At 51.6% G+C, this 132445-nt stretch overlaps 3 protein-coding genes across 5 annotated transcripts; 1 reads left to right on the top strand and 2 right to left on the bottom strand.

Moving 5' to 3' along the window:
* Window positions 1-13425: 13425 nt before the first annotated feature.
* On the top strand, window positions 13426-35804 carry EDF1 (endothelial differentiation related factor 1). Of its 3 annotated transcripts, none has more exons than XM_048822884.2 (5): window positions 13430-13579; window positions 22503-22554; window positions 32324-32484; window positions 33109-33202; window positions 35257-35804. In XM_048822884.2, the coding sequence occupies exons 1-5, from the start codon at window positions 13502-13504 to the stop codon at window positions 35316-35318; spliced, it is 447 nt and encodes a 148-aa protein (XP_048678841.1). In that variant the 5' UTR covers window positions 13430-13501; the 3' UTR covers window positions 35319-35804. The 3 variants fall into 3 exon arrangements, with proteins under 3 accessions (XP_048678840.1, XP_048678841.1, XP_074976721.1); XM_075120620.1 differs by lacking the exon at window positions 13430-13579 and adding an exon at window positions 18804-18851; XM_048822883.2 differs by lacking the exon at window positions 22503-22554 and having other exon boundaries at window positions 13426-13579.
* Window positions 35805-43287: 7483 nt separating this feature from the next.
* On the bottom strand, window positions 43288-89985 carry MAMDC4 (MAM domain containing 4). The gene is made up of 29 exons (XM_075120586.1): window positions 89865-89985; window positions 89586-89699; window positions 88736-88909; window positions 85908-86033; window positions 82853-82998; window positions 81881-81950; window positions 81008-81136; window positions 79415-79663; window positions 76572-76672; window positions 75596-75754; window positions 73348-73438; window positions 71474-71629; window positions 70315-70443; window positions 68747-68878; window positions 68099-68229; window positions 67421-67532; window positions 65985-66101; window positions 65292-65426; window positions 64340-64470; window positions 63628-63847; window positions 57099-57236; window positions 56265-56386; window positions 55599-55689; window positions 52750-52884; window positions 50983-51117; window positions 50103-50230; window positions 46613-46727; window positions 45449-45627; window positions 43288-43719 (listed from the first exon to the last, which is right to left on the bottom strand). Exons 1-29 carry the CDS (start codon window positions 89983-89985, stop codon window positions 43651-43653), a joined length of 3855 nt encoding a protein of 1284 aa, XP_074976687.1. The 3' UTR covers window positions 43288-43650.
* Window positions 89986-121081: 31096 nt separating this feature from the next.
* PHPT1 (phosphohistidine phosphatase 1) lies at window positions 121082-124377 on the bottom strand. Its single transcript, XM_048822890.2, has 3 exons — window positions 124178-124377; window positions 123042-123166; window positions 121082-121597 (listed from the first exon to the last, which is right to left on the bottom strand). Exons 1-3 carry the CDS (start codon window positions 124323-124325, stop codon window positions 121505-121507), a joined length of 366 nt encoding a protein of 121 aa, XP_048678847.1. The 5' UTR covers window positions 124326-124377; the 3' UTR covers window positions 121082-121504.
* Between the last annotated feature and the right edge of the window lie 8068 nt (window positions 124378-132445).

Raw genomic sequence — 132445 nt, 5'->3', positions numbered from 1 at the left:
AATAACTAGGACTCCATTTTGGATGCCCTCCTTTATGGAGAGTTTCCCGCCCCTCCTCCCTGCCTTTTTCAAATTAGAGCAGGAAAGGCAAGGAGTGGTTAAACACGTGATTGCGTAGTCTGCCTAGCAACAGCAGACTATGGGTGGCAGCCCCACGGCTGCTCGGGGATGTCCATCTTAGTGACAGTCAGTGTCTCCCACATTGTCAGTGTCTCTCTCTCAGCCTGTGGAAGGAGTCCTAGCTAGGCCAGGACTGTAGTGTATGGTACTAGGTTCCATCTGTGTCATACACTGCATGCATCCATTTCCATTTCCACCTGCGAGTTCGCATCCTACCACTCAGGATGGCACCTAGGGATGGAAGACAGAAGAAAGAAGAGGAAAGCCACTTACCTGGTGATCATCACTGTGATGCTCTGTACTTGAGGGGAACACCCTACACCCCCATGTTCATCTTTATAAAAAGGTTGTGTGGTATCCAATGCAAAGTTTGTCATCTTGGGTGTCTTCGGAAGGCTCATGATGCACTGAGCATGGCTGTTATAGTGATGTTATAGTAATTGTTACAGTAATGTTATAGTAAAGTTGTAGGTTATAATTTCAGATATATAGTTATGAGGCTGAAAAAGTATCCTCATGGCTTAAAGAAAGCCCAGGCAAAAACTCTTCAAGAACAGAGAGGTAGTTCACACCTCATCAGGGCAGGTATGGGACAAACCAGCCCAGTCTCACAGGAACAAAGGATGCTGGCCTAGGCAGCAACAAAGGATCTGTTAGACTCTCCAGGGAGTCACCCCCCTAGGATCATAGAATATCAGGGTTGGAAGGGACCTCAGGATGTCATCTAGTCCAACCCCCTGCTCAAAGCAGGACCAATCCCCAACTAAATCATCCCAGCCAGGGCTTTGTCAGGCCTGACCTTAAAAAACTTAAAAAGGAAGGAGATTCCACCACCTCCCTAGGTAACACATTCCAGTGCTTCACCACCCTCCTAGTGACAAAGCTTTTCCTAATATCCAATATAAACCTCCCGCACTGCAACTTGAGACCATTACTCCTTGTTCTGTCATCTGCTACCACTGAGAACAGTCTAGATCCATCCTCTTTGAAACCCGCTTTCAGGTAGTTGAAAGCAGCTATCAAATCCCCCCTCATTCATTCCGCAGACTAAACAATCCCAGTTCCCTCAGCCTCTCCTCATAAGTCATGTGTTCCAGTCCCCTAATCATTTTTGTTGCCCTCCACTGGACGCTTTCCAATTTTTTCACATCCTTCTTGTAGTGTGGGGCCCAAAACTGCACACAGTACTTTGGTCAGTTTGGGACGGCGATGAGGTAATGCTCACCTGACTCTGAAAGGGGCAAGGAGGCAAAGCCAAGAGGGAAGAAAGGACATGATAAAAGGGAGAGACATTTGCCATGCTCTCTCTCTCTCTCTTCCACCTACATCTACAGACACCACACCAAGCAACTGAAGTGCTGATCAAAGGGGAGAGTCTGGCTGAAGAGCAACCAGGCAGCCTGTGGTGAGAAGTATCTAAGTTTGTAAGGGCACTGAAAGTATTAAGATCAGCTTAGAATGCGTTTTGCTTTTGTTTCATTTGACCAAATCTGACTTGTTGTGCTTTGACTTATAATCACTTAAAATCTATCTTTTATAGTTAATAAATTAGTTTGTGTATTCTACCTGAAGCAGTGCGTTTGGTTTGAAGCGTGTCAGAGACTCCCCTTGGGATAACAAACCTGGTACACAACAATTTCTTTGTTAAATTGATGAACTCATATAAGCTTGCAGTGTCCAGTGGACATAACTGGATACTGCAAGATGGAGGTTCCTAGGGTTGTGTCTGGGACTGGAGATAGTGGCTAGTGTTATTCAGTTGCACAGTCCAAGGATGAGCTTACATGCTAGATGCTGTGCGTGAACAGCCCAGGAGTGAGGGTTCTCACAGCAGAGCAAGGTAAGGCTGGCTCCCAGAATCAAGGAATGGAGAGGCCTAGCAGATCACCGGTCCAGATAACACCAGTGGGGAACATCACAATCGAGTCCTGTTCCAGTGTGTTCCAATGTTCCTGTGGTCCAGCATTTCCAGTCTTCCTTGATTCTGTCCAGGATTCCAGAACCATCCTCATCACACGGTCGGGATTTGTCCCGTGGGACAGTCAGGGTCCATCACTTGGACAGTTGGGGTTCACGCTTAGGACAAGGAGGGAGATGGTACTATAGTTTCCTTTTATTGTCTTTTGGTTATCCCAGTGTTTCAGGTTTGTGGACTCTGGACTTCAAGTCCATTTCCATCCTATTAACAACTGAGCCTTTTGTTTTACCTGTGCTTTTGTTATTACCTGTGCTTATATTATTTAGCTTTGCAACAAGCGTTCTATTTGAGACCACGTTGGTCTAATAAATCTTGTTGTATTTGCACCTTACCCTGTTGATTTCATTCTTAACTACCCTGGGGACAGATTGTTACCAGATGTGTCTGTTACTTTGGCATATGCTCATTTATTAGGGTTACTCTTCTGGCGGGGGGCGGGGGGATGGTTCTGTAATTCTATTAATGTACTGCTTTTGTCACTTGTGTGTTCATATGGAGCTCTACTTCTCCCTTCTGCAAGTCCCCTCCCAATGGAGCTATCCTGCAGGACCTAGGTTCCCCAGGGTAGATGACCCCACACACACACACGCTAACAGAGCAAATCTGAGTGAACCAGGTCAATCAGCACTCTCAAGCTGACCCCCTTATACGTCCCTGTACTCAGTGGACTGCGTCAAGCAGCGCTTTCAAGCTGTTACCCTTACGTGCCCCTAGACCCAGTAGTCTGGGTCAAGCAGGGCTTTCAAGCTGCCACCCTCGTATGTCACAGGTTCAGCACATCCTTATCCCCACTTTCACATCACAATTATACTGGTAGTAACCCACCTGATGAGCAAACCCACAGTATTTTTGGGCACTACAGGGATCTTTAGCTTAGGTAAGAGAAGTGTTGCTGCAGAGTAAAATGGGGAAGCTGAAAACACAAAAGAGTAAAGTTCAGAGAGAGAGAAGCAACCAGCTTAAACATAAAAGTTATTTATTGAAAAATAGTGATAACTACACAAGGAGGGCTAAACAAACGTAACAGTTACATTATTAAAGGTTAATACCTGAGGTTGAAAAGAAAACAGAGAGAGAGAGAGGAAGAGATCTCACCCACTCCATGATGCTTGAACTGGTCGGGGTTCCCAGGTGATGGTGGTAGCTCAGGGTCTTGAGTGCTGGAGACAGGCAGAGACCCCAGCACAATCAGTCGGGAGATGGAGTCCCAGTGAAAGTGATGCAGAGTTTGGGTCCATGCATCAGAACACTTACTTGAACATAGGTAGGGGTTTTTGTAGAGAAAATACAATGGTTCAAGGGAGAATCATAGAATCATAGACTTTCAGGGTAGGAAGGGACCTCAGAAGGTCATCTAGTCCATCCCCCTGCTCAAAGCAGGACCAATCCCCAACTAAATCCTCCCAGCCAGGGCTTTGTCAAGCCTCACCTTAAAAATATCTAAGGAAGAAGATTCCACCACCTCCCTAGGTAACGCATTCCAGCATTTCACCACCCTCCGAGTGAAAAAGTTTTTCCTAATATCCAACCTAAACCTCCCCCACTGCAACTTGAGACCATTACTCCTCGTTCTGTCATCCGCTACCACTGAGAACAGTCTAGATCCATCCTCTTTCGAACCCCCTTTCAGATAGTTGAAAGCAGCTATCAAATCCCCCCTCATTCTTCTCTTCCGCAGACTAAACAATCCCAGATCCCTCAGCCTCTCCTCATAAGTCAAGTGTTCCAGTCCCCTAATCATTTTTGTTGCCCTCCGCCAGACGTTTTCCAATTTTTCCACATCCTTCTTGTAGTGTGGGGCCCAAAACTGAACACAGTACTCGAGATGAGGCCTCACCAATGTTGAATAGAGGGGAACAATCACGTCCCTCGATCTGCTGGCAGTGCCCCTACATATACATCCCAAAATGCCATTGGTCTTCTTGGCAACAATGTCACACTGTTGACTCATATCCAACTTCTCGTCCACTGTAACCCCTAGGTCCTTTTCTGCAGAACTGCTGCCGAGCCATTCGGTCCCTAGTCTGTAGCTGTGCATGGGGTTCTTCTGTCCTAAGTGCAGAACTCTGCACTTGTCCTTGTTGAACCTCATCAGATTTCTTTTGGTCCAATCCTCTAATTTGTCTAGGGCCCTCTGTAACTTATCCCTACCCTCCAGCATATCTACCAGTCCTCCCAGTTTAGTGTCATCTGCAAACTTGCTGAGGGTGCAATCTACACCCTCCTCCAGATCATTTATGAAGATATTGAACAAAACCAGCCCAAGGACCGACCCTTGGGGCACTCCACTTGATACTGGCTGCCAACTAGACATGGAGCCATTGATCACTACCCCTTGAGCCCGACAATCTAGCCAACTTTCTATCCTCCTTATAGTCCATTCATCCAGCCCACACTTCTTTAACTTGCTGGCAAGAATACTGTGGGAGACCGTATCAAAAGCTTTGCTAAAGTCAAGGAACAACACGTCCACCGCTTTCCCCTCATCCACAGAGCCAGTTATCTCGTCATAGAAGGCAATTAGATTAGTCAGGCATGACTTTCCCTTGGTGAATCCATGCTGACTGTTTCTGATCACTTTCCTCTCCTCTAAGTGCTTCAGAATTGATTCCTTGAGGACCTGCTCCATGATTTTTCCAGGGACTGAGGTGAGGCTGACTGGCCTGTTGTTCCCAGGATCCTCCTTCTTCCCTTTTTTAAAGATTGGCACTACATTAGCCTTTTTCCAGTCGTCCGGGACTTCTCCGGATCGCCATGAGTTTTCAAAGATAATGGCCTGCAATCACAGCCGCCAACTCCTTTAGCACTCTTGGATGCAGCGCATCCGGCCCCATGGACTTGTGCTCATCCAGCTTTTCTAAATAGTCCCGAACCACTTCTTTCTCCACAGAGGGCTGGTCACCTCCTCCCCATGCTGTGCTGCCCCGTGCAGTAGTCTGGGAGCTGACCTTGTTTGTGAAGACAGAGGCAAAAAAAGCATTGAGTACATTAGCTTTTTCCACATCCTCTGTCACTAGGTTGCCTCCATCGTTCAGTAAGGGGCCCACACTTTCCTTGAGTTTCTTCCTGTTGCTAACATACCTGAAGAAACCCTTCTTGTTACTCTTAACATCTCTTGCCAGCTGCAACTCCAGGTGTGATTTGGCCTTCCTGATTTCACTCCTGCATGCCCAAGCAATATTTTTATACTCTTCCCTGGTCATTTGTCCAATCTTCCACTTCTTGTAAGCTTCTTTTTTTTGTGTGTTTAAGATCAGCAAGGATTTCACTGTTAAGCCAAACTGGTCGCCTGCCATATTTACTATTCTTTCTCCAAAGGGAGCCACAATAGGTTGTGTTTTCTTTTTCAGATTTTTGTATGTTTTAAAAGCAGGAGTTAAAAGTGAACAGTAATCAAAGCTCTGGTGTCCCTTTTAAGACAGAGTCTCTGAGCTGCTAATGGCTTTGAATCCAAAAGCAAGCCAGAAAGCGCCTGTGTTAATGCAAATTACCTAACTGATAAAGGTAGACGCCATTGAAACCTGACCTGCCTATAGAACAAACACAGGAAAATATGGGGGTAATTCCTCTGTTTTGCCTGCAACCAGCAAGGGTGTCTGTAAAAGAAAGGAATATTTTAAGTAATAATCTGCCACCCCCAAAGGGGTAGAAATATGTTTTTCTTGTCTTTCAGAACAACAGGAAAAGCTGATGTCAGCTGAAAAGCAACCCAGAATACCATGAATCTGCTGTCACAATAGAAATTGTGTTTTGTGTTCTATGTTTTGTCTTGTGTTGTCTTGTTGCTAGCACTGTTGTGTATTAAATTTTGTAGGGAAACCTCCTCAGGTAGCAGACACCATATTAGAAGAAATTGGTTTTAGAGCAGAGATTATAAATACTGTAGACCTGGAGATGATTAAGAATAAATTAAACTCTCTGTCCCAGCTACAGCACAGCCTAATACAGAAATAAATGGAAATAAAAATAACCCATACTGTTATAGCTATGGGATGTACTGAAATGCAGATACTTGCTTTGTTCACCTTGGAACACAAAATGTTTTGGGAAATATCAGGAAACACTAAGGTTTTGATACACTTGCTAAAGCAAAGAAAAGGATCACTGTTTGGTACTTATTAATATGAATGGATGCAATATGCTTCTGGCATGGAAAGGCCAGACCTTTCAATTGGGAAAATTGTTGTTAAAAATGCACACCAACAAGCTCTGGAAGCAAGGATATGGAAAGTTAGCCCACTCCACATATTGCACATGGAATCTTTCTGGCTACCCCAGACCTTGAGTCAGTGGGCTGGGGAGGGAGGGAAGCTATTGGACACCAGGGGTTGTACCTAGTGGACTCCTCAAAAGTGGGTGTGCTTGTCCTTGCCTGTTGCTCAAGAGCCTGGTAGTGAAGACATTTCACTAGGATCCTGTATGTAGGATGAATTGGATAATGAGACCAAAGTACTGTAAAATGGGCGGATGCCAATCAGCTCAAAACATATGCTTCCCCCTAGGTTTCTGGTCATGGCGTTGTGGGCCTTGGTTGTGGACCAGCCACCTGCTTGGACCATCTGAGTGTCCAGCTGTCCATGGGATTATCTGGATGATTACAATTATGAGGAGGAAAAATACCTCCAAAAGCTCTCCCTAGTTCGAGCTGCCCAAGGGGCCCGAGCCACAGTGTGGCGGAAGACAGGAGGGGAGGTGCCTTGGAAACAGTGCATAGTCCAGATAGACACAGCAGGGCCACGGCAAAATACCTGGTGGGTGGCCCTGAACCTCCCCTGGATCCCATGGGGACGAACCCTGTTCCTCCTGTGGTGGCCTGGAGTGGAAGTGGAATGGGAAGCCCTTTGGCAAGCAATAGCAATTACTGATCTCGGGATGTAATGTTGTTGTAACCTCCTAAACCAGACAAACAACATCCTTGATGAAAGCCAGGGAGGGCTGTAACGGGACAACTAATAATTTAGAGAGTTTTTGTACGTGCCTCTGTTTCCCCAATAGGTGCATTTACATTGTTGCTTTTCCCCCCTTTTCCTTTGTTAACAGGACAAGGCAGTAATAGCGAGAGCCCAGGGACACCCCAAACAGGAATGGTGGGACCACTCTTGCTGCTTTAAGCCTGCAAAATTTGTCAGGGCAAACCAATGTATGTATGATGGTATTTCTCTCTGGGAATCCTCGGGTTCCCAATGTTTTGGGCCTCCTTTGTTAATTTTACCACTGTTCAGAACTGACCATGGTGGGGGGGGGGGAAAAAAGGTCAATTATTCATTGGCGGGGCGGGGCAATTGTGGCTTAGCATTCTGGGAATGTGGCATCACGTGTTATCTGGGATTGGGTGGTCCATTGCGACATGGAAGGTGGCTCCCCCCAATAACACAATTCAGTGTTATGTGCTGACCATGGCCACTGACCATCAGCACATATGGATTGTAGAGGGCAACACTTGGCAGCTGTGGCCTTTGGAGCCCCCTCAACGGATGTGTAGAGAAAAGGCAATCCCAGGCTGCTTTAACGAGGTGAGTCAACACATCTGCTGGGAAGGGGAGGCATCAGGATATGCCCCCACTAAGGCCCATGTTTTTACCAATACCTCTGCTTGTGTTTGGAGGGCCACCTACCCCAGGGTACCCCTTGATTTGCTGTTACCGTCTCAGGCACAAAATTTTTCAGTGCATTGGCCCGCCTTTCTACAAGACTGTTAATGTTTCTAACTATGCTGTGTTTAATTTTTCATGGTTAACGCCCAATGTGTTTCTCCCACTGGCGCACACCAGAGAGCAACTTTCCGTATTCCAGACAGATGCCTCCTCCTTCACAGTGTTACAACACACATTTAATTTAGGGAAAGCTGCCTTTACCACCACCATTTGAGTGGGGCATCTGTGCCAACAGGGGGACGTATTATGCTATGTTACTAATGAAGCCAGAAGCCATTATTGGCTAGTGTATGCAATTGTTGTGATCCTAACAATTTTGTGCATGCTGTATTGCTGTTTATATCGGAGACACTTGGTGTGTTACGTCATCTCTTCCCTAAACGATCCTGTGGCCCCAGCCTGATCAACTGACTCATCAGGCAAATCGGTAACAAAAATCTGTCACAAGAACACTAGATTTGTTTATGGGTAAACTGATGACTCAAGGGTTTTCTTTAGGCTAGACAATATGAGCTGATCACTCTTGGCTATGGGTGGTGTTTTCTTCCAGGGAGCTCACAATGCGATTAGGCTGCTTCAGTATTTTGGATATCAATCAAGGATTCATTACTAGAATTGGTCTGATAACTGCTGAGCTGGGTGTGTGCAAGTGTGGGTTCATTAACATCTGAAGCAGAGATGCCCCATGATGCAGTGCTTCCCTGCTTTTCTGATCCCAGAGTTCAGTGCAGTTCTCTGTTCTCCATTCTCTATGCTAATGGAGATGTCTTCCTGTCCCATCTTTCATGCACATGAGGCTTGGAGAGTGGCCTCTGTTCTTCATTCTGTATGCTAATGGAGGTGCCTTAATCTTGTCACCCCTGTCAGGAGAGGTCTAGGTATGTCTTCTAATGCCCTTCACTGCTCTCTGGAAGTCTTTTCTCTGATCGGTTTTGGTTCAAGCAGAGACTGGCTGGGGGAGGGGGGTGTTTCATGAGTCAGACAGTCTAGATACTGCGTCCTGGTTCCCCAAGAACACATTGCTGACTTGTATCAAGATACAGGAGGGGGAAGGGCCTGCTGATTAGCCCATCTTCTGAGCAGCCTCAGAAGGTAAACACCTTCAAATCTGTTTCGGGCTAATACCAAGTGTGATCCCGGCGGGCGTTACCAGAGCATGGGGAGATATATGCTGTTTTAATAGCACTGATTAAATCAGTTCCTGAGACTTATTTACTCTACTTCCAAACATCGCAGGGCTGATTCCCAGCTGGTGTAAAGTGTCAGAGTGCCATCGAAGTCAGTGGCTGTAGGGCAGTTTACACCAGCTGAGGGTCTGCTGCTTTGGGATGCTCTACACTAGAAAACCGGACTTTTAACTACACCGGTATGGGTCCAGTGGTCTGACACCGCCTGCCCAGTGTAGCCTCAGTTACACTGGTATAATGGAGCTTTACACTGGCGGAACAGAGTTTAACACTGGTACAGTGGGGCTTGACATTGGTACCATGTGCTTTGCACTGGTACAACTTTACTATAAAAACACAATAAAATAACATAAGAACATAAGAATGGTCCTACTGGGTCAGACCAAAGGTCCATCTAGCCCAGTATCCTGTCTGCCGACAGTGGTCAGTGCCAGGTGCCCCAGAGGGAATGAACAGAACAGGGAATCATCAAGTGATCCATCCCCTGTCATGCATTCCCAGCTTCTGGCAAACAGAGGCTAGGGACACCATTCCTGCCCATCCTGGCTAATAGCCATTCATGGACCTATCCTCCATCAATTTATCTAGTTCTTTTTTGAACCCTGTTATGGTCTTGGCCTTCACTACAGCCTCTGACAAGGAGTTCCACAGGTTGACTCTGTGTTGTGTGAAGAAATACTTCCTTTTATTTGTTTTAAACCTGCTGCCTATTAATTTAATTTTGTGGCCCCCAGTTCTTGGTGATGAGAAGTAGTAAAAAACTCTTCCTTATCTACTTTCTGTACACCAGTCATGATTTTATAGACCTCAATCATATCTCCCCTTAGCCGTCTCTTTTCCAAGCTGAAAAGTCCCAGTCTTATTAATCTCTCCTCATATGGAAGCCATTCCATACCCCTAATAATTTTTGTTACCTTTTCCAATTCCAATATATATATTTTTTTTTAGATGGGGTGACCACATCTGCACACAGTATTCAAGATGTGGGCGTACCATGGATTTATATATAGGGAACATGATATTTTCTGTCCTATTATCTACCCCTTTCTTAATTATTCCCAGCATTCTGTTTGCTTTTTTGACTGCAGCTGAGTGGATGTTTTCAGAGAACTATCCACAATGACTCCAAGATCTCTTTCTTGAGTGGTAACAGCTAATTTAGACCCCATCATTTTATATGTATAGTTGAGATTATGCTTTCCAATGAGCATTACTTTGCATTTATCAACATTAAATTTCATCTGCCATTTTGTTGCCCAGTCACCCAGTTTCGAGAGATCCTTTTGTAGCTCTTTGCAGTCTGCCTGGGTCTTAACTATCTTTAGTAATTTGGTACAATCTGTAAATTTTTCCACTTCACTGTTTACCCCTTTTTCCAGATCATTTATGAATCTGTTGAATAAGACTGGTCCCAGAACATTCCCCTGGGGGACAACACTATTTACCTCTCTCCATTCCATACCTACCCTTTATTTCCTATCTTTTAACCAGTTACCAATCCATGAGAGCACCTTCCCTCTTATCCTGTGGCAGCTTACTTTGCATAAGAGCCTTTGGTGAGGGACCTTATCAAAGGCTTTCTGAAAATCTAAGTACACTATATCCACTGGATCACCCTTGTCCACATGCTTGTTGACCCCTCAAAGAGTTCTAGTAGATTGGTGAGGCATGATTTCCCTTTACTAAAACCATGTTGACTCTTCCTCAACAGATTATGTTCATTGTAGTCAGAGGAGGCCCTGAAACATAAATTCTTGTATCAGAGGCCCAGTCTGAGGCCTGAAGCCTGAACCAAAGTACTTCCAGCCAGTGATAAGCAAAGCTGGGCTTTGAGGCAGGTCCCACGCACAGAAGTTGGCAAGAAAAGGTTGTTAGAAGCACGTGCACACACACACACAAGGGCTAATGAGAGGAACTTGCGCCAAGATGGCATCAGAACACTCCATAGACGTAACAAGGAACAGGCAGGTGCAACTTAAAGACAAGGTCAAAAGGACAACATGATGGACAGATTTGTTTGAACTATGATGAGTAATCTGTCCTGCAACTGTATAAAAGTAGGTCCGGGAGCGCACATCTATGTCCAGCCTACGGGGCAGTGGAGTGTCCCGCCCCTGACTGAGCTGTGTCCATTGCCAGGGAGCACAAATTTGTAGTATGCCCTGTAGAGTCTATAGGGAACTATTACTGTGCTTCGTTCAACAATAAACCCGGCTCGGGTGCCTTCGTATCTTACTAGTCTGTGGTTTTTGGGGGTTCTCTCGGGGTCTGCTGCGTGAGGTATCTGCGCAGAGCTGGGGCAGTACACAGAGGGAACACGCCCGCAGCCGACTGTTATCATTATCGAACAAGAGCAGAGCACCACACCGGAAGCTACCGACAACATTCATCTATATGTCTGACAATATTGTTCTTTATTATAGTTTCAACCAGTTTGCCCAGTGTTGAAGTCAGGCTTACATGCCTGTAATTACCGAGATCACCTCTGGAGCCATTTTTAAAAATGGACACTGATATAATAGTGCTTTGCACTAGTGTAAGGGAGCGTAGGCTGGTGCAGCTATTGAGGTAAAAATCCCCCTAACCATCAGGGCTGGCTCTAGGCACCAGCAAAACAAGCAGGTGCTTGGGGTGGCCCATTTCTAGGGGCAGCATTCTGGCGCCTGCCATGCCGCCCCTAGAAATGTGCCCCCACGGCCTCAGCTCACCTGCCGCAGGAGGCAATGGGGGGGATGCAGCACACCCGGGGGGGAGGCGGAGTGCGGGGGGTGGGGGGAGCTGCAGGAGGCAATGGGGGGGATACAGCACGCCCGGGGAGCAGGCGGAGCGGGGGGGTGAGGGGAGCCACAAAAGGCAAGGGGGGGGATGCAGCACGCCCGGGGGGCAGGCGGAGCGGGGATGGGTGGTGGGAGCCGCAGGAGGCAATGGGGGGATGCAGCACGCTCGGGGGGCAGGCGGAGCGGGGAGTGGGTGGGGGGACCCGCAGGAGGCAATGGGGGGGATGCAGCACACCCGGGGAACAAGGCGGAGTGGGGGGGGTGAGGGGAGCCGCAGGAGGCAATGGGGGGATGCAGCACGCCCGGGGGGCAGGCGGAGCGGGGGGGTGGGGTAGGGGGACCCGCAGGAGGCAATGGGGGGGATGCAGCACGCCCAGGGGGCAGGCGGAGCGGGGTGGGGGGACCCGCAGGGGGCAATGGGGGGATGCAGCACGCCCGGGGGGGGGCAGGCGGAGCGGGGGGGAGGTAGGGGGACCCGCAGGGGGCAATGGGGGGATGCAGCACGCCCGGGGGGGGCAGGCGGAGCGGGATGGGGGGACCCGCAGGGGGCAATGGGGGGATGCAGCACGCCCGGGGGGGGCAGGCGGAGCGGGGTGGGGGGACCCACAGGGGGCAATGGGGGGATGCAGCACGCCCGGGGGGGGCAGGCGGAGCGGGGTGGGGGGACCCGCAGGGGGCAATGGGGGGATGCAGCACGCCCGGGGGGGGCAGGCGGAGCGGGGGGACCCGCAGGGGGCAATGGGGGGATGCAGCACGCCCGGGGGGGGGCAGGCGGAGCGGGGTGGGGGGACCCGCAGGGGGCAATGGGGGGATGCAGCTCGCCCGGGGGGCAGGCGGAGCGGGGTGGGGGGACCCGCAGGGGGCAATGGGGGGGATGCAGCACGCCCGGGGGGGGCAGGCGGAGCGGGGTGGGGGGACCCGCAGGGGGCAATGGGGGGATGCAGCTCGCCCGGGGGGGGCAGGCGGAGCGGGGTGGGGGGACCCGCAGGGGGCAATGGGGGGATGCAGCACGCCCGGGGGGCAGGCGGAGCGGGGTGGGGGGACCCGCAGGGGGCAATGGGGGGGATGCAGCACGCCCGGGGGGGGCAGGCGGAGCGGGGGGACCCGCAGGGGGCAATGGGGGGATGCAGCACGCCCGGGGGGGGCAGGCGGAGCGGGGGGGTGGGGGGACCCGCAGGGGGCAATGGGGGGATGCAGCACGCCCGGGGGGGGCAGGCGGAGCGGGGGGGTGGGGGGACCCGCAGGGGGCAATGGGGGGATGCAGCTCGCCCGGGGGGCAGGCGGAGCGGGGGGTTTGGGGCAGGCCGGGGACGCGGTGGAGCCGCGGGGGACGGGGAGGCCGGACAGCCTGTGGCTCGGGGCGGCGGAGGTCCCGGGGCCGGCGCTGCCCAGCAAACTCCTGCCCCAGCCACGCCCCCGAGCGCGGAGCCAGCCGCAGCCCCGCGTCCCTCGCCGCTCAGCCCGGCCCCGCCCCCGCCCCCGCCCCCGAGCCGCGTCCGCGCGGGCCCAGAAGCGTGTTGACGCCGAAGCCTATTGAGACAAGGCGCCCCGAAGTCCCACCCTCCAGAAGGCGTCATTCTCACCCAGTAAGGCAACGTATTTAATGAGTGGCGCGTATGTGCACCAATCAGCGCGCCGATCGTCCGCACAGCCGTTCCGGTTCGGGACCCCTCTCTCATCCAATCAGTGCAAGTCTACTTGAGGAGTGACAGGCAGGTCGCCCTATGAGCGGCGGGCTGGAGAGCGCAAGAGGAGGCTGCGCTGCGGGCGGAGTCGGTCGGTGCCATGGCGGAGAGCGACTGGGACACGGTCACGGTGCTGCGCAAGAAGGGGCCGAGCGCGGCCCAGGCCAAGTCCAAGCAGGTCAGGGGGTGCCCGGAGCCCGGGCCGGGGCTGTCCGAGCGGGTCCCGTCGGCCCGGCCCCTCCCTGGCTGCGGGCCGGGTCCCCTCAGGCGCTGGCTGAGCCCGCGGGGGAGGAGGCGCGGGGCGGGCCCGGCCCGGCTCCCCGCAGCCGCTGCCCGGGGCCCGGCTCCCCGCAGCCGCTGCCCGGGGCCCGGCTCCCCGCAGCCGCTGCCCGGGGCCCGGCTCCCCGCAGCCGCTGCCGTGTGCTGGGCGGGGCGGGGCGGGGCTCACCGGCCGGGGCCGGGCGGCCGCCGCGCCCCGCTCGCGCTCGGGGGCTGGCTGCGGGGCGGGCGCGGCGCGGGACTCGCGGCGGCGCGGGGCTGTGGGACCCGCGCCGCCGCTCTCTGCGCGGCCTTGTGCGGATGGCTGGAAGCGGGGCGCCCTGCTGCGCGCCGAGTAGCGCTCGCTGGGGTCCTTGCCCTGCTCGCCACCCAGCACCCCTCTTGGGAGCGGGCTGGATATTGGCTGCTGGCGGGGGCCTTTTGTTGAGGGCATAGCCGTGCTGGGCGGGATGCTCCCCCCGGGGCCCCGCGCCCCGCCTCCTGGGGCTGGAGCCTGGGCAGCTTAGCTTCATGGTGCCCCCTGAGCCCAGGGGCCCTGGGCAGTTGCCCTGCTGGCTACCTCCTAACGCGAGCCCTGGCTTGTATCCGCAGAAAACCAGGTGCTGTGGCGCAGGGGGGCCGTGGAGTTTGTGTAGCCTGTTGGGGGGGCTCCGAAAGAGAGAGGTTGAGACCCCCCGCTCCAGTAAACGGTCCGAACGCAGAATCCGGTCACTGCTCGGCCGCAGCGCGGCTGGAAGGAGTGTGACATAGAAAAGGGGGCTTTGTCTGGCTTGGTGTGGTCCATTGCTGGCACGTGTAGGGTGGCTTTTTTCTAATAACTTGGTGTCTGTGCAGGAAGATTAATTCACCTAGATTATTGTACAGTGACAAATGGCTGCTGGTCTCTCGTGTGACATCTTGGTGCTTTCCATCTTTTTTGCTGAAAAGACAGAATTGACACTGAGGCTTCACTCTTATCCAGGAAAAGCACTGACTTGGCAAGATATAATGTTGCCCCTTGAATTGCTACTTCTAGTAGGAATAAGATGGAATACAGCTGGAAATACAGAATTGCAGATAATGTAGTTCATCTTTCAATATATGACCCTGCTGACCAGGCTGAGAGGGGCATTTGGCACAGATTCTAAAAATTAATCTCTCTCTTAAGCTCCTCCAGTGTTGCACTGGCTTGTTCTTGTGTGCGTTCGGACATTCAGTGGCTTTCAAAGGTCTTACCCCCATTAAAGATAGAGAACAGATAATTTACTGTATATTAAAAATAATATTTCAAAACTGCTGTGCATCAAATAAGCTGGCTGATGCAACATAATGGGGTGGAGCCGAAACAAGTATAAACTACTTGGAGTGTATGTCCTGCCCCAACCCCAAAGGAAGGAGCTTTTGACACACATCTAGTACTGCAGTTCTCCTATGGTCTATTTCACTTTTAAGGATTTTTGTGATTGGACAACAGCTTTGGGAAGAAGCTGCTGCAAACTTCCCAAGTTCATATTACTTATTTCACATGTGGGTTCATTGCCTGAAAACAAAGTCATGTAGCTGTTTGGTGCAACTACTGTTGGGTGGCAATAAAAATGAACACAATTCCTAACTGAAAACAGTCCATCTGTGAACAGTTGTACAAAAAACCTGTATGATAACCATCTCTTAGCTGTTTCGTAATCATCTGTCACCTTGATCCTTTTGCCCCTCATGGTAGGGCAGCTGAATACCAAATTCTGTGACCTTTGCCTATCATCTGTTTGTTCCTAGGTAACTCTAAAAGTTCCAAGGTGAAACTGGAGCATGTGGTTTTGGTATCAGTGGAGATAAGTACTTTTCTCCATTAACTTGTACTTAGTTGGAGTTTGTGTTTAATAATACTAATGGTTAGTGCTGCATTTTGTTTACTGGCTACTTAAAAAATAACCATCTATAGCAGGGGCAGCTCTAGCAATTTTGCTGCCCCAAGCAGCTGCCGCCAAATTGCCACCGCCACAACAGTGGCAGAGCAGCTGCCGAATTGCCGCCACGGGACATGGACTGCCGCCCCGTTCTAATTGCCACCCCAAGCATCTGCTTGGAAAGCTGGTGCCTGGAGCCGGCCCTGATCTATAGTCTACGTATCAGGGGGTAGCTGCGTTAGTCTGTGTCCACAAAAACAATGAGGAGTCCGGTGGCACCTTAAAGACTAACAGTTTTATGCATCTCCATGCATCTGAAAAAGTGGGTTTTTTATGCATGAAAGCTTATGCCCAAAGAAATCTATTGGTCTTTAAGATGCCACCAGACTTCTCATCTATAGTCTAATTATTTTAGGAGAGCAAGTGGATAAGTTAGCTAGGTATGGAAACAATCTCTTATCCAACTGTGAGAAGTCATAAAAGAGCATTTCTGTGTATGACTTGAAACAGTTTTTTTTTCCTGACAAGTTTGTACACAGTTACTCTTTAACTAGACAAAAATGATGACCTCAGCAAAACATCTGAGTGAATGAGATTAGACCATATGTAAGGTTAAGATTCTGTCACGGGTATTCAGGTCACGGGCAATAAACAGAAATTTATGGAAGCCTGTGACCTGTCTCTGACTTTCACTAAAAATACCCTGGGGAGCAAAAGGAGGAACAAACAGCACTGCCAGGGCTTGCAGTTGCTCCAGCCCCACCGATGCTCCTGTGGCAGGGGCTAACTGCTTCTTCTCCAGCCCCAAGAGGGCTGACCACACTCCAGCTGCTACTCCAGAGGGTTGGGGCCCAGCACCATAGCAGAGGTCCCCTGGGCAGGCTGCTGGCTAGCTGTTTTGGGGGCCCCGGGGCAGGGTGCTGGCTCTGCCCCGCCCCAGAAGAAGTCATGAAGGTCCTGGAAAGTCATGGAATCTGTAACTTCCATAAGAGAATTGTATCCTTAACCATGTCTTCAGATATATGCAGCTTCAGGGTCTGTCTGCAGTGCAATGTAAGCCCAAGTTTAGTAGAACTCAAGTTAGCAGACCCTGGGTTTGTTAATTTAGGGCTTGAGTGTCTACACTGAATTATGTGAGCCCGAGTCCAACCACCCATGTCCTAGACTTCCTAGTGCCTTCCCAAAATGTGGCCACTCTAGCCCTTTGTTTGTGGTGCAGTGTGGGAAAACTTGGCTGTCCACCAAACCTGACTATCCAGAGGACAAAGAAAATCAGCCCGTGGGATTGTGGAATATTTTCGGCAGACTCCTCAAACACCAGTCCAGTGGGACTGCATCTACACTTCAAAGCAATAGGGATTGAATCCTGGATCCCCGCTTGATTCAGGCTCAGACCCTTCACCCTCAAGGGGTCCTGGGACTCTAGGTCAGAGCCGTGAGTCAGAGGAGCACCTGTCCTGCCCCCAAGCTTCATACCACATTCGGGTGCAGTTTGCAGCAGGGTGGGAGATGCCACCCCTACTCTCCCACTCTGTCTTCCACTGCGGCTGCCGCTGGCCAAGCTGCTCCCCCATGTGTCTGGTCTCACTAAGCTGGGTGAGAGGACAGGGCCTGTCTGTTGCTGCCTCTGGCTCAGGAGTTGGTGCTTCAGCTGCTGCTATACTGAAAAAGTGCTTGGTGTGCTGACACACTCAGGTTCACACTTAATCTCCCTCACACACTAGTGGTGGTGCTGTTACTACTTGGTACTTCCCGTCGAAATGCACATCTAGTCTCTGTGGTTTTTTTTCTTTAAAAAGTTCTTTAAGAACTACAGTGCTTATTTTAGTTTTTTTGACTGGTTCTGTCTATTTCATAGTTTTGTTTTTCTTTCTTATGCTTAAATTTAATTCTTTGAGTAGTGAGTTCTAAAATGCCTAACTGGTCCTGGCTGGAGTAATTTATCATTATTACTGACCATGTTGAGCTTTGTCAATCATTGTTTAAAGTGATACAATCAAATAATGTGATCCTTCTTGAATGTAAATTTAGCTTGTACTCCCCTTAGCAATGCCAGTTTAAAAAAAATTAGCTAAACGCACAACTTCAGACACACTACAGATGAAGGTTATTTATTTTCAAATAGTATTTTTAGTTATATCTGTAAAATAACTTAAAATTCATAGGAAAACAAATGCGGTTCCAAGTCTGATACTAATAGCAATGATGGAGTCAAATGTTAGTGAGTCAGATACGTGATTGTGATCAGTAAATATAAATGCCAAAATAATTAGAAAAATTTCCCATTCTTAATAAGAGGAAAAAAAGTAATCACATGTTAAAATTAAATACATTTTTAGTAGTGTGAAAACAATTGACTAAAATAGAGTAGATAGTGGCAGTAACACAGAACATCTGTTAGAGAAAGGAAGCCTATTTTATTTATCTCTACTAAAGGTAGTGTATAAAGTATCAGACGTGTGTTTCTGATACCTTGTAAGGCTCCAAAATTGATACCTCAAGGCTTGGGATTGGGAATATCTTGTTGTATTGTCTCCTGATATTTTAAATTTATGTGTAAATTTAGAACAATGGCTTTAATTGGGGTTTGTATATTTTTTCTTTATATAGTAATTAGGAGTACTGTATCTAAGGGTATATTTACACTACAAAGTTAAGTTGATTTTATGTTAATCGACATTGATCCGCCGATTTAAGCAAGTTGATCTTGTGTGTCCTCACTATGCTCATAGTGTCGGTGGAGTGCATCCTCCCTAGCAGGGCTTGCATCAATGCACAGAGCGCTGCACTATGGGTGAGTGCATGGAGCTGAGTGGAATTTTGGGTTGGGCTTACGATGCCTCATGGGACCAAAACATTTGCGCGGGTGGTTATAACATGGCGTTAGCCTCCCATGATGCACTTACCTCCCTCTCTCCCTGAAATGCACAGCAAAGAAACCAAGCCTTTTTCGCGCCTTTTTTCCTAAACCTGGGTTACCCGCGCAGACGCCATAGCATGGCAAGCGTGGACTCTGATCAGCTGTACACTGTTGTTGTGAGCATTACAAACACCTCATGTCTTATCCTGCAGTATATACTGAGCCGAAGCAGGAACAATGTGATGCCACGCAAGCAGCCCTGCTGGAAGCCATGGACCGGAGCAATTAGCAGATGCTGGCAACAGTCACGCATCACCTTGACATGGTGGAACACCGCTTCTGGGCCCAGGAAACAAGCACTGACTGGTGGGACCGCATAGTTATACAGCTATGGGATGACGAGCAGTGGCCGCAGAACTTTCGAATGCGTAAGGCCACTTTCATGGAACTGTGTGAGGAGCTTTCCCCAGCCCTAAAGCGCAGCAATAGTAAAATGAGAGCTGCTCTGACAGTTGAGAAGCGAGTGGCGATAGCTCTCTGGAAGCTTGCAATGTCAGACTGCTACCGATTAGTGGGGAATCAACTTGGAGTGGGTAAATCTACCGTGGGGTCTGCTGTGATCCAAGTTTCCAGGGCAATCAATAGACTTCTGGTACGAAGGACAGTGACTCTGGGCAACATGCAGGGCATAGTGGATGGTTTTGCCACTATGCGGTTCCCTAACTGCTGTGGGACTGTAGACGGAACACATGTGTGTTGTTCCTTACCAAGCTGTTTCCTTCATTGCATTTTCTCCCCTGTAAACTCCACCCCCACTAACCACAGTGTACTGATGAATGAGGAGAAAAGGCTCTTCAATCTGTAAAGTTTTATTATGGTCACAAACACACAGACAGCAAAGAAAAGTAAGATTACTTGGGGCAAAAAGGGCTGCTGATACTGCGGGGGCGGGAACAAGGAAAGCTTGCTTACAGATGCACTGCAATAACCATCAAAGGTGCGGGAACGGGCACCTTCTGGTCCTTGTACCCTCCCCTGGTATTGAGTGCTCCTCTCCCCCCCTCCCCCAGATGTTTGTGGGGGGCAGGGAGGATGTAGAACTGGGTGATGATGGCAGCAGGTTCAGCAATGGCTCCAGAGGGATTCAAGCATCCAGCTGCCTTTCTTGAGCCTCAATCGGACGTCTAATCATAGAATATCTGGGTTGGAAGGGACCTCAGGAGATCTAGTCCAACCCCCTGCTCAAAGCAGGACCAGTTTTTGCCCCAGATCCCTAAATGGCCCCCTCAAGGATTGAACTCAAAACCCTGGGTTTATCAGGCCAATGCTTAAACCACTGAGCTATCCCTCCCCCTATGTCTGTTTGTTCCTTCATAATCCACAGCATCTCTTCCTCGGTGGCACGCTCTTGTTCCCTACATGCTGTCCTTATGCAGGCTGTCACGCAGTGTAATCCTCCATGCTCTGAGCTCCGTCTTGTCACTCTTGGAGGCGTGCATTAATTCATTGAACAAGTCCTCCCAAGTAGTCTTTTTCTGCCTTCTAATCTGGGAAAGTCTCTGCTCCAGTGTGGAGGATGTGCCAATGGACAGGTTTCAGCTGTAAAGAATACAAAGCACAAGGGTAGCATTGACAGTGCATGCATTGTTTCTGGTGCAAGGTTAATTCTTTTATAAAAAGAAACATCCCTCAATGCACTTCCCTGCAAGCCACAACGTAATCACAACCACTGGCTATTGCAGGAGTTGGTTTGCTGCTCCAGCCATGGTGTGTAGTCCACGAGGCATGGGTGAGAGGTCTTGTCTTCACAAAAGCTGCAGCACATTCTTGGGATCACAGGTTGGAACTTGAGAAAAGGCCCCTTTTCCCCTAGCAACCTTGATATTGCTTGAGGACAGGCACCAGTGTCAAGCTCTGCAAATAGTTTGGTTGTTACAAAAGTGGCACTGGGTTGGGGGCGGGGGGAAAGGAGACAAACAGGAAACATCCGCCTCCCCATTTTTAAGTGCTGGTTGCAATATGTGATGATCCCTTCCAACCACAACCAGAGCACACTTGGGAAAGTGTGGTTCTGTGACTGAGAATTCACCAAATGGGGTGGATTACTTGTCAAATTGCTTGTGGTTTAAGGGCTAGCATTTAAAACTCCCCCCGTTTCCCCTAGGTGACCACATACAATATCACTTTCCTGAGGGTAAGGGAGGCGGAAAGGGAGCAAATGCTGCAAGCGTCTGGGTACAGACCTGGTCCTTATGCTGCAGTGCTGTGCCCCGCAATGATGCCAGCAGAGTTAATACTGGAGTGGCGGGGGAAAGTATCCTACCGTGGTGGACGAAATAAGGCAGCCCTTCCCAAAACCTTCTGCAAAGGATTGCAGAGTACCTCCATGAAAGCTTCCTAGAGATCTCCATGAAGGATTCCAGGGCCATCCCCATGCACATAAACAGTCTTTTGGAGAGCTCCCTCTGCATAGCTGGAGTGGTCACCGATACCCACGACACCTCCTTTTTTCTTCAGATTCAACATTAAAAATAATAGCATGTAACCCCGACAGTTTGATTGGAAATGTGGACTCACCAGAGGTGTCTTCCCGGGCATCATGCTCTGCCGGCAATTGGTCCTGTGTGGGGATGTGCTCCAGAGTTTAAAAAGGGTTCTTGGCTGTTGAGGGAGAATGGATCCTTCGCTTGCCTGTCCTGCATTCTCCTCCTCTTCCTCATCAACAATGTCCTTGTTGTTGCTTGAGGTCGCCCGGGGCTCCTGGGAGGTATCCATGGAGCATTTTGGGGTAGTGATGGGGTTGCCGCCAAGAATCACATGCAGCTCCTCATAGAAGTGGCATGTCTGTGGATCAGAACCAGAGTGACTGTTTGCCTCCCTTTATCTTCTGGTATGCTTGCTGAAGCACCTTTATTTTCATGTCGCACTTCTGTGTGTCCGTGTTGTATCCCTTTTCCCCAATGCCCTGTGTGATTTTGGCAAAGATGTCAGCATTTCTTCTGCTGGATCGGAGCTCTGCCTGCACAGACTCTTATCCCCACACAGCAATAAGATCCAGCACCTCCTGTGTACTCCATGCTGGAGCACATTTGCGGCCTTGAGCATCCATGTCAGCTATGCTGACAAGCTCTCCATGCTGATCAAACAGGAAATGAAAATTCAAAAGTTTCCAGGGCTTTAACAGGGGGGCAACTGTTTTCTGTGTACCTGGCTGATGTGCAGTGGAGTTGAAAGTGCTCTCCAGAGTGGTCAAAGCAGAGCACTGTGGGACGACACCTGGAGGCCAGTTCATTCAAATTACACAACACCGTGTCTACACTATCCCCATGTCAACCCTTGGATGTCGAATCAAGCGCTGTGCCTCTCATGGAGGTGGAGTACAAAGTTGACTTTATAGGCCCTTGAGGTCAGCGGAAGGGGACTCAGTAGTATAGACACATAAGTTATTAAATTGACCTAACGCGGCTTATGTCGACCTAACTTTGTAGTGTAGACCAGGCCTAGGTTATCAGGTGCCTTAAGTAGCCCCTTGAATCATGGGTAAAGTTGCTGTCTTCCCCCACTCCACCGGTCTGAAATTGCACCCCTACCTTGGGTTTTCATGATTTATGTGTAGATGGTGGATTAGGCTTGAGCCTGAGTTCAAACCTGGGACTTAAATTGCAGTCTAGACACACCTCTAGACATTATCCTAGCCCATTTTACATTGCTTTCTCGATAATAAGGACTATAAAGCAATGTTTCTTTCTCAAACTGGGTGAAGGAAGATTAAAATCCACATAACATAATTTTTTTCTCCAGAACATCCAAAATGTTTCTATTAATATGGAGAGTTCTTCCAATGTACTTCTCAGAACTAATAAATCTCCTATCCAACTGCCAAAGCAGGCTACTTCCTTTCCTCTCCTCTTGTAGCAAAGTCATTGCGGTTGCCTGGATACATGCTCAGGGAGGTTTTTTTTTTTGCTAGCAGCTTGGCTGTTTGAGGATAAATCATTCTTTGTTAAAGTGTTTAAATAGTGGTCTGTGCCTTATGTTAATGGAACTAATCTTGATAAAGTTAAATTTCTTATTTCTAGGCAATCTTAGCAGCTCAGAGAAGAGGAGAAGATGTAGAGACCTCCAAGAAATGTAGGTATTTCTGTCTCGGGGGTGGGTAGGGAAGGCCAGTTTCATGTTTTCCTTTAACTTCATAGTTACCCCTGTCACAGTTTTAGGGTTAACTGCACACATGTACCCCAGCATTCCTCAAGGGTACCCACTTCAGATTTCAGGGTCCCAGCCCTTGCGTCTCTCAGACAGGGACCTTATCTCTCTTCCTCCAGACTTGGGGACTTAGGGTTTTTGCAGCACCTCTGTGATTTTCCCCAGCACTCTTTAAACTTTCTCCAGGGGTTACAACAGTGTGTGCTAGTTACAAAGCAAATTGCATTTAATCGTAGGGAACATATTAAACAAATAAAAGTTCCCATATGCATGGCAGAAGCTTACCAAAGGTCACCCATTCATCCTAGGTGGTCCTAATAAGCCAAAGTCTTTCCAACCCTTCTGCAAGGGTTTCCCTCATAGAATATCAGGGTTGGAAGGGACCTCAGGAGGTCATCTAGTCCAACCCCCTGCTCAAAGCAGGACCAATCCCCAACTAAATCATCCCAGCCAGGGCTTTGTCAAGCCTGACCTTAAAAACCTCAAAGGAAGGAGTTTCCACCACCTCCCTGGGTAACTATTCCAGTGCTTCACCACCCTCCTAGTGAAAAAGGTTTTCCTAATATCCAATCTTCCGTCCTCTCTCTCACAGAAGGTTGTGGCCATTTGCTGAATTAGAAAAAAGACCCATGTGTCAGTTTAATCTCTGGGATTTTTTTATGCCAAAAACCTTTTCATTGTCTGTTGGTCTCTGGAAAACCCAGTTTGAACCATTACGTGCCAACCTCCCCCAGGGGTGATACCTCTCTGGAGGTGTTTGCATCCTGAGTGATTCACCTTAATCCCACTGGCTGCCAAACAGCTGAGAGGGAGGAGGAGTTGCTGATCAGTGGGACAATCTTCCCCCCCCCCCCCCATGGTGTTGGCACCTGAACTTTTACACTGCTCTGACTGTAAAGTGGGCCCTTATAGTGGGTATAAACATCATTTACTCCTAAATCAAGGCCCCTTTATGCTTACTGAATTATGTAAAAAGGACTTGGTGTAACTGAGAATTGAGCTCTGTATTTTTTTAAAAAAATACTTGCTTTTTACATAAATGAATTCGTTTATGTGTATTGCATTTACAAAACTCTAAAAACAGATAGTCTCTTTTGGAAAACTACCAAAAATATAATTTTGGCTAAAATTCTTTAATCCAAAAATGCAGCTTGGAGCAAATATCTAAAAGATAAGATCCTAGTGGCTGATGTATATAAAATAGAACTGTTACAGCATCTTTAACCATAGCAACACTGTTATGCAGTAGAGCTAAAATAATACATATTTCCATAAATTCACTCTTTCAAAATACAAGAAGTGAGATATATAAAATAGCTATTGCACTAGTTTTTAATTATGAATTAAATCGTTACAGATGTTGGAACTCTTGCAGTCTATTATATTGACAACCTATTTAAAGTTCTTTAAGAAGTGTAAACATGTATTTACATAATACAGTGTAATGGTACTATTCTGTCTGTACTTTATGTGGATTTCCCCCTAAAAACCTTAGAGAAAATAATGAATATTTAAGACCTCTAAACTCTCAACAGTCCTTCAGTCGTTTTCGTTTTGCAGAGGTCTCAGGTCAGGCTCTGACAATACATAATATATGTGCTTCAATAGTTAAGGATAATAGGGAAAGGTTAAGAAAACAATGGGGAGAAGTTAAGAATGGTGAATGTTGATTTTTTAAATTTGTGCATTTCCTTTCTAGATGTTGATTGTAATAATGTAATCCAGAAAAGGATAAAACACATCTCTAGCTCATTAAAGTACCCTCTTCTAATAAAGTTTGCTATATGTAATGATCAGACTTGAAAACAAATATAAATTTAAGTGGAAATAAAGGAGAAGGGGGATCCAGGATAGTCCTATTTTTTTTTTTTTGTCAAGGTCTATATTTCTTGGCCAAGGTACAGTCAAAGTCTGGACTCCAGAAAAACATTTTTCACAAAAAGAAAAGGAGTACTTGTAGCACCTTAGAGACTAACTAATTTATTTGAGCATGAGCTTTCGTGAGCTACAGCTCACTTCATCAGATGTATACCGTGGAAACTGCAGCAGACTTTATATACACACAGAGATCATGAAACAATACCTCCTCCCACCCCACTGTCCTGCTGGTAATAGCTTATCTAAAGTGACCTGATGATCACTTTAGATAAGCTATTACCAGCAGGACAGTGGGGTGGGAGGAGGTATTGTTTCATGATCTCTGTGTGTATATAAAGTCTGCTGCAGTTTCCACGGTATACATCTGATGAAGTGAGCTGTAGCTCACGAAAGCTCATGCTCAAATAAATTGGTTAGTCTCTAAGGTGCTACAAGTACTCCTTTTCTTTTTGCGAATACAGACTAACATGGCTGTTACTCTGAAACCTGTCATTTTTCACAAAGCAAGTGCACCTGTTCAACAAATGCATACAATGCTGTGCATTAATAATATATCCAGGGCATATTGCTTATATTGTTAAATGAAATGAAACCACTGTATAACTTAAAAATAACCTCCAAGAAAGATGTAATAAATTACATCTGAGACTTTGAAAAAGTACATAAATAAAATGTCAAATAGATGTAAATATTAGCATTAAAACACTTAAAGAAAACTGTTTTGTTTTGAATCTGTTTTGAGTTTATGAAGAGTATTAACTTTGATTTTGTAAAATAAAATTATTGTAGGCATATATAAAACCATATTTGAAACTTTCAAGCCTTTTGTGGCTTATTTAATATTCGTATCAGAGTTTGAAAGAAAACAGTCCGTACACATGAACTCTTTATCTTAGCTTTATGATTCAAGTCTGTCATTTAATAAAACACACCCACACACATGTATTAAGCATGTTAACATGAATAATCACTGTGAAATATCTGTGTTAACTTCAATATCACTACCGAGAATGAAATGCTACAGGGCAATACAAATTTAAAATAAAATATGGATGTTTAATATATAATAGTACTCACCATCAGTGGGGAAAGTGTGTGATGTTAGAAATTAAGGTCTCTTACAGCTTGAGAGAGTCTGTGATAACTGGAAATCTAATGAACTGCCAACAGCCAAAAGAGTGAAAACTTGGAGGGGAAGGGATTTTTATTCAGGTTGTTTAAAACTTTGTGGATTTTTGTTTTGTTTTTTTGTTGCTAATGCTGAATTATCTGTAGTGGTTAACATTTTGGGGAAGGAACATCTTTGTTCAAGAGTCAACACCCTCACCTCTTGGGTTATTCAGAGAGAACTAACAGTACATCCTCTGAGACCTTCAGTGGGTCCTGCAGTAAAACCAGGGGAAGCAGGAGTTGACACTGATCCCTTTAAAAAAATAAATAAATAAAACAAAAAAACCTTTCAGTCTCTTATATCTTAGCACAACAAGTGGGAGTACGCTAATGACAGTTGCAGAGGACACACAGTTGGGAGGTATTGCAGTATGGAGGAGGACCAGACTATCACATGTGAAGATCTGGATGACCTTGTAAGCTGGAGTAATAGAAATAGGATGAAATTTAATAGTGCAAGGTCATGCACTTAAGGACTAACAACAAGATTTTTTGCTATCTGCTGGGGACTTATCAGTTGGAAGTGACAGAAGAGGAGAAAGACCTGGGTGTATTGGCTGATCGTAGGATGACTGTGAGCTGCCAGTGTAATGCAGCTGTGAAGAAGGTTAATGCTGTCCTAAAATGCATCGGGGGAGGTATTTCCAGTAGAGACAGGGAGGTGTTAGTACCATTATACAAGGCACTGCTGAGCTCTCATCTGGAGTACTGTGTGCGGTTCTGGTCTCCCATGTTTAAGAAGGATGAATTCAAACGAACAGGTGCAGAGGACGGCTACTAGGATGATCCAAGGAATAGAAAATCTACCTTATGAGAGAAAAGGAGTACTTGTGGCACCTTAGAGACTAACCAATTTATTTGAGCATGAGCTTTCGTGAGCTACAGCTCACTTCATCAGATGTTTACCGTGGAAACTGCAGCAGACTTTATCTGCTGCAGTTTCCACGGTAAACATCTGATGAAGTGAGCTGTAGCTCACGAAAGCTCATGCTCAAATAAATTGGTTAGTCTCTAAGGTGCCACAAGTACTCCTTTTCTTTTTGCGAATACAGACTAACACGGCTGTTCCTCTGAAACCTACCTTATGAGAGGAAACTCAAAGAGCTTGTCTTGTTTAGCCTCACCAAAAGGTATAAATACATCAGAGGGATAAATACCAGGGAGGGGGAAGACTTATTTAAGTTAAGTACCTGTGGAGTCACAAGAACAAATGGATATAAACTGGCCATGAACAAGGTTAGCCTTGAAATTAAATGAAGGTTTCTAACCATCAGAGGAGAGGAATGAAGTTCTGGAACAGCCTTCTAAGGGGAGCAGTGGGGGCAAAAAAACCTAACTGGCTTCAAGACCTGAGCTTGATAAATTTATGGAGGGGATGGTATGATGCGGCTGTCTACAATGGCATATGGTCCATTGATGACTGCCAATAGCAAAAAAACCCAATGTCTGGAAATGAGACACTAGATGGGGAGAGCTCTGAGTTACTACAGAGAATTTTTTTCCTGGGTATCTGCCTGGTGGGTCTTACCCACATGCACAGGCTCTAACTGATCACCATATTTGGGGTCGGAATTTTCCCCTGGGGTCAGATTGGCAGAAATGCTGTGGGTTTTTGTTTGTGGTTTTTTGTTTTTGCCTTCCTCTGCAGCATGTGGCGCTGGTTGCCTGCAGGTTTAAACTAGTGTAAATGGTGGATTCTCTGTAACTTGAAGTCTTTTAAACCATGATTTGAGGACTTCAGCAACTCAGCCAGAGCTTAGGGGTCTATTTCTAGGCGTGGGTGCAGGAGGTCAGACTAGATCAGTGGTTCTTGTCCAGGGCCCCCTGCGGAGCCATGAGCAGATTCAGGGGGTCTGCCAAAATAAACCAAAGAGCCAGCATTAAATTTTCTGGGGCCCAGGGCTGAACCCAAAGCCTGAGCCTCACTGCCCAGGGCTAAAGCCAAAGCCTGAGCAACTTAACTTCATGGGGCCCTGAACGGTTGCCCTGCTTGGTACCCCATAACACTGGCCCTGGTTTTTAATCTACTGGATACGCAGGAAAAACAGTTGTGGCACAGGTGGGCTGTGTTTTTTTGTAATATGTTGGGGGTGGGGGAGCCGTGGCTCTGAACAAGAGGTTGAGAAACCCTGGACTAGATGATCATGATGGTCCCTTCTGACCTTAAAGTCTATATACATTATAAGCAAAAAGGATATAAGCCCAATTTATATTATTTGCAGGTCACTTTGAAATTAAAATGTATATCAAGGAATGTTGGTTTGAAATGCGTTAGAGCTTTTTTAAACGATTAAAGTGCACTGTTGAGGGAAAGGTAACAATGTTTGGAATACCCTTATACTTCCAACACCATTTGGTTGGCAAATGCATGCACAAGAGGAAGGTAATTCTGCATGTTTGAAAAATCTGACAATAGAAATTCCTGAAATCCTTGACCACAAATGAAAATTAGTTCTACAGAAAGTCAAAACTGGAAATATTTGTAATCTAGTGAGAGTATAGACTTTTCAGGTGTATAGGCTGAGGTTTGGATGGAATTAGCTTTGTTGCTTGATTATGCAGTGTAATATTTTATGCATGTGTACTCAATGTGAATTGTGAGAGTATTTGGGTACTTAGCTACCTTCCCTCAAATGAGTGTACTTTAACTTCTCTTGGTCCATGTACGTTTTATTGAGTAACAGCTTGAAGGCCCTTCATACTCCACAGTGAACTAGACTTAAATTATGTGGTAGACTGGAAGTTCTATAGCAATTCAAAGTCAAATTAATATTTTAAACTGAAATATGAAAACCAATAAGCCAGTAGTCTGTGTTTTGGTAGTGCATTACATTTTATTCTGGCCCTAAATTTTCAGTTTTCAACATGCCACAGACTGCACTGTACAATTCCATCATACAAGTTGTGGTGGGAGTGGCAGGGGAGCTTGGAGTGCTTGGCAGCTGGGGTAGAGGGTTGCGGGTTAAAACATTAACAGGGTTTCTGGTAAAATGGCCAGCAGCATAGTTTAGATTGTTGTCATTAGGTTTCAGAGTCAAGCCAATTAAGATTAATAAAGCAGTTAACACCTCTCTCAAGTATTATTTCAGGCAGTCTGCAGGCAGCGTTGCCTCAGTTGCACTTAAGTTTTGTTTGGAAGGTTTTCTTTGCAATCATCAGTGCTGAATTTTTTTAATTAAAAGCTTAGGTTCTGAAGAGTGATTCTATGGTAACTTCTGCATCAGTGGAACTGATGGAATCTGGGGAAGATGGTTGGGAGATGTCCAGGTAACCTCTACACCGGATTTTAACATTGAGAGGGAAGAAAATGAAGAAAGAAAAGATACAGCTGTGGGTGGGAGAATGGACATAAGGAGGAAGGGTAGTGTACATACCAGTCTAATAGGTGATACTGGCGGTAGAATGACCATGCCTAATCGGGTAAAGAATGTGAGCGAGGCCAAATAGCAAAAATTAAGATGTTTGTACACCAATGCGAGGAGCCTAGGTAACAAAATGGAGGAACTAGAGCTACTGGTGCAGGAAATGAAACCAGATATTCTAGGGACAACAGAAACATGGTGGAATAGGAGTCATGACTGGACTACAGGTATTGAAGGGGATGTGCTGTTTAGGAAAGACAGAAATAAAGGTACAGGTGGTGGAGTAACATTTATATCAATGATGAGGTAGAATGTAAAGAAATAAGAAGCGATGGAATGGATAAGACAGTCTGTCTGGGCAAAAATCACATTGGGGAAGAAAGCTATATAGACTGGAGGACAAGTGCTAATAATAATAGGGCTCAGATTTTCCTAGATGCGATAGCTGATGGATTCCTTCACCAAGTAGTTGCTGAACCGACTAGAGGGGATGCCATTTTAGATTTGGTTTTGGTGAGTAGTGAGGACCTCCTAGAAGAAATGGTTGTAGGGGACAGCCTTGGTTTGAGCGATCATGGGCTAATTCAGTTCAAACTAAATGGAAGGATAAACAAAAAATAGATCTGCGACTAGGCTTTTTTATTTCAAAAGAGCTAACTTAAAAAAATTAAGGAAATTAGTTAGGGAAGTGGATTGGACTGAAGAACTTGTGGATCTAAAGGCAGAGGAGGCCTGGGATTACTTCAAGTCACAGCTGCAGAAGCTATCAGAAGCCTGCATCCAAAGAAAGGGGAAAAAATTCATAGGCAGGAGTTGTAGACCAAGCTGGATGAGCAAGCATCTCAGAGAAGTGATTAAGAAAAAGCAGCCTACAAGGAGTGGAAGATGAGAGGGATTAGCAAGGAAAGCTACCTTAATGAGATCAGTACGTGTAGGAATAAAGTGAGAAAGGCCAAAAGCCATGTAGAGTTGGACCTTGCAAAGGGAATTAAAACCAATAGTAAAAAGTTCTATAGCCATATAAATAAGAAGAAAACAAAGAGAGAAGAAGTGGGACTGCTAAACACTGAAGATGGAGTGGAGGTTAAGGATAATCAAGGCATGGCCCAATATCTAAACAAAGACTGAGGCAAAGTATTGAATGAGACTAATGAGGAGCTTAGGGATAATGGTAGGACGACAAATGGGAATGGGGAAATGGAGGTAGATATTACCACATCCGAGGTAGAAGCCAAACTTGAACAGCTTAATGGGGCTAAATCCAGGGGCCCAGATAATATTCTTGGATGAAGATTAAAGGAACTAGCACATGAAATTGCAAGCTCATTAGCAAAAATTTGTAATGAATCTGTAAACTCAGGGGTTGTACCATATGACTGGAGAATTGCTAACATAGTTCACTTTTTTCCTTTCTTAAAAATAGGATCTGGGTAACTATAGGCCTGTTAGTTGGACATCTGTAGTATGCAAGGTCTTGGAAAAAAATTTGAAGGAGAAAGTAATTAAGGACATTGAGGTCAATGGTACCTGGGATAAAATACAACATGGTTTTACAAAAGGTAGATTGTGTTAAACTAACCTGATCTCCTCCTTTGAGAAGGTAACAGATTTTTTTTTTTTAGACAAAGGAAATGCAGTTGATCTCATCTACCTCGATTTCAGTAAGGCACTTGATATGGTTCCACATGGAGAATTGTTAGCTAAATTGGAAAAGGTGGGGAAAAATATTAATATTGAAAGGTGGATAAGGAACTGGTTAAAGGGGAGAATACAGCAGGTCACACTGAAAGATGAACTGTCAGGCTGGAAGGAGGTTACTAGTGGAGTTCATCAGGGATCGGTTTTGGGACCAATTTTGTTTAATCTTTTTATTACTGACCTTGGCACAAAAAGCAGGAATGTGCTAATAAAGTTTGCGGATGACGCAAAGCTGGGAGGTATTGCCAATACAGAGAAGAACCAGGATATCCTACAAGAGGATCTGGATGACCTTGTAAACTGGAGTAATAGGATGAAATTTAATAGTGAAAAGTGCAAGGTTATGTATTTAGGGATTAATAACAAGAATTTTTGTTATAAACTGGGGGCGCATCTCTTAGAAGTAACGGAGGAGAAGGACCTCTGAGTATTGGTTGATCACATGAGCCGCCAATGTGATATGGCCATAAAAAAAAGCTAATGGGGTCTTGGGATGCATCAGGCGGGATATTTCCAGTAGAGATAAGGAGGTGTTAGTACCATTATACAAGGCACTGGTGAGACCGTGTCTGGAATATTGTGTGCAGTTCTGGTCTCCCATTTTTAAGAAAGATGAATTCAAACTGGAACAGGCACAGAGAAGGGCTACTAGGAATGGAAAACCTGTCTTATGAAAGGAGACTCAAGGAGCTTGGCTTGTTTAGTCTAACCAAAAGAAGGCTGAGGGGAGATATGATTGCTCTCTCTAAATATATCAGAGGGATAAATACCAGAGAGGGAGGAGAATTATTTAAGCTCAGTACCAGTGTGGACACAAGAATAAATGGATATAAACTGGCCATCAGGAAGTTTAGACTTGAAATTAGACGAAGGTTTCTAACCATCAGAGGAGTGAAGTTCTGGAACAACCTTCCAAGAGAAGCAGTGGGGGCAAAAGACATATATGGCTTCAAGACTAAGCTTGATAAGTTTATGGAGGGGATGATATGATGGGATAGCCTAATTCTGGCAATTAATTGATCTTCGACTATTAGTGGTAGATATGCCCAATGGCCTGTGATGGGATGTTAGATGGGGTGGGATCTGAGTTACTACAGAGAATTCTTTCCTTGGTGGCTGGCTGGTGAGTCTTGCCCACATGCTCAGGGTTTAGCTGATCGCCGTATTTGGGGTCGGGAAGGAATTTTCCTACAGGGGAGATTGGCAGAGGCCCTGGGGGTTTTTCGCCTTCCTCTGCAGAGTGGGGCACGGGTCACCTGCTGGAGGATTCTCTGCACCTCGAAGTCTTTAAATCACAATTTGAGGACTTCAGTAGCTCAGACGTAGGTGAGAGGTTTGTTACAGGAGTGGGTGGGTGAGATTCTGTGGCCTGCGTTGTGCAGGGGGCCAGACTGGACCATCATAATGGTCCCTTCTGACCTTAAAGTCTGATTGTATGATAAAGTTAATGGTGACGTGAATAGGTAGAGTGATGAATGCTGAAAATTCTACAAAGCTTGGGGAAGTTGATTGACTTTCATCAAAGTGCTTGTTCGCCATAGTACAGTTTTGACACTGCCTCTTCTTGATTTTGTTTTAAATGCTAGGGGCAGCAGGCCAAAACAAGCAGCATTCTATCACTAAGAACACAGCTAAGCTGGATCGGGAGACAGAGGAGCTGCACCATGACAGAGTCCCCCTTGAGGTGGGCAAAGTAATCCAGCAGGGCCGACAGAGCAAGGGCCTGACACAAAAGGATTTGGCCACGGTGAGTGCTTATCAGTGTCGTTTGGTCTCTACTCCTGCTTTTCCTTAGCCAGGCTCTGTGTATGTGAGGGAGCTGGGTTGTAAATGGTGTCAAATTAGCCTCCTGACCGGTAGATGGTGAGGAGGTATCATCAAGGGTTAATAGAAGACTTCAAAACTTTTCAGTTTACTGGCTAACTAGCAGCTCAGGTGGTGGACCAGGGACCTCTATCTGGAACCTGTGAGCTATGTTGTGGGCTGGAGTTAAAATGGCTTCCTCTTTAACTGACTTAGCCCTGGCATAGTAATTCCTGACATAAGGTGTTGAAAACCTATCTGTATCTGAGCTTTCAAACAGAAGTGTCTGCCATGCTGCTGGACTGCTGTAGCTTGTGGACACTCTCCACTATCGTTCTTGTATCCGATTTCTTGAGAGCGAGGCAGACCTTTTTACAATACAACTGTTATCGGCATGGTAGCACCCAGATAGAAGAAACCAGTGATGACAGGCAGAATTCACTCTTGCAAGCCTGGTGTACTTCTGAGAAGATGCAGCCACTCGTGTAATATGGGATGTCTTGGGTTTGTGTTTCTGAATGTTCACTATTTGTTAAACTGATGTGTTTAAAGCACATCTTCTTTTTAGAAAATAAATGAAAAACCACAAGTTATTGCTGACTACGAATGCGGAAGAGCAATCCCCAACAACCAGGTTCTGGGCAAGATCGAAAGAGCCATCGGTGAGTGTCAGATGCACAGTAGCTATCTAACCACTTCAGTGTGGGGGAGAGGGATGCTGCTGCTGCTGTCATTTGATTGTCTACATTTAGCTCCTTTCTGTTTGCACCCAGCAATTCTATAGGGAAACAGCATGTGTTGCTTTGCCGGTAGGATGCTTGCAGGGTTGATGTCAGTGCTGTTTCATAGGTTCACCTATGGCAGTGGTCACCAACCGGTCAATCGCGATCGACTGGTCGATCCTAGAGGATCTCTCGATCGATCGTGATCTCTAGTGGTGTAGCAGGGCTGCTGCTAAGGCAGACTCTCTGCCTTCCCTGGCCCCCCGCCCCTGGGGCTGCACTGGAAGCGGCCAGTGTGGCCCCAGGGGCGGGGAGCCAGGGGTCTCCCTCTGCGCGCTGCTCCTGCCTGCAAGCGCTGCCCCTGCAGCTCCCACTGGCCAGGAATGGGGAGCTGTGGCCAGTGGGAGCTGCAGGGGCAGTGCTTGTGGAGAAGGGCAGTGCGCAGAGCCACATGCCCCCAGCCCCTCCTCAGGGGCGGCAGCAGGCCTGGGTAGGCAGGGAGCCTGCCTTAGCGGCAGCCATGCTACACCACCAACTGGGAGCTGCTGGAGGTAAGTGCTGTCTGGTGGGAGGCTGCACCCCAGCCCTAGGAGCCCCCTCCTAGAGCCAGCACTCCAAACCCCCCTCCTGCACCCCAAGCCTCAGCTCTGCCCTCCCTCTCAGAGCCGCCACCACCCTGTGCCCCAGCCCTAGCCCAGTCAAAGTGAGTGAGGGTGCGGGAGAACAAGAAATGGACAGAGGTGGGATGGAGGGAGTGGGGCTTTGGGGAAGAGGCAGGGTAGATCCTGGGTTGCCCTTAAATTCAAAACGTGATCTTGGTGTAAAAAGGTTGGAGACCACTGACCTATGGGGTGTCACTTTGCATCCTAATGTTAAGATTGTTTCTGCTGATTTAGAAGCAGGAACTCCAAAGCTTTCAGCTCTCTGCAAGGATTGAAAACTCACATTGGTTCAGTGTCTGGGACTTGCTCTATGTCTGATAGTGATTTTTTTGGATGGCAGAGACCTGAAGGCCTTATGTAAATCCAAAGTCATGTATTTTGCAGTGAATACATTGTGCCATTGGAAGTGGGATAAGTTTATGAAGGAGATGATATGATATGGGATAACATGATTTTGTCAATTATCTTTAACTATTCATGGTAAATAGGCCCAATGGCCTGTGATGGGCTGGGATCTGAGTTGTGGCAGAGAATTCTTTCCTGGGTATCTGGCTGGCGAATCTTGCCCACATGCTCAGGGTTCAGCTGATCACCATATTTGGGTTCAGGAAGGAATTTTCCTCCAGGGCAGATTGGAAGAAGCCCTGGGGGGGTTTTCACCTTCCTCTGCAGCATGGGGCATGGGTCACTTGCTGGAGGATTCTCTGCACCTTGAAGTCTTTAAACCATGGTTTGAGGACTTCAATAGCTCAGACATAGGTGAGAGGTTTATTGCAAGAGTGGGTGGGTGAGATTCTGTGGCCTGCATTGTGCAGGAGGTCAGACTAGACAATCATAATGGTCCCTTCTGACCTTAATGGCTGAGTGCCCACTTTTCTAGTTATGCAAAGCCTTAATTTCATATTTGTAATGAACTAGGATATCTGCTGCTAAAACCATCTGAAATGGCTTTTGCAATGATGCTTAGTAGAGTGGTGCTTCTCAGACTAGTGACACCCCCCCCACCCCCAGGATTATTCTTTGGGCAATGACTCAGCTAATGGCCTGTAAGTTACCTGAGCAAGGGTCAGTTTTTCCAATTACCTGTTTCAGTTTCTTTTCAGTTATGTATAAAGCCTGATTTTTTTTCTTAAATAAATCTCCCTTTCTCCTCCTCTCTCTTCTGTGCTTGCTCTGTCTTGTAGTGGGTGACTTCTCCCTCCCTTCCCTCCCTCCCCTCCCTCCAGCCACCTTAGTTCATTTGTTGGGCTGTTGGAAGGTTCAGGGTGACAAGTATGTAGGGAGGACTCAAGGCAAACTGCTGAAAGTTGTCTCCTTTGTGTGTCATTCCAGGCCTTAAGCTACGTGGAAGGGATATTGGAAAACCACTTGAAGCTGGCCCAAAAGGGAAATGAAAACAAAGCCTCGAAATCAGTTTGTTCAGACTGATCTCATCTGGCTGGTGCTCTTTGACCACCAGAATCTCTCTTCATGTTGCCAAGCAGAACAAGAGGGTTTCAGACTTGCTTGGGGGGGGATGGGGACCTGCAGAATTTCTACCTTCTGTAAAAAGGCAAACTTAAGAAATGATTTTCCTGATTTTGTTTTTTCCTTTCTCCTTTCTGGAGATTAAGAAACTAAACCCAATAAATATTGCATCTAATTTTGCCAGAACAGTGTGTCTTGGTGTTCAGAAATAGCTATTGATAAGACAGTTGGGGTGATCTGAAGTAGGATAATTTAATTGGAGCAATTTTAAGGGAGGGTGGGTTGGGAGAGGTGGGGGTTGATCAGAATCCATATGGAAAAGGGGTGGGTTTGGGGCACTATATTGGAATGACGTTTATTTGTTCCTTCCAGCCTGTTTTAAAGAGATGTATAATAAAGTTTGTTACCCTTCAGTTGGCTGGTGTGATCATTCCTTGGGTCTGGAGGTGGCTCACCTCCCCAGTGCCTGTTTAGTGTGTGGGACTACACACAATGGAAAATGCACAGAGCACAGAGGAAATCACTGAAGTTCTAAAGTCAGAGAGCACAGGAGGAGTCAGATGTTGCCAGAAGCAGTGAAGTGAGATGTTCTTCTGCATGGCCTGGGAAAGCAGCCTTGACATCCGAAACAAGTCATGGTGTTGACTCTAGTGCAGTGGAGGTGGGTTCATAGAGCAAGGTCGTCACAAAGAAAGTGACTTAGACTAAACCAGGAAACTTCCAGCTAGTCAAAAATAAGTACTTCTACCCAGCACCATTCTCTTTTGTACCAAGCCAGTAGTTCCCAGTGGAACTGGACAAACTTCTTTTAACCAAAATGGGTGCAAATATTCTGAGCTTGCCAGGGCTCTTGCTAGAGATGACAGCTCAGTGTAACTTAGTGTAATGGCCTAGGTAAGGTCAGCACTGCATCTTATGACCTCTATATAGTACTGCAAGAGAGACTTACTGATGAAATCTGCACACTTCTCTCCTGAAATGAGTGCTGAAATGTAACCCTTTCCTTCAGCCAAGTTTTCAGAATGATGGTTCTGAAGAAGCTAGACTTGCATGACATATGCTTGTACTTGTACAGAGGCAGAACCAGTTGGCTAGCAGCTCTAGACTCTAGTCTGTGGTTCAGACTGCAGGCTTCTGATTAGCTTAAATGATGCTGTACTTCAGGGTCCACAAATACAGCTGTGGATTGTGGGGAAAAATAGGCTGAACAAGAATAATTCCTGTACAAATGGGCTTGTGCCAACTAATCTTCAAAAGCTGTTTGTTTAGCTGTGTGAAAAACGGAGGGCTTGGAACTCCCTTCATGTTCCTCAGTAGGACCTGCAGTGACCCCCACTTCATTCTCTCTGCTGCTCCCTGGAGCCCAGTTCACATGGGGAGTTTAGCTCATGCTCTGAATACTAATGCAATGCAACCATTTCAGTTACATGGCCCCTTCACCTTGATTTCTCCTCCGCATGCCTTTGAAGGGAAAAGCAGATGGTGAGATACAGTAAGTGGTTTGCCCAAGGTCATGCACAAACTCTGGCGGAGCTTGGACTTGAATCCAAGGCAGTGGCTGTAGCTATTGGACCTTCTATATCTAAGTTCCCCATTTTAGAATCATAGAATATCAGGGTTGGAAGGGACCCCAGGAGGTCATCTAGTCCAACCCCCTGCTCAAAGCAGGACCAATCCCCAATTTTTGCACCAGGTCCCTAAATGGCCCCCTCAAGGATTGAACACAGAACTCTGGGTTTAGCGGGCCAATGCTCAAACCACTGAGCTATCCCTCCCCCCAAGCCGGTCTTTGGACTTAAGGAGTTTCTGGTCACCAGCACTCAAGCACTTCTTTTTATTTGAAGGTAACTCCTGACATATTGAAGGTTGTATAGTGTTTACAAGATTAATAAAGGGTCAGATTAGGATTTTAGTCAAATGGCTTCTGAGATTGTAAAGGGGGAAATTGGTTTACAATAAGTACATAGCTGTACTTATTGTAAAATAACAGTACCAGATTGCTACAAAACAGGGCTATTTCTACCCTGCTCCTTGGAGGGGAAGTAATTCTTAAGTGCTCATAGCTGCTTTAATGCAATTACCCATGATTACTCTTGGAAGGATTAGATTATCATTACATGCCACTTACACCTCACCCTCCCAAAATAACCATTTCTATCAATCATGGAAACTGAGAGAAAAATGCTAACATGTTTTCAGATCACAGGCCCTGGTTCTCTTGGGAGACTTCAATCACCCTGATATCTGCTGGGAGAGCAATAGCATATCAGGGTTGGAAGGGACCTTCATGTCCCTTCATGTCAACTAAATCATCAAGCCAGGGCTTTGTCAAGCCTCACCTTAAAAACTTCTAAGGAAGCAGATTCCACCACCTCCCTAGGTAACGCATTCCAGTGTTTCACCACCCTCCTAGTGAAAAAGTTTTTCCTAATATCGAACCTAAACCTCCCCCACTGCAACTTGAGACCATTACTCCTTGTCCTGTCATCTTCTACCACTGAGAATAGTCTAGAACCATCCTCTTTGGAATGCCCTTTCAGGTAGTTGAAAGCAGCTATCAAATCCCCCCTCATTCTTCTGTAGACTAAACAATCCCAGTTCCCTCAGCCTCTCCTCAAAGTCATGTGTTCCAGACCCCTAATCATTTTTGTTGCCCTTCGCTGGACTCTCTCCAATTTATCCAGACCCTTCTTGTAGTGTGGGGCCCAAAACTGGACATACTACTCCAGATGAGGCCTCACCAATGTCGAATAGAGGGGAATGATCATGTCCCTCAATCTGCTGGCTATGCCCCTACTTATACATCCCAAAATGCCATTGGCCTTCTTGGCAACAAGGGCACACTGTTGACTCATATCCAGCTTCTCGTCCACTGTCACCCCTAGGTCCTTTTCCGCAGAACTGCTGCCTAGCCATTCGGTCCCTAGTCTGTAGCGGTGCATTGGATTCTTCCGTCCTAAGTGCAGGACCCTGCACTTATCTTTGTTGAACCTCATCAGATTTCTTTTGGCCCAATCCTCCAATTTGTCTAGGTCCCTCTGTATCCTATCCCTACCTGCCACTGTATCTACCACTCCTCCTAGTTTAGTATCATCTGCAAATTTGCTGAGAGTGCAATCCACACCATCGTCCAGATCATTTATGAAGATATTGAACAAAACCAGCCCCAGGACCGATTCTTGGGGCACTCTGCTTGATACCGGCTGCCAACTAGACATGGAGCCGTTGATCACTACCCGTTGAGCCCAACAATCTAGCCAACTTTCTACCCACCTTATAGTGCATTCATCCAGCCCATGCTTCTTTAACTTGCTGACAAGAATACTGTGGGAGACCGTGTCAAAAGCTTTGCTAAAGTCAAGAAACAATACATCCACTGCTTTCCCTTCATCCACAGAACCAGTAATCTCATCATAGAAGGCGATTAGATTAGTCAGGCATGACTTTCCCTTGGTGAATCTATGCTGACTGTTCCTGATCACTTTCCTCTCGTGTAAGTGCTTCAGAATTGATTCCTTGAGGACCTGCTCAAGGGACTGAGGTGAGGCTGACTGGCCTATAGTTCCCAGGATCCTCCTCCTTCCCTTTTTTAAAGATTGGCACTACATTAGCCTTTTTCCAGTCATCTGGGATTTCCTCCGTTTGCCACGAGTTTTCAAAGATAATGGCCAATGGCTCTGCAATCACAGCTGCCAATTCCTTTAGCATTCTCGGATGCAACGCATCCGGCCCCATGGACTTGTGCACGTCCAGCTTTTCTAAATAGTCCCTAACCACCTCTTTCTCTACAGAGGGCTGGCCACCTACTCCCCATGTTGTGTTGCCCAGCGCAGCAACAGCCATGCACAGACAATCCAGGAAGCTTTTGGAAAGTGCTGGAGGAACCGACTAGGGGCCGTGCGCCTCTTGACCTGCTCCTCACAAACTGGGAAGAATTGGTAGGAGAAGTAGAAGTGGGTGGCAAATCTGGCAGTAGTTACCATGAGATAGTATCAGAGGAACAGCCGTGTTAGTCTGTATTCGCAAAAAGAAAAGGAGTACTTGTGGCACCTTAGAGACTAACCAATTTATTTGAGCATGAGCTTTGAAAGCTCATGCTCAAATAAATTGGTTAGTCTCTAAGGTGCCACAAGTACTCCTTTTCTTCATGAGATAGTAGAGTTCAGGATCCTGACACAAGGAAGAAAGGAAAGCAGCAGAATACAGACCCTGGACTTCAGAAAAGCAGACTTTGAGTCCCTCAGGGAACTGATGGGCAGGATCCCCTGGGAAGCTAATATCAGGGGGAAAGGAGTCCAGGAGAGCTGGCTGTATTTTAAAGAAGCCTTATTGGGGGTGCAGGAACAAACCAACCTGATGTGCAGAAAGAATAGCAAATATGGCAAGCAACCAGTTTGGCTTAACAGAGAAAGCTTCAGTGAGCTTAAACACAAAGGAAGCTTACAAGAAGTGGAAACTTGGACAGGTGACTAGGGAGGAGTATAAAAATATTGCTCAAGCATGCAGCACAATTGGAGTTGCAGCTAGCAAGAGATGTTACTCTTAACAAGAAGGGTTTCTACAAGTATGTTAGCAACAAGAAGGTGGTCAGGGAAATTGTGGGACCCTTACTGAATGGGGGAGGCATCTGTCACGGAGTCCCTGGGCGATGCTCTGGAACTGCTCCCCATGAAGTCAGTCAGGACTCTGGGGTAGTCGCCTTTCTGTGAGCAGCCTGTCTTCAGGACACACAGCTCAGACAGCTTCCACCTTCCTGGGTCTGACCTCGGAGCATTCAGCATCCTCTGCCTCTCCGTGCGCTTCCCACAGCGAGTCCGCTCAGGCGGTGCTCCTGGGGAAGCCAGAGGGCCCTGCACCCCAACTTCGCAGTCAGACGGGACTCTCAGCCAGCCAGTAAAACAGAAGGTTTATTAGACTACAGGAACATGGTCTAAAACAGAGCTTGCAGGTGCAGAGAACGGGACCCCTCAGCTGGGTCCATTCTGGGGGGCAGTGAGCCAGACAACCACGTCTGCACTTCACTCCATGTCCCAGCCAGCCCCAAACTGAAAACCCCCTCCAGCCCCTCCTCCTCTGGGCTTTGTTCCTTTCCCGGGCCAGGTGGTCACCTGATTCCTTTGTTCTCCAACCCTTTAGCTCTCACCTTGCAGGGGGGAAGGGCCCAGGCCATCAGTTGCCAGGAAACAGGGAGTTGGCCATTATCTGTGTCCAGACCCCTGCACACACCTGCCCTCTAGGGCTCTGCAATGATCATACACCCTTACCCCACCCCCTAGATACTGAAGAACTGCCTAGGGGAAACTGAGGCACCCCCACACTATTCAGAGGAAACATTAAGAACAGTCCCACTTTGTCACAGCATCCTAGTGACAGATGATGTGGAAAAAGCTGAAGTACTCCATGCTTTTGTTTTTGCCTCAGTCTTCACAGACCAGGTCAGCTCCCAGCCTGCTGCACTGGGTTGCACAGTATGGGGAGGAGGTGAGCAGCCCTCAGTGGTGAAAGAACAGGTTAAGGACTATTTAGGAAAGCTGGACATGAACAAGTCCATGGGGCTAGATGCAATGCATATGAGGGTGCTGAGGGAGTTGGCGGATGTGATTGCAGAGCCATTGGTCTTTATTTCTGAAAACTCATGGCGATCGGAGGAGGTCCCAGACAATTGGAAAAAGCTGAAGACAATTGGAAAAAGGCAAATATAGTGCCCATCTTTTAAAAAGGGAAGAAGGAGAATGCAGAGAACTACAGACCAGTCAGCATCACCTGAGTCCCTGGAAAAATCATGCAGCAGGTCCTCAGGGAATCCATTTTGAAGAACTTGGAGGATAGGAAGTCAACATGGATTCACCAAGGGCAAGTCATGCCTGACCAACCTGATTGCCTTCTATAATTGGCTCTGTGGATATGGGGAAAGCGGTGGATGTGATAGTATCAAAAGCTTTGCTAAAGTCAATATATCTCCCACAGTATTCTTTCATAGAATATCAGGGTTGGAAGGGACCTCAGGAGGTCATCTAGTCCTACCCCCTGCTCAAAGCAGGACCAATCCCCAATTTTTGCCCCAGATCCCTAAATGGCCCCCTCAAGGATTGAACTCACAACCCTGGGTTTAGCAGGCCAATGCTCAAACCACTGAGCTATCCCTCCCCCCAGCAAATTAAAAAAGTATGTATTGGATGAATGGATTGTAAGGTGGATAGAAAGCTGACTAGATCACTGGGCTCAATGGGTAGTGATCAACGGCTCAATGTTTAGTTGGCAGCCGGTATCAAGCAGAGTGCCCCAGGGGTCGGTCCTGGGGCTGGTGGTGTTCAACATCTTCATTAATGATCTGGATGGTGGGATGGATTGCACCCTCCATAAGTTTGCAGATGACACTAAGCTGGGAGGAGAGGTAGATATGCTGGAGGGTAGGGATAGGGTCCAGCATGACCTAGACAAATTGGAGGATTGGGCTAAAAGAATCTGATGAGGTTCAATGAGGACAAGTGCAGAGTCTTGCACTTAAGATGGAAGAATCCCATGTACTGCTACAGGCTGGGGACCAACTGGCTAAGCGGCAGTTCTGCAGAAAAGGACCTGGGGATTACAGTGGATGAGAAGCTGGATATGAGTCAGCAGTGTGCCCTTGTTGCTAAGAAGGCTACTGGCATATTGGGCTGCATTAGTAGGAGCATGGCCAGCAGCTCGAGGGAAGTGATTATTTTGCTGTATTCAGCACTGGTGAGGCCACATCTGGAGTATTGCGTCCATTTTTGGGACCCCCGCTACAGGAAATGATGTAGACAAATTGGAGAGGCAATGAAAACAATTAGGGGTCTGGGGCACGTGACTTATGAGGAGAGGCTGAGGGAACTGGGCTGCTTTAGTTTGCGGAAGAGAAGAGTGAGGGGAGATTTGATAGCATCCTTCAACTACGTGAAGGGGGGTTCCAATGAGGATGGAGCTCGGCTGTTCTCAGTGGTGGCAAATGACAGAACAAGGAGCAATGTTCAAGTTGCAGTGGGGGAGGTTTAGGTTGGATATTAGGAAAAGCTTTTTCACGAGGAGGGTGGTGAAGCACTGGAATGGGTTACCCAGGGAGTGGTGGAATCTCCATCCTTAAAAGTTTTTCTAAGGCCTGACTTGACAAAGCCCTGGCTGGGATGATTTAGTTGGTGTTGGTCCTGCCTTGAGCAGGGGGTTGCACTAGATGACCTCCCGAGATCTCTTCCAACCCTAATCTTCTATGAACATTCCAAAAGAGAAATTTCAGGTAATGTACAAACGAATCTTGCAGCAAGCAGGTTTTATATACTTTGCACAGCTTCAGTTCCTAGAAGCAAAAGAACTCTTCAGAAGCGACCAACTTGATGTCCAGGAGCTGATCGCTCTCTACCCCATCCTTTTGCCTACTTCCTCTTCGTTCATACGGCTCATCCACCTCTTTACAATTATGCTGATTTAAACCAGCTGGCCTAAGAGGATCAGGAGAAGATGACTAAGTGCAAACGATTCCTCCTGAGTTATTTGTATGAGGGCCACAACACTGAAGTTGCAAATGGTTACAAGGAAGACATTGCTACAGCTTTGCTCAAGCTATATGCAGAGCCTTCATGAAAGCCTTCTGGATCTGCTGGTCTTGGAGAATTTCTGTCTTCTGACAGTGCTGCTTGGCTAGAGAAACACAAAGGATTTTGCACTTGGACTCCTGTATTGCTACAATGGTCAAGATGCTGCAGTACTTATGGGTTTAAATAGTTAATGGAGACATTCAAGATTCTACACATTCGGACCTCTGAGTATACCCGCTTAGCTGGGTTGTATTTGGAGGCAGTGCTGCAACTAAAATCTGTGACCACAGACAATTATGCGGAACGGACTGAAACACAGACTAAGTTACACAGTCTTCAGAAATCCGACTTTTATAGAATTCATTTTATTTTAGATAAAATCAAATAATCTTGCAGTAATCTTGATCTTCATATGGAAAAGGCAATACTATATGGGGAAACTGCAAGAATATGACAGCACTGATGGACTCTCTTGAATGTGTTCCAGGAAGTTCAGTGATACAGGATCTGTTCAAAAAGGGGCTTGTATTCCTCCCTCCAGCTGACCTTGTTTGTCTCAGCTAAAGCTTCCATTTTAGTCAGTGGCCAAAAGCGTTTCAAGAGTAGCCTTGGAACTGAAAGTTGAGCCCAGTGTTGCCGGAGGAGTGTGAAGCCTTGCAGAACACACCTTTCATTCTGTATGTGCAGCTACAGTACGAACAGCTGCCTACTGTGGGAGGCTCATATCTGGTTCTGCTTCCCCATCCGCAGGTAGTGGAGTTATAGTGACCCTGTCCTGGAATTAAAGGTGAACAGGAATTGGGCCTAAGCTAATTACAACCAATCTATTGACGTGTATGACTATTCCCTCCCAACCAGCTCAAGGAGGGGAGGAAAAGGGAAGAGCCAGCCTCTGCTTCGGTACCCCTCGTACTATGGGGGTGAAGAACATCAAGCAGCACCGATGGTTGCGGTGTCCACTACCACCTCCTGCTCTACTCTAAAAAGGAGGGTTTGAGGAGTTCACAGCTGCCCTGTGGCCAGCAGTCAGGGTGGGGTCTTGTGCAATCTTCCGCCGTGTTTGTCGGCTGCTGTATTGCTGCACAGGGCCAAAGCTGATAAGCTACACAACGTTACTCCTTGGGGAATTCTGCACCAATGCACATGTACAGAATTTATGTCCCCTGCAGATTTCTTAGCTTCCCTACAGAAAAATGACTTTCTGATAGGGAAGTAGAGGGAAGCCACAAGAGCGGTCATACAACCTTTGCCAGCAGTATGTTTCAGGTGTCCAGGGCAGTTAGCAGAGAGGCAAATCACTCTGGGGCAGGGGCCGGGCCTGGAGAAGACCTGACTTGTGGCTTCTACCCTGTACCAGGCTCAGGTGCTCGTCCCAGCTGGGCTGGGGAGGACGGGACTTCCTCTTCCCCTGCGCGGCATCCGGGGTTGGATCAGACCCCCCCCAGATTTCTTCCCTGGCTGTAGAAAGCTTTGAATACTCTCTCCTCCGTGCCCCCCCCCCTTGCTTCCTACACCCATCACTCCTCAGCTGCAGGAGGGAGAAATCACTGTACAGGGAACTGCTCCCCCCATCCACCTAACCCTGGTGCAACCAGACTCCCCTCATACCCAGACCCTCCTGATGAGCCTCACCCTGCACCCAGAACTACCCCTGACGAATCCCACTCTCCTTGTACCTGGACCACCCTGACAAGCCACCTGCACCCGGATCCCCACCCTACCGAGTCCCAACCAGCTGCACATGGATACACTTCCCCCCCACACATACACTAAGGCCCCCACACTGAGACCCCCCGCTGCCAATCTCTATTCCCCCCCACCCCATGTCCAGACCTCCCCCTCTGAACCCCAACCAACTTTACCTGGACCCCCCTGCAAAGTCCCATTATCATTGCACCCAGAACCCCTCAACAAGACCCTGTGCATCCAGATTCTCTCCCCCCGAGCTCCCCCTCAGATTGCCCCACACTTGGATCCTGCATTGCTGAGCCTGCCTGCCCACACCTGGTGAACTTGGCACAGATGGGCAGGGCCCTGGGGTGTTTCTGGGACAGGCCCAGTCCTTGTGCTGTGTCAGGGTTGGATGCAGGTTCACCACTGAGTCTATCCCACATTTATTTGACAAATAAAATTTGCAGAATTTTAAAATATTGTGCACAGAATTTTTAATGTTTTGGGTGCGGAATGCCCTCAGGAGTACAAATCGTGATGCTGGTGAACTCGCAGCACAAGCAGTTTTTAGTCCTGCAGGGATAAAAAAGGCCAAAGAAAGGGTGAGTGTACGTATAGGGCTGTGGGAGCTGGCATTGTCGGAGAGGGGGGGAGAGGGACTTAGACTGGCAGTGGTCAGTCATTCATATTTTCTGTCTTCCCCGTCACCCTCCTATTCAGTCATTTTTGACTCTGATGCTCAAGCTCTGAAGACAGCAGCTGGACAAATAAGCAAAGCCCCTAGTCTAACTCCCACCCCCCAAGCCCAGACAGAGTGAGCTGCAGTTCCTTACATCTCTAAAAGTGATGTTGTCAAAGCCTTGGCTGGTGGCTCTCTCCTCTGGCCTCCTGCCTGCTGACAGCCTCCTCTTCAGCCAATAGCATATGCTCAAAGTTATTAGGAGCAGGAATACAGTGGCCAGGAGAATGCCAATCACCATTGCTGCCACAGAGCCCTTGGCAGGTTTCCCATCTGCAATCAGAAGCAAGTGCTGAGCACAATGGAAGATGACTGCTATGCCAGGACCCTGCACCATCGCCACCAGTGATGTGAGCTAGGTCAGGTCTCAGCTAGGCCCCAGCACCTGGCTTCAGGGGCTCAATCTGCAATATGTGGTCCATGCTACTCATCTCCCAACCCTTTCTAGCACCTGGCAGGGCATGCATCTGCCTAGCACACGACTAAGCCCCAGCACTGCCTGACTAGGAGCTCTCCTGAGAGCACAAGGGTAGAGGAGTGGCCTAAGGTAGTAGTAACTATCACTGCTTGCATTAACCCTTCAGGTTCCCCAACAGTGTCCTCACCCACAGGCCTGCTCCTGAGGGGCCCTCATGGGGAGCAGGAACTAGCTCCAGCCCAGGGCCCTCCTCCCCTACCTATGGAGCAGGTAGCATTTCCTGTTCTCCCCTGGCTGCTGGCCTTGCTTTTCCAGCTCACCCAGAAGACCAGCACCAGTGTGCGTGTCCCCCTCCCTGACTGCCCAGGGAGCCCCACTTCCCCTACTGGGTCCCTGCCAGCATTGGCAGAGCAGGCCCAGAAGAGCATTCAGTCTCTCCACTTCCAGCCCCCAGCACTCTCTCTCTCCACATGGCCTTCCCCAGAGGTGTCAGGAAGGGGGCAGGCTGCAGCAGGAGAGAGTAGCCCACCCCTGCGGGCAGAGGGCGAGAGCTCCAGGCGGGCCAGCATACAAGCAGAAGAGGAAAGGGATGTTCTTGTGCTGAAGGCAAAGGGGCAGGGAGTCAGGACTCCTGGGTCCTATGCCCAGTGCCACCTCTAATTCCCTGTACAGAGTTGGGTGACTCATTTCTCTACCACAGCTCCCTGCCACACCCTGCCCTGTGCAAAGGGGGCTGTGCCATGGGGCTCACAGATAAGTGGGGAATGGGGGTGCTCTGCAGTTATGCCTTGCTAAAGGCACAGCTGCTCTGACCTCTGGCTTGGTTGGAATCGACCTCACCTTCCATCTGGCCCAAACCGTCTCCATTACAGCCCTCTCCAGCATGGTACATGATATCGTCCAGGGCGATGGTCCCCCCGGCAGGCCACACACCATTGGTCACTTCAAAGACAATCTGCAGGGTGAGCGGGAATCCTGCCTGAGCCCCAGCACAGCCAAGCTCAATACCCAGGGAAGGCGGATGGGAGAACAGGTGTCCCAGCTCTGGCAAGGAGCCAGAATGATGCCTGCAGGGAGGTGCTACCCTCGCTGCTCAGCCCCCAGCACTGGCGGGCACTCCAGAGGAAGGGATGCTGGGGCGGCACCCAGCCAGAAGAGCAGGGAAGGGGGGAGTCAAAGGCCTGACTGCAGGTTGGAGAGAGCCCACTGCCCCCCAAGCCAATGGCACCTTGTGACTGGGGCTAAAGACAAACAGTCTTGGCAAGGAACTGAACCCAACCTGCTCAGGGTGGGGGGCAGGTTGGGTCCATTGGGTTATTTTCACTGGGGCATCTGAGCTGGTGCTGCCAACCAGCTGCATGGGCAGCATCCAACAGCCCCAGGGCCCCTACGTCACAAACGCACAGACACGTGTGTGACACTCTGTGCCCCATATTCACCACAGGGATATGCTTATGGTATAATTATGATGCATCTTCTACAAAACCTGTCATGGGAGGTGTCAATGGAAAAGTTACATTTGCTGAATATGATGATCCTATTTGTGTGCAGGTATCAGTTTTGTATCTGGAGTTATGAACATTGACTATGCACCTGAGTCTCAAATGTATTTGCTCCTGGATAACTCCCACAAGTCAGCTTACATCCAGCCTAGCCAGCATGTTGTGAATGAACTACTCAAGGTAATGGCCCATCAGTGAAAACAATGGGCAGCCTCACCTAAGGGTCTTTCCTGTGAACTTTCTAGCCAGAATAGGGGTAATGGCCCCTGCCATGACTCCTTGAAGCATGCAAGGGCATGTGACTAGATCATATGATGCTGGACTCCATCTTGTGCCTGTAGTTTTCCACAAACTATACTGGGGACTTTGTTTGGAACAAAGAAGTTCCCTCCACGTGGAAGAAATTATAAAAGGGGAAAATGACATCACCATTTGGCCTCACTCCTCCCACAACTCAACACCTGAAAAGACATCTGGAAAGCAAAGGACTGAAGTGGGGAGGGGTCCCAGGAGGGAAAGAAGGAAGCCCAGCCTATGTATGGAAGACTGGGGAAAGATTGGGGGATTTTGTTTATTTCTTAGGTAACCAACTTTGATCTGTACGTTATTACTATAATCACTTAAAATCTATCTATCTGCAGTTAATAAATCTGTTTTATATTTTACCTAAAAACAGTGGTTTGAGTGTAGTGCATGAAAAATCTTAGCTCAGTTAATAAAAACCTGTGCATGTCCTCTCCACATTGAGGGAGGGGATGGACTGGATAATAAACTGACACTTGAAGGGTTCATGTTTAGCTATTCCACCTGGAAGCAGGCAGGGCACACCCTGACTGTTTTGTAGAAGCAATGCACACATTGCTCTATCCAAGGACAAGGGCTAGATATGAACCATGAGAACTTGATTGTTGGGACAGCAACTGTGGGAAGCTTTCTTAGCCTGGGCTCAAGGCCTGAGAACCAGGATTGTAGTAGATAAAGGATGGTAAATAAGTATATTAATCAACGTCATACATTCTTTTGTGTATCTTTTTGCGGTAGCAGTGTGTAATGCTTAGGGGGGAGAAATATAATAAAAGGAGAAGGTGGAAGGCGGGGGGCAGAACAGCCCATCTCAGCTGACCAGCCTGCTTGCTTACATAAAGCTGTGTTCTGTCTCATCATTGAACCGCCACAGACACTGGTCAAGCTTTTGACCAGGGCAGGACAGTACAGTTCTGAGGTCCCTGGCTGAGGAGCTGATGGGGACTGTCTGGAGCCTCTCTATTGTTAGTTCATGAGTGGCTAAGAGAAGCCTCCATGTAACTGCAGCTGGATGTGTCCCTGTTTGTGTATGGCTGTGTGAATGCAAGTCCTGGAGAGGACTGCGGCTTGTCACAGCCTCACAGTGTGAGAGGGGGCCCAGAGGGCTCAGCGGTGTCCCAGTTCCAGGTTGCACCCCAGGGAAGTCTGTCACAACGTGGTATTTGCTCTTACTCCCCACCATGGATTGGCTGGGCCTGGGCTCAGAGTGCACTACCCACATTTCAAAGGGGAAAGGCCAGTGGTGGGGTGCCCACTCACAGAACAGGGACGCCCAACGCCTGCCCCGCTCAGCTCGCCCCGGGTGCCCACTCACAGAACAGGGACGCCCAGCGCCTGCCCCGCTCAGCTCGCCCCGGGTGCCCACTCACAGAACAGGGACGCCCAACGCCTGCCCCGCTCAGCTCACCCCGGGTGCCCACTCACAGAACAGGGACGCCCAACGCCTGCCCCGCTCAGCTCGCCCCGGGTGCCCACTCACAGAACAGGGACGCCCAACGCCTGCCCCGCTCAGCTCGCCCCGGGTGCCCACTCACAGAACAGGGACGCCCAACGCCTGCCCCGCTCAGCTCGCCCCGGGTGCCCACTCACAGAACAGGGACGCCCAACGCCTGCCCCGCTCAGCTCGCCCCGGGTGCCCACTCACAGAACAGGGACGCCCAACGCCTGCCCCGCTCAGCTCGCCCCGGGTGCCCGCTCACAGAACAGGGACGCCCAACGCCTGCCCCGCTCAGCTCGCCCCGGGTGCCCGCTCACAGAACAGGGACGCCCAACGCCTGCCCCGCTCAGCTCGCCCCGGGTGCCCGCTCACAGAACAGGGACGCCCAACGCCTGCCCCGCTCAGCTCACCCCGGGTGCCCACTCACAGAACAAGGACGCCCAACGCCTGCCCCGCTCAGCTCGCCCCGGGTGCCCACTCACAGAACAGGGACGCCCAACGCCTGCCCCGCTCAGCTCGCCCCGGGTGCCCACTCACAGAACAGGGACGCTCAGCGCCTGCCCCGCTCAGCTCGCCCCGGGTGCCCGCTCACAGAACAGGGACGCCCAGCGCCTGCCCCGCTCAGCTCACCCCGGGTGCCCGCTCACAGAACAGGGACGCCCAACGCCTGCCCCGCTCAGCTCGCCCCGGGTGCCCACTCACAGAACAGGGACGCCCAACGCCTGCCCCGCTCAGCTCGCCCCGGGTGCCCACTCACAGAACAGGGACGCCCAACGCCTGCCCCGCTCAGCTCGCCCCGGGTGCCCGCTCACAGAACAAGGATGCCCTGCACCTGCCCTGCTTAGCACCCGCTTGCAGGCCAGGGAAACCCCCAGCACTCAACCTGCCTGACTTGCCCATGGTGAGCTAACAGGTGGACTCCTCCATCACTAGTGCTCCACCTCCCTGCCGGCTGCGTCTCTGCATCCCTCCGGCACTCAGCAGTGGGAGCACTGCATGGGCATTGGCGGGAGATCTGCTGGCAGAGCCATGCCAACTCGCTCCAGACAGCTCCCTGCCTCCCTCTGGGCATGCCCCCCACCATTACCTGGAACTCCACAGTGTTCTGCACTGAGATGGTCGTGTTCCGCCAGCCTTGGCCCTGGTGCCCTTGGGCGCACCAGACTGTTAGTTCCCCCGCCATGCTGTACAGCTTCACCCTCAGCTCGCCACTGTCTGGGCCAGAGATGGAAGCAGGGGCCGAGGTCAATGCAGACAGCCAGGGACAGCAGCCCAGAGCTCAGCCTTTGCCTGGACTAACCCCACCACTCACACGGCCCAGTGCAGCTCAGACATTGGAGGGTAAACCTGAGCACCCTCTCCAGAACCAGAGAGGGAAACTGAAGCATAAGGAGGGCAGTGACTTGCCAGGGTCCCACAGCCAGTGAGTGTCAGGGCTGGGACTAGAACCCAGGAGTTCTGGCTTCCTGCTCCAACCCCTGCACCTGACTTGTGCAGCATCACCCTCTCTGCTGCCATTCCCAACTGCATCAGCTCAGCTGGCTGGCCCAGGTGAAGCCCCTGGGCCAGGATAGCAGGCAGGGACAAGTCCCGCTGCCCAGGTAGACCAGCTTAGGCAGGCCATGTTGCCCACAAGCCCCCTAAGCCCTTGTGCAGCTGCTCTTACTGACAGGGTGGGGCCTCCCCGTGATTAGTGCCCCAGGGCGCCTAGAACAGCCTGGCCAGCCCTCAGCTTCACTGACATCAGCTCATGGCTTCATCAGTCTGTTGGGATAATTCCCTCACCCAGGATTTAGCCCCATTTGGGACTCCCAACTCCCTGCTCTGCCTCTCCCCAGCTGGAGTAGCACAATGACTGTGGAGCCCCTGCCCACAGCTGGCCCCAGCCCTTTGCCTCTCACACACCAGCCCCCCATGCCAGCACTGGGAGCGAAGGCCCCAGGCTTGTGGCAGTAGGCGTCACTCACAGAAGTGCTCTGGGAAGTCCATGTGGTACCAAAACCGAAGGCAGGCGCCTGTGGTGGCTGGCAGGTGCTCGCTCAGCAGCCGGGCCGCGTTCCCCCCAGGCCCCAGCACGCTGGCATCGAAGTAAACGTAGTGACCTGTGGGGGAGATGCAGCAGGAGTACAGGGGCCAGCCTCCTTTTGCAGGCCAGGTCGGGTCTGCCCACCCCTCATCTCCCTGTGCCCTTCTGCCTACTGTGGCCCAGGGCTCCTCGTCCGACCTTGCCCAAACCCCTCGGGTTGACTCCTAGGCAGCACTCTGCTTCACCGGCCTGTTGAGGGACACTCCCAGGACACTCCCTGCCTCAGTGGGCAGCCACAGGCCCCTCGCCCCCAAGGGGTCCACAAGCAGGGCCAGGCGGAGGCACGTTGGTGCAGAAGGGCAGGGCTGTGCCCTGCTGCTTCCTGAGCCGTGCTGGGGCTGGGCAGAAACAGAGTCTCAGAGTCCAGGGCCGCCAGGCCTGTCAGCTGCACAGCTCCACACAGCATGCAAAGGGAACTGGCCGGCTGGGAGCCTGGCCAGACCCACATGGGGCGGATCTGCCCAGGTACCCATGGACGGGGGGCGTTGCACTCCATGTTCCCCGCAGTGGGCCCCGGTTCCCCCCAGCTAGGAACCTGACACCAGAATCCACAGAAGGGCTCGGTGCCCCCCAGCCTGGGCCAGAGCCCCATGAGCTCGGTGCTCCCCCCACAGCCTGAGTCAGAGCGCCATGGGCTCAGTGTCCCCCAGCCTGGGCCAGAGCGCCATGGGCTCGGTGCCCCCCCAGCCCGGGTCAGAGCACCATGGGCTCAATGCCTGCCCACCCCCAGCCCGGCTCAGAGCACCATGGGCTCGGCATCCCCTCCCCTTAGCCTCTCTGGCCCTCTGAGTTTCAGAAGCGTCTCTCTGCTCCCGCCAACTCATGGGGCTCAGTTTCCCCACCATTTCCCAATGTGGTCAAGCCCCACGCGCCTGTGATCCTGATGGGGGCCCTGGGTCAGTGCTGGTGGCTGGGCACCACCCAAAAGCCAAGCTCTGAGCTGGGCTGTCACAGAGTCAGTTCTGGTCCTTTGGGGTCACGCATTGCACCATCACTCCCAGCAACACCAGCCACGGCCGGCCACAGAGAAAGGGTGGGTCGCCCCACAGCCAGTGAGACAGTCTGGGGACACGGCAGTGCCAGCACCAACCCAGGGCCCCCAGCCAAGACCCAGACATCCTGCGTGGTGCTGAGAGCCACTGAGCACCGTGCTGAGCCGCAAGTCTCGCCGGGCAGAGCTCAGCCAGCTCCTGACCAGTTCCTGAGCCATTCGTCGTCTCTTCCACCCAGCCCCAGGGACCAGGCTTCAGTCCCACGCGACGTCTTGGTCCCAGTTCAGCTGAGCCGGGCCAGGACGGAGGAGAGGATCTGCCTCCCTCCTCCAGGGTGCAGCACATCTGCTGTACCCCAGCCCTCAGGAATGAGCCCCCCCCGGAGGCTCTGGCCCGGCACTCCTGGCCATGCTGGGCACTGTTCTGAAGTGAGGAGCCTCCCTGCTCAAACACTGAGTCCCCCAGCCCCCTTTCTCTGCCGCTCACCCCCTCCCAGGAAGGCTGCATGGTGAGGGCTACCTGCTCAGCTCCCCAGCCCTGCCCATCAGTGTGTGGGTCCCTTGGACACCCCCACAGGGCAGTCAGAACCCCGCCTCCAGGACGCCTCCCCCAAGCAGCCCCATCTCCGCTCCCACCTGGCCAAGAGTGCCTCTCACCTGCTGTCGTGCCCAGCGTGTGGTCCACCTCCGGGCCCGGGCTGGCCCCGCTTTTCCAGCCCCAGGTGTAGCTGCCCAGGGTGTGGTCTGAGGGGCTGGTCCAGCCACAAGTGTCTGACTCAAAGTCACAGGAACCTGCCAACAAGAGACCCCCTGCCCCATTACAGGAGCATGGGCTCATGGTGCCACTGGGGCATCCTCTGGGCCCATCCTGCACTCACTGGGAGAAGTGCGGGATCAGGCCCTTGGCAAGACCTCTGTGGGGCAGCCCCATCCCTACGAGCCTGGGCTGCTACACAGGATAACAGCAGCATGTCTCTAACCACGGGGACAGTCATCACCTTGCCCCCGGAGCATCCCCCAGCCCTGCCTGCTGCCCCCATACGCTTTCCCCTGAGCGTCCCGGCCTGCCCTGCTGCTCCGCGCTGCGCTCCCTTGACAGCCACTGCCGGCTACAAAAGGGAGCAGCACCAGCAGGAGGCTGACCTGCGGAGAGAGCAGTAACGGTGCCAGGGGAGCGTGCTGCCACGGCCGAGAGGGATGGGGGGGACTGTGGAGTCCTCCTCTCTGGCCCCAGCCTCGGGACAGCCTGTCTGCACCCCAAACTCCTCATCCCCAGCCCTGCCCCACCCCAGAGCCCGCACCCCCTGCCAGAGCCCTCACCTCTCCCACAACCCAACCCTCTGCCCCATAGAATCATAGAATCATAGAATATCAGGGTTGGAAGGGACCCCAGAAGGTCATCTAGTCCAACCCCCTGCTCGAAGCAGGACCAATTCCCAGTTAAATCATCCCAGCCAGGGCTTTGTCAAGCCTGACCTTAAAAACCTCTAAGGAAGGAGATTCTACCACCTCCCTAGGTAACGCATTCCAGTGTTTCACCACCCTCTTAGTGAAAAAGTTTTTCCTAATATCCAATCTAAACCTCCCCCACTGCAACTTGAGACCATTACTCCTCGTTCTGTCATCTGCTACCATTGAGAACAGTCTAGAGCCATCCTCTTTGGAACCCCCTTTCAGGTAGTTGAAAGCAGCTATCAAATCCCCCCTCATTCTTCTCTTCTGCAGGCTAAACAATCCCAGCTCCCTCAGCCTCTCCTCATAACTCATGTGTTCCAGACCCCTAATCATTTTTGTTGCCCTTCGCTGGACTCTCTCCAATTTATCCACATCCTTCTTGAAGTGTGGGGCCCAAAACTGGACACAGTACTCCAGATGAGGCCTCACCAATGTCGAATAGAGGGGAACGATCACGTCCCTCGATCTGCTCGCTATGCCCCTACTTATACATCCCAAAATGCCATTGGCCTTCTTGGCAACAAGGGCACACTGCTGACTCATATCCAGCTTCTCGTCCACTGTCACCCCTAGGTCCTTTTCCGCAGAACTACTGCCTAGCCATTCGGTCCCTAGTCTGTAGCTGTGCATTGGGTTCTTCCGTCCTAAGTGCAGGACCCTGCACTTATCCTTATTGAACCTCATCAGATTTCTTTTGGCCCAATCCTCCAATTTGTCTAGGTCCTTCTGTATCCTATCCCTCCCCTCCAGCGTATCTACCACTCCTCCCAGTTTAGTATCATCCGCAAATTTGCTGAGAGTGCAATCCACACCATCCTCCAGATCATTTATGAAGATATTGAACAAAACCGGCCCCAGGACCGACCCTTGGGGCACTCCACTTGATACCGGCTGCCAACTAGACATGGAGCCATTGATAACTACCCGTTGAGCCCGACAATCTAGCCAGCTTTCTACCCACCTTGTAGTGCATTCATCCAGCCCATACTTCCTTAACTTGCTGACAAGAATACTGTGGGAGACCGTGTCAAAAGCTTTGCTAAAGTCAAGAAACAATACATCCCCAGCCCTGAGCCCCCTCCTGCACAGTGAACCCCTCATCCATGGCCCCACCCCGCAGCCCTCACCCCACACCCTGACCCTCTGCCTTAGCCCTGAGCCCCCTCTAAGGTGACCAGATAGCAAGTGTGAAAAATCGGGACAGAGGATGGGGGGTAATAGGTGCCTATACAAGACAAAGCCCCAAATATCGGGACTGTCCCTATAAAATCGGGACATCTGGTCACCCTAGCTCCCTCCCACACCCCAAACCCCTCATTCCCAGCTCCACCCCAGAGCCCTCACCCCCAGCCAGAGCCGTCATCCCCCGCCACACCCCCAAATTGTGCAATATAGGGAAACTGTTAACCGCTTACTGTTTCCAGTCCATTTTTACAGTATTTTTAAAAATATATATCGGCTTACAAGGCACAGGGGCTGGGGGAGGGGGGACAGGACTTGGACCCGTTCTGGGCACCACCAAAAATTATACAAACCTGCTGCCCCTGGGCTGAGCAGCCGGTTCCCAACCCCGCCTTGGCTGCCATGTTGAGATTGGTAGGGCCAGTTCCTGTCTGACCACCTGTACATGTGTCACACCTGCCCCGGCCTTTCCACTTGGACACCGACACACAACTGGCCAGGACCCGTCCTAGGGTACAGCCCCCCTACCCATGGTCCTGTAGGAGCTGCAGAGAGAAGCCACCCAGAGACGTCCCGCAGGCAGGCGCCAAAGAGGGACCTCGGACTGCTCCAGACTCTGCTCGGTGCTGGCTGGCACATTGCGCCAGCTGTCCCCTCTCAGTCCTCACCTCGGCATCCCTCCTCCCCTCCCCTGCCCTGCCCCCCTTTTCCCGTGTCGCTGAACCCACCCCCTGCAGCTAGCTCTCCCCTCACTGCCCCCTGCTCAGCCTACTGGCCACCCTCCCCTTCCCCAGCCAGACTGCCCGGCTCTGAAGAGCTGTGTCTGGAAGCACCTGCCTAGTGGGCCCTGGGCGCTATCAGCCCCGTACCTGGCTCTGGGCAGCTGCTGGCCTTCAGGTGCAAATCATCGAGGGCGACGTAGGAGAGCTCACCGCCAGCACTCACCACCTCGAAGGTGACCTGCCAAAGAGAGCAGGGAGCAGATCCAGGGTCAGGCCGGAGGTCCCGCCAGAGCCGACTGGACACCACTGGGACTCGGCATGCTCTCATGGAGCCTGGAAGTGGGGGCCAGGCCCACCCAGGGCATTGCTCTGCTCCTCCTCTTTGTGCAGGCTGGGCCAGAGCCTGATGGACCCCCCGAGTCTCAGCCATGCAGCAACAGCATGGTGCCCCAGGACTAGCCCAGGTCTGCTCCAGCCTTCCAACCCCCTGCTGGCCGGTGCCCATGTGCCACAGGGAGGCGCATGGTGTAAAACCTACCCAGCTCCAGTGGAGGACTTGACCTTCCTTCCCCCTCACCAGGCCTGGCAGGCCCAGTCCAGCCTCCACCCATGTAGCGGAGTAGCCGGGGCTGGGGTTCAGCCCCAGAGAAGTCCCTCAGAGCACATCTCTGCTCAGAGAGCAGCTTCCCGGATCAGGCGGCCAGGGCTCTGGAGCTCCTCTCTGACTCAGGCTGGGATCTGACTGATCGCCCTGTTCTGTATAGGTAGCGCATCAGAGCACCAGTCAAGGACCAGGTCCCCTGGCTGTCTCACCTGCCAGTCCTCAGCCACTTGGACAGTCACTTTACCGTAGCGCCAAGCGTCCCCCTGCACTGAGCTCACGCTGAACAGCCTCCGCTGCACCCCCTTCTCCTTCACACCCACCGTCAGGGAACCTAGCGAAAGACAGAGATGGTGATATCTCCTGAGGGCCACCCACTGGAGCAGCGGCACCGCCAAGCCCATGGCACTGGTGGTGTTCCCGGGAGCTTGCTCTGCTCTCAACCTTCCTCCAAAGCACCATGGAGGCAGCATGCAGGGCACTGGGTGTCAGGGCCCCTGAGTTCTAGTCCTGACTCACTGCGGGGCCTTAGCCATTTCCATACTGGTGCAATGGGGCTGACAACATGGCACGGAAAGACCCCCCCAGGCTCTGTCACTAGCAGTTCCATGGGGAAGATGTTTCCAGGCACTGCCAGGACACTTGGCTGGCCGGCCTCGAGCCCTGGCTTGACCTGGCTAACTCTAGCCTCCCGGGGAGCTGGCAGAACCCACGGGCCTGAGAAATGCACCTGGGCCAGGGTACAAGTAGGAGGCAGTGGGATTTGATCCTGGGTTGGAGGTCCCCACACTCCTACTCACACTCCCTGTGAGGTCGCGGGCGGGGGTCGGGATGCCCAGTTTACCATGAGGGAACCAACCACCAAGAAGGGCCATGGCTCACCCAGCAAGTGTGTGGCAGAGCCAAGACGAGAACCCAGGAGTCCTGACTCCCAGGCCTGGCTTTAACCACAGAACAGCCTTCCTCCACAGCCTCTTGCCCCTCACTCCACTGCCCAGCATCTCTGCGCCCGCCAGCCCGAGGGGATCAAAGGCTTCCGTGCTCACCTGGGTCACTGGGGCTCAGCTGGTACCAGAAGCCCAGGCACTGCGGATGAGTCAGGGGCCTGTACTGCCCAGAGCTCAGAGTGGCTGCTTGCCCACGGGGCAGGGAGCCCTTGCTGGTATCAACAATCATGTAATATCCTGTGGAAAACAAAAACCAACAGCCTGGCAGAGAGAGTCACTTAATCATTCCAGGCCCAGAACTGAGATCCCTGGGCCCGGGGCACAGCCATGGACCCTCCAGCATCAGCCCCGATCAGACCACTGGGCACGGACTGGAGCATAGTCATGGACTCCCTTATCCCCCCAGCAGCATCCCTAGTCAGACCCCTGGGCACGGGGAACAGCTACAGATCCCTCTCCCCCATAAGGGCTAAGGCCTTTTTCTGCAGCCACATTAGGAGGGCAGCAGCCATGAGCTAAAAGCAGACAGTCACATCCTCACATTCCCTCTACATTACATCAAACCAATGAGCTATCAGGCTGTTAAGAAAGCTCCTGTCCCAATAGCACCACCATCACCCATAAGCAAGGAATCTCTTAAGATATTTAAAGAAAACTTTGTTTGCTGGCCTTCTGTCTGGCAAGAAATCGCTTATCAGCAGTTGTGGGTGGTGAAATCTCTTTTCTTTATTGTTTTGCCTTTATGGTCCCTACTTCTCTATTACTAAGGCTAAGATTGTGTCATGGTTATTTTTAGTAAAAGTCATGGACATGTCACAGGCAATAAACAAAAATTCAGGGTGGAAGCTGTGACCTGTCTGTGACTTTTGCTGCTGCAGCTCCATGGTTCCTTCCCCCCATACTGCGGTGGCTGGGGGGGTTCCCTATCTGCCCACAGCACCTGGGAGCTGCAGGGTGACCATATTGCCCAAGGAAAAAATGGGACACCCCCAGCCGCTCACCCGAGGCGTCCCCCTCCCCCTGCTCGAGGTCTGAGGAGGACCCCTCAGGAGTCTGTCACCTGTTGCTGGAACCTTGTCGCTGCTGTGGCCTGTCACTGGAACCCTGCCCAGGCCCCAGCTCCGGAGTCCCACAGCCCCAGGGGCTGAAGCAGGGAATGTCAGGGAGGTCTCTGCAAGTCACTTCCATGCAGGGTGACCAGATGTCCTGACTTTATAGGGACAGTCCCGATACTTGGGGCTTTTTCTTATATAGGCACACATTACTCCCCACCCCCGTCCCGATTTTTCACATTTGCCATCTGGTCACCCTATTTCCATGACCTCAGTGACATAAACCCAGACTTATCTATTGTTTATCTAAATGGTCTCTGTCTGGTTCTTTGATTGCTTCTGTCTGTTATATAACTAATTTTTGCTAGGTATAAATCAACTAAGATGGTGGGGTATGATTGGGTAAAGAATTGTTTCACAATAGGTTAGGACTGGTCAAAGAATTATTTTATAAAACTTTAGTAAAATGGTTGGTTAAGGTACAACTAAGCAGGACTCAAGTTTAACTATGTAAACTGGAGAGTCCAAAAGGAAATTCTTTGGATTGGAACCAGCTCCAGGACACAGCCCAGGATGTCCTGATCCTGCCTGGCCACCAGGAAAAGTTCCTCTGCCTCCTTGGGAACGGGAAGCATTGTCTCCTTAGCGTGTGTGTTCTGTTTGGTAGCTGTGAATAGAGGTTAAGGATATTACTGTGTAGGGCTCTTTCACTAGTAAAAGACCCCCCAAACCCACACAAGATTATGCCCTGAGCAGTGGCAGATTTAGAGTTTAGTGGGGCCCTGTGTGCAGCTTCATTTTTGGGGCCTGACCCTCGGGACCCAGCTAAGTAAGAGAACATTCTCTCGTATCTCCCCCCAAGTTTTCCAATCTTTTTTTCTTCATCCTCCTCCTATATTATAAGTAATAGGAAGTAAATTAAAATCATAGAATCATAGAATATCAGGGTTGGAAGGGACCTCAGGAGGTCATATAGTCCAACCCCCTGCTCAAAAGCAGGACCCATCCCCAATTAAATCATCCCAGCCAGGGCTTTGTCAATAAATAAATAAAATAAATAAAATAAAGTGAGGTACCTTGATTGTTTTTGAATTCTAACTTTTTTTTCACAGACCACTTGAAAATTGCTGAGGGACTCAGCAGACCACTTAATGATCTTACCAAACGTTGAACTATTGTGAAGTACTTTGGATAAGAGCGCTTTATAAAAATACTTAATAACCTTTCCTCGGTCCACCTGAATGGAGTTCTCAGACCACAGTTTAAGAACTTCTGGTCTAGATGAAAGCTTGTATTTGCATTATACTAATGTGAAAAATGCATAAAAATAAAAAGTACAGATGACACATGATGGAAAAATAAAAGTTAACTTCCTCTGAAGAAACTTACCCAATTTGGAAAAAAAAATTTATTCAGATAGCTTTCTTTTTCCACTTTTTTTTTAGAAAATCGTCAATTAAGTCATCGTAAGTAACATTTTGTAAAGAGGCACTTTCAATTGTCAATATTGTCGACCTTATCAAATGTTCCTGACTCGTATTTTGAAAATAATTTTTAACTCGTTTCAATACAGAAATAGAACGTTCACCAGAAGCGTTTGGGACAAGTATTGTTAAAAATATTTTCAGAATGGTTTCTACATTTGGAAAGGTTGCCTGCAAACCATCACATATAAATCTATACAAATCAATTGGTGATCTCGAAGCACAGACCTCATCATTTTCGTTAAAATGAATGAAATGTTTCACTTCGTCTTCAAAAAGATTTGTGTCTATGTCCTCTCAGTAGAATTCACTTAATTTCTTACTGTAGTGGCTTTTAGCATTTTCATCCGTACTTCTGTCAAAAAACAAGCAAAATAAAGCAACAGTTTTCTTTAGAGATTCACCTCTACTCTGCAACTGCACTATTATTGTGTCACAAATAACATTGACTGTCTCAACGATGATCTGCTCTTTCCCTTTTAAATTGATTTCATTGTCTCTTGCTTCCACTGAGCTATAGTCATTTTGAACTTCTATGACAAAACTTTTAACTGAGATTAACAATTGTGCAGCATTCAGTAAATTTGTATCAATCTTTTGTAGTGATTTGCTGATGGCATTAATTCTTTGAAGTTAACAGTTCCAAAAAAGAGTAAAAACAGCAATATCGTACTTTTCTGCTCAGGACTTTGCTTCATTTTTCGCACATGGTTTTACAGAATTTGATGTGGCTGTGTCAAATAAGGTTTTCTTTATGTCATCATAGCTCATTTTCAAAGCCAAAACAGCATCTGCATGAGCAGACCACCTGGTGTCACCAATTCTTTTGACTGTCAAATGTTTTTCATTTGCCTGCTCCAAGCGTGATTGTAGCATACTCTGCCGGTGCGTGGAAACCAAAAAAAAGGCATACACGTTTTGAACAAAGTCAAAAAATGTGTAGCTCCTTCACAAGATTCGGCTGCAGCGTTGCAGATTAAATTTAAGGAATGGCTGGAACATGGTATGAATAAAGCAGAGGGGCTTGCATCATTCAGTCTTGCCTGTAGACCTGAACATTTTCCTGCCACATTTGTGGCGTTATCAAAGCTCTGCCAATGACAGTTTTTGATGTCCAAACCTAAATTTGCAATGATTTCCAAACCGTTGTCTCCAGACCTTCAAAGTGTGGGATTTTAGCAGGACAAAACAAAGAAATCACTCTACAGCTTCACCATTGCCAGTCACATTTCTTAAAATTAATGTTAATTGGTCTACATGACTCACATCTGGTGTTGAATCGACTATTATAGAATAATACTTGGCATCCTTTACTTCATCAGTGAATTGGTTTCTGAGCTGCTCTGCCATTATAGTGATGAATTCATTGTAGGTTCAGTGTGTTAAAAAGTTGATCTTCCCTGACCACAATACTGATAATTTTTCAAATGTTCTTTGAGAAAATCATCAAATTCACTAAGATATTCAAGGCGGGTTAAAAAATTACCTTTTTGATTTGGCAATGATGACTCATCATGTCCTCTTCAAGGTAGTCCCAAAGAAGACAGCAGTTTGACCGGGGCAACAACACGTCTCAGCACTTCCTTTTCACTCCTGAGCTGATAACACAGAATCAATTCTTCCAGATAATTTACACCTTGGAACGAACTTACACATAACGTTGATATGAGCTTTGGAAGTTTCATGATCAGAGATATGTCTTGCAATGTTTCTCCAATTAGAGTGCCCGTCAACGAATGTTTGTTTTCCTTTACTATGGTCAGGGATTAATTTGCAAACATAACAGTAACCTGCCTTAGTGGTTTATGAAACAATCAACCAAATTCTCATTTCTGTCATCCCATTCTTCTTCATCCTCAGAAAATGGGACTCATGAAGACCTCTAAATTGCTTTCGTCCTGCAATCTCATACTCTTTTCTCAAATTTTCCATATTACCTACGTTTTTTGGTTCATTTACTAAGAAATATTCTATCATATCCAATGCAACAGATTTTGGCCATAATGCAATGTCTTCAGGGTAGGTTTCTTCCCTTACTTCAACAAAATTACCAATATTTTGTAGTTCCATTGTCACTTCAGAGTCCACTTGTTCAACTTTTGCAGTCGTTGTGGTATCCCCACAACTCGGGAAGTGATCAGATAATTCAGATGTTTCCTCGCCCATACTTTTTGATGAATGTCCACAATTCAATACTTCAAGCTTTTAAAAATAAGATGACAAACTGTCTTTTTGCTTCGCTTTGTCTTCTTGCCTCGCCTTGATTTTTTTTGCATTTTTGACTGCCAGACTCAGTGTTGTTCCATTATTGCTAAAAAATTGACCTTGATTTTAGGCAGATTAAAAATGTCTGAAAGAGCAGCAGTGTAGCCACGGGTGGGCCTGGGTGGGCCATGGACCACCTAATTAGCTTTAACGCCATTAATTCCGTGTTTTTATCAGGCTCTGAAACAATGTGGGGGAGGGTGCTTTTATTCAATTGGATAATTGGTCAAGCAGACAGACTGTGCCTGGCAAATGATGATTTCCCTTAGTTGCTGTTATGCTATTGCCGAGACACAGAAAAAATGGCAAAGCAAATAGACTACTTCAAAAAAACATGTTTAGAGCACAGTTCACAGAATAAGTTCTCAGAATGCAGAAAGCCTGGACCGCTTCACAACTTGAAACACTCATTAAATTCAGTCATTTGTCAGATTCGTCCTGCATTTTGGGGCCCCCCATTGTTGGGGGCCCCAAGCCACTGCACGGTTTGTTTCATGGTAAATACGCCACTGGCCCTGAGCTCTAGGAACTGGGTAAGGCTGGAGTTACGCCTTGAGCCCTAGGAACTGGGGAAAGGTGGGCGCCCTACAGTGTGCGGGTAACACCCCAGCATCAGCCCTGGGCAGACCTTTGGGCACAGGGCACAATCATGGACCCCCCCACAGCAGACCCTGCCAGCCCTCCAACCAACCAGAGAAGGGACCCAGCTGCAGGCCCACAGTAAGGAAAAGCCAGAGAACAACTGCATCTTCCAGTGCACCTGAACCAGCATAGACCATGCGGGCTGACAGAGCTCTCCCTGTTACCTGACCTGGCACCTCCTAGAGTGCAAGACAGTGGGATTGTCACAGGGGCATGGCTACTCTATTGTACCTCCTGTTGGCCCAGCATGGCATTGCCAGCACTCCCTGCCTCAGTTTCTCTTCCCGAGGTGTGCGCCCTCAGCTTGCCATGCATCAGTCTGGGGAGGAGCTATGGCTTAGCCCTCCAGCCATTTTACAACAAACATAACCCCGGGGTGGAGACGGGGGAGAAAACCAAGAGTCCAAACTCAAACATTCCCACCAAACAGAAAGTTTCCTTTGCCCTTCAGGACTTCTTCACCTGCTCCCCCTCCCCCAGCCCTGCTCCCAGCCCCTTTCTATGCTCAGCACCTCCCGGAGCCCCAGGTCCCACCTGGGTCCCTGGAGTGTCCTTTTCCTTCCAGTCCCAGCCTGCCTTCTCCTTGCAGTGCCAACTACCGAGCAACCCCCACGTCTCCTTTTCGAAAGCCTAGAAGACCCTTAATCTGGTGCCTCACCTGCCTTAGCCCACCCCTCAGGCTGGGGAGGTATGGCTGGTCCCTGCCAGCCACAGCACAGCACCCCGGCTGTTTCCACTGGCTCAGTGGAACCGGGAACCCAGGAGATTGGCATGGCCACCTTGGAGTGCCCTGGAAATGGACTGGCTCAGCCCCACCTGGCAGTGCCACGCAGGCTCCCTGATCACCCATCCCCCTCCCGTGTCCTGGTCCCCACCTCAGCCCTGCCCTGCAGCGCCCATGCTGCAGCATTCCAGCTGCTCGCACGTGGTCTCTCTCTGGGGGACCATCTTTTCCGCAGCGCTCAGCGTGCCAGGTGCAGCCCTGGGCCTGACAATCAGCCCATGGGCATGTGGGAGAGCTGCCTTCTGCAGTCAGAACCACACAAGGACAGTCCCCAGCACCGCACGGCACCCTCGTGGCTGGCCAGGGCCCTGTGCTGCAGGCAGTGTGCAGGGGCTGCGTGCCAGGCCCAAGGAAGGCAGACGGGCCCCCGCAGCCCTGCGGGAGCACAGGGGCTGCATTACCTCGGGCTGTCCCCACGGTGTGGTCAGTGGGAGGGCCAGCCATAGCAGTGCCAGTGACGTTGCTCTGCCGTGCCCACGTGTACTGCCAGCTGGAGGAGAAGCCACAGGCATTGGCCTCGAACGAACAGGACTCCTGGGGACCACAGGCTCCAGCTCGCACGGTGACATCGTCCAGGGCTATGTCCCCCAGGTACCCGTCCCGGAGAGCCTCGAAGACCAGCTGTCAAGGAGGGAGGCACACAGCACTGAGCACCGCCCCCTTTGTCACCTATGCTCACTGCTGGAGGGCGCCATGTCAGCGCCACGCCTGCCTGGGACAGGATAAAGGGTCCTCAGAGGTATTGAGCCCAACGGCCACGTAGACACCTAAATACCCTCGAGGGTCTGGGCCCAAGTGACCCCTGGAAGCAGCTGCTGCCAGGGCTGCAGCCCAGGTGCCCTGTGGCTGGGTGAGCAGCACAAAGCCGTACGGAGCTTGCATGGCCGTGCAGCCCAGCCTCGGGCTCAGGAGTGTGGCACTCGCTGTTATTACTTACTGAGTGCCAGCAAGGTCCCTGGTGCAGGCACATGCGGGCAGGCACAGCTCAGTGATCACAGCATGGCACTGGGGCCAGCAAGGCCGGAGTCCTACCCCTGGCTCTGCAGTGACTCCCCACGTGCCACGGAAGAGCCTTGAGCACTGAGGGAAGAGGCATTGTGTCGGGGGCCTTACCCGGTACCTCTGTAGAGCCTGACAACTGAGTGTTGCGAATCCCAGGTGCCACATGCTGCCATGAGCTCCCGTTCGGGTCCAGAGCACCGTCTCGGGCTCCCCATCGTGCTGTATCTTTAGGTTCAGCGTGCCTGGGTTGGAACTGAAGGTTAGGGAGCCCATGGGAATGGGCAGGCGAACAGCAAGTGGGGACAGTCACAGAGCATTCCTTGAGGCCCTGTCACACAGCCAGGAACCCCCTCCCCAGTGACCTGCAGCCAGCTCTGGGGAGATGACCGCCGGCAGACAGGGGCAGCCTCTGCTGGAAAGTGACCAGGGATCTGCATTGGCAGAGCATACAGGAGCCTGGGTTTTACGTCCCCAAAGAGAAACATGCCTGGCACTCAGTTCATCGCCCCGGAAGGGGCAGACGCTGGGCTGAGCAGATGAGAATGGAACCTGTGGTTCTCGGGACCTAAAGCTGGCCTTGCACCCCAAGTGCTGGGTCCCTGTAAAACAGCCACCCCAGGCCAGTGAGCAAGGGGCCTGTGGGAAGGAGTCTTGGTAGGGCTGAGGCAGGGAGGGCAGGCGTCTGTCCTTCTTTGGGGGCACTAGGAAAGGGAGGGAGCCAGGATGGGAGAGAGGCTCCTCGTGCTGGGGAACTCTCTCTCCCAACCTGCACTGCGTGACCCACACAGTTGGGACCTCACCCCCGGAAGGGTGAGCACCAGGGTGACCCACACAGCAGGGACATGTCCCTCTCTGCAACACAACTCCAGGCCTTGGCTCACACCCACACCCCTCACCATGGCCTCCTGGGCAGTGCCCAGGTGTGTCCTTGCCAGAGGTGCCTTCTGTTGAATGCCAATGCCAGGCATGTCAACTGGCACCTTCCTGGAGGAGATGGGGAAGGATCTGTTTCTCCTGCCCCACAGATAATGGGCCCTGGAAGCCCTAGCAGGGTGCGACTTACCACTCTGAGGGCCATCCAGGCGGTACCAGAACGAGAGACACTGCTCTCTAGTGGGAGGGTCCTGGGGGTAGGTGATGAGACGTGCGCTCAGGGCCCAGGTACTTTGGGCGGAGAGATCCACGGACAAGAAATAGCCTTTCAGAAGCAAACACAGCCCACGGTGAGAGCTGGAGCAGCAGGAACAAGGGCAGGCAGGTATCTACAGACACGAGCCCAGCCCTCCCTGCAAACACAGCCCCAGCTTGCTACAGCTACAGGCCAAGCCCCATCACACCAGCCTCACCAAGATCTTGGCCAGGCCCTTACCCCAGCCCAGGTGTATCAGCAACCCCTGAGAGCTGGAAAGGCAGCAGACAGAAGCAAACCCAGCCTCTCCCAGAAGAACTCTGCTTGCTCACTACCAGATCCCTTGCCTTGCCCCACAGCCCAGCCTGGGGCCCGAGCCCAGGCATGCCCCCCTGCACTCCACAACTAGGGGCCCAGCTTTGCCTTCTAAAGTTCCTGGCCCTCAGCTCGCCTTCTTTGGGCTGAGTTTGGAATGGATCCCAGAGCCCCAGCTGAGTGCAGCTCTGAGACCAGCTCTACAGGGTAGGCCCTGGAGGAGGGCCCCAACCCTGCTGCTTAACCTGCCCTGTACACCCCATAGCCAAGGAGTTTCTGAGGCAAGCCCTCCGGCTCCCCAGCAGGACCCACCTGTGCCGGTGGTGTGGTCAGAGCCCAGCCCCAGCCCTGTGCCTCGCACCCACTCAAAATCATCGCTCTGATCCTGGTACCAGCCGCAGAGCCCCATCTCAAAGTTGCAAGACAGCTCTGTGCAGAGAGAGGAAAGGCCAAGTTGTGAATGAAGTCAGACACTGGGGCAGGGGCCAGGGGGCCGCCATCCTGCAACCAAACTCCTCACTCCTGGCTCAGCCCCACATCAGAGCCACGTTACAGCTGCTATAGTCCACCCCAACCCCACTAATTTCAAAGAACTCTTAGGTCTAGTGGCCAGAGCAAAGGAGCAGGAAATTCTGTTCCTAGGTTCTCTACTGTACTCTGAAAGGGTGTGATGTTGAGTGGTCAGAGCAAGCAAACTGGGAGTCAGGACTCCTGGGCTCTGTCCCAGTTCTGCTATTGCTTCACTGTGTGACCCTGGGTAAATCACTTAAATGTGCCCGTGCCTCAGTTTCTCAATCTGGAGTTGGGGTGAGCTCCTTGCTCTGAGCTCTCCAGATGGAAGGAGGTGGATCCCTCATGCCCTTCTCTCTGCCCGGGAAGAAGAAGAGCAAGCTCCAGTCCCTGCTGGCTCCTGATGCCCTTCCCTGCCCCTTTGATGGGAGCCTTGAGCACTTGGCAGGCATGGGGAATCTGGATCACCCCCTGGAGGGCGGGGAGTAGCCCAGAGGGCACATGGTGGCTGCAGGAAGGAAGGCCACTTGGGCAGTGATTAGAAGAAAGGGTATCCAGGGTTCCCAGTCCTTCTGCTCCCGTGGTTCTGGAGACACTCTCAGCATCATCCCCTGCATGGGCACTAGGAATGTGAATCTGACAGGGTGAGGTTCTGGTGCTGGGACTATACTCCTGGGCCTAGATCTTCAAAATTATTTAGGTGCCTAACTCCCATTGATACCACTGGTCCCCAACCTTTTGCAAGGACAGCTCTGCTGGCCAGCCAGGTGGCAGCTGCTTCCCTACTGTCTGCTGGCATGGGCTGTCCCCACAGTCCCCAGGGGATGAGGAGCAAACCTGGAAGAAGGGCAAGGGAGGCTGCAGGGGGCAGCGATCACTGGCTCTTGGATGAGCACGTAGACGCCCTGCACCTTCATCACCCACCTCAACTCGGCGCCCAACACGGGCAGCATACAGGATGGTGGAGTCCCTGTGCACGAAATTCAATACCATGCCAGTGTAGGGCACCTCCAGCCACAGCCTGTTGTTAACCTGCTCTTCACACAGTGGTAGTAACTAACCCATGAAAAAGAGCAAATCCTACACTTGGCACCGTCTGGAACCAAGCCCTGGAGCATGAATGGGTCAGGGCTGGTGAGTCTACCCATCCTGGGCCAGCAGCAGAGCAGGACCCCAGTGGCAGAAGTTGGTAAGTGTCCGATTCCCGTTTCCCTGTGGTGCCCCAGGGAGAGACGTACCTGAGGCATCTGGAGGGGTAAAGCGGGGGTCGCAGTTCACAAATGCAACATCGTCCACAGCAGCACTCTGCACTACGGGGCCACGCAGATTCACCAGGGCGATCAGCTCCAGCTGAGGGGGACAGCAGCCCTGGTAAGAGCCATGGCTGCACACACCCCCCATCCTCGCCCCACAGTCCCCTCCAGACACTAGGGGCCCAGAAGTCTCTGTGAAAATTCAGCACAAAGGTGAGAGGTGCTGTGTGGTAGCCTGGTGGTGGATGGGCAGTGGCCCCCTCACATACCAACCTGCAGGGGCCTCCCCTGGGAGCAAGAGAGGAGCTCCCTCTGTGGGGCCCATTCAGCCCTTGGCTGCTGACAGCAAGAAGCCAATCATTGCTGAGACCCCTGCCTATGTCTCCCCAGGATGGAGATTGGCTGGGGCTGAGTCTGGGCACTGCCTCCCTGGCTAGATTGGAGTCAGCACTGAGACATGAAGGGCTCCTGTTCCACCCCTGGCCCCCGACCAGCCGGTCCCCTCACCCCAGGCAACCTCCGGGGTTTGCTCCTGGCTCTGTACTTTGTTCTTGGGGCTGCAGCACTGACCCAAGACGGTGCCCAAGCTGCCTGCATGTGCTGGGGACGCCCTCGGAGCACCCACAAGGCCCAAGATGGGTGTTTTCAGGCTGTTTTGCCCACCTGGAAGGGTCTGGGTCTCTCCCCAAGAGGAACGGTGACGTGTTTCCACTCCGCGCTGCCGTTGTCCTGCATGTGCCAGGCCAGCCTGTGTGTCCCCAGGGCATGATCCACGATGCCGAGCGCAATGAACCCTAGCAAAGGGAGAGGGGGGATGGCAGGGCAGCCGCTGGCTCTGAGACACTGGCCCTAGCCGCCGGCCCGGCAGCCTCCTTGGGAGCCCACCCAGCATGGCAGGGCCCAGTACCAGCAGCTGTGTCAGGCAGCGGGATCCGAGTCAGCAGCCAAGCTCATTGCCTGGCAGGGCTGGAGGACTGCAGGGACCCTCCGGTGACTCCTTGCCGCTCTGATGCGGGGAGGGGTCACGTCCAGCAGGGAGGCTGGGTCTGCACTGCCTGGGGATGGGGATGGGAAGATGGGGCCAGGCTCCAGGTGGGGCTCAGAGAAACCTCTTCCCTGGGGCAAATCGGCAGAACATGGCTGCCTCCTCCCCCTGCAGCACCGGGAGGAGCCTGTTGGCCCATAGTCAGCACCTAAGGCCCCGCCAGGAGTTCTACCACCGGGGCATATTGTGGGGGACGGGGCATAGGACCCCCCCTCTGCGCTGGAGAGCTGAGTGCAGCCCGGCTGGGGGGCAGCGAGTGCGGGTACCTTGGGGGTCGCTGTGCAGCCAGCAGTGCATCTCCACGGAGCAGGCCAGGCCCGAGGGGCCCAGAAGGGGGGTGCGAGCCCTTGCCACCGACACCATCTGGCCTGGAGCCGACTCCACGCCCAGGTAACTCCCTAGGCAGGAAACACAGGCCACAGCAGGGGAATGGTCACCCCTCCCCCACTGCCCCCAGACCCCGCCTGCCACCCCTCCCCTCCCCCACTGCCCCCAGGCCCCTCCCCCACTGCCCCCAGACCCCGCCTGCCCGCCCTCCCCTCCCCCACTGCCCCCAGGCCCCTCCCCCACTGCCCCCAGACCCCGCCTGCCACCCCTCCCCTCCCCCACTGCCCCCAGACCCCTCCCCCACTGCCCCCAGACCCCGCCTGCCCGCCCTCCCCTCCCCCACTGCCCCCAGGTCCCTCCCCCACTGCCCCCAGACCCCGCCTGCCCGCCCTCCCCTCCCCCACTGCCCCCAGGCCCCTCCCCCACTGCCCCCAGACCCCGTCTGCCCGCCCTCCCCCACTGCCCCCAGACCCCGCCTGCCTGCCCTCCCCTCCCCCACTGCCCCCAAACCCCGCCTGCCCGCCCTCCCCTCCCCCACTGCCCCCAAACCCCGCCTGCCCGCCCTCCCCTCCTCCACTGCCCCCAGGCCCCTCCCCCACTGCCCCCAGACCCCGTCTGCCCGCCCTCCCCTCCCCCACTGCCCCCAGGCCCCTCCTCCACTGCCCCCAGACCCCGCCTGCCCGCCCTCCCCTCCTCCACTGCCCCCAGGCCCCTCCCCCACTGCCCCCAGACCCCGCCTGCCACCCCTCCCCTCCCCCACTGCCCCCAGACCCCTCCCCCACTGCCCCCAGACCCCGCCTGCCACCCCTCCCCTCCCCCACTGCCCCCAGGCCCCTCCCCCACTGCCCCCAGACCCCGCCTGCCCGCCCTCCCCTCCTCCACTGCCCCCAGGCCCCTCCCCCACTGCCCCCAGACCCCGCCTGCCCGCCCTCCCCCACTGCCCCCAAACCCCGCCTGCCCGCCCTCCCCTCCCCCACTGCCCCCAAGCACCGCCTGCCACCTCTCCCCTCCCCCACTGCCCCCAAGCACCGCCTGCCCGCCCTCCCCTCCCCCACTGCCCCCAAACCCCGCCTGCCCGCCCTCCCCTCCTCCACTGCCCCCAGGCCCCTCCCCCACTGCCCCCAGACCCCGCCTGCCCGCCCTCCCCTCCTCCACTGCCCCCAGGCCCCTCCCCCACTGCCCCCAGACCCCGCCTGCCCGCCCTCCCCTCCCCCACTGCCCCCAGGTCCCTCCCCCACTGCCCCCAGACCCCGCCTGCCCGCCCTCCCCTCCCCCACTGCCCCCAGACCCCGCCTGCCCGCCCTCCCCTCCCCCACTGCCCCCAAGCACCGCCTGCCACCTTCCCCTCCCCCACTGCCCCCAGGCGCCGCCTGCCACCCCTCCCCTCCCCCACTGTCCCCTATAGGGCGGGTTAGGGGGTAGGTAGGTCTCCCCTGTGGGGTGATGGGAGTGGGGGTCTCACCGATGGAAGCGTAGGGGGCAGGGGTCTCCCTGCGGGTGGCCTCACCTGTGGAGGTGTTGGTGGTGTGGTCTGCCCCAGGCAGTAAGCCCTTGCTGGCTTTCTCCCTCACCCACTGCAGCTGGCCCACACTGCTGTCCTTCCAGCCCCTAGCCCCAGCCTCGAAGGTCGATGTCCCTGGAACACACCAAGTTTTCACAAGCCTCGCCTGGGCCCCTGCAGCCCCCGGGAGAGCGAAGCCTCTCCCCAGGCGGTGCCAAGAGCCCTGCCTGCTCCTGGCCTGAAGGCGCGCGCTGCTGCAGCCGTCTGTGCCCACAACCATCAGCACCGGCGGGGCAGCTGGAGACATGCCCTACGGCCTTGGCTAGACAAGCCAGCGCATTACCCTGAGCCCCGTGGACCCAGGGAGCCTGGGGAGCTCTGGATGGCCTTGCTGGGTAGGTGCCCTGGGCCTGCCTGACTCCCCTGGGCTGAGGTTTCCTCTCCTCCCCCCACTGTGCCGCAGCATGCCCGCTCCTTGTACCTGGGCTTCACTCACGTGACCAGAGCTAGGCCCCCAGGCGTGTCCAATAGGCATTCATGTGGCTACCTGTGATGCCCAGGTGACTTTCCAAAGGGAGGGTTCCTGGCCTGACAGTTCTCTGGGCTGGATCGAATTTATCTCTGTGTCTGCAGAGAATCTAGCACAATGGGGCCCTGATTCTGAGCAGGCTTCTGGGCATTTCCATCTGCTTAGTGTAAAACAGCAGCACTAGGGTTTGGCGAGCCAGGCGAGGAGCCAGGGTTTGGAAATGCAGAGTGTCAAAGTGCTGGTGTCAAAGCCCCAGCTGTCACTGCAGAGTGCCAGTCTGCCGAGTGGGCTGAGCACTGTCCTTACTGACCAGATTCAGAAGCACAAAAGCACTGCACGATCCAGAGATGTGAGTAGGGAGGAAATCCGAGGCTGGGAGGGTAGAACAGGCTTGGATGGCAGCAGGGCAGGAGGTGAGGACTCAGGGGCGTTGGCAGAGTGGTGTGTGCAGGGATCCCAGGGCTGGGATGGCAGCGGGGCACAGGTGAGGACTCAGCGGCATTGGTAATGTGTGTGCCCAGCCCCTGCCCACAATCTGCCTGCTCTAGCTGGTGCTCTCAGTCCCGCACCTCATGTTAATATCACAGCACCATGGAGCTTTCTCCCACCCAGGCCAGCTGCTGCGTGATCCTTTACCACAATACTTCTCATCGGAGCCGTCTTCACACGTCTCTGTAAAGTCGCAGGCCAGCTCTGCGCTGATGCACTTCTTATTGTCGCAGGTGAACTCCTCTGGGGTGCAGGGCGTGGTGGGGTCAGTGGAGGAAGGCGTGGGAGTGATGACCGGATTGTCTGGAGAGGGTGAGAGCGACAGCAGGTCAGGGGGCAGCAGGGGCTGTACTGGGCCCTAGTGCTCAGCTAACTGCCTGCAAACACAGACCCAGCCGGGGCACTGCAGGCCCCTCAGATGTCTCCTTAGCACAAGCCGCACTGGAACGTTACCGAGAGCAGAGACCGGAGGGGAAGGTCTCTGCTCTTCAGAGTGTGGGTCACTCCAGGAGAGGCCTAGTCTCTTTCCCCTCTGTTCCCCAGCCCAGCCCCACCTCCCCTCATGACACACTGCTGGAAAAGTCCCACTAGGCACCTGTGCCATGCACTGCTAGCCGTGGAAGAGCCTGCCCCATGTGACCAGCCAGTGTGGCCCAGACCACAGGTGGCTCATGGACACGGCTTGAGTCGTGTGCCTGCCAGCCCCCCGGCCTCCCCCGGGCTTCTCCCCCTGAACCGCACCCCACAGTCCCACCCCCATCCCAGCTCTCCCCAGCCTGCCTCGCCTGGTACACCATGGGTAGCTGGGGAGTCGCTGTACCTGTAAAGGCTTCCCACATGTGGCAGTAGGAGGAGGAGGGGGCTGGGGGAGGGGGAGCAGGAGGGGTAGGCCACAAGGGCCGGGGGAGGATTTCCTGGCTTCCGGGTGTGTCGATGGGACACTTGCCTGGTTTGTAACAAAGTTGGCTGAGGGAATAAACATGGCAGAGCCCGGGACGGGGACCTGAGGCCAGGTGGATTAGCCACTGGGCCGATGGGGCCTGTGCCCAGGGGCCCCAGCCACCTGGGGAGCTCCCAGAAAAAATCCGCCACTGGGCAGCAGAAGCCTGGAGCTCTGGCTGCTGAGGGGGCAAAGCTCCCACACCTCGACCCCGCTCTGCCACAGCAGCACCCCTGCGCCCCGCACCCGCTCCCCAAAAGCAGTGCCCACAACTCCATCCCTGGCAGAAGCTGCGGGATGGGGGAAGGCCCCCCCAGCCCCAGTCTGACCCCATCCCAAGCAGAAGCCCCGGGGGGGGGAAGTTCCCCCCAGAGGCCCACAACCCTGTCCCTGGCAGAAGCCCCCGAGCAGGAGAAGACCCCGAGCCCCGACCCTGGTCCCCCACAGAAGCGCGTGGCGTAGCGGGGGAAGCCCCAGCACGCAGATCCCCGTTGTGACCCTGGGACTGGAGGAGCTCTCACTCCCTGCTGCGCCCCGCGCCATGGTGCAAAGACAGAGCTTCCTCAGTCTTGGGGCCACGTGGCGGGTGGGGGGGGGGAGCAGGGAACAGAAAGGTGCAAAAGGGGTTGTGGGACTGCAATGGGGTGGTGGAATGGGGAGGACCCTGGGGAAGAGGCAGAAAGGGGTGTGGCTATGGGCGGGGCCACAGGCAGAAGGGGCGGAACAGAGGCGGGGCTGCAGGTGGCTGGAGTCTGGAGGGACTACCCACTTGCTCTGACCCAGGGCCCCAGGAAATCTTACTCTGCCTTTGTCTGGGGCTATAGCTAGAGGGGCTGTATGGGGCAGGCAGACGGCTAGCTGGAGAGAGAGACAGATAGGTTTTACGCCATGCTGTGCTGCATGGCGAGCAGGGAGTCAGGAGTGGATGACCTCACAGCGCTGAGGTTGACCTGAAGAAGCTGCCATCAGCGACAGGACTAACCTTGCCCTGCCCATTAGTCCCGTGGAGAGGGAGTTGAGGTTAAAACTCCAGTCCAGCAGCTGGAAAAGGGTGAGCAAAGAGACCTGTCTGGCGGCTCACCTGCAGCCCGGATGCAGCCTGGGGATAGAACCAAGTCATCCAGGGCCATGGTGCCTTTCTGTCCTGTTCCGATCATGCCCTCAAGAATGATCTGCAGGGACAGAACAAACTGCGGGTAACATGAGGGAGCAGGCTAGCGCCTGCTCCCCAGGCAGGACACCCCAGATGTCACACAGGAATGGGGCCTGCCCCATGGAGTCCCAGCCAGGGGTATCTGCCGGCACTGCAAGAGGCTGCGAGACAGAGGATGGAGGGGCCATCTCCTAATAGGCAAATGAAAGCAAATGGTGTGTTGTGATGCAAGACCGATACCAGCGTGATTCGTTTCCCTGGAGAACCTTGGCTTAGATGGGGATGGTTTCAGGGCATGTGGGTGGGTGCGGGGGACATATGGGGGTGTGAGGTGGGTCTGTGTATTGAACGTGTATGTGATGGTAGGTCTGTGTGTAGGGTATGGAGGGGGTCAGTGTTTAGGCTGTGTGACGATGGTGGGTCAGTGTGTAGGGGGGGTAGAGGTGGGTCAGTGTTTAGGCTGTGTGATGTTGATGGGTCAATGTGAAGGGGGGGTAGAGGTGGGTCAGTGTTTAGGCTGTGTGATGTTGATGGGTCAATGTGAAGGGGGGGTAGAGGTGGGTCAGTGTTTAGGCTGTGTGATGGTGGTGGGTCAGTGTGTAGGGTATGGAGGTGGGTCAGTGTTTAGGCTGTGTGATGAGGGTGGGTCAGTGTGTAGCGGGGGTAGAGGTGGGTCAGTGTTTAGGCTGTGTGATGGTGGTGGGTCAGTGTGTAGGGGGGGTAGAGGTGGGTCAGTGTTTAGGCTGTGTGATGTTGATGGGTCAATGTGAAGGGGGGGTAGAGGTGGGTCAGTGTTTAGGCTGTGTGATGTTGATGGGTCAATGTGTAGGGTATGGAGGGGGTCAGTGTTTAGGCTGTGTGACGATGGTGGGTCAGTGTGTAGGGAGGATAGAGGTGGGTCAGTGTTTAGGCTGTGTGATGGTGGTGGGTCAGTGTGTAGGGGGGGTAGAGGTGGGTCAGTGTTTAGGCTGTGTGATGTTGATGGGTCAATGTGAAGGGGGGGTAGAGGTGGGTCAGTGTTTATGCTGTGTGATGGTGGTGGGTCAGTGTGTAGGGTATGGAGGTGGGTCAGTGTTTAGGCTGTGTGATGAGGGTGGGTCAGTGTGTAGCGGGGGTAGAGGTGGGTCAGTGTTTAGGCTGTGTGATGGTGGTGGGTCAGTGTGTAGGGGGGGTAGAGGTGGGTCAGTGTTTAGGCTGTGTGATGTTGATGGGTCAATGTGAAGGGGGGGTAGAGGTGGGTCAGTGTTTAGGCTGTGTGATGGTGGTGGGTCAGTGTGTAGGGTATGGAGGTGGGTCAGTGTTTAGGCTGTGTGATGAGGGTGGGTCAGTGTGTAGCGGGGGTAGAGGTGGGTCAGTGTTTAGGCTGTGATGGTGGTGGGTCAGTGTGTACATGTGGAGGGTGTCAGTGCGTAGGGGGTAGGGTGACCAGATGCCCCAATTTTATAGGGACAGTCCCGATTTTGGGGTCTTTTTCTTATATAGGCTCCTATTACCCCCCACCCCCATCCCAATTGTTCACTCTTGCTGTCTGGTCACCCTAGTGGGGGGTAGAGGGTGTGAGGGGTGGGTCAATGTACAGGGTATAATTCATTCCCCTAGGGCAGCTCGGCTGCAGCACCCAATTCTTAGTGCTGGTCCAGCTCTTTAATCCGCCTTCCTGGCTGGGGTGTGTGAGGCACGGCAGGGGACCCTATGTCCTGTCCATGGCTGTGGAGCATGGCAGGTGGGAACTCTCCCCATGTCCTGTGCCCCCTGCACTGGGGCATGGCTGGCCAAGGCCTGGCTCATTGGGGCACGGTCATAGTGTGACTTCAGAAGTTGATGAGCAATGAGGTTATGGGGATGCAGGGTCAGGCTGGGAACAGGGCTGAATTGGCATCCTTGGAGCCTGAAAGCCCCTGTGATCCCCAAGAAACTTATCTCCTGGGCAGGGACATGCCCCATGCTGCCCCACCCCTTCCTGGGAGGGACCCCTCTAGCGGCTCCGAGGGGATGAGGCCGCTCATGCCCATTCTCCCCTTTGCCCCTTCTGAGCGGGTGGCTTTGTGCCATGTCACGAGCCTACTGGGTCCTGGCTTAAAACCCACATTGCCTTGCTGCTCCATGGCAAGAGATGGGCCTGGCGCCCTGTGCTGGCCCAGCCCCCACGGTGGCACCAGAAGGGTTTGCTGCCCACCTGGAAGTTCTCGGTCACATTGAAGTCCACTTTCCCCCTGAACCAGTAATCGCCCAGGTCCCCAGCCCTCGCGTGCATGAGCTGCGTGACGGAGTTGGTTTGGTAGTAGATGTTGAGGCTGCCGGTGGCCGAGTCGTAGAGGTGGGAGTAGAACACGAGCTGGACCCGGAACAAGCACACAGATAATAACTCTGTCAAGCCCTGCCACTCAGTGCCAGGCTCAATCCCTGCATGCCCAGGAGCAACCAGCCAGGAAGGAGGCCCTCGGCTCCAGCATGGTTTTGGCTCAGCCACTAAGCCCAAAGCAGAGGTGGCATGAGGAGTGCAGGGCAGCTGCAGAAGAGCCCCTGGTTTATCTGGGTGCTGGCTGGAGTGTGCCCCGCAGCTCTGCCTGGCTCCGGACCATGCTCTCCTCACCGAAAGATCCTAGGAGATGCTGTTCAGCCTACAGCACAACCCTCACCAGCCAATCAGCACCCAAACTTCCTGAACGTGCCTAGCGCTGGAGAATCCTGACTGGCTGGTGAGCAGGTCAATGTCCCTCCTGCCCAATGGGGTGGTGCCCAGGGCTCTCTTTGACTCAATGAAATCCAGAGCTTAGGAATTTTAAGCCTAATGATCTGCTGAGGCTCCCATAAAATACCCACCTCATGCAGCTCATGCCCAGCCCTTCCCTTTGCTGCTTAGCTGGGAGCTGCCAGGAGCTGAGCACCAGCTGGATGGAAACACCCTAGCTGCCTTGGGCAAACACAAAGCCCAGTGGCGCCTTTAGAGTTCAGTGGTTTCCAGCAAGCCTTGAAGGGCTGGTTCTCCCCAGCAGCAGCCCCCAGAGGGTGAGGTGCGTGTGGGTAAAGAGGGGCCCTGCCTGCAGTCCCTAGACACTGCGTAGGAGCCACTCCCAAGATGTCAGCCATCCTTCCCTGGCCAGGCAAAGCCAAGAGGAGACTGACAGCCGGGTAGCCCAGGGGTGACTTACAGAGCAGCTGCTGGTCTTGGTTGCTTGGAAAACTGGACTAATCAGTCTGGCCGCACCGCTGCTCAGGTCCTGTGGGCCGGTACTGATGTAGAGGAAAAAGCCTACGGGAGATCAGCAGCACACGTTGGGATGCCAACTGTCTAACCACCCTTGCCCTGCCCCATGCCCTCCCCTTCTCCGAGGCCCCGCTCTGCTCATTCCATCACCGCTCCCTCCGTCGCTCGCTCTCCCCCACCCTCACTCACTTTCAGTAGGCTGGGGCAGGGAGTTGAGGTGCAGGCGGGGGTGTGGGCAGGGGTGTGGGCTCTGGGCTGGGACCGAGGGGTTCAGAGTGTGGGAGGGGGCTCCTGGCTATGCCTGGGGCAGGAGTTTGGGGTGCAGGAGGGGGCTCCGGACTGGGGCAGGGGGTTGGGGTGTGGGAGTGAATGAGGGTTGTGGGCTCTGGGTGGGAGTTTGGGTGCAGGAGGAGGCTCCAGGCTAGGGCAGGGGGTTGGGGTGTGGGATGGGGTGAGGGGTGCAGGCTCCGGCCAGGTAGCACTTACCTCAGGCAGCTCCCGGTCAGTGGTGCAGTGGGACTAAGACAGGGTCCTGCTTGCCCTGGCCCCGCACCATTCCCGGAAGCGGCCAGCACAACTCTGCGGCCCCTGGCAGTGGGAGGGCAGGGATCTCTGTGTGCTGCCTGCATCCCGAGCGCCGACTCCGCAGCTCCCATTGGCCGGGAACTGCCTTAGCCCCGCTGCGCTGCCAACGAGGTAAGTGGGGCCAGGGAGCTCCACGCACTGTCCCGTCCGTGAACTGCTCCCAGAAGCAGCCACAACATCCCTGCGTCCCCGGGGGAGGGGTGGGGGGGCAGGGGGCTCTGTGCACTGACCCTGCCTGTTGGCACCCCCCCACAGTTCCCATTGGCCGCAGTTTCTGGCCAATGGGAGCTGCAGAGTCGGCACTAGGGGCGGGGGCAGCATGCAGAGACCCCCCTTGCCCACCCTCCAGGGGCCTCAGGGACGTGCTGGCCGCTTCTGAGAGCAGCGGGGCGCCAGGGCAGACCAGGAGGGTTGGCAACCCTAAGAACATATTCAGTACAGCCCCCCAGGCTGGCTTTATACCCAGGCCCCATATGTTACTGGGCATGCACCATGCTGTACCTGCCGGGGGTAGAGGGGGCAGTGTGGCCTAGTGGGCAAAGTACTGGAATGGGATGTGTGCTCTAGGGGGACCATGGGAAAGTCACTTCCCTGCTCTGTGGCTCAGCTTCCCCAGCTGTAGAATGGGGCTAATGACAGCACCCCCTGGAGCTGAGATGTCCTGCTGACTAGCGCTCCATGTGAGCTAGGGATTGTTGTTAGACCTGTCCAGTAACTCCGCCTCCCAGAAAGAGTCCCCAGCAAGAAGGATGAAGAGAGGCAAATACTATAGAGAGAAATCTGCCACCTGGGGCGAGGCCCCCAGCTTTGCCAGTGCCCCCGCCTCAAACAGCAGACACCTTTGCAGACTAGGGCCCCCTCCATGCACTTGCACATTTGGTTTTTAATTTTGTGACCTTCCCTGCACAAGCCAGTTCCCATGGTGAACTGCTCACTGGTGTTTCACTAGCATGCTCCCCAGTGGGCATGGAAGGCACTCTCCAGCAAGGCAAACAAGACGCAAAGGGGGTTGACTGCAGGAAGGAAGACAAAGATCTGGTAAGATTTTGCTTGCATAAAGGTCTGAAGGCCAAAGAGAGCTACTTTAACTTGGGGACTTCTGATGCCATCACCCACCCCTGGAACAAAGACCCTGTTTGAAACAGACACGAGCACATCAGAATGTACCTGTGACAACTGAAAAACCCAACAGTCAAAGAAACTAGCGAGCTAAGGACGGAGCAGAGTGGCAGGGTGGCTAGGACAGTGACTTAGGACTTCTCTCCCAACGCCCCCCTTCTGTGCTGGCGGGGGCAGAGACACCTCTTGCTGTGCATGGGCACACCGAGCGCCATGTCAGAATGTACTGACGCAGGAGAGCAGCTTTGAGCCGGAACTCGGGGACGGGTGTTTGGGGAGACACTGTCAGACTCAAAGGTCACTCTGATGTGCTGTGTCAGAGGGAACAGTTCATCCTCGATGGGAACAGTAAGGTGAGGTTGCTTTTATCTCCTCCCCAAGGGCTCAGAGGTCCCAGCCTGTCCCAGGTGTGTTGGCAGGGGGTTAATGTTTAACATTTGTTATGCTCTATTTTCTTGGCAGTGCCTTCCAGTAACCACAGAGCTTGCTTTCCAGGAGGACATTATGGCTGTCCCCTTACCCAGAACCACCAGCAGAGGGGTCTAAGACACGGCTTTGGAGCCTGCTCCATCCAGCCATCCCAGAGGGCCCGCGGTACGTTGTGGGAACACCCATAATCAAGGTAGTAAAGGCAGCCAGTGTGGAACCTGCCCCTAGCATGGGTGTGATTCCATGAGCCCTAAGAACCAGCCTGGGCCCTGTTCCGTGACTGAATAACTGAGCAAGCAAAGCATCAGCTTGTCTTGAGCTCGGAGCTGTAGTAGTGAACGGGCTTGCCTTGTGCCAGGCCAGGGCTAGGGCAGGAAATATTCCAGGGAAATCCAAACCCGCCCTCTGCATGGAGTCCTCACAGCAGTAAGAGCAGAGCTGAGCCAATCCTAAAGTCACAGTGACCTGATGACCAGGATGGGACAGGAATGGGCGGGATCTGCCAGCTGCTTCTCCCTGGCCTCTCCAGAGAGCGTTACCTGGCCCCACACACCACTCCAGGCAGCAGCATTCCGGGGGGCAGGGAACAGGGTCAGACTCTGGCATCTATTCAGCCCTAGACACACACAGAAAACCACCCAGCCCCTTAGCAGCCCAGGCCCCTGGTGCATCCTGGACTCTGCTTCCCTCTCCTGACAGGAGGGGCCCAGCGCGGGGGCGGGCGACCCAGCAGCCCTAAGTGGGTTGCAGAGGTACCTGTCCTGCTGTTGCTGCTGTGGTCCCGTGTGGGGGTGCGGGCTGCAGGCGCGAGGTGGAGGCTTGTGTTCCTGACCCAGGTCGGGTAATCGGGCGCAGTGACCCAGTCACACCAGCCCGTCTCAAAGGAACAGAGGGTGAAAGATCCTGGAAGGAGAAAGGAGTTGGCAATAGGGGTGACACCACATGGGGGTTCCCCTCACCACCCGGCAGGAGGGCTCTGCAGGGCATCCCCAGGGCTGGAGTCTCCCTTCATTATCCCCTTCATGGTGATTGCTCTCTCTTGCATGCGCACACAGGGTGCTGCCCTCTTCCCGCTGAAGGGGTGTGTGAGAACAGCCGGTACTCAGTGGCATGGGGGGCAATGTGGAAGGTGGCACCAGGCTCAGTTCCCCAGCCCTGGCGGGCAGGAGAGCTGGGGGAAGACCCACTCCGCTGCCCATACGAGCACCCCTGGGGCTTTCACCAGGATGCCCAGCGGACAGCGGGGAGTTGTCTAGAGCAGCCTGCAAAGGGAGCAGAGGCTCAGGATCAGGGATCCGAGCCTGGCAATACAAGAACCACTCAGGCTAGGCTGGCTCACATCCAGGCCAGAGATACCCAGTAAGCTGGCTGGGGGTGCCTGGGTATGTGTGCACACGTGGCACCGCCCTTTCTAGGAGGAGCCAGAACTGCGTGGCTGGGGGTCCTAGGTCCTAGGAGCAGGGCTCTGGGCCTGGGGGGATGTTCCCGGCAAATACAGGCTTGGAAGGTGGGGTTAGGCTGCTTCAACGCCTCCCCATCCAGCCGGAACCAGGCAATGCCAAAGTTCCCAAGTCACAGAATCATAGAAGATCAGGGTTGGAAGGGACCTCAGGAGGTATCTAGTCCAACCCCCTGCTCAAAGCAGGACCAGTCCACCTAAATCATCCCAGCCGGGGCTTTCTCAAGCCTGACCTTAAAAACCTCAAAGGAAGGAGATTCCACCACCTCCTTAGGTAACGCATTCCAGTGCTTCACCATCCTTCTAGTGAAAAAGTTTTTCCTAATATCCAACCTAAACCTCCCCCAAGCCCAGCTCATGCAGCAGGGTGGCACATGGCAACATTTGGCCAAACTCTGAGCTCTTGGGAGCCATTCAGGCATGGAGCCCCCCAGCAATCCTAGCCTGCTCCCCAGGGTGGACTGGGAAAGTCCACCTCTGACTCCAACACACATACACTCTGTGGTTCCTGTCTGGATTTAACAGCATCACGGCTCTCGGGCCCCTGGAGGCCAGTGCTCCCCGGCCCACCAACGCTGCCCACTCTCCAGCCCTGGCAGCTGGTGCTCAGCGCTCTCTGGCCTGGGAACGCTGCCTGCTCTAGGGCCCCTGATGGCTGCTGGTCTCCAGCCTGGGAATGCTGCCCACTCTACAAACTCTGGTGGCCGGTGCTCTCCAGCCCAGGAATGCTGCCCGCTGTCCTGCCCCGACAGCTGGTGCTGAGCTCCCTCCTGCCCGGGAACACTCACTGCACTCTGTGGTGGATTCGTCTGACAGATCCCCGCAGTTGTCGGTGCCATCACAGAGCTGATCCTGCTGCACACATGATCCACGGCTGCAGATCCTCTCCTCCCAGCCACACACTAGGCTCAGGGGCGCTGAGTGCAGGCAGGAAAGGGTTAAGTCGCTCAGAGAGATAGGGCAAATCCCAGCTTTGCAGGGCTGGTGCCCACTCCCCAGGGATGGCCTGGGCGTGGCAGGCTGGTAGTGCTTGGGGCCTCCCGGGGAGTTGAGGGGGCATGAGGCTGTGAGGGTTGGGAAGAGCTGAACGCTGCTAGCTGGACTTAACCCTTGCTGCGGGTCCGTGGCCGGGGCAGCTGGGCCCAGCTGGCTGAGAAGAGGGGCAGTGGGACTGTGTAGCCAGCACAGCGTAGGTGACTGGGGCTCTGGCTCAAGTGCATTACGGGTGTCGGAGCGGGCACAATGTGCAGCCCCAGGGACACTGTTGGCTCTGGTCACACGTAAGCTCTGGGCACAGGCTTGGGCCCACTGAGCCGCAATGGGCCCTCTCCAGCCAGTGGCGCGCTCACTTCCTCTGACCCCTTTGCCCAGCTCAGGGGTCCCAGAGAATCCACAACATCAACAGCCAGCCAGGGGGGTGGAAGTAGCTGGCCACAGTGCAGCGAGAGTGCCCGCTTTCCCACGCAGCAGCAGCCCCTCCGAGGGGGTCATGTGCTCTGGACCGGGGCTCTGTCCTGCCCTGGGCGTGCCGAGGGAAGTTGGGGGAGGCTAAAGGAATAAGGAAAGCATCTGGGGGCTTTGCACTGGCTCCCTCCTGACTCCACAGCCAAGCGCAGCACCCCGGGTAGAGGCAGGTGCGAGGGGGGGGCATGCTGCCTTACGTGGCAAGCCACAGCTCCTGAACTCCACGTCGTCCAGCTGCAAGGAGCTCTGCTGCGAGGAGAGGGTTATCTGCCAAGAGAAGAGAAACCCCGGTGTGGGCACAGCCTAGGCACCAGGACAACTGACACGGCCCAAGGAGTGGGCATGACTGGCACAGCCTGACCACCCACAGCCTCTGGGTTCCTTCTGCTCCCTCTTCCCCCTCCCCTCCTGTGAGAATGGGGAGGGGGAGAGACTTCTGGGCGGGAGGGATAGCTCAGGGGTTGGAGCATTGGCCTGCTAAACCCAGGGTTGTGAGTTCAATCCTTGAGAGGACCATTTAGGGATCTGGGGCAAAAATTGGGGATTGGTCCTGCTTTGAGCAGGGGGTTGGACTAGATGATCTCCTGTGGTCCCTTCCAACCCTGATATTCTATGATTCTGCCTGCTCTTCCCCCGCAGGTGGGGCAAGTAGCCACTGTGAGGTTGTTTTCCCCCAGCCAGGGCTGACAAGAGCCCCGCAGCAGGTGTTGCAGAGTTTGCATTTGCTGGGCATGCCCCCTGTCCAGGGCCCATCACACATGAGCACTAGCCCCTCTCAAAGGGGGTCTGTAGACACAAGCCTGTCACATGTGGACGGTCTAGAGCCTGTCCGGTCAGGCCTGGTTCTATGCTAATGCTGTGGGCCAATATTGAACCGGTGCCCTGATCTCCAGAGCCGGCTGGTTCCCATGTGACCTATCTCAGGCCACCACATGCCACAGCTGCAATGTCTACCCAGCCCTTTCCCAGCCTTTGCAACTCTGCGCTTCCCTGGGAGGTAGGAGTGGGGCTGCCCCACAGGCCAGTGTCCCACGCCCCACACATTGGAGGGCCATGTATCAGCACATCACGCCTAGCTAGCATGGGAGGCCTGCATGTGCTCAGGCTCTGCCAACTTGGCTCAGGCTGTTGCCAGGGGGCGCAGAGCAGGCTGAGGGTTGGTTTCTCACCTGGAACTCCCCTGGCACCCGGCCTGTGTATGCAACCAGCTCCTGCCAGGCAGAAATGCTGCTTTCAGGGCTCTGCCACAGCGTTATGGTCTCACTGTCATATGTCAGCTCCACCCACAGAGCCGGCTGCACTGTCTTGTTAAGCCCTACAAGCAAGCCAGGATACACGATCACATGGTCTCTCCTCCAGCCTTGGACGCCCCAAGAGTGCTCCAGCCAGTGATGAGCTGCCAAAATCTTAACAATGGGTTCCCTCCTCACCCCATGAGGGGGTCGTTGCCCACCCCCCCCACAGGACCCCTGCCCCATCCAACCCCCTCCCCTGTCCCCTGACTGTCCCCAGAACCGGGCAGGAGGATCTTGTGGGCCACCGTAGTGGGTGCCCACCCCACCCCTAAGAGCCAGAGGCACCTGTCGGGGGGCAAGGTGGGGAGTCCCGGCGGTGCTTACCTGGGGCGGCTCCCAGGAAGCATCCAGCAGGTCCCTCTGGCTCCTAGGGGCGGGGGAATGTAGCTGGGGGGGGGAGCAGGGGGAGCGGCCGCTCCCCCCACCGATCACATCAAAAGTGGTGCCTTAGGCGCCGACTCCCTGGGTGCTCCGGGGCTGGAGCACCCACGGGGAAAATTTGGTGGGTGCAGAGCACACACCGGCAGCCCCCCGCACCCGGCCCCAGCTCACCTCCGCTCCGCCTCCTCCCCTGAACCCACCGTCCCGCTCTGCTTCTCCGTGCCCCCCCACCCCGCTCCGGTTTCCCGCAAATCAGCTGTTTGGCGGGAAGCCAGGGAGGGCTGAGAAGCAGGCCGCGGCTTCCCGCTCAGGCCGAGGGTGGCGGAGCTGAGCTGGGGCAGGGAGTGGTTCCCTGTGGCCCCCCCCCGGGTTACCTGCTGCGGCGTGGGCGGCCCTCCTTGTGCCCCCCACACCCGAGCTCACCTCCGCTCTGCCTCCCTGGGCCTGAGCGGGAAGCCGGCACCTGCTTCTCAGCCTGCCCCGGCTTTCTGCGCAAACAGCTGATTCGCGGGAAGCCGGGGGGGGGGGGGGCGGAGAAGCAGAGCTGGGTGGCGCGTTCAGGGGAGGAGGCGGAGCAGAGGTGAGGTGAGTTGGGGCCGGGGGTGGGGCGGGGAGCTGCCAGTGGGTGCTCTGCACCCACCAAATTTTCCCCTTGGGTACTCCAGGTGCTGGTGCGAACCGGCTCCAGCTCACCACTGGCCCCAGCATGACATGCCAGTCTCTAGTCACCAATTCTCTCAAAACGGGGTGACTGGGCAACAAAATGACAGGTGAAATTCAGTGTTGATAAATGCAAAGTAATTCACATTGGAAAACATAATCCTAACCATACATACAAAATGATGGGGTCTAAAATAGCTGTTACCACTCAACAAAGAGATTTTGGAGTCACTGTGGATAGTTCTCTGAAAACATCCACTCAATGTGCTGCGGCAGAATGTTGGGAATCATTAAGAAAGGGACAGATAATAAGACAGAAAATATCATGTTGCCTCTATATAAATCCATGCTATGCCTATAACCTGAATACTGCATGCAGATGTGGTCGCCCCGTCTCAAAAAGATCTATTGGACTTGGAAAAGGTTCAGAAAAGGACAACAAAAATTATCAGGGGTATGGAACAGCTTCCATATGAGGAGAGATTAATAAGACTGGGACTTTTCATCTTGGAAAAGAGACGACTAAGGGGAGATATGATTGAGGTCTATAAAATCATGACTGGGGTGGAGAAAATAAATAAAGAAATGTTATTTAATCCTTCTCATAACACAAGAACTAGGGGCCACAAAATGAAATTAATAGGCACCAGGTTTAAAACAAACAAAAGGAAGTATTTTTTCACACAACACACAATCAACCTGTGGAACTCCTTGTCAGAGGATGTTGTGAAGGCCAAGACTATAACAGGGTTCAAAAAAGAACTAGATAAATTCATGGAGAATAGGTCCATCAATGGCTGTTAGCCAGGATGGACAGAGATGGTGTCCCTAGCCTCTGTTTGCCAGAATCTGGGAATGAGTGACAGGGGATGGATCACTTGATGACTCCCTGTTCTGTTCATTCCCTCTGGGGCACTTGGCATTGACCACTGTCAGCAGACAGGATACTGGGCTAGATGGACCTTTGGTCTGACCCAGTAGGGCCATTCTTATGTTCTTCTAGCATCAACCAGTGCCATCCTCTCATCCTAGCTAGGGCACCATGGTGCCCCCCACTCAAGTCTTCTGCACAGCAGCACAGAATGCTGCTGCTCAGGGTGCGAGGCCAGCCTGGCTTGTGCTTTACAGTTTCTAGGCAACTGGGAACTAGGACTCCTGAGTTCAGTAAGGTTCTGCTTTAATTCCACCAGAAGGACCAAGTTCTGGTGGCCTGGCAGCTGGAAGGGTCTCTCTCGGTCCAGTGGCCCTCTAGAGACCCAGACAGAGTATGATAGATTCTGACCCTGTCCCTGGCTCTGCCATTGACTCACTGGGTAAAGTTGGGCAAATCCCTTCCGCTTCGGTGCCTCGGTTTCTCCAGCCATAACATGGGGATTATATTATTCCCCACATCACAGGGAGACTGAGAGGATTCAGAAATGTCTGTAAAATGCTTATGGACCCTCAGAAGGAAATGGGCAAGTGGAAGGCAAGGGGCTATTTAGTAGTAATACCAATGGTATCTGGTGCTCAGTAGCTGCTAAAACATTGACAATTCAATTTATACAAGGACTATAAGCACTGCCAGATCGGATCAGATAGGGCTCCATCAAGCCCAGATCCTGTCTCCAGAAGGGTCCCGTACCAGCTGTCTTGGACAGGCGTGCACACCTCCCTATACCAGACAATAGCACATCAACCTGCTGGGAGCAACCCCACCCCATCAATTGTCCTGGCCAGCTGATCCCATCCCAGCCTCCACCCTCTGCAGCTGCCCTGGCCCCTCCAGTGCTTCTTTGAACACTAGGCACAGCTCTTGTCCCTGTGCTTGTGTCAGGGGCAGGAGAGGCTGTGAACCCCCAGCAGTGCAGCACTGCTGTAGCAGACAGTGCAGTGGGTGCACCTTTACCTGTTTCCCACAGGCGATACCATGCTCTGATCTCACAGGTGGCTGCTGCTTGTCGCATCACAGGGGACCTTAACCTAGCGATGGCAGCAAACGTGTTTCTGCGCATCTCTGCAGCCATGTACCAGCCTGGGGAGAGCATACATCAGGAGGGGTATTCACATTGCAAGGGCAAGGCAGAGAAGCAGACACATTCCCTTCCCTGATCCACTTCACGAGAAACAGACCCACCGCGACTGCCACACCACGTGTGTTCTCACCAGGAGTCTCAAACCGGGCTCTAGTTCTTAGGCTCTAACACAGACCACCAGGAGGAATACCCCCCCAGGAGAAAGAACAGGAGGATTGTGGCACCTTAGAGACTAACCCATTTGTTTGAGCAGAAGCTTTCGTGAGCTACAGCCCACTTCATCGGATGCAAGCTGTGAAAACAGTTCTCATTCCTGTGCAGCACTGCCAGAGCGTGAGGCAGCATTTACCCCGTTTTATCTGACTGCATGATTCCATATACTCCTGAGAACTGAGTCACTGTTAGCTGTGCAAAGAGCCGTCTCCTCTGCAGCTCATGGCACCTGGAGCAGCCTTCCCCCACCCTTTCTTCTCTGCGTCTCCACTTACGCCAGCTCCTTGCACAGGCCTCCTCATCTCTGACTACCTCCATCATGCCTCGTCCTTTTCTCAGGCCTGGTCTACATTTAAAATGTAGATCAACCAAGCTGTGCCGCTCAGGGGTGTGAATGGGGAGGGTCCCAGAGACAGGGCTTCAGCCCAAGCCTGGATGTCTACGCTGCAATTTTATAGCCCCACAACCCCAAGTCAGTGGACCTGGGCCAGCCCCAGGTGTTTTATTGCAGCATAGACAGACATAAAGCCAGCATGTGTCTTAAAGAATAAAGACAAAGCCCAGCTACAGAAATACCAAATTCTGTCTAAGTGCCATGAAGTCATGTGACTGGATGGGCCTTTCAGGACTCCAAGGGCCAGACTCCCCAGTGCCCTACATCCTGGGTAGCCCTTTACTCCGGCCGAGAATGGGAAAAGCCCCCCATTTGGGTAGTTCACAGCAGCTTTGCACTGGCTAATAAAGAAACTGGCTCCCAAATTCCCTTGCGAGGTCTGAGGCCTTTTTCTGCAGGAAGGTGCAGCAGCCACAGTAGGACAGTCGCAGCCATGAGCTAAGAAGCAGAGAGTCACATCCTCACATTCCCTCTAAATTACATCAAAACAATGTCATATCCGGCTGTGAAGAATGTGCTTCTGTCCTAACAGTGCCCACCACCACCAACCAAGAAACAGAGCTTAAAAAGTTTAAAGAAAACTTTGTTTGACAGCGTTCTGCCTGGCAAGGAACCACTTCTCAACAGTGGATGCATCCAATGAAGTGAGCTGTAGCCCACGCAAGCTTATGCTCAAATAAATTTGTTCATCTCTAAGGTGCCACAAGTACCCCTGTTCTTTTCTCAACAGTTGTGATTGTGAAATCTCTACTTCTATTGTTTTGCCTTTACGGGCCCCACTTCTCTATTGTTTATCTGTAGGGTCTCTGTCTGGTTCTTTGATCATTTCTGTCTGTGGCATAACTAATTTTGCAAGATTTAAATCAACTCAGGCGCTGGGGTCTGATTGGGTAAAGAATGGTTTCACAATGGGCTAGGATGGGTAAAAATACTGTCTTATAACACTTCAGTTTACAATGGTTGGTGACGGTAGAGCTAAGCAGGACTCAAGTTTCACTATATAAACTGGGATCCAAAAGGAAGTTCTTTAGCACCCAACTCCAGGACACAGCCCAGGATCAGAGCTGCCAGACCTCAACACCTGCCAATCATACTGTGCAGAAGCTCTAGCTCCAAATGACCTGATCCTGCCTGGCCACCAGGAAAAGTTCATCTGCCTTATTGGGAGTGAGGAGCACTGTCTGCTTAGCCTGTGTGTTCTGTTTTGGTAACTTAATAAATAGAGAATATTACTGTGCAAGGCTCCTTCACTGGTAAAAGACTCTGCAAACCCACAAAAGATTACATCCTGAGCCCTAGGAACTGGGTAAGGGTAGGTGCCTTTCGCCCAGAGCATTAGGAACTGGGTAAGGGTGGGGGTGCCTAAATTAATCAGGTTATACCTTGAGCCCACAGAATGGTGAAGGTGGGTGCCCTAGAGTGTATGGTGCAGGTAACACCCTGGCTTTTGTGCATTTATAATCCCAGCCTTAAAGCAACAGGGCTAAGGAGTCCCTAAGAGCCACCGTGTGCTGATCACAGGTGGATCTGTTCTGAAGACCACAGTGCACCCTACCCCTAAACACTCGTCAGGTACAGCTGCTGCAGGGAGGGAGATTTTTTCAGCTCTGATACCCCAGTGCAGCGGTAAGGAGAGCAGCCACTGGCTACCCAAGCTATTTACTTGTTCCCATAATATAAGAACTAGGGGCCACCAAATGAAATTAATGGGCAGCCAGTTTAAAACAAATAAAAGGAAGTTCTTGTTCACTCAGCGCAGTCAACCTGTGGAACTCCTTGCCTGAGGAGGTTGTGAAGGCTAGGACTATAACAGGGTTTAAAAGAGAACTGGATAAATTCATGGAGGTTAAGTCCATTAATGGCTATTAGCCAGGATGGGTAAGGAATGGTGTCCCTAGCCTCTGTTTGTCAGAGGGTGGAGATGGATGGCAGGAGAGAGATCACTAGATCATTGCCTGTTAGGTTCACTCCCTCTGGGGCACCTGGCATTGGCCACTGTTGGCAGACAGGACACTGGGTTGGATGGACCTTTGGTCTGACCCAGTCTGGCCGTTCTTATGTTCTTATGTACCCAGTGGAATGTGGTGCGGTTACCCAGATCAGTGCCCCGGGTGTGATCGGCACTGGGCCCTGTCCCCCACATGGCGATGCTGGCTCGGCCTGTGACCCATCTGTAGGCAGAGGTGCTCACATCCTTCCATCCACAGTTGCCCTCTTCAAAATCGCAGGTGAAGGGAGTTCCCAGCGTGACTGATTCTTTGTGATAACCTGCCGGGAAGCAGAGGAGAGTGATTAGTGCTCATGAGGGCTGGGCAGCACTCATTCCTGAGAGTAGCAAATTCCAGGATGTTTCTGTTGGTGATAAATCAGCAGCATCGGACATTTAGGGATTCCTGGGGGAGTGGGTAGGGAAGTGGGGGATGAGTGGAATGGGTGAGGAGAGTGGGTACTTAGGTGGGTGGGTAAGTGGCATGTGGATAGCTTGAGGTGGCTCTCATGGGGCCTGTGTGCCAGGCAGAGCCAGCAGGAAAGCAACAGTTGCGTAGCTCTGCAGCGCATTTCGCTCATTCAGGGCCTTTGGCCCATCCTTGTGTGATGCAGTGGGGCCCTGGTTCTAGGGTTCCCAACTCTGACTGAAGCTATTCCGGGAGGGTTTTTTTCCCCAACATGACATAATGTAATTTTCTTAAAATAGCCTATTAAAATCTCCTGGATTCCTTTCAATAGTCGCCGGGAGATGGATACTGATTCCAGGAGACTCCAGGCCAATCCTGGAGGATTGGCAACCCTGCCTGGTTCCCTACTCTTCTCTTGGAGCAGGTTCAGGGTCAAGGACCCCTGGGAACCCGAGCCTCTTGGGCTGCAGATTGCTAATCCCAGGAAAACTGCTATGCAGGAAAGAGCAGCCAGAAGCCAAAGAGCAGAAGTCAGAGGCAGCACTCACCACACTGGTTCTCATCGGAGCAGTCCCTGCAGTCGCACACAAAGTCACACACCCCCGGGGCAGGACTGCTGCATCTGTTGATGAAGATGGACTGGATGCCAGGGTGAGGCCAAGCTACCAGAGAGGGTAAAAGCCAGCATCAGGAGGGCCAGCCCCAGGCAGCACTGAGGCCTGTCCCTGGCCACTGGCTGCCATCTCTGCAGGGGGTTACAGCCAGTGCATGACACTAGGTTGTGAATCCTGAGGCTTGGGGGCCTGACAGGTGGGGAGCCTCTGTACCTGCGATGTTCATATGCCCCTTTGAACACTCCAGCACCTGCAGAGCTAGGCTGGGGATTCTGCCGGGGGAGATTGCAGAGCTGCCCTTTCCAGCTAGGCTGTAGTTTGGCTTGGTTCTCATTCTCATCAGCCTGTGGCTGCAGGAGGAAGATGGTAGCTTTTGGGGAGGTCATTTACCATGATTCATGGGCTGGAGAGTTAAACATGAATGGAGGCAAAATCCCAGTGAAAGTCACCATGTGGTGAAAAAGAGCTAAGACATCTGCCCCATCAGCATTTGGGGCTAGGAGGGTGGGAACTCATTTGCCTCTTGGGATCTGGATTTGAAGACCCACAGGCTACATTTGAGCTCTGGATTCTCCTGCCTTACAGTGGCATGTCTCAAATACACCATAAAATACTTCTGATGTCGGGGGTGGGCACGAGCCTGGTCGCATGATTAGCGCTCAGGATGCTGGGGGTATATTGCCAGCTCTGGGAGAGAGCAGGTTCCAGTGGGAAATGGGGCTTGAGATCTATTCCCAGCTCTCTGTGACATCTTGGGAAGTCACTTCCCCGCTCCATGCCTCAGTTTCCCCATTGTAAAATGAAGATAATGGTGCTGACCCAGCCTTGTAAAGGGCCTTGAGATCTGGAGATAAATATGTAACGCCAGCAGACCAGGCACCAGCTCATGCTCAACTGGACGCAGGGTCACCAGACAGCAAGTGTGAGAAATCAGGACGGGGGTGGGGGGTAATAGGAGCCTATATAAGAAAAAGACCCAAAAATCGGGACTGTCCCTATAAAATCAGGACATCTGGTCACCCTGACTGGACACATGTGGGTTAATAGTGATAAAATAGGTATTAGAATTATAAGAAAGTTTTTAGTGTCTAGACTCTGTTGAATACTTGTGAGTTGTCACCTGTGTTCATCTTACCTATAATATCTGTGCTCCAGACTGGAAGATAATGTTGGAGCAGGAGTATTGGGACCCTCTGGGACTGAATTGCCAGAGAGGAGAGGGACATTAATTAGTGTGGGAGCTGCTCTTCTACAGAAATTATGCCCCTCCCCCCCGCAAAGAGGAGACCCGGCAATACCAGGTGGGCTCTGGTTCGTTCTTACAACTGGAAACTCCCCACATCTGGACTGACAAACTGTTAACAAAAGGACTCCTATAGCTGGTTTGCTGCTCCCTCCCTCCCTGTGAGGGTGAGTCACCTGAGTGGACGCTGCCCTTCTGCTGAGTTTGCAGCTCAGAGCATATGGCAGGAGAGGGATAAAAACCTCAGACCAAAGGAACTAAGGTCTCTGTGCTGCTTGGACTCAGGCACAGGGGGACACAAGCTGTTTTTAGGCGTAACCAAGAGATCCTTGCCTGCTTAGCCTGGGTTAGCCCTAAAGAACATACAGAGCTTGCTGATGACAGAAGCCTACATTATCTTTTGAAATCTAAGACTGTAATTCATTTGTGTCACCTGTGTGTCTATATTTGCTGGCTTGCAAATAACTCTCTAATTTCCTTTTCCTGTTTAATACATCTCCATATAGTTTACTATAGGATTGACTACAAACTTTGTCTTTGGGGTGAGACCTAAAGCACAACTGACTGGGATAATTGACTGGTTCTTTGGGATCAGAAATAACCTGAACGTTGCTGTGATTCTTGGTGTAAGTGGCCATCTACCACAGAGCTATGATCACCTGTGTGGCAAGACAGATTGGCGAACCCAAGGGGCTGTTTGTGACCAGGGGCGCCAGAACGGGGGGGGCCAGGGGGCCCATGGCCCCATCACTTTTTACCATCTGTAAGGGTGAGTGATGGCGGGGCGGAGAGGAGAGAGCAGGGGGTGGGGTTTTGAGGGGAAGAGGAGGCGCAGGGGTGGGGCCTTGGAGGAAGGAGCAGGGCCTCAGGGAGAAGGGGTGCCGTGGGGGAGGAGGCCTCGGGGGTAGGGGTCAGGCAGTGAGGGAAGGGGCGGTGTGGGGGGGGAAGGCCTGGTTTGGGTGCCTGAGAAGTGTTCACTTGGTGCATTTGGTTGGTGAAGTCTAAGTTTAGAACTCCCAACTTTTGGGGTTGGTGCCCTGAGTCAGTCCTGAGGTTGGCGCTCACACTCCTGCAAAACCTTTGTGAGCATCACAAAATAGTGATGTTATTTAATTGAATAACCAATTTATTTGAGCATGAGCTTTTGTGAGCTACAGCTCACTTCATCGGATGCATACCGTGGAAACTGCAGCAGACTTTATATACACACAGAGAATATGAAACAATACCTCCTCCCACCCCACTGTCCTGCTGGTAATAGCTTATCTAAAGTGATCATCAAGTTGGGCCATTTCCAGCACAAATCCAGGTCGCTACCAGCACTCCCAGCTACCTTCAAGACACCACTGACTTCCTGAGGAAACTTCAATCCATCGGTGATCTTCCTGATAACACCATCCTGGCCACTATGGATGTAGAAGCCCTCTACACCAACATTCCACACAAAGATGGACTACAAGCCGTCAAGAACACTATCCCCGATAATGTCACGGCTAACCTGGTGGCTGAACTTTGTGACTTTGTCCTTACCCATAACTATTTTACATTTGGGGACAATGTATACCTTCAAATCAGCGGCACTCCTATGGGTACCCGCATGGCCCCACAGTATGCCAACATTTTTATGGCTGACTTAGAACAACGCTTCCTCAGCTCTCGTCCCCTAAAGCCCCTACTCTACTTGCGCTATATTGCTTCATCATCTGGACCCATGGAAAAGAAGCCCTTGAGGAATTCCACCATGATTTCAACAATTTCCATCCCACCATCAACTTCAGCCTGGTCCAGTCCACACAAGAGATCCACTTCCTGGACACTACAGTGCTAATAAACAATGGTCACATAAACACCACCCTATACCGGAAACCTACTGACCGCTATTCCTACCTGCATGCCTCCAGCTTTCACCCTGACCACACCACACGATCCATCGTCTACAGCCAAGCTCTGCGATACAACCGCATTTGCTCCAACCCCTCAGACAGAGACAAACACCTACAAGATCTCTGTCAAGCTTTCTTACAACTACAATACCCACCTGCGGAAGTAAAGAAACAGATTGATAGAGCCAGAAGAGTTCCCAGAAGTTACCTACTACAGGACAGGCCTAACAAAGAAAATAACAGAACGCCACTCGCCGTCACCTTCAGCCCCCAGCTAAAACCCCTCCAACGCATTATTAAGGATCTACAGCCTATCCTAAAGGATGACCCAACACTCTCACAAATCTTGGGAGACAGGCCAGTCCTTGCCTACAGACAGCCCCGCAACCTGAAGCAAATACTCACCAACAACCACATACCACACAACAGAACCACTGACCCAGGAACTTATCCTTGCAACAAAGCCCGTTGCCAACTGTGCCCACATATCTATTCAGGGGACACCATCACAGGGCCTAATAACATCAGCCACACTATCAGAGGCTCGTTCACCTGCACATCCACCAATGTGATCTATGCCATCATGTGCCAGCAATGCCCCTCTGCCATTTACATTGGTCAAACTGGACAGTCTCTACGTAAAAGAATAAATGGACACAAATCAGATGTCAAGAATTATAACATTCATAAACCAGTCGGACAACACTTCAATCTCTCTGGTCACGCAATCACAGACATGAAGGTCGCTATCTTAAAACAAAAAACCTTCAAATCCAGACTCCAGAGAGAAACTGCTGAATTGGAATTCATTTGCAAATTGGATACTATTAATTTAGGCTTAAATAGAGACTGGGAGTGGCTAAGTCATTATGCAAGGTAGCCTATTTCCCCTTGTTTTTTCCTACCCCCCCCCCGCCCCCCGGATGTTCTGGTTTAACTTGGATTTAAACTTTGAGAGTGGTCAGTTTGGATGAGCTATTGCCAGCAGGAAAGTGAGTTTGTGTGTGTATGGAGGTGTGGGGGGTGAGAAGGCCTGGATTTGTGCTGGGGGTGGCCCACCTTGATTATCATGCGCATTGTGGGGAGAGTGGTCACTTTGGATGAGCTATTGCCAGCGGGATAGTGAGTTTGTGTGTGTGGTTTTTGGGAGGGGGGTGGGGGGGTGAGAGAACCTGGATTTGTGCAGGAAATGGCCCAACTTGATTGTCATGCACATTGTGTGGAGAGTTGTCACTTTGGATGGGCTATCACCAGCAGGAGAGTGAATTTGTGTGGGGGGGGTGGAGGGCGAGAAAACCTGGATTTGTGCTGGAAATGGCCCAACTTGATGATCACTTTAGATAAGCTATTACCAGCAGGACAGTGGGGTGGGAGGAGGTATTGTTTCATGTTCTCTGTGTGTATATAAAGTCTGCTGCAGTTTCCACGGTATGCATCTGATGAAGTGAGCTGTAGCTCACGAAAGCTCATGCTCAAATAAATTGGTTAGTCTCTAAGGTGCCACAAGTACTCCTTTTCTTTTTGCGAATACAGACTAACACGGCTGTTACTCTGAAACCTGTCATTTAATTGAATATTTGTCATGCTGTCTGGAGTGGCTCATGACCATGAGTGCCCACCTCAGGGCAGACTGTCAGAAAACGCAAGACTCCCCAAGCTGGTGATGTGGCCTATAATTCTAACAAATGTGAACTCCTCGATCACTCTACCAGTCTTACCATGGAGTCACAGACAGTCCCTTTGGACTCTCCACTCTATAGGGTTGCCAAGCATCCGGTTTTTGACCGGAACTCCCGGTCAAAGAGGGACCCTGGCGGCTCCAGTCAGCACTGCTAACTGGGCCGCTAAAAGGCTAGTCCCTGCCTGCCCTGGCTCCGTGTGGCTCCCAGAAGTGTCCGGCATGTCCAGCACCTAGGCGCAGGGGTCGCCGGGAGCTCCTGCCCCACCCCGAGCGCCAACTCCACAGCACCCATTGGCCAGGAACCATGGCCAATGGGAGCTGCGGGGAAAGGGCCTGCGAGTGGGGGCAGCAATTGGAGCCCCTGTAGCCACCCCTACACCTATGAGTCAGAGAGACATGTCACCACTTCCGGAGCCGCCTGAGGTAAGCACCGCCCAGCCGGAGCCTGCACCCTGCACTCCCTCCCACACCCCAACCCCAGGTCGGAATCCCCTCCCGCAGCCTCCCAGAGCTTGCACCCCGCATCCCCTCCCACACTCCGAACCCCTTGGCCCCAGCCTGGAGCCCCCTCCTGCACCCCAAACCCCTCATCCCTGGCCCCATCCCAGAGCCCACACCCCCAGCCGAAGCCCTCACCCTCTCCCACACTCCAACCCTCTGCCCCAGCCTGGCAAAAGTAGTGAGTGAGGGTGGGGGACAGCAAGAGATGGAGGGAGGGGGGATCGAGTAAGCAAGGGGTGGGGCCTCGTGGAAGGAATGGGGTAGCAGGCGGGGCAAGGGTGTTCGGTTTTCTGCAATCAGAAAGTTGGTAACCCTACCAGTCTATCCTGTCACCCAGACAAACTGGACTTTGTAATAAATGGTCATGTCAAAAATCACACCAACATCAGGTTGCTCCCAGTCTCCAGAGACCAGTCACTTACCCCAGGTCAGCTGGTACTCCAGATCTTACACCAAAGACAAGGCTGGCACCCAATTCTATAGTAAACTAACTATAGGTTTATTAGCTAAGAAAGGGAAATGAGAGTTATTGAGGTTAAAGCAGGTAAAATATATGCACAGGTGAGTCACAGTTTGTAACTCCAAAAGGTGTCAGTGATGTAATAAACTGCCAGTTTCCCAAAAGTCTTTCAGGGTACCTAGGTTGTCTCTGGGGAATCTCTGCTTTGCACCCAGTACACTTCCCTGTAAGAGTCCAAACAGTCCAGACATGAAAGATCTTTCCCTGAATCCATTCTTATAGCTTTTTCTGACAGAAAACAAGCTGACAGGGTCACTACCCTGGTGGGCTCTTTCTCTGAGGACAGAGAGTGAGGAATGCATTTTAAGTCTTTGATCTCTGATCATCACACAGAATGACAACCTGATTTGAAATTAGCACTTTTCTGTTAGAGTTCTTCATTTGCATTCCACAAGGCCTCTTTCTCGTTTGAGGGGTTACTTAGTTACAGAGGTGTACACAATGTAGATGTTTGCTATTACATTATAACGGGATACAAGATAAGTGAAAACAATGCATTTAATGTCCCATTCATTTTCATGAAGTTTAAATGCACTCTTATACATTTAACAATCACTTTGATCAATACTAATACTAATACACAATACAATACAATACAATACTAATACACAAGTGAATGGGCCTGGCTTCCAGCCATGCATTTGTGAGCATGCAGTGAGGCCTGGGGCTTTGACATGAACTGGCACCTGGTCTGCCAGCATCACAATATTATTGTATTTTAACCAAATCCTAGGCAATTGAACCAACATGTTTATGGGAATGTGCCAGAAATGGAATGTAACAATTTCCCCTCCCTGAATTCTTTCAAACCTGATTCAGAATGTGCTTTATCCCATAATCCCTTCCACTAGGCCTGTCTCAGTGACAGCTGGCACCGTCTGGGCAGAGCTCACATCTCTGTCTGATAGGTTTCTCCAGGTGAAGGAATGTCCCTGGCAGAGCCATATAGAACCATGCAGCCCAAGAGGCCATGCAGTGCTGGGCAATATAGTCCACACCTTGGATGGCTCCTACAGCGCCGTAGCTAATAGAGCTGTTCAGAAGAGCTTTGACAGAACCATATTCCATCGGAATGGGAGTCTGTTACCAGTGGAACACTCCACTCATTGAGTGCTCTGGAATTTCACCTTGGAAGAAAACCAGAAAAAAAAGTCCTAACACTGTTGAAATGTCCCATTTTGACATTGTCATAGAATCATAGACATGTCCGGCTGGAAGGGATCTAGAGAGGCCATCTAGTCCAGCCCCCTGCACTGAGACAGAAGCAAGGAAACCTGGACCATCCCTGACAGATGTTTGTCCAGTCTGTTCTTATAAACCTCCAGTGACGGGGGTACCACAACCTGCCTTGGTGCACATGGAGAACAATTGATCACTAGCCTCTTTATAAAAGCCTTTACCATACCTGAAGACTGCTATCAGGTCCCCTCTCAGGCCTTGTCTACACTAAAGGGAAAAGTCGATCGAAGCTATGCAATTTGAGTGACATGACGAGTGATGTAGCTTAGATCTACTTACTGCAGGGTCCACACTACGTGATGTCGATGGGAGAGCGTCTTACTCTTCTCGATCTGATGGAGTACAGGAGTCGACTGGAGAGCGATCTGCGGTCAATTTAGCGGGTCTTCACTAGATCTGTTAAATCGACCGCCAACGCATCAATCGCCGTGTCGATCCCCCGGAAAGTGTAGACAAGCCCTCAGTCTTCTCAAGACTAAACAGGCCCAGTTTTTGTAACATTTCCTCACAGAGCAGGTTTTCTAAACCTTTTATCTTTTTTATTGCTCTCCTCTGGACTCCCTCCATTTGTCTACATATTTCTTAGTGCAGCGCCCAGAATTAGACACAGAATCCAGCTGAGGCCTCGCCAGGCCCAAGTAGAGTGGCACAGTTATTGCCTGTGCCTTACATACGACACTCCTGTTAATACACCCAGAATTATGTTAGTCCTTTTCACAATGGCATCACATTGGTGACTCTCATTCCATTTGTGATAAACTATAATCCCCAGAGCCTTTTCAACAATGCTACCACTTTGACAGCTCTTCCCCATTTTGTAGTTCTGCATTTGAGTTTTCCTTCCTAACTGAAGTACTTTTGCACTTGTCTTCACTGAATTTCTTCCGGTTGCTTTCAGACCAATTCTCCAGTTCTGAATTCTAACCCTGTCCTTCAAAGTGTTTGCAACCCCTCCTAGCTTGGTGTCATCCACAGATGTCATAAGCACACTTTCCAATCCATTATCCTAATCATTAACTAAAATATTGAATAGTATCAGACCCAGGACTGATTCCACTAGATACTTCATTCCAGTTTGATAGTGAACTACTGATAACTACTCTTTGAATGTGGTTTTTCAACCAGTCTTGCATCTACATTATAGTCATTTCATCTAGACCACATCTCCATTTGGATAGAAAGCTGGCTAGACTGTCGGGCTCAACGGGTAGTGATCAATGGCTCCATGTCTAGTTGGCAGACGGTATCAAGCGGAGTGCCCCAAGGGTTGGTCCTGGGGCCGGTTTTGTTCAATATCTTCATTAATGATCTGGAGGATGGCGTGGATTGCACCCTCAGCAAGTTTGCAGATGACACTAAACTGGGAGAAGAGGTAGATACGCTGGAGGGTAGGGATAGGAGACAGAGGGCCCTAGACAAAATAGAGGATTGGGCCAAAAGAAATCTGATGAGGTTCAACAAGGACAAGTGCAGAGTCCTGCACTTAGGTCAAAAGAATCCCATCCACCGCTACAGACTACGGACCGAGTGGCTAGGCAGCAGTTCTGCAGAAAAGGACCTCGGGGTTTCAGTGGACGAGAAGCTGGATATGAGTGTGCCCCTGTTGCCAAGAAGGCTAATGGCATTTTGGGCTGTATAAGTAGGGGCGTTGCCAGCAGATCAAGGGACGTGATCGATCCCCTCTATTCGACATTGGTGAGGCCTCATCTGGAGTACTGTATCCAGTTTTGGGCCCCACACTTCAAGAAGGATGTGGAAAAATTGGAAAGAGTCCAGTGGAGGGCAACAAAAATGATTAGGGGGCTGGAACACATGACTTATGAGGAAAGGCTGAGGAAACTGGGATTGTGTAGTGTGAGGAAGAGAAGAATGAAGGGGGATTTGATAGCTGCTTTCAACTACCTGAAAGGGGGTTCCAAAGAGGATGGATCTAAACTGTTCTCAGTGGTAGCAGATGACAGAACGAGGAGTAATGGTCTCAAGTTGCAGTGGGGGAGGTTTAGGTTGGATATTAGGAAAAACTTTTTCATTAGGAGGGTGGTGAAACACTGGAATGGGTTACCTAGGGAGGTGGTGGAAGCTCCTTCCTTAGAAGTTTTTAAGGTCAGGCTTGACAAAGCCCTGGCTGGGATGATTTAGTTGGGGATTGGTCCTGCTTTGAGCAGGGGGTTGGACTAGATGACCTCCTGAGGTCCCTTCCAATCCTGGTATTCTATGATTCTATGACTCTATGATTCCCAAATTTGCTTATGAGAATGTCATGTGGGACTGTATCAAAAGCCTTACTAAAATCAAGCTATAGCATGTCTACTGCTTCCCCTCCCCCTCCATCCACATCCAGTAACCCTGTCGAAGAAGGAAATTGAGTTAGTTTGGCATGATTTGTTCTTGACAAATCCATGCTGGCTGTTCCTTATAACCCTGTTATCCTTACAAATCGATTGTTTAATAATTTGTCCCTGTATCTTTCTGGGCATTAACTTTAGGTGAAGTTGTCAGAATGAACCATTTCCATTTTTCATTTTGAAATAACTTTTTGTTTCAGTTTGATTTTCTATTTAGTTATATACTATAGGTCAATACACTATCTGTAATTCATAATAATAGAATACCAAACTTGAAAAAAGTTAAAATTGAAACAATTTTTTTTTTAGAATTTTCCTTCATGGAGAATTTCAATATTGTGCAGTTTCATTCCAATTCTGAATTAAGCCATATTTTAGAATCCTTTGTGAATGGGCATTTCTGGCCTCGGTATAGCTCTAATAGTTAGTGATCACTCAGGTGTCCAATAACCTCTGTATCAATGCCCCGGGGGCTTGCTCTTGTCATAAAATGAACATGCACCCAAGGAAGAGTCAGAGCCTGAGCAATGCTGATATTACAGATGTTTGAATGGCATCACTGGCTTCCAATCAGCATTCACATCCAAACCTGGAAAAGATGGACCTAACACTCAGGTTTGAAATCCACTTCCCTTGACAGAGGCACATTAAGATTTATTGGGGCCCTGGGCACAAAGAACATTTGAGCCCCTCACACCTCCATCACCATTGTACCTTGCCTCTGCTCCTCCCCTTCCCAGTTTGTAGTGACCATGGGAGTAGTGACCAAGCCAGAAGCTGGAGCCAGCAGGGCCATGGTAAGAGCTGCCCAGGGAGCCAAGGCTATTGTGGGGAGCCCTGGACCCTCCACCTAGAGTTGCCAGGAGTCTGGTTTTGTTTTGATTTGATCATTTTTTTTCCTTTAGACTTTATCATCCAGCTGCATGTTCTCTGTTCGATTTGGTGTGAAGCTCTTTAGAGTGGGGAAAATCTTTTGGGTCTGTGTTTGCACAGCACCTTGCACAAAGGGTTCCTGGCCCAGGACGAAGGCTCCTAGGTGCTAGGGAAATGCACCTAACTAATAACAGAACAACAGGAACTGATCTATTATATTAAACATGTCCACACGATACAGCTGAAAGAAACCAGATCAGTAATCTCCCAGGAACATTCTGATTAAATCAGTCTGTTCCTGTTCACTCAGCTCTAGTGCCTGGAGGCGCCACCTGAGCTCAGGGTCCCATTGTGCTAGATACTGTACAAACACCGAGTGAGAAACTAGACCCTGTGCTGAAGAGCCCAATCTAAAGAGACATGACAAAGGGGAAACTGAGGCACAGAGCGAGGCAGTGACTTGCCCAAGGTCATCCAGGGAATCAGTGGCAAAGCTGGGAATAGAAGTTAGGTTCGCAGCGTGCCAGCCTCATGCTCTAACCACTAGAGAACTCTCCTTCCTTTAGTGTGGAGTCATCCAAGGCTCAACGTACTTTCTGCTCTCTGGCAACTCAGTCCAAGGGAACTAACATGTGGCATGATCAAAGCCAATCTTGCCTCAGCTTCTTGTTTAAGGGCAAAATGTCTCCTTAAAGCCCTGGCACGGCAGGAGTTTACAGTCCCCCAAAATGGGACACAGAGAAGTTAGATGTGGAGGTTGAATCTGAACTAGCAAGTGATGGGTTGTTCCCTGCCCTCTCCCAGCAATGTCCAGCTGGGAAGTGCTGCGTCCGCAAGGGGAACTTACCAGAGAGCACCAGAACCAAGAGGAGCAGCCGCGCAGGCATCTCCTGAGCCTCTGCCCCGGGGCAGGTGTGCAGCTGGGAGCTGACACAGCTGCTGGAGGGGCTGTGCTGCAGAGCGAAGGCTGGAACCAGCTCCCAAGGACTTGACAAGCTCTGGACTTCAGCCCCAGCTCTTACCTGCACTGCAGAGCTCTTGATCCCAGTGCAATCAGTCCCAGGGGAGCAGGTTTTATCAGCAGGGCATTTCCCTACGGAACTGACACTGTAGCCAGGGACATGCAGGGGTGGAGCAGAATGGCAGCAGTTTGGCTGCTCCAGTATCACACATCCTGGGGAGTAGTGACCATGGATCCATCTCACTCCCAGGAGGAGTGTGGGGCAGGGGGGATAGTAGGGGTCTCTCAGAAGATCCATGATAGAGGACTCCTAGGTATCCCCCTCCAGCCCCTGAGGAGCCCTCACTTGTCCTCACTTTCCCCTCACCCCACCCTTGAGAGTGAGACTCCATGCTATCCACTGTCTTTCCAGGGAGGGGACTCTGGAGGCCCTCAATGCTGAGCTGCCAGGGGACTGCTGCTGAGGCACACCCGGTGCTTGTGGCATGCCCTGGCTGTGTGTGTGCCCACAGCTGGGTAGTAGCTGCTGGCCTCAGGCAGGGTCAGAGCCTGCCTACTCCCCTCTAACCGAGCAGCTCCAGCAACCCACGTGATCAACAGCAGGACTTTTGGACCACCCCAGCCACGGGGTCATCCTCCAGACCCTTTACCAGCTGCCCCCTTGGGCTCAGCTGGAGCCATGACTGGGGAATGGGCATCCCCGCACAATGGGGAAATTGGGAATGAAGACTGGAATTCAAGCAAGACATCGGGGTAGCTGAGATGCAGATGAGCTAATAATTAATTTGGCTTTCATGATGGCTAAGGACTGTATAGTCAGGGTCAGGGAAGGTGTCTTAGCCCTGGTCTACACTAGGACTTTAGATCGAATTTAGCAGCGTTAAATCGATTTAAACCTGCACCCGTCCACACAATGAAGCCCTTTATTTCGACTTAAAGGGCTCTTAAAATCGATTTCCTTACTCCACCCCTGACAAGTGGATTAGCGCTTAAATCGACGTTGCCGGCTCGAATTTGGGGTACTGTGGACACAATTCGATGGTATTGGCCTCCGGGAGCTATCCCAGAGTGCTCCATTCTGACCGCTCTGGACAGCGCTCTCAACTCAGATGCACTGGCCAGGTAGACAGGAAAAGAACCGCGAACTTTTGAATCTCATTTCCTGTTTGGCCAGCGTGGCAAGCTGCAGGTGACCATGCAGAGCTCATCAGCAGAGGTGACCATGATGGAGTCCCAGAATCGCAAAAGAGCTCCAGCATGGACTGAACGGGAGGTACGGGATCTGATCGCTGTTTGGGGAGAGGAATCCGTGCTATCAGAACTCCGTTCCAGTTTTCGAAATGCCAAAACCTTTCTGAAAATCTCCCAGGGCATGAAGGACAGAGGCCATAACAGGGACCCGAAGCAGTGCCGCGTGAAACTGAAGGAGCTGAGGCAAGCCTACCAGAAAACCAGAGAGGCGAACGGCCGCTCTGGGTCAGAGCCCCAAACATGCCGCTTCTATGATGAGCTGCATGCCATTTTAGGGGGTTCAGCCACCACTACCCCAGCCGTGTTGTTTGACTCCTTCAATGGAGATGGAGGCAATACAGAAGTAGGTTTTGGGGACGAAGAAGATGATGATGAGGAGGTTGTAGATAGCTCACAGCAAGCAAGCGGAGAAACCGGTTTTCCCGACAGCCAGGAACTGTTTCTCACCCTAGACCTGGAGCCAGTACCCCCCGAACCCACCCAAGGCTGCCTCCTGGACTCAGCAGGCGGAGAAGGGACCTCTGGTGAGTGTACCTTTTAAAATGCTATACATGGTTTAAAAGCAAGCATGTGAAAGGATTACTTTGCCCTGGCATTTGCGGTTCTGCCTTTGCAAAAGGTTTCTGGGGAGGGCAGCCTTATTTCGTCCTTCATGGTAGGACACTTTACCACTCCAGGCCAGCAACACGTACTGGGGAATCACTGTAGAACAAAGCATTGCAGTGTATGTTTGCTGGCATTCAACCAAAATCCGTTCACGCGGTGGGAGGAGGCAAAATGTGACCTTGTAACGAAAGCACATGTGCTATGTATGTAATGTTAACTTTCAAGGTTTACCCTGAAAGAGTGTAGCCACTGTTTTATAAAATGTGTCTTTTTAAATACCGCTGTCCCTTTTTTTTTCTCCACCAGCTGCATGTGTTTCAATGATCACAGGATCTTCTCCTTCCCAGAGGCTAGTGAAGCTTAGAAAGAAAAAAAAACGCACTCGCGATGAAATGTTCTCCGAGCTCATGCTGTCCTCCCACACTGACAGAGCACAGACGAATGCGTGGAGGCAAATAATGTCAGAGTGCAGGAAAGCACAAAATGACCGGGAGGAGAGGTGGAGGGCTGAAGAGAGTAAGTGGCGGGCTGAAGAGAGTAAGTGGCGGGCTGAAGACAGGGCTGAAGCTCAAAGGTGGCGGCAGCGTGATGAGAGGAGGCAGGATTCAATGCTGAGGCTGCTGCAGGACCAAACCAGTATGCTCCAGTGTATGGTTGAGCTGCAGCAAAGGCAGCTGGAGCACAGACTGCCACTGCAGCCCCTCTGTAACCAACCGCCCTCCTCCCCAAGTTCCATAGCCTCCACACCCAGACGCCCAAGAACACGGTGGGGAGGCCTCCGGCCAACCAGCCACTCCCCCACAGAGGATTGCCCAAAAAAAAGAAGGCTGTCATTCAATAAATTTTAAAGTTGTAAACTTTTAAAGTGCTGTGCTTAAAGTGCTGTGTGGCATTTTCCTTCCCTCCTCCACCACCCCTCCTGGGATACCTTGGTAGTCATCCCCCTATTTGTGTGATGAATGAATAACGAATGCATGACTGTGAAGCAGCAATGACTTTATTGGCTCTGCAAGCAATGATTAAAGGGAGGAGGGGAGGGTGGTTAGCTTACAGGGAAGTAGAGTGAACCAAGGGGCGGGGGGGTTCATCAAGGAGAAACAAACAGAACTTTTACACCGTAGCCTGGCCAGTCATGAAACTGTTTTTCAAAGCTTCTCTGATGCGTACCGCGCCCTCCTGTGCTCTTCTAACCGCCCTGGTGTCTGGCTGCGCGTAACCAGCAGCCAGGCGATTTGCCTCAACCTCCCACCCCGCCATAAACGTCTCCCCCTTACTCTCACAGATATTGTGGAGCACACAGCAAGCAGTAATAACAGTAGGAATATTGGTTTCGCTGAGGTCTAAGCGAGTCAATAAACTGCGCCAGCGCGCCTTTAAACGTCCAAATGCACATTCTACCACCATTCTGCACTTGCTCAGCCTGTAGTTGAACAGCTCCTGACTACTGTCCAGGCTGCCTGTGTACGGCTTCATGAGCCATGGCATTAAGGGGTAGGCTGGGTCCCCAAGGATAACTATAGGCATTTCAACATCCCCAACAGTTATTTTCTGGTCTGGGAATAAAGTCCCTTCCTGCAGCTTTTGAAACAGACCAGAGTTCCTGAAGATGCGAGCATCATGCACCTTTCCCGGCCATCCCACGTTGATGTTGGTGAAACGTCCCTTGTGATCCACCAGTGCTTGCAGCACTATTGAAAAGTGCCCCTTGCGGTTTATGTACTCGGCGGCTTGGTGCTCCGGTGCCAAGATAGGGATATGGGTTCCATCTATAGCCCCACCACAGTTAGGGAATCCCATTGCAGCAAAGCCATCCACTATGACCTGCACATTTCCCAGGGTCACTACCCTTGATATCAGCAGATCTTTGATTGCGTGGGCTACTTGCATCACAGCAGCCCCCACAGTAGATTTGCCCACTCCAAATTGATTCCCAACTGACCGGTAGCTGTCTGGCGTTGCAAGCTTCCACAGGGCTATCGCCACTCGCTTCTCAACTGTGAGGGCTGCTCTCATCTTGGTATTCATGCGCTTCAGGACAGGGGAAAGCAAGTCACAAAGTTCCATGAAAGTGCCCTTACGCATGCGAAAGTTTCGTAGCCACTGGGAATCGTCCCAGACCTGCAACACTATGCGGTCCCACCAGTCTGTGCTTGTTTCCCGAGCCCAGAATCGGCGTTCCACAGCATGAACCTGCCCCATTAGCACCATGATGCATGCATTGGCAGGGCCCATGCTTTCAGAGAAATCTGTGTCCATGTCCTGATCACTCACGGGACCGCGCTGACGTCGCCTCCTCGCCCGGTATCGCGTTGCCATGTTCTGGTGCTGCATATACTGCTGAATAATGCGTGTGGTGGTTAATGTGCTCCTAATTGCCAAAGTGAGCTGAGCGGGCTCCATGCTTGCCGTGGTATGGCGTCCGCACAGAAAAAAGGCGCGGAACGATTGTCTGCCGTTGCTCTGACGGAGGGAGGGGCGACTGATGACACGGCTTACAGGGTTGGCTTCAGGGAGCTAAAATCAACAAAGGGGGTGCCTGTACATCAAGGAGTATTTCAGGCAGGACTGCACGGAGGGTTCCAATAAGAAATGGTGCACCTAAGTTATCGTTGTTATTGGAACAAGGAGGTTAGCCTGGCCTCTGATTGATACATGGCTAGATTTACCTCGCTGCACCTTCTCTGTGAGTGACTGCAGTGTGACCTAGAGGAATGAGTCCCCTAGACAGGGGAGGAGGCAAATGAGTACAAAACAAATCTGGTCTATTTCTTGTTTTGACCCACTCCATCTATCTTTTACATCTTTGGCTGGCAGCAGACGGTGCAGAAGGACTGCATGCCATCCACATCTCATGGCTGCTTGGCAGAAGATGGTACAGTACGCCTGCTAGCCATCCCCATCTCTTGCCTGCCTGGCAGAAGATGGTGCAATACGACTGCTAGCAATCCTCATCTCTTGCCTGCCTGGCAGAAGATGGTACAGTACGACTGCTAGCAGTCCGTATCGCCTGCCTGCTCACCATAAGACGGTTCAATAGGACTGACTGCAGGACTAAAGAGAATGACCTGGTCAAGTCACTCCAAATTTAGTCCCTGCGCCCATGTCTGCCCAGGCGCTCCCAGCCGACGCGGCCAGGAGCACCTCGGACACGATGAGGACGACTACCAGTCGTATTGCACCGTCTGCTGCCAGAAGGCAAGGGGTTGCTGCTACTGTGCAGCAAAGCCGTACCGCGTCTGCCAGCACCCAGGAGACATAGGGTGACGGTTACCTGAGCGGGCTCCATGCTTGCTGTGGTATGGCGTCTGCACAGGTAACTCAGGAAAAAAGGCGCGAAATGATTGTCTGCCCTTGCTTTCACGGAGGGAGGGAGGGAACGGGGGCCTGACGACACGTACCCAGAACCACCCGCGACAATGTTTTAGCCCCATCAGAGCGCTCCATTGTGACTGCTCTGGACAGCACTCTCAGATGCCCGATTGTTTGCCATTGCTCTGACGCTGGGAGGGGCGCTTACAGGGTTGGCTTCAGGGAGCTAAAATCAACAAAGGGGGTGGCTTTACATCAAGGAGTATTTCAGGCAGGACTTCACAGAGGGTTCCAATAAGAAATGGTGCACCTAAGTTATTGTCCTTATTGGAGCAAGAAGGTTAGCCTGGCCTCTGATTGATACATGGCTAGATTTACCTCGCTGCACCTTGACTGCAGTGTGATCTAGAAGAATGAGTCCCCTAGACAGGGGAGGGGGGGGAAGCAAATGAGTACAAAACAAATCTGGTCTATTTCTTGTTTTGACCCACTCCATCTATCTTTTACATCTTTGGCTGGCAGCAGACGGACTGCATGCCATCCACATCTCATGACTGCTCGGCAGAAGATGGTACAGCACGACTGCTAGCAGTCCGTATCGCCTGCCCGCTCACCATAAGACGGTTCAATAGGACTGACTGCAGGACTAAAGAGAATGACCTAGTCAAGTCACTCCAAATTTAGTCCCTGTGCCCATGTCTGCCCAGGCGCTCCTGATCGACCTCACAGAGGCGACCAGGAGCACCTCAGACATGACGATGACGGCTACCAGTCGTACTGTACCGTCTGCTGCCACAAGGCAAGGGGTTGCTGCTACTGTGTAGCAATGCCGTACCGCGTCTGCCAGCACCCAGGAGACATAGGGTGACGGTTACCTGAGCGGGCTCCATGCTTGCCATGGTATGGCGTCTGCACAGGTAACTCAGGAAAAAAGGCGCGAAATGATTGTCTGCCCTTGCTTTCACGGGGGGAGGGAGGGAACGGGAGGCTGACGATATGTACCCAGAACCACCCGCGACAATGTTTTAGCCCCATCAGGCATTGGGATCTCAACCCAGAATTCCAATGGGCAGCGGAGACTGCGGGAACTGTGGGATAGCTACCCACAGTGCAACGCTCCGGAAGTCGACGCTTGCCTCGGTACTGTGGAAGCGCTCCGCCGAGTTAATGCACTTAATGCACTTAGAGCATTTACTGTGGGGACACACACACTTGAATTTATAAAACCGATTTCTAAAAAACCGACTTCTATAAATTCGACCTTATTCCGTAGTGTAGACATACCCTTACAAATGCTGTCTGTGCAAATTCCCTTTACGGATGTGGCCCGGGTGAGACAAGTTTGTAGGTAATTGGTTTGCAGTGAATGAGCTGTCCTGCCTCCAGGGGCAGAAATCATGATAACCGCTACATGCTGCGGTAGCTTCCCAGCAAGGAAAGATGGGGAGTGGTTGGGCCCTGATTTGAGATCCAGGGTCCTGGGGAATCTTAGCTGTTTAAGTTCTTGTGGCTCTGAAGCTGGCACTGATCCCCATTTGTTTGCTAAATGTTTCTGACAAACAGAAAATAGCTGAAAAGGAACCACAGTCGCTACCTGTGAACGGTGAGTCTGGTAAACACCGGCACTGGGGGAAGTACACAGCGGAGAGGCAAGCTCCGAGCGCTTCCACTGGAATTGTTTCAGTGCTGTGCTGTGCATTTCAATGAGACACAGCCGAACGGCCTATGGGTCTGTCTGCACTGCAATTAACGCCTGTGGCTGCTGGCTCGTGCCAGCGGACTTGGACTACAGGGCCCAGGCTAAGGAGCTGTTTAATTGCAGTGTAGACATTTGGGCTCAGGCTGGAGCTTGGGCTCGAGGACCCGGAGAGATGGAGGGGTCCCAGAGCTCAGGCTGCAGCCAGAACATCTACACAGCAATTGAACAGCCTCTTAGCCCAAGCTGGCTGGCACGGGCCAGCCGCAGGTGTCTAATTGCAGGGCAGACATACCTTGACCTAAGGGACTTTCCAGTTAGGAATCAGGAGCTGTTCTCCTGATCCACCAAAGACATAGGCTGTAGTGCATTGGAGGAAACCAGCTCACCAGTTGGGAAGTGGGAAGAGGCATTACAGGCCATCCAGAAAATGTCTCCGGAACGCATACGAGAGCCTTCAGTCAGCCCTTGGGCTCACCAGAGGGATGGGTAAGAACAGGGTGGCAGCACCAGATGCTGTGTGGGCCATAGAAAATGAAATGAAGTCACTTTAAAGGATTCTTGTCCATTACCACGAATAGGTGATACCCTGGACACTGTAGCAGGTTCAGTCTGGTTTTCCCACACTGGATCTTAGCAGTGGGTGCTGGCATGTGGAAATGGATCCAAAAGAGAAGGAACAACCTGCCCACACAGCAGGGCGGGCCTGTGGCAATACAAGGTGATGGCTTTGGTGTGTGTAAAGCAGCACACACATCTGAGAAGCTAATGGCGAGTGTGACAGGGCAGGTTCCTCCCAGCCTGCCTGCTACACCTAGACTCTACATGACATCCTGGTGCTGCTGAAACCTGTGAACAGGACCTGGTACATTTACAAATGGTCTGTTACAGGCTTGAAGCTGATCAACTGAAATAAACCCCAAAACCGAAGTTGTTCCAAGAAGAGGTAGCCTACCTCAGGCACCCAACTGGTGAGGTGAGAATTTCCACTGACAAAAAGAAAATCAAGGCTGTACAGAACAGCCAACTCCTCAGCCACTCCTAGACGTGCTGAGTTTGACAGGACTCTGCTCCTATTACAGAAGGTTTATTTGTGAGTTTGCCAATATAGTAAAGCTGCTGCATAGGGCGGGTGAGAAAGGGAAACCATTCCAGCGGTCAGCACAGTGTGATCTGGCATTTGCAGAGCCAAAAAAGGCTCTTGTGACTGCTCCTGTCTTAGCTTAGCCATGTTGCAAAACCTCTTTCATATTGGACACAGATGCTAGCGCTTTTGAGTTGGGGGTGGTATTGATACAAAAACACAAAAGACAGGAGACGGTAGTGGCTTATCACAGCAAAAGACTAAATTCTCTTGGAAGAAATTATTGCACCAATTGAAGGAATGCCTGGCAACGATTACAACATTTCCACCACTCGCTGTCCAGGAGAACTTAACTCCTGTGGTCAGGCCAGACCAGGCATGCTTTCAATGGCTCTTTAGATTTAGGAGTCTTGAGGGGCCACTTTCCAGGTGACTGGAGACCCAGCAATGATGTGATTTCACAATCACACACAGGCCTCGACACAATCATGGGAATGCTGATGCCTTGTCCAGCTGGCCTTCTTGAGAGGCTAATTGCAAACACTGCCCTTAGCCGGAGAACAAGGAACTGGCCAGTAAAGGGAAAGTGTGTGCTCAGTGAGAGATTAGCCTTGCCTCACTCTCTTTGCTCCTCAAAGTGAAAATGTTCCTGCTTCATCCCTGGGACAGTGGATGTAGGGTGCAGGAATGAACTCCAGAGCAGTGAAAAACTTCCCAAAGAGATGGCCCTGAATTCAGAATAGTGTGTGACTGGGAAAGCAACTGGAAACGCAGCCACCTTAGAGCATCTAGTATCTCCTCACTATGCTGGTCAGGATGGGAAAACTTGGAGCTTAAAGATGAATTATGGTATAGAACATGGGAGAAATCAGTGGGTGATGGGTACAGGTATCAGCTGGTGGTACCAGATACATTGAAAAAGGAGCTGCTGAGGTTATGTCAAGATTAAAAACTGCTGGACATTTTGGGGCTACCAAAATTTTGGCCAAGCAAAGAGAGGGATGATGGGCAGAGCTGAGATGGGAGCTGGTGTCATGACTGCCATCCAGCAGGTCGCTGAGCTATAGACAATCACAGACCTGGTTAAAGGTGATAGGTATTCTTCTAAGCACCTTCCTTTCAGGCTACACAGAGGGAGCAATTAAATGTCCATTGGGTAGTAATATCTGGAAAACAATAAGCTACCATCCAAAGCACAAAGCCACATGGTGGAGCCAAAGAAAGCTAAGCTATGTGGTTTGAACAGCTTCTCTTGGACTGATTGCAAATGCAGTGGGAGGGGATTGACTGGTCGAAGCTGTGTATGTCTGCGTGGGTGACTGAGAGGCAGAAAGCCAGCAGACAGCAAGAGAAACAGTCATGAGAGTGGCCACGGGAGGGAGCAGAGAGACAGAGCTCCTGGGGGCACAGTGCTGCTGGAGAGGCAGGCTTGGAAATTGTGAGCAAGGAAACTGTCTGCTGCTGTTTGTTTCTACTGTGTTTGGAGAAACCGGACTTTGTGTGCATTCTTTGTAAATAAACAGGACTGCACCAGAGAAATATCTGACTTGTGGCATCAAGTTTTCCTCCTAATGGAAATAACCTGAATATTGGCTAACCACATGAGACAAAAGGGTTAGTGCTGGGAAGCAGTGGCACCTAGTGGACAGAGCACTAGATGGTGACTTGAATTCTATTCTTGGCTGTGCCACTGGCCTGCTGGGTAACCTTGGGCAAGTTGCTTCCCCTTTCTGTGCCTCAGTCCCCCATCTGTAAAAGGGGGCCAATGATACCCATGTCCTTTGTGAAGTGCTATGAGAGCAGCGGATGAAAAGTGCTAGATAAGACCTAGGTATTATATTATAATTACCACCAGTGTGGGCTGCATTCGACTAGGCTTGCACATGGAGAGTTCTCTTGGTTTAAGGTCTCTGCATAGCTGTGACAGGAGGCGGAGGGATGCAAAGCTATTTGCAGACACAAGATTCACTCCAGGTGAATGGTTTCCAGCACACAGAGCCTTATGAACCTAGTGCAGGCTCAGAGACCCCATCTCTGATCCCTGGCTGGTGATGGTTTGCCAGTACTCCACAGCCTTGGACTCCAGACATGGGCACGTTGCTGTAAATGTCCAATACACTCACGATTGGCCTGCCGGTGATTCACCATGGTGGGACCAGTGCCTGTCTTGCTTCCTAGAAGTGGTGACCCAGACAGGTCCCTATTATTAATTAATTAATAATAATAATAATAATAAATTCCCTGGCCCTCCAGGATGGATTCTGAGCAGGTGGCCAAGAAGGAGGCTTTGTGACAGCCCAACACCTCTCACAGCCGCACCTTCCCCAGCTCATGCTCCCAAGGCCTTGGATGCCCTTGACTGGCATGGAGCAGTATGACCTCACCCCCACCCCACAGCACCCTGCCCTCAGGGTTCTGTTGCCCAAGTCCCAGTGCACACAGCAGCACGTAGCTTCTGCTTCCTAGGAGATGTCCTTGGACTCTAGACTAAGCTTAGCCTGGTGCAATCAAGTCATAAACAAAGGGTTTGATTCTGCTCTCACCTGTGCTGGTGTAAGTCAGGGGGCTCTGCAACGTCAACAGGATACTGCTGCTGCGGAGCTGCGTGCAGGAGAGCAGAATCCAGCCTGCGAGGGCAGAGGCATTCCTGAGCTATCAGAGGGGACACTGGCCTTCATGAGCCTGGAAACGTTGGTTGGGCAACAACCACACCCCACCCCCAAGTGGGAGCACATGCTCACGGAAAGGGCAAGTCTCCTGGCTTTGCCCTCCTCACTTGATGAGCAATTATCCCCCTGCCACTGTTCATTACCCTCCCTAGCTGACGAGAAGCCTGTAACTGCTGCAGATCTCTATGGTCTATACACACCACAGCAGAGGCTATCTGAATGTTATTTTCCCAGGATTAAAAACCAGCATATAAACATTTCTCATGAGTAGCAGTTAGCACTGACTGATTGGCTTGACAAACTGCAGAGGGATTTGTCTTATTTATGCTGTTTGTTTATCCTGCTCTCAGCAAGGTTAAGACCCTGAATAGTCCCTACAGACACACGTGTAATGGTAAAGTCGATGTTTTGTTCACATATCTAAAGGTCTTTGGTTGGAGATAAGGCAGAAGTGTGCTTGTAACAGGATGTGTATGCCATGAGTGGCTGCGCATTGGAATGGGAGTTTGCTGTGGAGTCAGTGAGTGTGTGTGGATATCTGATGCATGGTAGGGAAGACACACAAGCTTAGGTCAGGATGGATGTTCATATGACCTTATCTGGTGATCTCATTGAGTGTGATGGATTGCGTTAACTGGGAATGCACTTAGCTTTAAGCTGCCAATGTGTCTTGTGTAGGAATTTTTGAAATGGCATGAGATGTATCAGCCCAGATTTTAACCAACCACTGTTGGCAGGATGCTTTTGTCAGGCCTTTATCAATGCTTTAAAAGGGAAACTGCCAGGTTAAAATTCTTGTTATTCTTATTTTGAAAAGCAAAACAGGAGCCCCGCTGAGATGATTCAAAGGGAAGCATTTTAAAATCTAACTCACTTGTCACTTTTTACACTGTTGGTTACCCTGTATTCCACTCAGCTCCAGCGATGAACTGAATCAGTTCATTTGATATCTAGTTAATTTCAACTTTCGGTTTCCATGCACAAGCCCAGGGCTGAAGAAGTTGCAAGGGGGAGAGTTGAGTTCTCTTTTCAAATAGTTTCTATAGGAGTTTAAATCATTAGACCATTTGTATTGTGAAGGGGTTATTTTTTTACAACACCCCACTGGGCAGGTCAAATCTGACCTGATAGTGCCTCTGGTGGGGAAATTTCTGGTGATGGTTAGTGGGGCTAAGGAATTTGGACCCTAATGTGTCTTGCCTGAAATTCATTGCAGTGCAGCAGCACCAGTAGAAATTCTAGGCACAACTTACAGGGACAAGACTTAGGCCCCACTTAAGTTCGTCCCACTTTGGCCCTTTGGGTTGAAACAGGACTTAATTAATAGATTCCAAGGCCAGAAGGGACCATCATCTTGTCTGATTTCCTGTCCAACAACGGCCAAAGAACTGCCCCAAAATAATTTTTGGAGAAGATCTTTTAGAAAAACCTCCAATCTTGATTTCAAAACTGTCAGTGATGGAAAATCCACCACCTTGGTAAATTGCTCCAGTAGTTAATTTCTTTCACCTTTAAGAATTTATGCCTTATTTCCTGTTTGAATTTGTCTAGTTTCAGCTTCCAGCCATTGGATCATGTTAGACCTTTCTCTGCTAGATTGAAGAGCCCATTATTAAATATTTGTTGCCCATGTAACAAATTACAGACTGTGATCAAGTCACCTCTTAACCTTCTCTTTGTTAAACGAAATAGAGTGAGCTCTTTATAACTAGAAGGCAGGTTTTCTAATCCTTTAATCAATATTGTGCCTCTTCTCTGAATCCTCTTCAATTTATCAACATCCTTCTTGAATTGTGGACTCCAGACTTGGACACAGTGCCACAGCAGTCACACCAGTGCTGAATGCAGAGGTAAAACAACCTCTCTGCTCCTACTCAAGGTTATGTCTCCCAGCCTAACATTCGCTTTTTTGGCCACAGTGTCAGACTGGAAGCTCGTGTTCAGCTGATTCTCCACCACAACCACCAAATCTTTTTCCGAGTCCCTGCTTCCCAGGGCAGTGTCCCTCATTCTAGAACTACGGCCTGCACTCTTTGCTCCTCAATGTCTACATTTACACTTAGCCATATTAAAACGCATATTGTTTGATTGCGCTCAGTTTACCAAGCAATCGAGATCGCTCTGAATCAGTGACCTGCTGGCTCTTCATTATTTACCACTCCCGCAATTTGTGTGTCATCTACACACTTAATCGTGATGGTTTTATGTTTTCTTATAAGTCATTGATAAAAATGTTGAAGAGTGTAGGTCCAAGAATAGATCCCCACAGGACCCCACTGGAAACACACCTGCTCAATGACGATTTCCCCTTTATAGTTATATTTTGAAACCTATCAGTTAGCCAATTTTTAATCAATTTAATTCATTTTATATCATTCTAATTTTTTAGTCAAAATATTGTGCTGTACCTAACTCTAGTGCTTTGCCTCAGAACTCCCTGTAGTCAATTATTAAAAAAAACATAAACGTTCTCACTTCTTCCCCTTCAGTGTAGGCCACGTGTTCCTGTGTTTTGCAGGGAGATCACTGCCTCTGAATTCCAAGGTGACCTCTAAAACTCCTGCCAGGACATGTACAAACCTGCAACATCCAGGAATAATCTGTGCCCAGGGCAAGACAGAGGGAGTCTTGATGAAATGTTAAGCAGCAATATCCTGCCTCAGAGCCACGAAGCAGAGGCCTGTATCACAGGGCAGTACGTGCAGCACATCCACTGCTCTCTACCTGACCATTCAAAATCAGTGCTGGTGCCCCCGTGGCTAGTTCTGGCCTCGTTTTACGGGGGAGGCCACCATGGCCATTTGCAGGTCCCCAGCTTTGCTTGGCCAGTTGCGGTTTGTTTGAAATTGCTGCGTCTGGCTTAGGAACAAGCGCAGTTAAAGGAGGTAGGCACTCTGGCCCAAATCTACAAAGGGACTTAGGCCTTGCCATGCTGAGCATCACGCCACCAACTCTTAGGTGCCTAGAAAAATCACAGGCACCCCACGGCGATCTCCACAGTCTGACTTAAGCAGCCAGGCTCTATACACTGAATGGGGGAGGCAGGTGCCTTAAGTGGGATCCACAAAGCCAGCAAATGAGGTGCAAAGGCTCCTAAACTAGCCAATGACAGGAGAGCATCCTAAGCCCTCCTCCCGCTCCCCCTCCCCCCCGAACTAGAGGCCTAAGTCTGCTTAGCGATCAGCACAAGTCAGGGGGCTTTTGAGCCGCAGACATTTTTTGTAGGAATGAGACAGGCGCTGGCCTCGCCCACACCACAAAAATGGCCATGGCAGAGGAGGGGGTGCCAGGTGGTAACTTCTAACCCAGTTCTAGCGCATTCAGCAGGGCTGTGGGAGACCCAGGTTCAATTCCCCCCTCTGCCTGTGGGGAGAAAGGATTTGAAGAGGAACTGCTCAGAAACATGCTCTCCTAGGTACAGACACCCGTGGGGAAAAAATGCCCCCCATCAGCTCCCTCGCACCTCCCGCCCACCAGCAGGCCCCGGGGATCGCCCCCTCCCACCTGCCGCAGTCGCTGTTTCACAGGGTGCAGGCTGGAGGCTCTGGGGAGGGGGGAAGAGCGAGGATGTGGCCCACTTGACGGAGGGGTGGAGCCTTGGGGGAAGGGGTGCGGTGGGGGACGGCCCGTGGCAGGGCTGGCGGTGGAGCGCCCTCCGGCACTTTGGAAAGTGACCACTGAGCTATGGGGGAGGGGCGCCCTGGGTTTCACCTCTCGTTCCACGGGGGACAGAGAAGGACAGTGAGCCCAGTGACGGGGGCACGCCCACGAAGTGGGAGACCTGTGCCCGGGCCCCTCTTCCCATCCATCAGCAGTGAGGCTCAGATTTTGTCCTGGGTATTTTTAGTAGAAGTCACCGACAGGTCACAGCTTCTGTGAATTTTTCTGTTTTGCCCGTCACCTGTCGGTGACTTCTACTAAAAATATCCAGGACAAAATGGGGATCTGGGGATCCCCACATTGCCTGAAGGGAGCCACCTGCAGCAGCTGGGGGCTGCGGTGTACCCCTGCGGCCTGTAGCTCCAGGGGTGCTCTGCTGCCCCTGGGGGCCAGGAGCTGTGGGGTGCCCCCACCATCAGCAGCTCCCGGGGCCCGCGGTGGCAGCGAGCTCAGGGGTTCCCCCGCCGTCGCCTGTGAGCTTGCCAGGAGCTCGGGGGTTGCCCCTCCGCCCCTCCTCCCTGGACACTGGGAGCTCAAGGGTTCCCCTGCCACAGCCAAGCTTGAGGGGTTCCCCCACCACCGGCGGTGGCTGGGAGCTGTGGGGCACCCCATTGCGGGCAGCAGCGTACCCTGCAGCTCCCCACCGCTGAAGTCACGGAGGTCACTGGAAGTCACGGATTCCATGACTTCCATGACTAAATCGTAGCCGTAATCATCAGTTATTCCCAGTGGAACAGCAGACTGACCGAGCCCATGTCAGAGTAACCCCAGCACTCTGCTGAGAGGTGGGAGACCCCTATTCATACCCTCTGCCCCCATCAGGCAGACTGGGGAATTGAACTGGGGTCTCCCACACCTCCTCCGAGTGCTCAAACCTCTGGGCTAGAAGTTATAAGGGCAGCAGAAGCTCCTCAACCAGATTTTGAACTGGATCCAAGCCAGCAGGGGCCAACCCCTGAGCATGCCTTCTGGGTCAGGCTCTACCCATGCCTCAGGCGGACAGACACCTGTCTTCCTTGCTGTGTGAATTGCTCTGGGATGTAGGTGGCAGGTGGACGGACGCCTGGAGGGAAGCAGCAGTGCACAGGCCTAGAGACAGAGCTGGGGTATGTGGGGAACTCCAAACTTGAAACAGAGGCACCGAGCAAACTGAGATGCTTGTAGAGTGTACTGGGGCTCATGTAGGGGCCCGAAGGCAGGCTGCAGATGCAGCTCCACAGTCCCCAAATTCCTGGGGTGGCCTTATCAGGCAATCTGGGGCTCTGGAGGCCAAGTTACAGTCTGTCTTTTTTCATGTTCCTCCAGTCAGACAAGGGGCAGAGGGTCGGGTAGGGGGATGTGACGCTTTGTACCTGAGGGGAACACCCAGCATCCCCACGTTCATCCTTGTAAAATCACTGTGTGGTATCCAATGCAAAGTTTGTCCTGTTGGGTGTTTTCGGAAGGCTCATGATGAATCATAGAATATCAGAGTTGGAAGGGACCTCTGGAGGTCATCTAGTCCAACCCCCTGCCCAGAGCAAGACTAATCCCCAACTAAACCATCCCAGCCAGGGCTTTGTCAAGCCTGACCTTAAAAACTTCTAAGGAAGGGGATTCCACCACCTCCCTAGCTAACACATTCCAGTGTTTCACCACCCTCCTAGTGAAAAAGTTTGTCCTAATATCCAACCTAAATCTCCCGCACTGCAACTTGAGACCATTACTCCTTGTCTTGTCATCTGCTATCACTGAAAAGTCTAGATCCATCCTCTTTGGATCCACCTTTCAGGTAGTTAAAAGCAGCTATCAAATCCCCCCTCATTCTTCTCTTCCGTAGACTAAACAATCCCAGTTCCCTCAGCCTCTCCTCAGAAGTCATGTGTTCCAGATCCCTAATCATTTTTGTTGCCCTTCGCTGGACTCTCTCCAATTTCTCCACATCCTTCTTGTAGTGCGGGGCCCAAAACTGGACACAGTACACCAGATCTGGCCTCACCAATGTCAAATAGAGGGGAAGGATCACATCCCTCGATCTGCTGGCAATGCCCCTACTTATTCAGCCCAAAATGCCATTGGCCTTCTTGGCAACAAGGGCACACTGTTGACTCATATCCAGCTTTTCGTCCACTGTGACCCCTAGGTCCTTTTCTGCAGAACTGCTGCCTAGCCATTCGGTCCCTAGACTGTAGTGGTGCATGGGATTCTTCCGTCCTAAGTGCAGGACTCTGCACTTGTCCTTGTTGAACCTTCTTTTGGCCCAATCCTACAATTTGTCTAGGTCCCTCTGTATCCTATCCCTACCCTCCAGCGTATCTACCACTCCTCCCAGTTTAGTGTCATCCGCTAACTTGCTGAGGGTGCAATCCACACCATCCTCCAGATCATTTATGAAGATATTGAACAAAACCGGCCCCAGGACCGACCCTTGGGGCACTCCGCTAGACACCAGCTGCCAACTAGACATGGAGCCATTGATCACTACCCGTTGAGCCCGACAATCTAGCCAATTTTCTACCCACCTTGTAGTGCATCCATCCAGCCCATACTTCTTTAACTTGCTGAGAAGAATACTGTGGGAGACCGTGTCAAAAGCTTTGCTAAAGTCAAGAAATAACACGTCCACTGCTTTCCCCTCATCCACAGAACTAGTTATCTCATCATAGAAGGCAATTAGATTAGTCAGGCATGACTTTCCCTTGGTGAATTCATGCTGACTGTTCCTGATCACTTTCCTCTCGTCTAAGTGCTTCAGAATTGATTCCTTGAGGACCTGCTCCATGATTTTTCTGGGGACTGAGGTGAGGCTGACCAGCCTGTAATTCCCAGGATCCTCCTTCTTCCCTTTTTTAAAGATCGGCCCTACATTTGCCTTTTTCCAGTCGTCCAGGACTTCCCCCGATCGCCATGAGTTTTCAAAGATAATGGCCAATGGCTCTGCAAGCACATCCGCCAATTCCTTTAGCACTGAGCATGGTTGTTATAGTGATGTTATAGTAATTGTTACAGTAATGTTATAGATTATAATTTCATGTATATAGTTATGATGCTGAAAATGTATCCTCATGGCTTAAACTAAGCCCAGGCAAAAACTCTCCAGGAGCAGAGAGGCAGTTCACACCTCATCAGGGCAGGTATGAGACAAACCCAGCCCAGCTTCACAGGAACAAAGAACACTGGCCTAGGCAGCAACAAAAGGATCTGTTAAGACTCTGCATGAGTCACCCCCGTTCCTTTGGTCAGTTCTGGACTGCAATGAGGTAATGCTCACCTGACTCTGAAGGGTGTGCGGGGGTGGGAGCCAAGAGGGAAGAAAGGACATGATAAAAGGGAGACATTTGCCATACTCTCTCTCTCTCTCTCGCCCACCTACATCTACAGACACCACCATACCAAGCGACTGAAGCACTGATCAAAGGGGAGAGCCTGGCTAAAGAGCAACCAGCCAGTCTGTAGTGAGAAGCATCTAAATTTGTAAAGACATTGGAAGTGTTAAGATCAGCTTAGAATGTGTTTTGCTTTTACTTCATTTGACCAAATCCAACTTGTTATGCTTTGACTTATAATCACTTAAAATCTATCTTTACAGCTAATAAATCTGTTTATTTATTCTACCTGAAGCAGTGAGCTTTGCTTGAAGCGTGTCAGAGATTCCCCTTGGGATAACAAGCCTGGTAAATATCAATTTCTTTGTTAAATTGACGAACTCATATAAGCATGCAGCATCCAGCGGGCATAACTGGACACTGCAAGACAGAGATTCCAGAGTTATATCTGGAACCGGAAATATTGGCTAGTGTCATTCGGCTGCACAATCCAAGGAGCAGTTTACATGCCAGAGGCTGTGCGTGAATAGCCCAGGAGTGGGGGTTCTCACAGCAGAGCAGGTTAAGGCTGGCTCCCAGGTGCCCAGCTGGCAGCTTGTTACTCCAGGTGAAGTTCACACTTTAAGCACTGATAGTTGTGATTTAAAAAAAAAAAAAAAAGGAGTACTTGTGGCACCTTAGAGATTAACCAATTTATTTGAGCATAAGCTTTCGTGAGCTACAGCTCACTTCATCGGATGCATACTGTGGAAAGTGTAGAAGATCTTTTTATACACACAAAGCATGAAAAAATACCTCCCCCCACCCCATTCTCCTGCTGGTAATAGCTTATCTAAAGTGACCACTCTCCTTACAATGTGTATGATAATCAAGGTGGGCCATTTCCAGCACAAATCCAGGGTTTAACAAGAACATCTGGGGAGGGGGGGTAGGAAAAAAACAAGGGGAAATAGATTACCTTGCATAATGACTTAGCCACTTCCAGTCTCTATTCAAGCCTAAGTTAATTGTCTCCAATTTGCAAATGAATTCCAATTCAACAGTTTCTCGCTGGAGTCTGGATTTGAAGTTTTTTTGTTGTAATATCGCAACTTTCATGTCTGTAATCGCATGACCAGAGAGATTGAAGTGTTCTCCGACTGGTTTATGAGTGTTATAATTCTTGACATCTGATTTGTGTTCATTTATTCTTTTACATAGAGACTGTCCAGTTTGACCAATATACATGGCAGAGGGGCATTGCTGGCACATGATGGCATATATCACAGTGGTGGATGTGCAGGTGAACGAGCCTCTGATAGTGTGGCTGATGTTATTAGGCCCTGTGATGGTGTCCCCTGAACAGATATGTGGGCACAGTTGGCAACGGGCTTTGTTGCAAGGATAGGTTCCTGGGTTAGTGATTCTGTTGTGTGGTATGTAGTTGCTGGTGAGTATTTGCTTCAGGTTGGGGGGCTGTCTGTAGGCAAGGAATGGCCTGTCTCCCAAGATTTGTGAGAGTGTTGGGTCATCCTTCAGGATAGGTTGTAGATCCTTAATAATGCGTTGGAGGGGTTTTAGTTGGGGGCTGAAGGTGACGGCTAGTGGCGTTCTGTTATTTTCTTTGTTAGGCCTGTCCTGTAGTAGGTGACTTCTGGGAACTCTTCTGACTCTATCAATCTGTTTCTTCAACCTGGATTTGTGCTGGAAATGGCCCAACTTGATTAACATACACATTGTAAGGAGAGTGATCACTTTAGATAAGCTATTACCAGCAGGAGAGTGGGGTGGGCGGAGGTATTTTTTCATGCTTTGTGTGTATAAAAAGATCTTCTACACTTTCCACAGTATGCATCCGATGAAGAGAGCTGTAGCTCACGAAAGCCTATGCTCAAATAAATGGGATGATTTAACTGGGAATTGGTCCTGCTTTGAGCAGGGGGTTGGACTAGATGACCTTCTGGGGTCCCTTCCAACCCTGATATTCTATGATTCTAAATGGGTTAGTCTCTAAGGTGCCACAAGTACTCCTTTTCTTTTTGCGAATACAGACTAACACGGCTGTTACTCTGAAACCTGTCAGTTGTGATTTTAAGTGAGTCTTAAGTGCAGTGGCTAAGAACAGTCAGGAGGTGGTCACAGTTTTGTTATTTTCAGTTTGTTTATTTTGGGAAAGGGAAGTAGGAACAGAAAAACAGGAAAATGAGTAAAAGCAGTGAAGCGATTGCGAAGTTGGAGCTTTTTAGGCTGCAGTCTGCAGAAAAGGGGAGGGAGCACCAGAGATTATTGCAACTGAAAGAACTGGAGATAAGAGAAAGAGAGAGAGAGAGACACAGCGAAAACACCAACTGGACCTGTTAGAGAAGCAGAACCAGAACCCCTGACCCCAACGACTCCATCACTCCAAAAATCCACAAGTGGGAACACTTATATTCTGCATAAAGTGAGGATGATGATATTGTTGGATATCTGACTACCTTCAACAGGCTGTGGGTAATACATGAAATCCCTGCTGATAGAGAGTTCCTACCCTGATTGCAAAATTAACTGGTAAAGCCGAAATGTATTCAATGGAATGCCTACTGAAGATGCTTTAGACTATTGTAAATTAAACTATTTAGACTATTGTAAATTTAAAGATACTGTTTAATTTTCACCGTAAACATTCAGGGAGAAGTCCTGGCTCCACTGAGATCAATGGTAACCCCCCTGGTTTTACTGGGGCCAGGATTTCCACTACAGGCTTTGCTGCCCCTTCATCAGATGCAGCTCAAGACTACAGCGCTGAGACAATTAATGGATGCAAAGGGCATGGAGGCTGGTGAATTCCTCTTGCTCTAGACTCATCCCCCTCCTGCCAGAAGCTTCCCAGCAGAATGAACTTGTATCTTCCATGAAGCTCCAGACACAAGGAAACACAACGGAGCCCAGGCAGATCCAGAGCACTGGCCACTGCAAGGTCTCTGCTCCCACAAGCCCAGCCAATGACCTGAGCTTCTCAGTCCCAGGAAAAGGGAGTGATGTCTGCTGCTGTCGGAGTAAGCCAGGTCAGTAGCCTTCGTCAGCCCAGGTGACCACGTAGTCTGGATACTTCTCTTTCAGTATCTTTGTGGACACAGAGTGTTTTGCTTGACCAAAGCCCTGGAAGAGGAAAAAGGCAGCACTGTGAACTGTGAAGGGCTCAGGAAGAGTCCTGGGGACAGAGTCCTGAGCAATAAGAAAATCCGAGAAGATAATCTGGGGATGGAAGAGGCCCCCAGTGCCTTGCCTAAAACTCCCAAATGACCGCCATCTACACCTGGCAACAATCCACACTGAACGCACTGCAGCTTGGCACCTGGTGCCCAGAAGTGGAGCATCAGGGCAGTCCTGTCCTAACCCCGTCCCTGCTCCTAGAGGAGATTAGGATTGGGAAGATTCTGGAGAGTGACGGCATCCTTGGGCCACACAAGGTACCTCTCTCTTACTGGGTTTACCTGGGGCAGGTCTGGGGATCTAGAGTGTTTCTGGCAGAGGCAGTGAAGGGAGACGGTGAAGAATAAGTCGAAGGAGAGAGATTAAACTATTTTCCAGAGCTGGGTGGGACGCATACAGTTCTCTCTGCTCCAAGAGCAAACAGCGCCATGTGGTCACTGTTAGCCCTTTGAGCTGCCCCTTGGCAACACCTGCTGCTCTGTGCCCAGTGTGACAAGCAGCAGTGCATGAATTTATTCCAATTCGGCTTCCTTCTTTGCCCATTTGGCTTTTGCTCTCAAAATGGAAGCAGCCACAAGCACAAGCCTTAATTAGGTGGGTACAGTTAAAGGAGCACAATCCCCCCGGAAGAACATGGTCACACCAGCATAGATGTACTTGTACTGGGATAGCTATTCCCATAGGGAAAGTGAATAAGCTATACAAATATAAGGCACCTTTATACAGACATTTCTGCATTCATATCAGGGGATTGTACTGCTTTAACTATACTAATGTAGTTAAAGCAATAAAGGATGTACAAGCATAACTAGATAAGTAGAAAAGTTACACCCCTACCTGACAGTTATACTGGTACAAAAACTGTGTTTAGACAAGAGGTTAACAGGCAGCAGGTTTTTTTAAAAAAAAAACAACATAAGGAAGCACTTCTTCACACAAGGCACAGTCAACCTGTGCAACTCCTTGCCATGGGCTGTGTGTAGTGAAGGCCAAAAGAATAAGTGGGTTCCCAAAAGGAGATAAGTTCATGGAGGATTGATCCATCAATAGCTGTTGTCCATGATCGTCAGGGATGCAACCCTACACTTTGGATGTTTTTTGGTCTTACAGGCCCACTCTTCAGGAAGGGCTATTGGTTACCAGCCTAACTAATAAGTCAATACCTTTCCTTTAAAGCTTTGCTACCTTATACACATTAGACAGTGGTAAGATGCCAGCTTACATGTCAAAACTGCACAGACTGTGAGTGGGGGGTTCCAGGCTGGTGCTGTTGCTCAGACAGCAAAGATACCAGCATAGGTGAAAAGAATCCTCTCCACCCACTCCCCTCAAGACTGGTTACAAGTTTCTCAATCAAACCAAGAGCACCCTCCCATGGCTCCTTGTTTACCACAGAATATCCATAAACGTGGATCTTCTTCTCCTTGCTCTGATGGGAGATCCTGCCCCCGCCCAAGCACTCGCAGTCGTAGCCTTGCTTCTCAATTTCTGCTGCAGTCTTGTCATAAATATCAGCTAGGGTGGGAGACATTGTAGAATGAATGTAAACAAAAGTCTATTAAAGTTCCTTCCCTGGGGATATTCTTGGTTCATGTATGATATATGGAACATTTAATTCAGACATGTGCTACCTACCCCACACATATAATTGCAGGGTAAAGACATGCTCCAACCTTACCCACAGTTAAAGGGATACAGGATTGGTAGGAACCACAATCTGATGGCTCACCACTATGGGCCCCATTTCACAGTTCTCATCTCCAGACCCAGTTACTATGGATCCAGATCTGAACAGATTGTTCCTAGGATTTACAACAGCAGGAGTGGGTGGGTGAGATTCTGTGGCCTGCCTGACTAGATGATCATAATGGTCCCTTCTGACCTTAGTATCTATGAGTCTATGAAAGAATCCCAGCCCACCCCACTCATGATGGACTTTCTGCTCCGTTATCAACAGCACCATTTGCAACTATTGGTATTCAGCTGCACGGTGATGGCGGATCCCTCCGTACACTAGCCGTCTCCTGAAAGGCAAGTACCATTACAAGGCAGCCTCAGGATTGAGCCACATCCCTTGTGCACCTTAGCTACGCGGGGCCCTGGGTCCGGAGGCATCCGCCGTCCCCCCCGAGGAGACCCCTCGGCTCATCCCCAGCGCGCTGCACACATCACTGGGCGCGGGATCCAGCCACGCTCCCCACATGAGCGGGGGGGGGGGGGGGACAGAGGCGCACGCGTGGCGGGACAGGTCCAAGCCGGCTTCGCGGCAGAGCCAGGCACGGAACCCAGGAGTCCTGGTAACCGCGCTGCGCGGAGCCAGCCCCGACCCGCACCTGCCCCCGCAGGGGCCCCAGCACTGGGGGCGGGGCAGCTACCCCCGGGGAACACCCCGGTACGCGGCCCAGGCGTAACCCAGCCCCCAGCCCGCGACCGGCCCCGCCCCGCCCCTCACCGTGGTACTCGGCCCAGGCGTAACCCAGCCCCCAGCCCGCGACCGGCCCCGCCCCGCCCCGCCCCGCCCCTCACCGTGGTACTCGGCCCAGGCGTGGCCCCGCACGAGATCCCTGGCGGGCCCCTGGCCCCCCGCCGGCCGCACGCGGATCAGCACGTATTTGAAGACGCCGTCGGGGTCGATGTCGACGCTCGGGATGCGGCTCAACTCCTCCGCCGCCATCTTGCCGGCCCCGCACCGAGCCAGCGGCGTAGCACTGCTTCCGCCCAATGGCAAAACGGGGCGGGGACTGCACAGCGCCGCGGCCAATCGCGTTGCAGAGCCGTGAAGCTCTCGCCCAATTAGAGCAAAGCGCTCTTAAAGGGGACGCGAACAAAGTCTAATCCTTAAAGGTGAGAGCGGAGGGGTGTGATTTCGCCGACATAAAATGCCGGTGGCTGGGCCGGTTGGAAGGGGCGGGGCTGGCCCGGGCCGGGCTGGGAGGGGGCGGGGAGCGAGCGGGGCCTGCTGGGCGCGGGGGGTGCGGGGCTGCAGGCGTTGTACAAACACCCACAGACAGCGCGAGGCCCTGAGGCCCCCCCGGCACCCCCCCGACACCCCGCCTGGCACCCATCTCCACGCGCCCCCCCGACACCCCCCTGACACCCCTCTTCCCGCGCCCCCCTGACAGCCCCCCCACTCCGCCTGACAGCCCATGCCCCCCCGGCACCCCAGGCCCACCCTGACACCCCTCTTCTCGCGCCCCCCGACACCTCGTGTCCCCCTGACACCCCTCTCCTCGCGCGCCCCCGACACCCCCCCGACACCCCTCTTCCCGCGCCCCCTGACAGCCCCCCCACTCCGCCTGACAGCCCATGCCCCCCCCGGCACCCCAGGCCCACCCTGACACCCCTCTTCTCGCGCCCCCCGACACCTCGTGTCCCCCTGACACCCCTCTCCTCGCGCCCCCCCGACACCCCTCTTCCCGCGCCCCCTGACAGCCCCCCCACTCCGCCTGACAGCCCATGCCCCCCCCGGCACCCCAGGCCCACCCTGACACCCCTCTTCTCGCGCCCCCCCCGACACCTCGTGTCCCCCGACACACCTCTCTCACGCCCCCCCGGCACCCCTCTCCCCGTGCCCCCCGACACCCCGCCTGGCACCCGCACGCCCTCTGACACCCCTCTCCCTGCTCCATGCTCCCTGTGCCCCCCTGGCACCCCATGCCCCCCCGGCACCCCTCTCCCCGTGCCCCCTCTCCCAGATCCCTGCACCCTGCCTAACACCCCGTGCCCCCCCGTCACCCTTCTCCTCGCTCCCTGCTTCCCATGCCCCCCCTCATACCCCGCTCCCTGCTCCCCCCGACACCCCTCTCCCCGTGCCCCCCCGACACCCCACGTGACACCCCATGCCCCCCTGGCACCCCGGTCCCACCCTGACACCCCTCTTCTCGTGCCCCCCTGACACCGCGCACCCCCTGACACCCCTCTCATCGCGCCCCCCCGACACCCCATGTCCCCCGACGCACATCTCTCGCGCCCCCCCGACACCCCTCTCCTTGTGCCCCCTCATGCCAGTGTCATGCTTCTTTATGTTTTTGCATTGATAACTTGGACCCATAAAGCAAATGCAGCCGGTGTAACGCAGCCTGCTTCTGGCTGGGGCCCGCTGCTGTCGTACAAAGAATTAACAGCAATCACAGGATGAGAATGAGGGAGCAGCGGGTGGGTGGTCAGGCTCCCGGATTAGCTGGGTATAGCTCTTATCGAGGATAAAGGAGTTTGAGGTGCAAGTGGTGTTCTCGTCCGTCCTCCCCGTGGAAGGAAAAGGCCTGGGTAGAGACCGTCGAATCGTGGAAGTCAACGAATGGCTTCGTAGGTGGTGTCGGAGAGAAGGCTTTGGATTCTTTGACCATGGGATGGTGTTCCAAGAAGGAGGAGTGCTAGACAGAGACAGGCTCCACCTAACGAAGAGAGGGAAGAGCATCTTTGCAAGCAGACTGGCTAACCTAGTGAGGAGGGCTTTAAACTAGGTTCACCGGGGGAAGGAGACCAAAGCCCTGAGGTAAGTGGGGATGTGGGATACCAGGAGGAAGCACGAGCGGGAGAGCTCGAGAGGGGAAGGCTCCTGCTTCATACTAAGAAAGCAGGACAAACAGCAAGTCATCTCAAGTGTCTATACACAAATGCAAGAAGCCTGGGAAACAAGCAGGGAGAACTGGAAGTCCTGGCACAGTCAAGGAATTATGATGTGATTAGATTCATAGATTCATAGATACTAAGGTCAGAAGGGACCATTATGATCATCTAGTCTGACCTCCTGCACAACGCAGGCCACAGAATTTCACCCACCCACTCCTGCGAAAAACCTCTCACCTATGTCTGAGCTATAGAAGTCCTCAAATCGTGGTTTAAAGACTTCAAGGAGCAGAGAATCCTCCAGCAAGTGACACGTGCCCCATGCTACAGAGGAAGGCGAAAAACCTCCAGGGCCTCTTCCAATCTGCCCTGGAGGAAAATTCCTTCCCGACCCCAAACATGGCAATCAGCTAAACCCTGAGCATATGGGCAAGATTCACCAGCCACATACTACAGAAAATTCTTTGCTGGGTAATTCGGATCGCACCCCATCTAATATACCATCACAGGCCATTGGGCCTATTTACCATGAATATTTAATTACCAAAACCATGTTAACCCATCATACCATCTCCTCCATAAACTTATTGAGTTTAATCTTAAAGACAGATAGATCTTTTGCCCCCACTGCTTCCCTTGGAAGGCTATTCCAAAACTTCACTCCTCTGATGGTTAGAAACCTTTGTCTAATTTCAAGTCTAAACTTCCTGGTGGCTAGTTTATATCCATTTGTTCTTGTGTCCACATTGATACTGAGCTTAAATAATTCCTCTCCCTCTCCGATATTTATCCCTCTGATATATTTATAGAGAGCAATCATATCTCCCCTCAACCTTCTTTTAGTTAGGCTAAACAAGCCAAGCTCCTTGAGTCTCCTTTCATAAGACAAGTTTTCCATTCCTCGGATCATCCTAGTAGCCCTTCTCTGTACCTGTTCCAGTTTGAATTCATCCTTCTTAAACATGGGAGACCAGAACTGCACACAGTATTCCAGGTGAGGTCTCACCAGTGCCTTGTATAACGGTACTAAAACCTCCTTATCCCTACTGGAAATACCTCGCCTGATGCATCCCAAGACTGCATTAGCTTTGTTCACGGCCATATCACATTGGCAGCTCATAGTCATCCTATGATCAACCAATACTCCAAGGTCCTTCTCCTCCTCCGTTACTTCTAATTGATGCGTCCCCAGCTTATAACTAAAATTCTTGTTATTAATCCCTAAATGCATGACCTTACACTTCTCACTATTAAATTTCATCTTATTACTATTACTCCAGTTTACAAGGTCATCCAGATCCTCCTGTAGGATATCCCTGTCCTTCTCTAAATTGGCAATACCTCCCAGCTTTGTATCATCCGCCGACTTTATTAGCATACTCCCACTTTTTGTGTCGAGGTCAGTAATAAAAAGATTAAATAAGATTGGTCCCAAAGCCAATCCTTGAGGAACTCCACTGGTAACCTCCCTCCAGCCTGACAGTTCACCTTTCAGTAGGACCCGTTGCAGTCTCCCCTTTAACCAATTCCTTATCCATCTTTCAATTTTCATATTGATCCCTATCTTTTCCAATTTAACTAATAATTCCCCATGTGGCACGGTATCAAACGCCTTACTGAAATAACTGGGATAACTCACATGACTGTCATGGATGGATATAAACTGTTCAGGAAGTCAGGCAGGGCAGAAAAGGTGGGGGATTGTATGTAAGGGAGCAGTATGACTGCTCAGAGCTCCGGTATGAAACTGCAGAAAAACCTGAGAGTCTCTGGATTAAGTTTAGAAGTGTGAGCAACAAGGTTGATGTCGTGGTGGGAGTCTGCTATAGACCACCGGACCAGGGGGATGAGGTGGACAAGGCTTTCTTCTGGCAACTAATGGAAGTTACTAGATCGCAGGCCCTGGTTCTCATGGGAGACTTCAATCACCCTGATATCTGCTGGGAGAGCAATACAGCGGTGCACAGACAATCCAGGAAGTTTTTGGAAAGTGTAGGGGACAATTTCCTGGTGCTAGTGCTGGAGGAACCAACTAGGGGCAGAGCTCTTCTTGACCTGCTGCTCACAAACGGGGAAGAATTAGTAGGGGAAGCAAAAGTGGATGGGAACCTGGGAGGCAGTGACCATGAGATGGTCGAGTTCAGGATCCTGACACAAGGAAGAAAGTAGAGCAGCAGAATACGGACCCTGGACTTCAGAAAAACAGACTTTGACTCCCTCAGGGAACCGATGGGCAGGATCCCCTGGGAGAATAACATGGGGGGGAAAGGAGTCCAGGAGAGCTGGCTGTATTTTAAAGAATCCTTATTGAGTTTACAGGGACAAACCATCCCGATGTGTAGAAAGAATAGTAAATGTGGCAGGCGACCAGCTTGGCTTAACAGTGAAATCCTTGCTGATCTTAAACACACAAAAAAAAGAAGCTTACAAGAAGTGGAAGATTGGACCAGGGAAGAGTATAAAAATATTGCTCGGGCATGCAGGAGTGAAATCAGGAAGGCCAAATCACACCTGGAGTTGCAGCTAGCAAGAGATGTTAAGAGTAACAAGAAGGGTTTTTACAGGTATGTTAGTAACAAGAAGAAAGTCAAGGAAAGTGTGGGCCCCTTACTGAATGATGGAGGCAACCTAGTGACAGAGGATGTGGAAAAAGCTAATGTACTCAATGCTTTTTTTGCCTCTGTCTTCACAAACAAGGTCAGCTCCCAGACTACTGCACTGGGCAGCACAGCATGGGGAGCAGGTGACTAGCCCTCTGTGGAGACTATTCGGGACTATTTAGAAAAGCTGGACGAGCACAGGTCCATGGGGCTGGATGCACTGCATCCGAGAGTGCTAAAGGAGTTGGTGGATGTGATTGCAGAGCCATTGGCCATTCTCTTTGAAAACTCCTGGCGATCGGGGGAGGTCCCGGACGACTGGAAAAAGGCTAATGTAGTGCCCATCTTTAAAAAAGGGAAGAAGGAGGATCCTGGGAACTACAGGCCAGTCAGCCTCACCTCAGTCCCTGGAAAAATCATGGAGCGGGTCCTCAAGGAATCAATTCTGAAGCACTTAGAGGAGAGGAAAGTGATCAGGAACAGTCAACATGGATTCACCGAGGGCAAGGCATGTCTGACTAATCTAATTGCCTTCTATGATGAAAGAACTGGCTCTGTGGAGGAGGGAAAGCAGTGGATGTGTTATTCCTTGACTTTAGCAAAGCTTTGATATGGTCTCCCACAGTATTCTTGCCAGCAAGTTAAAGAAGTATGGGCTAATAGAAAGCTGGCTAGATCGTCGGGCTCATAGAATCATAGAATATCAGGGTTGGAAGGGATCCCAGAAGGTCATCTAGTCCAACCCCCTGCTCGAAGCAGGACCAATTCCCAGTTAAATCATCCCAGCCAGGGCTTTGTCAAGCCTGACCTTAAAAACCTCTAAGGAAGGAGATTCTACCACCTCCCTAGGCTCAACAGGTAGTGATCAATGGCTCCATGTCTAGTTCGCAGTCAGTATCAAGCAGAGTGCCCCAAGGGTTGGTCCTGGGGCCGGTTTTGTTCTATATATTCATTAATGATCTGGAGCAGGGGTCGGCAACCTCTACAAGTGGTGTGTCGAGTCTTCATTTATTCGTGTGCAAATAATACATTTTAACGTTTTTTAGAAGGTCTCTCTCCATAAGTCTATATATTATGTAACTAAACTATTGTTGTATGTAAACAAGGTTTTCAAAATGTTTTAGAAGCTTCATTTAAAATTAAATTAAAATGCTGGTCTTACACCATCAGCCCGCTCAGCCCGCTGCCAGCCTGGGGTTCTGTTCACCTAGGCCGGCAGCTGGCTGAGCAGGGCCTGCAGCCGGGACCCCGGCTGGCAAGGGGCCGGCAGCCAGAACCCCAGACAGGCAGTGGGCTGAGTGGGGCCGGCAGCGGGGACCCCAGTCCAGCAGTGGGCTGAGCGGCTCAGCCCGTTGCCACTCTGCCCGCTGCTGGTTTGGGGTTCCGTCTGCTGGCTCTGCCGGCTCCTGCCCTACCTTCTCCCTGGTTCTGGCCCATTTTCTTCCTCTCTCTGCACTGAGCTGAGGGTGGGGGTGCGCTGACAACAGGGCTGGGGGTGAAGGAGCAGGCTGGGGTTTGGGGTGCGGGGTCTGGCCAGGAGCTAGAATGAGGGAGGGGACTCAGGGTTTGGGCAGGAGGTTTGGGTGTGGAGAGCTTACCTGGGCAGCTCCCATTTGGTGCGAGGGGTGCAGGTGGGAATGTGGGGGGGGAGGTGTGCAGGAGCTCCCGTTTGGTGCTCAGGGTGGGGGTGGGGATGTGGGGGGTGCAAGAGTCAGGGCAGGGGGCTGGGGTTGTGGGGGGGGTGCCAGAGTCAGGGCTGGGGTTGTGGGGGGGGGTGCAGGGGTCAGGGCATGGGGTTGGGGTGTGTGGGGGTGCAGGGGTGAGGGCAGAGGGCTGGGTGTCTGTGACGGGGATGCAGGGGTGAGGGCAGAGGGCTGGGGGTGTGTGAGGAGGTGTCAGGGGTCAGGGCAGAGGGCTGGGGGTGTGTGAGGAGGGTTCAGGGGTCAGGGCAGAGGGCTGGGGGTGTGTGAGGGGGGGTGCAGGGGTCAGGGCAGGAGGCTGGGGTTGTGGGAGGGTGCAGGGGTCAGGGCAGAGGGGTGTGGGGGGTGCAGGGGTCAGGGCAGAGGGCTAGGTGTGTGTGAGGGGGGTGCAGGTTAAGGGCAGAGGGCTGGGGGTGTGTGAGGGGGGTGCAGGGGTCAGGGCAGAGGGCTGGGGGTGTGGGCTGGGATCGTGGGGATGCTCACAGCCCCCTGCCCTGAGTGGCTCATTGCAGGGGGCTGGAGGAGATATGCTGATTCCACCCCCTTCCCCAAGGTCCCCAGAGCAGAGAGCGTCCTGCGGCTCCGCTTTTCTCTCTCCCACTCCCTAGCAAGGGCCGTCAGGTGATTGGCCGCAGGGAGGGACAGAAGGAGAGGCAGGAACCCTGCACGCTGGGGGAAGGGGGGGGGGGAGGGGGAAGCTTGCCTGCCCTGCAAGGAGAGAGCGGTGGGCAGGGGGCAGAGAAGAGCGGACAGGGCTGGCCAGGATTTTTAATGGCACATTGCTCCTCTTTGGCACACGTGCCATAGGTTGCCAACCCCTGATCTGGAGGATGGTGTGGATTGCACCCTCAGCAAGTTTGCAGATGACACTAAACTGGGAGGAGAGGTAGATACACTGGAGGGTAGGGGTAGGATACAGAGGGCCCTAGACAAATTAGAGGATTTGGCCAAAAGAAATCTGATGAGGTTCAACAAGGACAAGTGCAGAGTCCTGCACTTAGGACGGAAGAATCCAATGCACCGCTACAGACTAGGGACCGAATGGCTCGCCAGCAGTTCTGCAGAAAAGGACCTAGGGGTTGCAGTGGATGAGAAACTGGATATAAGTCAACAGTGTGCCCTTGTTGCCAAGAAGGCCAATGGCATTTTGGGCTGTATAAGTAGGGGCATTGCCAGCAGATCGAGGGATGTGATCATTCCCCTCTGTTCTACATTGGTGAGGCCTCATCTGGGCCCAGTTTTGGGCCCCATTTTGGGCCCCACGCTACAAGAAGGATGTGGAAAAATTGGAAAGCGTCCAGCGGAGGGCAACAAAAATGATTAGGGGACTGGAACACATGAGTTATGAGGAGAGGCTGAGGGAACTGGGATTGTTTAGTCTGCGGAAGAGAAGAATGAGGGGGGATTTGATAGCTGCTTTCAACTCCCTGAAAGGGGGTTCCAAAGAGGATGGATCTAGACTGTTCTCAGTGGTACCAGGTGACAGAACAAGGAGTAATGGTCTCAAGTTACAGTGGGGGAGGTTTAGGCTGGATATTAGGAAAAACTTTTTCACTGGGAGGGTGGTGAAGCACTGGAATGGGTTACCTAGGGAGGTGGTGGAATCTCCTTCCTTTGAAGTTTTTAAGGTCAGGCTTGACAAAGCCCTGGCTGGGATGATTTAATTGGGGATCGGTCCTGCTTTGAACAGAGCGTGGGACTAGATGACCTCCTGAGGTCCCTTCCAGCCCTGATATTCTGTGATTCTCTTGCCATGGTAGGGGTCTCAACACTGACGCACCTCATAGAATATCAGGGTTGGAAGGGACCTCAGGAGGGCATCTAGTCCAACCCCCTGCTCAAAGCAGGACCAATCCCCAATTTTTTTGCCCCAGATCCCTAAATAGCCCCCTCAAGGATTGAACTCACAACCCTGGGTTTAGCAG

The sequence above is a fragment of the Caretta caretta genome, chromosome 16, assembly GCF_965140235.1.
Source record: "Caretta caretta isolate rCarCar2 chromosome 16, rCarCar1.hap1, whole genome shotgun sequence".
NCBI lineage: Eukaryota > Metazoa > Chordata > Testudines > Cheloniidae > Caretta > Caretta caretta.
This window is presented reverse-complemented; position numbering and strand designations above follow the sequence as displayed.

What these genes read in the sequence shown, in the direction of transcription:
- EDF1 (XM_048822883.2), top strand. Translation starts at nt 13,441, where the DNA reads ATGAGCGGCGGGCTGGAGAGCGCAAGAGGAGGCTGCGCTGCGGGCGGA. An exon ending in CACAAAAGGATTTGGCCACG is followed by an intron (nt 32,485 to 33,108) that starts GTGAGTGCTTAT and finishes TCTTCTTTTTAG; the next exon opens with AAAATAAATGAAAAACCACA. An exon ending in CAAGATCGAAAGAGCCATCG is followed by an intron (nt 33,203 to 35,256) that starts GTGAGTGTCAGA and finishes GTGTCATTCCAG; the next exon opens with GCCTTAAGCTACGTGGAAGG.
- MAMDC4 (XM_075120586.1), bottom strand. Translation starts at nt 89,985, where the DNA reads ATGAGAACCAAGCCAAACTACAGCCTAGCTGGAAAGGGCAGCTCTGCA. An exon ending in CAGGAGCTGTGGCTTGCCAC is followed by an intron (nt 81,137 to 81,880) that starts GTAAGGCAGCAT and finishes GCCTGCACTCAG; the next exon opens with CGCCCCTGAGCCTAGTGTGT. An exon ending in AGAACACTGTGGAGTTCCAG is followed by an intron (nt 46,728 to 50,102) that starts GTAATGGTGGGG and finishes CTCACCCTGCAG; the next exon opens with ATTGTCTTTGAAGTGACCAA.
- PHPT1 (XM_048822890.2), bottom strand. Translation starts at nt 124,325, where the DNA reads ATGGCGGCGGAGGAGTTGAGCCGCATCCCGAGCGTCGACATCGACCCC. An exon ending in CGCCTGGGCCGAGTACCACG is followed by an intron (nt 123,167 to 124,177) that starts GTGAGGGGCGGG and finishes CTCCCACCCTAG; the next exon opens with CTGATATTTATGACAAGACT. An exon ending in ACGTTTATGGATATTCTGTG is followed by an intron (nt 121,598 to 123,041) that starts GTAAACAAGGAG and finishes TTCCTCTTCCAG; the next exon opens with GGCTTTGGTCAAGCAAAACA.